This window comes from Euleptes europaea, chromosome 9 (genome assembly GCF_029931775.1).
Source record: "Euleptes europaea isolate rEulEur1 chromosome 9, rEulEur1.hap1, whole genome shotgun sequence".
NCBI lineage: Eukaryota > Metazoa > Chordata > Lepidosauria > Squamata > Sphaerodactylidae > Euleptes > Euleptes europaea.
The window spans coordinates 88,908,053-89,029,777 of record NC_079320.1 but is presented as its reverse complement, the minus strand read 5'-3'; the positions used below and the strand labels follow the sequence as shown (position 1 = coordinate 89,029,777).

At 45.7% G+C, this 121,725-nt stretch overlaps 1 protein-coding gene across 2 annotated transcripts; it reads right to left on the bottom strand.

Moving 5' to 3' along the window:
- Positions 1-33,993: 33,993 nt before the first annotated feature.
- STK32B (serine/threonine kinase 32B) lies at positions 33,994-98,133 on the bottom strand. 2 transcript variants are annotated; one of them, XM_056855618.1, is made up of 11 exons: positions 98,083-98,133; positions 86,164-86,315; positions 67,964-68,137; positions 57,427-57,464; positions 53,615-53,704; positions 40,757-40,860; positions 40,372-40,488; positions 38,324-38,449; positions 36,529-36,660; positions 35,522-35,586; positions 33,994-34,129 (listed from the first exon to the last, which is right to left on the bottom strand). In XM_056855618.1, exons 2-11 carry the CDS (start codon positions 86,280-86,282, stop codon positions 33,994-33,996), a joined length of 1,101 nt encoding a protein of 366 aa, XP_056711596.1. In that variant the 5' UTR covers positions 86,283-86,315; positions 98,083-98,133. The 2 variants fall into 2 exon arrangements, with proteins under 2 accessions (XP_056711596.1, XP_056711597.1); XM_056855619.1 differs by lacking the exon at positions 53,615-53,704.
- Positions 98,134-121,725: the final 23,592 nt, after the last annotated feature.

The following is a 121,725-nucleotide window of genomic DNA, read 5'->3' as shown; positions in this document are numbered from 1 at the left end:
TTTGTAGGCAAAAGATCTCTACTTCAGCCCTTTTACTGATTGCTTCATTTGTGATACAACAGTGGGACCCTGTAAGAGGTCATCTTTTTTGCCTCCAGCAGGCAGAAAGACCAAATAACAGGATGGCGTATCTAAGTCAAAAAGCTTTCAGAGATGTCAGTGGAACAACTGAGCAGGGCCTCAAGGGCTGAGACGGCCCCCTCTGGTGCTTCTGGGTTCCCCCAGAAGGAGCATCTGTTAAGTTACCAAAGCCCCAGTCCTCATCATGGTCCAGAAGAGATGCCTCATTGCTCTCGGGCTTCCTTCAGCCTCTGGTCACTTAGGAACAAGGCAGAAGTTTAAGACCCCCCTGCTCTTAATGCAGGCAAACTACATGATACCTGTGACTTGCAGTCTCACGTATGATCAAGGGCTTCATCTTGCAAAGCACTCCAGCTTAACACAGCTGGGGAGTACTGTGCGGGGGCAGGGGGCTTCAACCTTCCCTCCCATGTTTTCTCAAGTAGAAACAGCCACAGGTGGGCCCTATCCATCCCACTGTGGGGCTCCATGTATACTGGGATCATGTGATTGATTACACTTGGAGCCTGGCAGTGGGGCAAACAGCCCCCCCCATAGTCATTTTTGCATGAAGAAAAGGTGCAGGGGGGAAGCCCCTTGTATCCCCCCCCCTAGCTTCCTGAGGTGCATTGAGCAACGGGGTGCTTTGGAAGGTGCGTTCCCCAATCATATGTGACTGTGAGTCGGGTCTGAAGGAAAATTGCAGTGGCTGAGAGCAAGCAGAGTGTAAGCCCTTGGCCCAATCTGAACCAAAAACCACATCAGAGACAGTCAGGTCCAAAGAAGTTGGTTTTTACTGGTCAAATAGGTTAACAGAGCACAAAGAAAAGGTGACAGCAATGGAGCTTGCTGGCTTGCACTTGGTAATATAAAAGCATGAAAAAAAGCAAGAGATTACAAAACACAACAGTGCTGTAATTCTCACAGCTTCAAAAGAGTTTAGGTATGCATAACAGTCCTTGAGCTGGTCAGTGGGAAAACGAAACCAACTGAGACACAGGCCTGACATTCTGCCCCCCTTACGCCCCCCCCATCCCGCAAGGGGGACGGCTTGTCAGGGTAGGCGGTGTGAAAGGCGTTCACTAAGTGTGGGGCGGATACATCCTGTGCATGCACCCACTTGTCATAGGCAGGGGGGAAGTGCTTCCAGCAAATTAGGTATTGCAGGGACCCATGCTGTATACGTGAATCCAGGATCTTTGACACTTCGAAATGTTCCTCCCTCCACACCATCACAGGTTGCTCGGGAGGCTGTTCCGGGTGCCATTCCGAGGATGCGATATGAGGCTTGAGGAGACTGACATGGAAGACTGGGTGGATACACCTTAAGGTTTTAGGGAGAGCCAGTTCTACAGTGACAGGGTTAATGATTCGGGCAATGGGATATGGCCCTATGTATTTGGCACTGAGTTTGTGGCAAGGGCGAGTGGATCGCAGGTTTTTGGTGGAGAGATACACCAGGTCACCAATTTGAAAGTCCTTGCTGGGAGAGCGATGTTTATCGGCTTGAGCTTTGTATTTGCACTTGGCTCTGTCTAGGTTTTTCACCAGCCAGGGCCATGTGGTGCAGAGAGCATGCGCCCAAGAGGCTACGTCAGAATCCCCCTCCCCCTCGGATACCTCTACAGGGGCAATAGGACCAAAGTCCTGATCATACACAGTATAGAAAGGGCTGAATCCTGTAGATTGATGTACAGCATTATTGTAAGCATATTCTGCAAAAGGCAACAGTTCAACCCAATCATCTTGGTGGTAATTGACATAACAACATAAATAACATTCCAGTACAGCATTGACACGTTCAGTTTGCCCATCCGTCTGGGGATGATAAGCACTAGATAGACCTTGCTCCACCCCCACCAACTTGAGAAAAGCTTTCCAAAATTTAGCCACGAAACTACTTCCGTGGTCGCAGATTATCTTGCGCGGGAAGGAATGTAGACGGAAAACATGTGACACAAAGAGGCGAGCCAACTTGGGGGTGGAGGGAATACCTGCACACGGAACCAAATGCACCTGTTTGGAAAATAAGTCAGTAACAACCCACAGTACTGTTTTGCCCCTACTAAGTGGGAGATCCATCATGAAATCCATGGCAATCACCTCCCAGGGTCTGCTGGGAATTTCCAGTGGTTGTAGCAGTCCCGGGGGCTTGCCTTGAGACCGTTTGACCATGGCACAAATAGGACAGCTGAGAATGAAGGAGTCTACATCAGAACGCATCCCCCCCCCACCAAAACTGCGCAACAAGTGAAGGATTTTCAGGAACCCAAAGTGCCCCGCAGTCTTAGTTCCATGGGCCAACTGCAGGACCTCTCTTCGAAGTATTTTAGGCACATATAATTTCGAGTCCTCGTACCAACAACCACCTTGTTCAAGCAAACCTTGGGGTAGGGTCTGGGCAGTGTGTTTGGCTAAGCATTGAGCACGAAGAGAGTCCAGGAAGGAATTGGAGAGGATCGCCCCCCCTCCCCCCACAGAAGAGGGTGGATCAGGAGCTGTGGGTGATTGAGGGGGGGGGAACTGGTTGCTGCGGGATGCCAGGTACAGGCGGCGCAAGGGGGACCGGCGAGGGGGCCGGCTGGTTAGTGTTGGATACTCTGTCGGCCACGGTGTGGTTTCCAGGCTGGGGCCGAGTTTGGGACCGGGTCTGCACGGCTAGTACAGGTAGAGCCCCCCTGTGTGCCGGGGTGAATAAAGAGTCTGTCGGTCGATCAATTTTTACTGGGTATTGAGGCAACCTGGATAGGGCATCAGCAAGCACGTTTTGCTTCCCGGGCACGTTTGAGAACAAAACGGAATTGAGCAAAGAAGTCCGCCCAACGCTGTTGTTTTGCGGACAGTTTATGGGTCCCTGTGAGGGCAGCTAGATTTTTGTGATCGGTCCAGACTTCGAAGGGGACCCTAGACCCCTCCAGAAATTGCCTCCACAGAGTAAGGGCATGATGGACAGCCGATGCCTCCTTCTCCCAAATGGGCCAGTTCAGTTGGGCATGCGCAAACTTCTTCGAGAAGTAAGCACGGGGTGAAGGAGACCGTCCAGTCCTCTCTGGAGAAGAGCCCCTCCCATGGCTACATCGGACGCATCGACCTGTACAATAAACATTTGGTTTGGGTCCGGATGTCGTAGTACAGGTTCAGAAGTGAAAAGCCGCTTGAGGTTTACAAAGGCAGATTGACATTGATCAGTCCAAAGTATTTTGGCAGTGGGCATCATAGCAGAAACCCCTTTACCCTTTGTTTTTAGGAGGTCAGTGATTGGCAAAGCCACTTGAGCAAAGTTGGGAATGAAACCACGGTTGAAATTAGCAAAGCCCAGGAACTGTTGCACTTGTTTGCGGGTGGAGGGAGGAGTCCAGTCAAGTACCGATTGGACTTTAGCAGGGTCCATGCTAAGGCCTCGATGAGAGATTATGTATCCCAAGAAAGTCCCTTTTTCCTGGTGGAATTCGCATTTAGACAGTTTGGCATAGAGCTAGTGTTTATGCAGACGTTGCAAAACTTCTCTGACTAGAGCAACATGCTCCTCCGTGGTTTTTGAATAAATGAGGATATCATCCAGATAAACTACCACGCCGCGGTAAAGTAAATCATGGAGGATTTCGTTAATGAGTTGCATGAAGACCCCCGGGGCCCCTTTTAACCCGAAAGGCATCACAAGAAATTCATACATTCCAAAACAGCTAGAGAAGGCGGTTCGTCCCCCTCACGGATACGAACCCGATAATAAGCTTCCACCAGGTCTAATTTGGAGAAAATGCGTCCCTCTTGTAATTGTCCCAAAATGTCTGAAACCAACGGTATGGGGTAGGCGTTGGCTTGGGTAATTGCATTAAGCTTTTGGAAGTCAATGCATAAACGTAGGTCACCCTCTTTTTCCGGACAAAGAACGCAGGGGCTGAGTTGGGGGCGTTCGATTGCCGAATAAATCCTCGAGCAAGAATTTTATCCAAAAAGTCATGTAACACAGCGCGTTCGGAAATGCTCATAGGGTAAATCTTAGTCAGTGTGCAGTCTTTTACCACCTCAATTGCACAGTCTGTGGTACGGTGGGGGGGGGCAAAGCATCGCATTCTTTAATATCAAAAACATCCACAAAGTCTCTGTATACTTCAGGCAAAGGTGTCAGCGATGAGGCATCGGAGGTTAAGGCTGGAGCGGGTGGAGGCACCACCGCGACTTCGAGTTGGTGCTGTTCGCACTTGGGATTGGCAAAGGTAATAGTGTCAGCTTCCCAGTCTATATAGGGACTATGGCCTTTGAGCCAATTAATCCCTAGAACAACTTCAAACCGGATGGGGGCTATGGTAAAGTCTATTTGCTCCCAATGAGACCCGATACCTATCGCCACTCCCCGTGTGCGATGATCGACTGGTCCCCCCTTGAAATGGCTCCCATCCATCTGGGCGAATTGGACGGGAGCTGGTAGAGTCTCTGACTTAACCTTGAGGGCTGCAAACGTGGCCTCATTGATTAAAGTGCAGCCGCAGCCGGAGTCTATAAGTGCCTTAACATGTAATTGGGGACCCCCTTTACAGTGTTGTAACAGTACGTCCACATAAACAGTGTTTTCAACTTCGCTCACCTTGACAGGAGCTTTGGGTTTAGCAGGAGATTCTGTAGGGGTCTGTGGAGATGCTCCACTCACCACAGACCGTATCCGTTTTTTGACAGGTCAAGAGGGGTTTCCAGGTTCAGAGCTGGAGAATTCCATTGATCATCCTCGTCAGAAGAAGGAGAGTTGTCCCCCATTGGGGCACTTGTAATCCGGGACCCTATGGGATCACTTGGTGCAGGAAGGTTAGCCGATTCCTCAACATGAAGTGCATAGGGTGTGGGTCGTCCCGGCGCTGCGCTGCGGGTGGCCGCAGTGCCTCTGCGTTGAGGTCGTCCTCGAGCTTGAGGCGTTATGTTGGGGCGAGTGGTCTCTGGGGCTGAGGACAAGCTGCTGCAAAGTGGCCCAATTCCCCGCAAACGAGGCAAGCCCCCCTCTGGAATCTTGTTTCGCGATCCAGAGGTGGCCAGGTAGGCTTTCGCAGGTTGGAAAGCAACGCTTTCGATGGGGGGTTTTGGGTGCTTTTTTCTCTGTTCTGTTGTCAGACCAGGGAAATGAAACCTCGGCGGCTCTCGACCTCAGCTAGCAAAATCCAATCCTCCAGGGTCTCGGGATCACCCCGCATATACGACCAGTTCAGAATGTCAGTGTGTAAGGCTTCCCTGAAATAATGAATAAGGGTGGCCTCTGGCCAGTCCACAATTTTACAGTCCACAATTTTCGTCTGCAAATTCCCGGACTGGAGAGGAGCCTTGTCTGAGTTGTAACAGTTCTGCTTTGGCCCGTTCTCCCATAAAGGGGTCCTCAAACCGTCTCCACAAGGCAAACATAAAATTGTTGAGGGAGCGGATAGATCGGGACCTAGTGTCAAATTGGAGGACCATCCAGTCGGCTGCTTTCCCTGTCAATAAAGAGGCTACGAAACGAACTCAGCTATCCTCTGTGGGAAAGTATCGCCCTTGTTCTCTCATGTAACTGTCCACTTGATGCAGAAAACAGGGCAGAGTCTCGAGCGAACCATCATAGGTCGTTTTCAGCCGAAGCTGCTTCCACTGGCCGGGCATGGGCTGTCCCGGTTGCATGGGCGCCCCGGGAATTGGCACAACCGGGGCTCCAGGGGCTGGCGGTTGAGCTGGTAAAACCGGGGCTCCAGGGGCTGGCGGTAGAGCAGGCGGCTGAGCTGGTGGGTGAGCTGGTGCTGCTGGGCCAGGGAGAATGGGTTGCACTGGGAGCGGTTGGGCCGGAGCCGTCAGTGCCTGCTGCAAGCGCTCATTTTCCTGGAACAAGTGTTCCATGTGGTCCTGGAGGCGGTCTACACGATCGTTTAACTCCCAGTTGTGGGCTCGCAAGAGGTGCACTTCGTCCTCAGGACCACCCGACGTGCTCGACTGGTCCGCAGACCGGTGGCCCAATGGGAGCCGTCCCCATACAAGTCCTCCTCGTGAGAGTTGTCAGAGCCCTGAAGACGTTCTGCGAGGCGACGTGCGCGTTGGGTAGTGCGGGTCGGAGCAAAGACCGGAGAAAACGTTGAACCCAACGAGGGACCGGTCCGCACGGTGTCTTTGGGGCGTACATCCGCTCGCTCCCGTTCGGCAGCCAACTGCTGTTCTCTTTCCCGTTCGGCCTGAGCTTTGGCCGCCGCTTCTGTTGCCTTTTGGTCCGCAAGAGCCTGGGTGGCTTCGAGCTTCAAGGCGGCAGTCGTGGTAACGATTGGCAGGAGCTCCCGCTCCAAAAGGGCGAGGAGCGGTCCAGACTCCCCGCCCAGCAGTGGTTGGACCTGGACCGCTAGCGCGGGTGCCCCAGCCCCGAAAGTTGGGGTCAACAACTGTGTTAGATCGGCTACCGTGGTATCGTTAGGTAGTCCCACAAACAGTAATGCTATGTGGACAGCAGTCCGTTGTGCCTCTGCTTGACATTCAGCCGCATTTGGCACCAGTGAAACACCTTCCGGCGCCGATCCCGCCATGGCTCGGGATCCGGCAGGGCAGATTGGGGACGCTGTCAAAGGTCGCTGTTGAGCCTCCTGCAAAGTTAACCTCGCCAACAAGCGGGTTAAGGTGACCAGGTCATCCTGGGCAGCATGTACTTCATCCAAAAGCCCGTCCAGGATCAAAAGGTTGTGGTAGGCGTTCTGATCCGAGTCCTCAGAGGTCCAAGGTTGTGCCGCGGCTAGTGATTGCCACTGGCCTCGAATAAGTTCCACTAGGCGGTTGATTTCCACATCAGTCCGTATTGCTTCCAATAACACATCCCGCAGGAGGGTAGGGTCGTCAGGGCAAGTCGACGACCCCAGCAGCAGGGCCCAGTGATCCAAGTCCTCCAGGATCCCGCTAGGCAGGTCGTAGAAATTATGAAGGGATTGCTGTCACAATGTAAGCCCTTGGCCCAATCTGAACCAGAAACCACATCAGAGACAGTCAGGTCCAAAGAAGTTGGTTTTTACTGGTCAAATAGGTTAACAGAGCACAAAGAAAAGGTGACAGCAATGGAGCTTGCTGGCTTGCACTTGGTAATATAAAAGCATGAAAAAAAGCAAGAGATTACAAAACACAAACAGCGCTGTGGTTCTCACAGCTTCAAAAGAGTTTAGGTATGCATAACAGTCCTTGAGCTGGTCAGTGGGAAAACGAAACCAACTGAGACACAGGCCTGACACAGAGGCTCATAACATCTGTTATCAGGAAGATCTTTGTGTGTTGGAATGATATTAAAATTCTGCTGAACAGGATTTTGTTAAGACTGTTTCCCAGATGCTTGGCAGCAAGTAGACTGAATGGGGAGATGGGGGAAGATTGTGTCTCCTCCTGAAGTTGTTAAATTCAAGGTGGGGGTAGTTGTCCCATGAGGTCTCAGCGCAGAAAGATCAATGGTGGGGGAATCCACCAGTCTTCAAATTCACTATTTAATTTGCCATGAGACTGCCAGACCCAGTCAGCGGAATAGCAGGCCCTACACATGTACAGTATGTGTGTGTTTGTTCAAAGTACTTCACATACAAGAGAGGTCAGTTTTGTTATCATATGACTGGCAAAAATGGGGGGCAGCTGAGAGCAAGTGGCTCATCTGCCTCCATTCCAAAGGTAAAGTGTGAACTGGAGTTTCTGATAACAGTCTAGCCCTCGACTCTACAGAGAAGGCACCATGACTCAGGGGAGAGCATCTGCTTGGCATGGAGAAAACCCCAAGTTCAATTGCCAGCATCTCTAGTTAAAAAGTTTAGGTAATAAGTGATGTACTAAGAGCCCCATGGTGCAGAGTGTTAAGCTGCAGTACTGCAGTCAAATGCTCTGCTCACGACCTGAGTTCGATCCCAACGGAAATCGGTTGCACTGGCTCAAGGTTGACTCAGCCTTCCATCCTTCCAAGGTTGGTAAAATGAGTACCTGGCTTGCTGGGGGTAAAGTGTAGATGACTGGGGAAGGCACTGGCAAACCACTCCACCTAGTATACCTCGGTGATGTGACGTTACCTCATGGGTCAGTAATGACTCAGTGTTGCACAGGGGCCTACCTTTAGCTTTAATAAGTGATATGAAAGACCTCCATCAGAGACCCCAGAGGAATGCTCCCAGTCAGAGCAGACAAGCCTGAGCTTTAGAGGCCAAAGGTCTAAGTACAAGGCAGCTTCCTGTGTGTTCATTCGATTCTGCGCAGCTACAGTCGGAGGAATCTAGAAGGGACTCAAGTCTTCAGTTTGGGCCACTATTTAGAAGAAGAGTTGGTTTTTATATGCCTACTTTCTATACCAATTAAGGGAGACTCAAACCAGCTTACAATCACCTTCCCTTCCCCTCCCCACAACAGACACCCTGTGAGGTAGGTGGGGCTGAGAGAGCTCTAAGAGAGCGGTGACTAGCCCAAGGTCACCCAGCAGGCTTAGTGTGGTGGAGTGGGGAAACAAATCCAGTTCACCAGATTAGCCTCCACTGCTCATATGGAGGAGTGGGGAATCAAACTGGGTTCTCTGGATCAGACTCCACCGCTCCAAACCACCGCTCTTATCCACTACATCTCGCTGGCTCTTAATCTTTCTCTCATGTGTAGGAGGGTGCCTACTGGTTTGTTCCTGCGCAGAGGCAGATACGTAAAAGACCCAATGTACCCCATAGGCTGTGTTATCACCATCTGTAGCTTCAGATTCTGTAGACGCATGCCATCAGAACTTGGGCACAGCAAGATGTGCATGCATAGGGCCTTGTTCATAGAATCATAGAGTTGGAAGGGACCACCAGGGTCATCGAGTCCAACCCCCTACACAATGCAGGAATTTCACAACTACCTCCCCCCCACACCCCCAGGGATCCCTACTCCATGCCCAGAAGATGGCCAAGTTGCCCTCCCTCTCATGAACTGCCTAAGGTCATAGAATCTTAGAATGCCCCATGTTAATGAGGGAACTAGCTTGTTCTCTGTTGCTTCAGAGACTAGGACATGGAGTAATGGATTTAGAATAGAATCATAGAGTTGGGACCACAAGGGTCAAGTCCAACCCCCTGCACAATGCAGGAAACTCACAACTGCCTCCCCCCCCACACCCCTAGTGACCAGAAGATGGCCAAAATGCCCTCCCTCTCATCATCTGCCTAAGGTCACAGAATCAGCATTGCTGACAGATGGCCATCTAACCTCTTCTTAAAAACCTCCAGGGATGGAGCGCTTACCACCTCCTGAGGAAGCCTGTTCCACTGAGGAACGGCTCTGACTGTTAGAAATTTTTTCCTAATGTCTAGATGGAAACTCTTTTAATTTAATTTTAACTAGTTGGTTCAGGTTCGACCTTCTTGGGCAACAGAAAACAACTCAGCACCATCCTCTATATATGACAGCCCCTCAAGTATTTGAACATGGTTATCATATACCCTCTCAGTCTTCTCCTCTTCAGGCTAAACATACCCAGCTCCTTCAACCTTTCCTCATAGGACTTGGTCTCCAGACCCCTCACCATTTTTGTTGCCCTCCTCTGGACACGTTCCAGCTTATCTACATCTTTCTTAAATTGTGGTGCCCCAAACTGAACACAATACTCTAGGTGAGGTCTAACCAGAGCAGAGTAAAGTAATACCATCACTTCGCGTGATCTGGACACTATACTTCTGTTGATGCAGCCCATGATCGCATTTGCCTTTTTAGCTACTGCATCACACTGCTGACTCATGTTCAGTGTTTGGTCTACTAAGACCCCAAGATCCTTTTTGCACACACTACTGCTCAAACAAGTCTCCCCCATCCTATAATTATGCATTTGATTTTTACTACCTAAATGCAGAACTTTACATTTATCCCTGTTGAAATGCATTTTATTGGTTTTAGCCCAATTCTCCAGCCTGTCACGATCATCCTGTATCCTGGCTCTGTCCTGTTGAGCAGAAAGGACAGATATCTAATTGATGTAGTATGTTCTGCATCTGGGAAAACTTACAGTCACGAAGATATACTTCTGTTCCAACTAGAGGCTACAGTTTTAAAGCGTCTCTCTTTTGGAGGATTTATAGGTAATTGACTTACTGCAGAATCATGATCCCATTACAAAAGAACAGATGTTCACACAGCAGGTTGTTCATTAGAAGCTGCACAAGTACTTCCTCCAGAAATTCAAAGTTGCAAGCGAGGTTATGCAGGGTTTCCACGCCCCCTATTTCAACTGTCATCATTATTTCTCAATCCTGAACCAATTTTTTTAGGGCTAAAACATACTGCAAATATACTTTTCTTACCTATATTGATGCATTCTGTTGGATTTATTTTTTAAATCTAGTGCAACCAGAACTTACAGATTTCACTACTCTGTGATTGGTGACAGGTGTTTGCTTAGATGAAACTGTTCAGTCCTATCAACTACTGTTACCTGTGCTAGCTAAATGAACAGCCTCCCTACACAAGCATTTCCCCACCCCCATTTTTATCCTGCAGATGGGCTTTGCCTCAGCCAAAACAGTTTTTTAAAGGATCAAAGGTCACGATAGATAGATAGATAGATAGATAGGTAGATAGATAGATAGATAGATAGTACTTCCTGTTAAATACTAGAGTAACAGCAACATCCTAATAATGTTAACCCAAGAGTAAATCTCCCTGTTTAATGGAATTTATAAGGGATTTCTGGAGTGGAACCCAAATGTCACTTGACTAAATTTGCTGTGCAACTGAAAGGAAAAGTCTGGGATCCATCACATTCTACTCAACCTGCTTAAGCAAGAGTGCAATCCATTCTTTCTCCTGTAATGCATCCGTGTCCTTACCCACCGTGATCTGGATTTTGCAGAGTGACCCATAGGGGGCTTCCTAGTAGGGCAATGGATACACACAATCCAGAGAAAGTTAATGGTCACATAAAGCTTTGTTGTTATTTTTTCTTATTCACTTTCTTTATAGGTTTAGATATTCTAAATACCAAGCAACAAAACATACAGAAAGAGTGTCGTAAAAACCCCAATATTAAGCACCATCTGATTTTCCAGAGGAAGGGCTATGGCAGGGGTGTTGAACTCAATTGTTACGAGGGCCTGATATAAATGTCACTTGGTCGGGCCGGGCCATGTAACATGTAAATATGTGTAACTAGTCAGCAGTTTGAGCAGTAGATTAGACTGATCTAGTTGACAGCTAGTGTCATGTGACTGAGCCAGCCTGGACTGGCTTGAACGACCTGAAAAGGGAATTTCCAGTATGACTCTCAGTGACACAGCAAATGTATGTGATTGGTCAACTGTATGGCTGTAAATATATAGAAGTCCATGAAATACGTGCAGATGTGTGGTGGTGGAGATATTGATGTATGGCGGAGCAGTTTGTTGGAGAAAACTGCATTCTGGACTGTGTAAATACTGTAAATAAATTGTACATAGCAGTACTGGTGTGGACTGAATTGCTGCCAGGTATACTCCTGCATTCCAGCTCAGCTGCACGGGTCAGAGTTATGGGCCCAGATAAACTGCACTGAGAGCTGGAGTTGGTGAGCAACTATTTTGTGAATGTCTACGGAAGCCAGTGATGCTGGAAATACAGTCCGAAGATACATCAACTGAGTCTGACAGTGAGTCGGAGGAGGAACCAGAGGTGGATAATCAGCAACTGCCGGTGAGCGAGGAAGCCATGGCACAAGCTAATTTTACCTTGATGGTTGACAAGCTGACTGCGGATAATTACACCGTGTGGTCATTGCGAATGGAGCATTATCTCAAACGGTAGTCATTATGGACGTTTGTAGATTCTCCCCCACAAGCTCCTACTGCAGATGAACTGTTGAAGGATCAGAAGGCTTTAGCCACGGTGATTTTAAGCATAGCTGACAACCAATTAGTCCATGTAGCTGGCAAGGGCATGGTGAAAGAGGCTTGGGATAGTTTAAAAACTGTTTATGTACAAGACACGGCCGATTACCTGATATCTCTGATGAGAAGGCTCTACAGGACTGTAATGCAACCACATCAGACAGTGAGAGCACATTTAAATTCCCTAGCCACCTATTTTCAATTGCTGGCACAGAGGGGAAAACAAATACCTGACCAGGACCAAGTCTTCATTGTGCTAAGTTCCCTGACTGAGAGATTTGACCCGCTCATAACTGCGTTGGAGTTTGCCGACGCGGCTAAATTAATGTTGGGATATGTTACGGGGAGATTGCTCGAGGAGGAGGCTCGTTATCTACAAAGAGAGATGGCAGTCCAGACCGGGAGCAGTGCCAAGTCAGAAGCAAGACGTGGAGCAAGTTACCACAGCAGCTGCAAGCCCAAGGTCGTTGAAACCTATAAACCGGAAAATGTAGCACTACACGTAAGGAGATGTTTCAACTGTGGATCTACAAATCACTTGAAAAAACTTTGTACGGCAACTAAAAAAGGCCGAGGAGGGAAGAAATCTTCATTTAACTACAACCAGCAAGCAACATTGGTGAGATTGGCAGCGGACAACAAGCAAGAGACATGGATTATTGACTCTGGTGCTTCAACTATTTTTGTCAATGATAAGAAACTTTTAATGAACTCACAGCAATCATCTTTAGGACATATAAGTTTAGCAGATGGATGTTCTGCAACTGTCACATGCCAAGGGAGTGTGAAGTTTGAATGTTTGAACTATTGTTTTGTTAATGTTCTCTGTGTACCCTCTCTTGAGACCAACTTGCTTAGTATAAGTGTGCTAGATGCAGCTGGGTTCACTGTAATGTTTAAGGATAAAAGCTGCAATATTCTTAGAGAGAACAAGGTGATGGCAGTTGGAAAACTGACAAACAGTGTATATGTGCCTGAGAACAGGACAGTGAAAGCACAAGCTGTTGTTAATCAGAGTCCACATCACAAATGTATCCATTTATTACATTGTCGATTAGCACATGTAAGCTGGGGCACCTTAAATAAAACTCTTGCCCTGTTAGGCAAAGAGAAGGTGGAAGGGTGTAAGTCATACCTAGACTGTGATGTGTGTAAACAGAGTAAATCAAAAGCACATCCAGTGGCAAAGAAAAGTGAGAGAATGACTGATACTCCTTTAAAACACGTACACTCCGATTTAGTGGGTCCATTCCCAAATAGCATATCTAAAAGAAGGTTTTTACTTGTATTGGTTAATGATGCCACAAGGTTTACATGGGTGTACCCACTGGTAAAGAAGTCAGAGGTGTGTGAAACAATAAAAATGTGGGCCAAGAATGTGCAAAGACAAATAGGGCACAGCATTTGTAAGATCCAAAGTGATTTTGATGGTGAGCACATGTCCAGTGAATTGGCCAAATGGTTCAAGATTCAAGGGATAGAGCATAGAGTTGCAAATGTAGCCATGCCACAGGAGAATGGAGTGGCGGAAAGAAAGGCTGGGATTCTACAAACAATGATTAAATCAATGTTAGCAGATGCAGAAATTATGGTGTTTTGGGCAGAAGCAGCCAAGAATGCTTGCTATATATTGAACAGAGTTTGGACCAGTGCAACAAATAATATCCCCTATAAAGCTTTGTATGGGAAAAATCCAAGTTTGGATCACATCAGAATTTTTGGTACCAAGGCATAGGTAAATATTCCATAGAGGCAACGTAGAAAAGGTGGTGCCAGGGCTAAGAAATTAACATTCCTGGGATATCAGACAGGAATGAAAGCTTACAGATTTGCTGATAATTACAATGCGCTGAGTTTTAGTCGTTCAGCTAATTTCTGTGAGGATGCAAATTGGGCCAAGATACATGCTAATGAATTACCATCTGCTGTGTTATTGCCTATGCATAGTGAAACAGATAATATGCCAGAGGTAAAACAGGAGGTATATTCAGATTCTGAGAGTGTACAAAGTACAGACCTAAGCACAGATCAGAGGGAAGTGCCTAGAGTATCCTCTAGATCAACTAAAGGTATCCCCCTCAGAGGTATGGCATGGTAGCAAATCATGTGTTTGTAAAGGTGCCAAATAATTACAATGAGGTGTTAACATTGGATACTGAAGAAAAAAAATGCTTGGCTAAAAGCTATGGAGGTGGAATATAACTCATTAGTGTCTAACGAAGTGTTTTCCTTATCTGAGTTACCAACAGATAGAAAGGCAATAGGATGTCGTTGGTTGTATAAGCTTAAGAACCTGCCAGATGAAAATGTTAAATGTAAGGCAAGACTTGTAGCTAGAGTTTTTTCGCAAATAGAAGGACAAGATTTTTATGAGTCGTTTGTACCCACTGTACGCATGGAGACGATTCAAATAGCATTGACCAAAGCAGGAGCAGAAGGAATGTTTGTGAATCATTTCGATTTTGACACAGCTTATTTAAATGCACCCATAGAGGAAGAGCTGTATCTAGAGCAGATTCCAGGATTCAAATGTCAGAATACTCAAACAGTGCTGAGATTGCACAAGGCATTGTATGGTTTAAAACAATCAGGACGTGCTTGGAACATATGTTTAAAAGATGCTTTGACATGGAAAGGTTTTAAACAGAGTGTGACAGATCGTTGTCTGTACAGTGTAGAAATATGTAGTAAAACCTGTTATTTACTTGTTTTTGTTGATGATGTGTATCTAAGCTGTCATACCAAGGAACAATTGAAATGGATTGAGAAAACTATACAGGAGATATTTAAAATGAAGCATCTGGGACCAATTCAAAACTACCTGGGAGTGCATGTAACCAGGAATGCAAATGGTTGGTTTAAATTGAGCCAAGAAACAAAAATCAAGGAATTACTGACCAAATATGGCATGAGTGAAGCTCATGAAGTAACAACCCCAATGACAACTAGCTATAACAGAGAGCCAGTTGGTGAATTGTTCCAACAAAAGCAACTATATCAATCAGTAGTAGGGTCACTACTGTATATATGTTGTTGGACAAGGCCTGGTATATGTATAGCTATATAATGACAACTAGCTATAACAGAGAGCCAGATGGTGAATTGTTCCAACAAAAGCAACTATATCAATCATTAGTAGGGTCACTACTGTATATATAAGAGGAGCAGTAGAAAAATGGCCAGAAAATGGCCTGCATAGTGACACTCTAGGAGTTTATCCATGTCTCTATGGTCTTTACCACAGAGATTAGGGAAAATTCCTAGATCATTGCCTGGAAGTGACACCACACACTCCCCAAATTCCACCATGCCCAAGTAAAGGTAAAAAAATCTCCTGGCTTTTGCCAAAGTAGTGCTTGCTATCCTGTTCCCCACCTATCCAGATGATAGTTTGAGCATGGCATCATGCTCTTTATCTTTCTTTATCTATACATTTAATTCCCACATGTGCCCCCTGCCTGCGGATGCTTAAATTCACAGATAGAGGGCACACTCACTCCCTACAGATGATCTGCAGAAAAAGAGAGAGAGGGAAAGTGGGGAGGAAGGGCTCGGCATGCTGTTGGGGGTGGGGGGCAAAGGAAAGTGGGAGAAAGCCTTGGTGTGCTGTTGAGAAGGCAGGTGGGTGGAGAGGAGCCTCTGCTCATCTAGTTCCGCAAGTTTCTTTTGGGTCTCCACTTGTAAATATAATATAAATCTGCAAATCACAATGAGGTAGGGATACCAGGTCCCTCTTTACTATCAGCAGGAGATTTTTGGGGTGGAGCCTGAGGAGGGTGGGATTGGGGAGGGGACGGACTTCAATGCCATAGAGTCCAATTGCCAAAGCAGTCATTTTCTCCAAGTGAACTGATCTCTATCGGCTGGAGATCAATTGTAATAGCAGGAGATCTTCTGCTATTACCTGGAGGTTGAAGGAAAATAACAAGCACTGATGGCTACTGGAAACATCAATAAGACTTTTTATAATTCAGTCATGAAAATCAAACCTTATACAGTGAAACAGAAGCAAACAAAGTCCCGTGGTGAAAATAAATTCCGCCGGGTAAGGTCCCCCGATCCGTTGACTGGGGCGGCACTAGCGGCATGCCGAGCCGCGGATGAAACAGGTACCGCAGGCAAAAGTAGTTGCAGATCAATGTTGGCTATATGTAGCCGAAGAATTTCAAGCCAAAACTTGATTTTAAAATATATTATAACAAAAATTAGGGCTGAATTGCCTTTTTCTTTGAGGATAATTTCCTTTGAATATTTTAAGCCCGAAATAGGATTCTGGTATATTTCTATTTCACTGATGCTTTGTCCATCGGGCTTAAGGTGGCTTGAGCAAAGTATATTTGACTCTATATAAGAAGAAATGATACAAAAATGCGAGACTTAAATATGCTATACAATCTTAAGAATACTAATATTACAATGTAATTATACAGAGGAGTCTTAACACATACATACCAAATACCAGTGAATAATATCACATCTGTCATGAGGAAGGCTTGTAGCGTTCTTAATAATGAGTACTCATAGCAATGCTTAAATGTGCTATATTGCCAACAGATGCAAACTAGCATTAAAGAAACAGTACATTTTGGAAACAAGAATGAAGGCCTTGTGCCAATTACATGTTCAAAGCTACCAGGTCAAATTACAAAAAACAGGAATAATCATAGGCTGTATTCAATCCATAGGGAGACATCGTATTAAACATGAAAATAAAGTGATTTTCTTGTTGAGACAGAAGTCTGTCTATATTTTGTTTTGTGTGAGGTTTGGGTGCATATTGCCAGATCACAAAGAACTGAATGTCAGTGTCAGCATGTCTCATTTCATTGTAATGTGAAACCAAAGGGGCCTCTGCAACATTATTACGAATACGTGACCTATGTTCACCCACACGTAATTTAATAGGTCTAGTTGTCTTTCCTACATAAAGTAGACCACATGGACATCTCAATAAATAAATAACATTTTTGCTATTACAGTTTGAGAAATGTTTCAATTTAAAACAAAAATTAGTAACAGGGTTGGTAAATTCTTTTACTGGCAAAGAAAATGGGCACATGTTACATTGTCCACATTTATAATGACCCAATGATAGTAGAAGATTTTTTAGATAAGGCATCTGTGTGAATTAATTGATCCCTTAAAGAGGAAGTCTTTCTATAGCCAAATCTGGGCTTTATAGTACAGCCAGGAATTTCCTGTACTAGATGCCAATGCTTATATATGATATTTTGAATATCCCTGGTATGGGTAGAAAATTGTAAAGATGAGGTAATCCCTTGAAACACATTTTGCCTTCTTTGGTCACTAATTAATGTAGAACGATCTATGTTATCTACTTTAGCTCTAGCTTGAGAAATCACTTCATGTGGATAACCTCTAGAGAGAAGTACTTTGGTCAAATCATCAGCTGCTTGGTTGTAAATGGCTTGTTCTGTAGCATTCCTACGAAGCCTGAGGAATTGACCATAGGGTAAATTTTGCTTTAAATGTTTTGGGTGAAAAGAATTGTAATGAAGGAGTGCTCCTTTGTCAGTGATTTTTTTAAATGGTTGCACTGATAAAGTCAAATCCGAGGTAACAGCCACAGTTAAGTCCAAAAAATTAATTTTGTTTTTGTGCATCTGTCTTGTCCACTGAATATGTGGATTTTTTGAATTAAGCCAGACTATTAATTCATCATAGCGTTGCTTGTTATTTAGGACCATGAAAGCGTCATCCAAAAAATGAAAGTAAACCAAAATATTAGAAATGAAAGGACAATTACTATACAAAAAGGATTTTTCATAATCTGCCATAAATATATTGGCCAGAGAAGGTGCACACGAGCACCCCATTGCTACTCCCTTGACTTGTAAAAAAATATCATCCTGGAAACGAAAAAAATTATTCTCCAGTACTAAGTCAAGGAGATCCAACAAAAAATGAGAAGGAGGAATTTTTTCCATTCGTGCCTCCAGTAAATCAGAGACAATAGCCCTAATATGATCTAAAGGAATATTTGTATAAAGGGCTATAACGTCCAAAGTAACCAAAATTGAGTCCTTAGGGATGGAAATGCCTTCAATTTTATTTATAAAGTCCTTACTGTCCTGTATATAAGATGGGGTATTTTTTGAAAAATCCATTAAATGAAACTGCAAAAATTGAGCTAAAGGTTCTGTGATACTTTGATTCCCAGAAACTATAGGTTGGCCTGGTGGCTTGGAAAGATTTTTTATGTATTTTAGGCAAGGAATAAAAAATAGCCATGCGAGGATGTTGGTTTAAAAGGAATTCGGCTTCCTTGCATGTAATATAATCCATGGCTAAGCCTTCCTGAATTACTGTTCTGATAGATAACATTACTCTTGAGGTGGGGTCATGATTTAATTGTTGATAATAATTGAGATTGCTGAGCTGGCTGCGATTTAGTTTGAATTTGTTTGTTCAGAGATTTCTTGAAATATTTTCAATTTGTAACATTATTGGTAAGGAAAGGCTGAAGAGTCTGGGACTTTTCAGTTTAGAAAAGAGACGACTAAGGCGGGGGGAACATAGTAGAGGTCTATAAGATTATACATGTGTAACCCACACCAATATTGTGGACTTTAGGACCTAGGGAGCTCACTGAGCATGAGGAGATAGGTATGTTAGTTATTAACTGCAAGGGCCCCACCCCTCAGCCAGTTGGGCCTGCAATGAGGAGGGAAGCCCGGAGGGGGTTAATAATTTTCCGCTGCAGGTTGGACTGGAGAGAGGTCTGCAGAAGCCTCAGCAGCAGCTGGATTCACCAAGAGCATAGAGGGAAGAAACAGCCCTGCAGTTTGAATTCACGTTGTGGACTTTTCTTTCTTTCCCCTTTGTATTATTGGGAGTTGTGTGTTGTTCACCAATGTTCTGAGTGCCCTTCCTGAAGGGCACTGAAGATTTTGTATACTTTAGTGTGGCCATGTTGTAGTTATAGTCATCATGATTTAGTTACTTTAAGTTGCATAAGTTGTACTGTTTATATTTAATGCTTGCTACCTTAGATTTTTGAAGCAATTTCACATTTGTTCAATAATTCACAAGGGGTGCTGCCATTTTATTGAATTTTGAACACCCCACCCCCCTAATCCTCCAATAGGGATTTTTGTAACCAGGATTGTGCTGGGTTACATGTGAGTGGAGGGCCATTAACACATGGCCAAGTTCTCATTTGTTTGTTCCTGTTATGTCCCACTCTTTTTCATCCTGCGTTCTAAAAGTTGAACGCATGGGGGCAGGAACAGAGACAAAAAAATGGCCAGCCAGAGGAAGGGGTGCCTTCCCTGCCGGGAGAAGCCACTGCCTGGCCCCGGCAGCAGCAGCACCTTGCCCACCCGTGCTTCTCTCTCCCTCTCCCCTCTTCTCCCCCCTCGCCCTCCTCCACCTCCCCCCAGCACCAGCCAGGAGTTTCAGCCCACCTTCATAGAAGAGACTGCAGCCTGAAGCCCAGAGCCCCCCCACCATCAGAGCCCCCCCCCAGCAGCTGCCGGATGGCCACTTTGCCTCCTTCTTCTTCTCTTGTGCGGCGAAGGTGGTGGCCAGGAGAGTGCCTGCCAAGGGGAGGGGAACTGAAGGGAAGGGGCACCGGAAGTGGAGTTGTCCCGCTTACGCTGAAATGCACAAGCCGGAACTTGTGCAGCGCTACTTAAAGTTGTATCGGGAAATCTGAGGGATCAGGAAACGTGGTAAAAAAGCGCAATAGAGTATGTTGATCCCAGGGGAGGGAGACGCCCACATATTCAGACAAGAGGGATTCACTTTATTCAAGGGAGAAATGCAAAAGGCGAAAGATTTATACGATCTGAAGAGAAACCAGAGTATGAAAAACAGAAGGTGAATAAAGAATTCAATTCTCATATTATAAGGAGAAATTTATTACAGATATGGAATAAATATAAAGATGCTTTAGAAAGTAAAACGCCTGGGTGGTTAAATCCTATAGAAGCATTTATTAGAAGAGGTGCACATTTAAATTTGGACTGTAATATTTATAGAGAAATGATAGATTACAGAGATGGGATATGGGTTTTGAAAACACGTGAAGAACTACAGATAAAAGATTGGTTTATGTATTATAAATTAAAAGATATTTTTGTTAAGGATAATAGATTGGGATTTAACCGATCCAAATCTAAACTTGAGATAATATTATCAAAGGGTAATAAAGGTTTGATAGGAAGGATTTATAAAGTACTTATAGAACTGAAACTAGAACAGGAAAGGGTCAAACCAGTTATGTTGAAATGGATGAGAGACTTAGGATATAATATAGAGTTGGAGATTTGGGAAAAATTATGGAAAAATGAATTTAGGTTTACAATCTCGAATGAAATAAGAGAAAACTTATATAAAATGTTTTATAGATGGTACATAACTCCAGCATTATTAAGTAAAATGAAAAAAGACAATAAAGCTTTTTGCTGGAAATGTGGTACCGATATAGGCACATTTATGCATAGCTGGTGGTATTGTAAAAAAATTAGGAGATTTTGGCAATTAGTTTTGAATGAGACTAATAATTTGATTAAAATAAAAATTAAGAGAGATCCCGCCTTTTGCTTGTTGGGCATTCCAAAAAAAGAACTGGATAAAGCTGACAGAGTCATATGTCAATATAGTTTTGCAGCTGCAAGGATTACAATTGCTAAAAAATGGAAGCAAACAAATAAACCTTCAATTAAAGAATGGAGAGAGAAATTATGGATGTATATGCGGATGGCCAAAATTACAGCATCTTTACATGGTAAAGATATGGAGGAATTTAAAATTACATGGTCAAAGGCCACTGCATATTGGGATAAATCGGCAAAAACGGATCTTAAGAATTTAGTTAACGAATTATAGTATAAAGTGATTTTAACTAATCTACAACAATGTGATTTATTAATCTTTGTCATGACACCTCATCGGAAGTCCATTGGTGATGGGCACAATGGTGGGGGGAGGGTTTTTGATTTAAGGCGTAATATTTAGTTTTATATGAATAACAATGTATAATAGAAGCTTACGCTTTATATATGTATATGTATTTTTTTCTTTTCTTTTTACATGTATACTTTTTTTTATTTATTATAAAAATGCAATAAAAATTTATAAAAAAAAGGGAGAAATGCAAGACGAAACAGCCATGCGTTAATGGCCAAGAGAGTTGACAAAGAGAACTTTTTTCTCCCAATAGCGTGGAACTCGAAGCCATCCAATGAGGCAGCATCAGGGGGCGGCCTTGACCTCTGTGCCCTGTTGTTGGACCTCCAGAGGAACTGTTCAGCCACTTCGTGAGACAGGATCCTGGAGCACTGGTCTGATCCAGCAGGTCTCTTCTTATGCTATGTTCTTACCAGGAGAGCAATGAACAGTGCCATCTATATGTCTGTCCTTCCAGTCCTCACAGCTGATGTTCAGCAGAGACAGATTTGTCTGGCACTAATTTCCCAGTGCTAGTGTCTCCAGGCCGAACATGATTTTAAGAATGGAACCAGAGAAGTCTGAGTTCTAGGCATAACAGCTTTAATAAAGAGCAATGCATACCCAGGAAAGACATTACAGTTAACATTCAAAGCACACATACAAAGCACACCTATAGGTGGAAAGAAGAGGGACAGATCCCAAGTGGATCTGAAACCAATTTCCTCTCCCTCTACTCCATGGCAGGGGGCTCAGCTTTTTATAGGAATGAATAAACAACATTCCATTTACTATGTAACTCTTGACTCTCTCCCAAAGTCATGAATAAGAGTGTTTAGAACTAGATGTCAGGCTGACCCTCTAGCAGGGCCTTGCTTTTGCCAAGTACATTTATTTCCTTAAGATCATGTTCATATTTATCCCTTTTTAGGACAGAGTTTGTTATTTGTAGTCTGGAATATGCTAGAAAGGGTATTACAGAACTCTGCAAAGCATTATGGTTATGAAAATCTCTTAGCCTTACTTTGGCCAATCTTGCAAGGCCTTAACTAGGCTTTAACTAATCTTTTCTACCACACTAGAAGATCTCATTTCCCTTTACCCTGATGCTTCAGCCTGCTCACATTGCAGCAGAAAGAAACAGCTCTTCGTGAAGCCCCTGCATGATGCAGAGGAGTTTGGCATGGAACTTGGCGAGTGAGAAAGACACACTCATGTGCCGTGCCTCTTTGTGCCTTTTCGCAAGAACCACACAGTTCATTAGAGATAGTACAACATTCCCCCTGTCAATTAAGTAGGGCTGCCCACTTCCAGGTGGGGCCTGGGTATCTCCTGGAATTACAATTGATTTCCAGACCACAGAGATCAGCTTCCCTGGAGAAAATGGCTATTTTGAAGGGTGGACTCTATTATGGAATTATACCCTACTGAAGTCCTTCCCTTTTCCAAACCTGGCCCTCCCCAGGCTTCACACCCCAAATCTCCAGGAATTCCCCAACTCAGCATTGGCAACTCTACAAGTAAGGAACATTCAGTAATTCTGGGAGAAGAGTTGGTTTTTATACCCCGATTTTCTCTACCTTTAAGGAATCTCAAACTGGCTTACAATCATCTTCCCTTCATCTCCCCATAACAGACACCTTGTGAGGTAGTTGGGGCTGAGAGTGTTCGGAGAGTAGTGTGTAGCAAACTCTTATAACTAATATGGCATTCGCTGGGCAGGCCCTGATTGCTTTTGAAAATATTAGATCATAACAGTTTATATGTCTCATCTCTTGCTATATACTGTCTCAAGTTCACTAACTGTATGATGACCTCCTCACCTCAGGTGTAGCAATCTTAAAGGGATTAGCTTCTGTTAATCCAATCATTCTATGTAACAGACAGCCAATGTTTGCTCAAAGGATGCTGGCTTCAAGATGGAATGTGTCATTGTCTTCTCTATGCCTTGATCTCATTAATCATTAATCTTGGTATGCCTTGTTTTAGTTCCATTGTGTGATCACTGACTGACCTTTGCTATCCATTGTAATATTCCTTAATAAAACCTTGGATGCTCAGAGAGGGGGCAGAGCAATTCTCCAAGGAGAAAAGACACAGCTGTGTGTGTCTTTTATCAAGGCACTTGCTATGTGCCTTCCCTTCAGAATTGTGACTAGACCAAGGTCACCTGGAAGGCTTCACGTGGAGGAGTGGGGAAACCAAACTGGTTCATCAGATTAGAGTCTGCCACTCATGTGGAGGAGTGGGGAATCAAACTCAGATTAGAGTCCACCGCTCTTCACCACCACACCATGCAGGCTCTGTATTACCTTACACAACGCCCCTTGGTTGGGATGGCTTCCACTAGGAATCATCTGAATTTCTTGTTGTTGCTTATTCCCAAAAAGCCGGTGTGGTTTTTATATGTCATCTAGTTACTTGTAGCTTAATATGTTGTATTGCTCTTTCAATCTGCCTACATTTTCCATCCTTTCCTGCTGTTATTTTAATGTTTGATAAAGCTTAAAACTCAACAACTGTCTCACTATCTACTACTGTGAATCCCTTCCCATGGACACCAGGTTGGTGTCCCGCTCAAGCCCAGACAAAAAGTTCCTTTGCCCCAGGATCTGGAGGAACACTTGTGAAAGAATGTTCAAGTTTACCCCAAATATCTTGTTAGCCCCTGCGCGGCAGCCCCCTTCCCTGTTTGCACGAGGATGCTGCAGTGGTTGTAGTAACATCAGCCTCTGTTGGCACCATGGCAGCAGAAATCGGGGCCAGGGGTCAATGCTCTGGTCTTGTGCAGACAGAGCTTTCATGAGCTTGAGGATTACATCCGTGTACATCTGATAACTTCTTGGCTGTATTTTTCTTTTAATAGAGACTCAGGATCAGATGTGAACGCCTTGGAAATATTCCAGTACTCATTTGTGTTGTGATTGCAAATTAAAAACGCCATTCGTCTTTTCATGACAGTTTGCAATTAAATATTTAAGGGGCCTCGGCCAATATTTAATCTACACTGCAGAAGACAAAATCTGGCATCCTTGCCACCGTGATATTTTGAGAATATTCCAACAATACATTAATGCCAATAGGCCCAAGTGCCATGGAAAGAGAAACATGGCAAAATGATCCCTAGCCCAGCAGCCCAAACTTCTCTCTCTCTCTCTCTCTCTCTCTCTCTCTCTCTCTCTCTCTCTCTCTCACACACACACACACACACACACACACACACACTCACACACTCACACTCACACACACACACACACACACACACACACTCATATTTTTCTCCTTGGCAGCCAAGAAGATTCATGCTCAATTCTTGCCCAGATGCAATCTATGTTATGCCCTGGTCCTAACAATTTTAAAACTGTTTTTAACCTTGCTGTGTTTTCTTTTGTTGTTATATTTATTACTGCATGGACAGTTGTTTCTGTTATATTGTCATGGCCTTCGGCGTTACACAGCAAATTTTACCTATCTATAGGGGCAGTCTTAGCCACAGGGCAACTGAGGTGGGGGGGGCTGCCCTGGTCCCTGTGCTGGCAGGAGCCCCACAGTGGAGCACTCCTGACTGCCCTGCCACACTGCCATCGCTGCTGGGCTCTCTGCTGTCACAGTGGGCAGTGGTGGCATCAGGGCAGCAGTCAGCTGTAGGGCACCCTTCTAGACTGACGGTGGTGTCACCAACCTCCAAGGCAGACTCTGCAGAGGAAGGCGATGGCAAACCACGTCTGCTTCTCACTTGACTTGAAAGCCCCTCGCTGGGGTCGCCATAAGTCAGCTGCAACTTGAAAGCACTTTACGCACACATCTGTTTCCTTGCATACAATTCCTCCTGTAAAATGGACATATTTTCTTTTGTTTACTTGTGCACAAATAAATCAAAAATATTATATTTCAATCTAAAAGTGTTGTATACATTGCATGTGAAAATGTACACCATTTGCATATAATGCGAAAAAATCTACCGAATTGAAAAGCAGGGAATGGAAACTGTCGATAGAAAAAGAGAGTGTGGTAGGCTGAAAGGGAACAAGTTAGATTCTGGGTGGGGAGGGGTGAGTTTGGGTGAACACACTTCCCAAACAAGGCTGTATTCAGATAGTTTCAGGAGGGTAGAGCCATGTTGGTCTGTTGTGCAAGAGCTGGATTCAAGTCCAGTAGCTCTCTAGAGATCAACAAGATTTTCAGGATTTAAACTTCCAGGAGTCAAAGTTCCCTTTATGCAGTCAATAGTAGTGGAGTCAAAGCCAATGGTAGGTGGAGCCAACTGATTCTGGTTTAGTTCCCATTCTCCTCCCTTGACACTGGAAATAGGGTTGCCAGCTGCAGGTTGGGAAATAACTGGAGATTTTGGGGATGGAGAATGAGGTGGGTGGGGTTTTGGGAGGGGAGGGACTTCAGTGTGGTACAATGCCATAGAGTCCACCTTCTAAAGCGGCCATTTTCTTCAGGTGTTTGTTGCATGAAGATCAGTTGTAATCCCAGGAGCTCTCCAGCTAGGGTTGCCAAGTCCCTCTTCGCCACTGGTGGGAGATTTTGGGGGCGGAGCCTGAGGAGGGTGGGGTTTGGAGAGGGGAGGGACTTTGATGCATAGAGTCACCAGCCACCACCTGGTGGTTGGTATCCCTAACTAGAAAACATGGCTGCACTGATCCCTGTGCAGGTTTCAACTTAATGCAACTACTCCATTTACTACTGTGGCTGCAACAACAGCAGGGGAAAAAACTGCGACATCCCCACCTAAACCTGAACACACTAAAAGGACGAATAAGGTTTAGGAGAAAAAAAGAAGGATAAGAATACTGGATGTCTCAGTTCAATCCAGAACTCACCAAGAACTGAGCTCAAGAAGTTATTTTCCATGATAGGGTTGCCCACTTTTGTTTAGGAAAATCCTGGATATTTGGGGATGGAGCCTGTGGGGAGAACTCAGTGAAGATATAATGCAATATGATCCATCTTCTACAGTTGCCATTTTCTCCTGGGTAACTCATCACTGTAGTCTGGAGATCAGTTGTAACTGCAGGAGAACTCCCAGCCCTATCTGGAGGACAGGCAGTAATGCAAAGCAAGAAGGCCTTTGGCCACATGTAAAAGTTGAAGGCGCTCCCTCACCACCAAGCAATTAACTACGCACAACCAGCCCAAAGCAGACTGAGAATTGCTGGTTCCAAAAGAAAAGAAAATGAGTCCCAGAACTTTTCCTTTCACTAAGTAATATTTTTCAGAAGCCTGGTAACAAATGATACAAAGTATGTACAGTGTGTCTTTAATGCACTGCTGTTGGTGCCTTCCTAGGCATGTTTAAAGCCAGTCCTTCTATATTTCCAGGTGCATGCATGGAACCCCCGGGGAAAAGGATGTCATCGATGTGTCTGACTGACCAGCGAAAACCATAGAGATCAGCAAAATCGTCGAGCACTAGTGATCACATTGCTGGGTTTTAGCCAGAAGTGAGATTAACTTGTTGACAAAGTCCTCCCTCTTCCATTTCTCCCGCTGCTCATTGAGCGCTGGCAGGTAATGGGGGAGGGGGCTTCAGTGGGGTTTGCCCACCAAAAGAGAAAGGATTCATTCTCAAGCAAGTTCATATAGGATTGCAGACTTGGCCAAAGAAGATTTGGATTTCTTGGGATGAGGCGGTTTATATTGGAGGGGAAGGGGATAGTTCCTGCTTTTTGCTGCCTTCTGTCACCTTCTTCTTCAACTTCTCAGAGCCAGGGAAAAGGCTGGGAGACATTCTGTTTTGCCCTCACACTGGGAGAGAGGTTGCTGCGGAAGCAAAAGTTAATTGAGCGACACATTCCTATATTAGGGATCCCGCTGACCCTCTTTTACCAGGGAGGCTCTTGTCAATCCTCCCTGGCCCCCGCCAATGCTCAAATGAGCAGCAGGAGGGAACTTCCGCTAGGGCAGCTGAGCGAAGCACTCGTCTCCCTGGGGGCTCCCAGAGGGGGAACCAAGAAACATCTTAAATAGGGGTGTCAACGCGTCCCTCCCTATTCTTAAATAGTGGAATGGGTATCAGGAAATCTCCTGCAGCCGATGAAGAGCGGTTTGACTCCTGAACTCTCTGAGTTTTACGACCTCGGAGATTCAGTAGCAGTCCCGCCTGCTTGAGGCGTAATAATTCACCACAGATGTCTCTTTGGAATTTAGGCTTCGCTCTCCCCTGTCTATTACCATCTAGCAACTATACAGAAGCAAGAATATCTACTCTCCTAAAATCTGAGTAAGTTTAAAAGAACTCCTTTGTTTTACCTGGATTGGGAAGTTCCAGGAGACTGCTAAATACATCAGTTGAATCCGTATCTCCCCACTCAATGTTTAAATGACTTTTTAAAAACAAGAAAAGATATGATAACCCGGCAGTGATCTTATCAATTTGATCAGTGGGAAGACATAACAACTAAGATTTTTGAAAGACGCTTCAGTTGCCAATCAGGAATTACTACGTATAAAGGGGAGGGAGGAGTGGAACCCCCCCCCCCAAGAGTAGTCTTTCTAACTAAACAAGCCTTCCTGCCACGTCCTTCCTGGAAACAATCTATAATCGCGAGAGAGTCAGAGAACTTGGAATCAGAAGTGTGGTATCAGTGTGTAACTGGCAAATATTTCCCAAGTTCCTGACCACAAAGAAGACGGAAGGTTTATGACTCTGATTCCTGCAGCACCTCCTTGTTATTTACTACACTGGATCTTATTAACTGAGTTTCAATAGAAATGTTCAGAAGTAGTAACCATGGAACATCTGATTACAAAGATGGAACAACTCTCTGCTTTGATGAGCACTTCATTTCAATTTATTAATCAAAAACTGGACATTATCTCAGATGAACTTAAAGACAAAAACCCAAATTATCACAATGAGATCAGAGGAGATACTAGCTGACAAGAGAGATGAAGAACAGAAGAACCCTGCAAAGGAAACGAGGGATTACAATAAACAATCTGCAATAGCTTATTTGAAAACAATGGATTTGAACGTGACTGATTTTGACTTCTGTCCCCTTAATCTGCTTGAAGAACTTTTGAACACCTGTTTGGAGGACTTAATGAGTAGAAAAACTGGGGCTGTCAGGATCTTTTTCTTTGAATTTGGGATGGAAGATATTGCAACATGGATTTACTATGGCAATTATCTATCTGCAAAAGAGACTTTACCACCAATTGTGAGGGTCTGTATGCCTGGCCTTTGGTAGGCCTTTGCCTTGTATGCTTCCCCCCCCCCCTGGACTCGTAAAAGCAGTCCAGGTCTCTTGACTTTCCTTGGTTCAGACACAGCGTCTGACGGGCCCCAGGTTGGAATGTCTCTCCTCTCTTCCCACGTCCCTCCCTTGCTCTCACTGACTCCCTTCCACCACTGTGGCCTTGGTGGGTAGATAGTACTAACAAGCTCTGAGTTCTTTGATGTTTTGTACCATGCACAATTATCTCGTAGATTCCCATAATACACGTTTGACATCTGCTTCCCTGTAGGGGTTATAATTCTGTCTTTGTGAATCTGGATTCACTTGCAACTTTACCAGTGTAAGGCCTGTACTTCTCTGAAGCTTCCAATAAAGTTTCTTGTTTCTGCATGACCGTCTGAGCAAGTGATTTTATGGAGTTTGCACAGGGAGGTTGGGAACCCTCACACCAATTTCCAAGGATGCTCTTCGACGATTACTGCTACTGTGGGAAAGAAAGAAATGCTGGAAATTCCGGATAAAGGAGCTAATTTAAAAGAGTCTAGTGTCTCTTCTGGCTAAGATTGAAAAGGAACTGGTTAAAAGGATTGATTATAATGGAAATAGAACTATATATGATATCAGTTTACTAGAAAAACAATATGTATTAAATGAGTGTTAGGGAGAAATGGAGGACTTACAAAATAATTAATTTTTAATGGAAATAATCAAATGCTTTTTATTATACTAATCCATTTATTATTAGTGAGATTTACTATTTCTTTTCTTTTTTCTTTTATTCTTATTTCTTTTTCCTTTCCCCCCCTTTATATGATATTATTAACTATTAATCTTTTTTTCCCTTGAAAAATATAAATGTCAAAGAGATCAATAAATATTAACAATAGTATTAGGATTAGAATTTTGTGCAAAAGAGATTACTTATTCATCACATCCTGATTATAGGAGGGCCTTCACCTTGTTACGCTGCAATGCTCTCCCCTCAGCTATAATGGAAGGTAGATACAAGAAGATCCCCTATGGTGAACGTCTATGCCCTTGTTCTGATGGGAGCATAGAGACCCTTGAACATGCCATTTATGACTGTAAAATTTATAATAAAATAAGAGAAGACATTTCCCTTGTAATAGCTGACCACTCAGGGAGCACTAGAGCGACTCGACTTTCTAACTTGCTCTCAGTTAAAGACTCTGAGCTAACTTTTAAAATGGCCAAATTTGGATGGCGAATCATGAAGGCTAAACAAGCATGGGTTGAACCCAACGAATGAGTTTTAACTGTGTTCTAGTTATGCTTATGTTTTTAATAGTTCCCCTACAAATGTTTGATTATATATTTATTGATGTATTGATGTATATAGCTACTGTTTTATTATGTAAAAGTTTTTATTGTTGGTCTGGGACCGCATTAAACATGTCATTTCTCATTTCATTTCTTACTAATTCATCACAGGATGAAGGGAGGTGTAGGGGAAGTCAACAATTCTTTATTATATATAATTTTTTTAACAATGTTACCGATTTGTTTTTATTTTCTATTGTTTATGTCATTGTTAAACTATGTGATTAATAATTTTGGAAAAATAATTTAAAAATAATTTTAAAAAAATGAGCAGCAGGGGAAAGGGAGGGGAGAATGTTGTCACTTGACGCCTTGACATCTTTTCCAGCTGCAGGAATCCCTCCTATCTGCAGGATTACACCTCTAGGAATCTCCTGGCTCCTAGAGTGTCAGCATGTCAGAAACCCTAGAACTTTACTAGGGCATCTCGGATCGTGGGCCCCTGGAGTTTACATTAGAATAACCCATCCTTTTCCATTCTACATTGGGCCATCCTGTCACACCTAATCCTTGCTGGACAAGGGACAAGCCAATAAAATACTGGCTTTTTTCTCACAACCATACTATGAAGTAGGCCAGGTTGGGGCTTTGCAACTGTCCTGAGGTCCCTCTGGCTGGATCCATACATCTTTAGATACCTGTCCAGAGAAAAAAATCCAGGAGGTCAATCACTACAGTGCAATATCCAATAACATGTATTTCCTCCTCCAGTTGCTTTGCAGCTGAGAAGGAATTTGAACACAGGTCCTCCCAGAACTCATCTAACACTTTCCAGTGAATGGTATAAGCATTACTGACATTAAAATAATGTTATTTGCTCATATGTGTGTATGAATTTCTTTTCAGAGCAGTTGTTAGGGTGTGTTTGTGTATGAGAAGGTTGTACTACAGAGAGGTGGTCATGTGACTAGACTGAGTACAATGTTTGGTTGGTAAATGGTGGGTGAGCCAACGGACTGAGAGTGCTTTGGGTGGAGTAGAGGAATCTCAGCAGCCCCAGGGTGTGTTTCCTGCAGCAGGCATCTGCTCCACCAGGGATTTGTTTTTAAAAAAATCTTCAAGCAAGGCTGTAACTCTCTGACATTGCTCACATTTTCTAGATTTGGCCCATTCTAGGTGTGAATTTAAATTCTATCAACAGGAAGAAAGGAACAGAACAAATAGTAAATGTTCTATTGAACCTGAAAACAAACAATAACAACAACAAAGAAGCAGAAGGTCATTAGAAGATGGGATGAAGAAGAAATTTTATTTCATACAGTGGAAGCTCCTCCTTTGAGGGCATTTCAGCCATTGCCACATCAAAAGAATCACAGTCATGTAAGGAATTTAAAGCAAGGGGCTATGCTTTGTTTGGGGGCTTTGTTTTGTTTCCTTCGTGGTACTTCCTCATGGGAACTGGACATAATTTGCTAGATCTGTAATGTAATGTCAGTGTGCACAGTTCTTAAAAGAACTGATTCTGATTCAGAAAAGAGCAAGCCAGAGAGAGAGCCATGTGCTGGGGCCAGGGCAGGGGGGGGGGGCTGCTTTGACATGTCTCTGAAAAATGAGCCCTCAGCCAGCTACTGATGAAAAACTCTCGTGTCCAAAAGGCAGCTGGCTATGTGGGGCACAGCACTGAGGCTCAGGAAAAGATGGTCCATTCCAGTATGTCCAAGCAAGAGCTTGTACAACAGAGCTCAGTGGTAGGGCTGTTGGAAAAAAAAAATCGGTACAGTTCGGATTCGGCCGAATTTGGCCCTTGTGGGTTCGGTACGTGCCGAAGTCTGAACTCCCCCACTTCGGGTCCGTGCAATTTGGCGCGAATTCAAAGTTCGGGAAAAAAATTCGGCCGAATAAAACCATTAAAAACACAACCGTGCCTTTCTGCGGCTCCAGGGGGGGGGCATTTTTGGGGGTAGAGGTCCCAAACTTTCAGCGGAGCTTCAAAGGACCCTTCTTGCAAGACCCCCCAAGTTTTTTAAAGATTGGGTCGGGGGGGCTGAGATATGGGCCCCGAAAGGGGTCCCCCCACCCTTAATGTGCATCTCTGAGCAGAGCTTGCCACCCACGCACAAAGCTCCCAGCCCCGACAAACAGCTGATGAGAGCAAGGGCGGGGCAGGTGCTAAGAAGTTTGCAAAGCAACACAACTGCAAAGCAACACTGCAAAGCAACACAACTGCAAAGCAACACCTTTGCAAACATGCAAAGCAACACCTGACACCTGGGAGTTTGCAAACCATGGAAAGGGACAGAGGCAGCTAGCTATGCATAATGAGCAGGAGGGGTGGAATTTCCCCTTTTGCATGGGACTCGGGACCAGGCAAATGCATTCTTTAAGTCACCATTTGAAAACCAGTTTTGAGCAAGCATCAAAATATACCTAACTGTCGTATGAATGAGGGAAAACCTCACAACTGAAGCCCCCCCTCAAACCAGGGAGAGAGACTCGAGGGGGCACACACACCCCAGGCAGAACGGGCGAAAGCCCCCTTTGGCTTCCCCCCCACCCACAGAAACTGCTCCCTCCCCCCCCACACACACAGGAGAAAAATTATAGATTAAAGCCACCAAAGGGGACTTACTGTGGCTGTCTTCTGTTCTATCTGGAGGGGCTGGGAGGACTGGGTAATCCAATATGATTCTATTTAAGCATGGGAGGTTTGCCTTGGATTTGCCGCTCTGGAGATGCATACATGATCGGGTGATCCATTCATCCCAATAGGGAAAGCGGGAAAGCCCATATCTCGGGACCCCCTGACCCAATGTTTACAAAACCTGGAGGGTCTCTTAAGAAGGCTTGTCTGAAGCTATGCTGAATGTTTGGGGGCTACACCCCCAAAAATACACCCCCTGCAGCCACAGAAAGAGAAAAGGGGAGGAGCCCATATTTCTGCCCCCACTGAACCCATCTTTACAAAACTTGGCGGGTCTCTTAAGAAGGCTCGTCTGAAGCTATGCTGAAAGTTTGGGGGCTGCACCCCCAAAAAAGCACCCCCTGCAGCCACAGAAATGGAAAAGGGGGGGAGGGAAAAGGGGGGAGCCCATAACTTGGGGGCCCCTGACCCAATGTTTACAAAACTTGGGGGGTCTCTTAAGAAGGCTCGTCTGAAGCTCCTCCGAAAGTTTGGGGTCTCTACCCCCAAAAATGCGCCCCCTGCAGCCATGGAAAGGAGCAAATGTGCACAAGCACCCCCCCACGAGGATTTCTCTCTCTCTCTCCCTGGCCCAGCCGCGCAGCAGCTGATTCCTCCAGTACTCAATCCTGACTGATTGGCCAGAAGACCACCCAGCTTGGCCACCAATTGGCCGGGGGAGGAGAATGCTGCTTACTGACGGTTATGCTGCTTACTGATGCCCCGAATTTGCCGAATTTATTCGTGAACTCCCGAACTCGCTGAATTCGGCTCCCCCGGTTTTCCGCCATTTTTGAGTTCGGTTTGTCCCGAACTAAAAACTGCCGAATCGGGAAATTCGGCTGTTTTTCAGTTCGGGTCGAACCGAATCGACAGTCCTACTCAGTGGATCAGGACCATTTGTCCGATTAGTCCTATTTAGGGCAATGTTCATCCATGTAGGAGTGGAAAGGAGAAAGATGCCTACCACAATAGCGGCGTAACGTGGAAACCAGTTAAAGTACAACACAGCTAGCTGATTGTTTCAGACAATCATCTTATTCCCACTGTAAAAAAAATTACTGAAGTCCTTATTAATGGGGAAAAATAACAGGAAAATAAAGAACAACACAAAAGACTAAGGGCACGATCCACTTGAAATTCTACTGATTGCAATGGGAGAGCTAAGCATGTGCTTAAATTGTTTGCAGTGAAATCTATGATATTTAAAAGTGCTCAACTTTGGCTGTATTGGGCACCCAGTAAGCAATAACCAGGCAGATGCAGCAACACAGAGATTTGAGACTTAGGGCCACATTATGAATGTTGGTGAGTTGGGACTGAGTTTCCAGGATTCAGGGGAGATCGGGGAATGTGTGTGTGTGGCTTGCCCGGCTGGCGAGGTTGGGAGATTGGGATGGTGGCTTGCTCGACTGGGTTCACCAACTGAGATCTGGAGGGGGGAAGCCTTGGTGGGCTCCCCAACAAGTTTTGTGGGCCCCCACTTGCTTCTTCTAATGGCAACCAGGCTATGAATGATCTGGCAGCCCTGGAAGCTTTGGTGTCCTTGTGCAGTATGTGAAATGTGGCCACAGTTATGCTTTGACACACTTCATGGGATTTTGGCACAAAGCAAGATATTTACATGACAGACCGACCCTTCTGAACTTGACACAAATGCCTTGTCAAGGTTGAGCAGCAACATAATGCTCCAGATTCCAAAATGGGTTTGCTCCTTATAATCAATGTATTCAGAATATTTCCACTGGTGTTGGATGAAGCAAAGTGTTGGGTGACAACTGCAGATGGGCCTCATTCAAGTTTTGTTCCAGAAAGCGCTGTAAAACATCCACATGTTTTCACTGTTCTGGCATGGGCACTAGTAGGACAGTGCTTCATGTAGAAATCAAGATCTCGATCCTTGTGCTTTTTGAAAGATGTGCAGTCTTCATATTTTACTCAGTTTTGCTGAGAGGAGGAGGGCTGGAGAGAATCTTGGCACCTGTACAAAGGGGCTACTTTCACCAGCCCTTTGGGGGATTCAATTGTTTGCGGGCATCGGTGGCGACTAGCTGCAGCAACCCCGTGGGCAGCCATGTCCCAGTAGGTTGTTGTTGCGTCCATCCTGAAGTTTGCTGTGAGTTGGAAACGCTGCTCTGGTATCTCTGCCACCCATCTTCCCACTTTGTTCTTCCTTTCTGAGTCTAAGGAAAACAAAATGCACACAGAAGTAGTCCTGAGGCTGAAGATATATTGTTCCGCTACACCGCCCCCCCAAAGAAAACACAGACGAGATCCTGCCTCAGAGAGGCAGGTGAGAAATGCCTGGAGAAGCTGGCGTTTCCGTGTGGAGGTGGTGGGGTCAGGGATATTTCTACAGCTGCCTCCATTGGCGTGATTGAGTTGCCGCAACAGCCGCTCGAGTGAACATAGTGGATGTCCTCTATGTGCGGTGCTAGTTCATGCAACTGGCACTGCCATGAAGTACCAGCCCGATTGTAAATCTGTTGGCAGCTCTCACACTCCCTTGAGAAATTGCATGGGGTTGTCAAAAGGCCTGGAGAAAAATGTTCTGCCCCTTTAATAGAGGCTTAATGTGTAGAAATGGGCAGTTGAAGCTCTTTACTGTGTGGAGGTAAATAACATCATCTGATCAATAACATCCCATGAAGTCTCCATTAAAGGGGCAAGACTTTTTTTCTCCATGCAGTTTGCAAACCTAGGCTCTTACTATACTCATAGAAACAAAGAGCTGGAATGGACCTTAAGGGTCATCTAAGGATTTTTAAAGTTTTAATATGTATATGCTTGAAGACTGTATTTTATTCTGATTGTATTCTATTTTCCTTGTTTTTAGCTGCCCTGAATCTGACTTTTGTCAGGAAAGGGTGGGATAAAAATCAAATGAGTGAATTAATTAATTAATTTATCTAGTCCAATCCCAGAACAATGCAGGAAATTCAAAACTTTGTCCAGAGGAAGGCAAAAAAACCTCCAGGATCGCTGGTCAATTTGGCCTGGAGGAAAATTCCTTCCTGACCCCAAAGTGGCAATCGGCATTTCCCTGGGCATGTAAGAAGGGGCCACAAAAGCCAAGCACTGATGCAACCCTTCCTGCCCTCCCTCTCATGATCTGCCCAAGTTCACAGAATCAGCATTGCTGTCAGATGGCCATCTAGCCTCTGCTTAAAAACCTGCAGGGAAGGCAAGCCCACCACCTCCCGAGGAAGCCTCTTCCACTGAAGAACCACTCTGGCTGTCAGGAAGGTCTTCCTAATGTTTAGCTGGAAACTCTTTTGAGTTAATTTCAACCCTGCTCATATGTAGGGTTGTCATAATTTGACCCAACAAACTGGGGTCAGCTTGCTGTTCTGCAAGACAACTAATGAGGAGGAGGATCTGAAAAAGTTTATTGCTATCCTATAACAATTCTGAGTATCTGGTGACATCATATTATTATTGATGTAATACAATACAGAATGAAAATGGAAAGTTTGTTCAATCAGTGGTCCTGCGGTGGGGGTGTCATAAGTATTTTAAACAAATGAGAAGAAAGTGTGAGGTAGCTTTAAAAATCATTTCAGTGATATACTTACTTTTCTCTGTTGAATATGAAGAATTCCTTCCTCACAGTTTCCAAGCACTGCTGTAGGTGTACGTTCTTTAAAAAGAGGATGATGAAATTGTTTTTAAATGAGACAACTACGCAGAAAGCTACAGCAGTACAACTGGCTACAGTCAAAGCTTGGTAACAGAGAATCTGAATGTCTGACTTTCCTAAAAACAGCAGAACTTTTAAAAAGTTTAAAAAGTGAAGTTGCTTATTTTCAATAGATTGGCAGAAATTTTTATAATTTGAAATGCAAGCATTGTAAATCCTGAGGTCACATCACGATTGGAAGCATTTACACATTTAAATGGAAGCATTTGTGGAAATAAATATAAAATGAACTATGTCGATTTCAACAATGTTAAATCAGTGGTTCCCAACCTTTTCAGCATGGTGACAAAGGAATCCAAATTTACTTGATATGGTGGCCACTCCAGGGATGGCACAATTAAAAAATTTTTTTTGGGGGGGGGTGCCCAAGGCAAACTATGGCCTTGGCAGGGCCATCTGGTTCAGCATTCCATTTTCTACAGTGGCCAACCAGATATTTTTGAGAAACCAACAAACATGGCACAAGGGGCCCAGCTACCCCAACTATGAACCCCCAAGCAAGTGGCATTCTGACATACACAGCCTTTGCGCGCAGATGTTACATTCTGGCCTTTGACACACACACACACCGCCTCTAATCCCCCCTAAGATTCTAAGAAACTCACTCTAGTAACCATCAGGACATGTTTTATTTGGTCATCATGTATATGCAGTAAAGGAAAAAATACCAACTAATGTATGACATGGAAGATACTATTTCCGGAGTTAGATGTTGGTTTCCAAAATGCAAAAGAGTGCCATGGAAAGGGCAGGGGTAGCCATGAGGGAGGGCTGGCCCATGAACCACTTTTGGGTCCTGACCCACAGGTGGAGAAACACTGGTCTAAATCTTTCTACCTTCTTTTTTTGAGCAAAGGAACAAGCTGCTCCTACCCATCTTACCAACGGACAGCTCTCTTTGGATTCATCTCTGGCTTTGTTCTTAGCTAGTCGTTTCTTCTTCTTATGAAGCGGTTTTGATTCTAGAATCATTTCTTCTAGTTCAAATGTTGGGTCACAATTCAGCCTTCCTTTCTGTTGCAGGCAAACAGAGAGGGATTTTTCAACAGATCTTTTTACATTTTGTTGTACAAAGAAGAAACCAGGACCAGAACAGAGTAGTACTTCACATGTTTGCATTTCTGCTGATCATTGTGGTCATGCAAAAACTATCATATAAAAGGAACAGGGATACTCCATATCTTGATGGAACCACCCTTCTTTTGAATTACAGCACATCTAAGAATTGATCAACAACAGCAAAACTACAAAATGTGAAGACAGGAATAAACTGTTTCCAGTCCCCTTTACCAAGAAGCTAGAAATTTGGGGCAGCCCTTAAAGGGTAATTTTCCTGGGCTTATAAGGGAGTTGGTGGTCTTTCAGGTATGTTGGCCCCAAATTATAGGGCTTTGAAGCTCAAAACCAGCATTTTGAATTGTGCCCTGACACAAATTGGGAGCCAGTGTGGATGGGCCAAGATATGATTCCCATGACCCACTCCAGTCAACATTCTGGCTGCAGCTTTCTTTACCAATTACAGTTTCTGAACATTTCTCAAGGGCAGCCCCACATAGAGCACACTGCAGTAACCGAGTCTAGATGTAATTGAGGCATGCACCACAGCGGCCAGATCTTTTCTGCCCAGAAAAGGCTGCAGCTGGCTAACTACTTGAACCGGGTGAAAGGCGCTCCTGGCCATTGATGCCGCCTGCTTGTTCCACAGTAGGCCTGGCTCCAAGAGCACATCCACACTACAGACCTTTTCCTTCAAGGGGGGTGGACTCCATTCAGAACGGGCGACACCTTAAATCCCGGGTCAGACTTTCTGCCCACCAGTTAGGGTTGCCAGGTCCCTCTTTGCCACCAGCGGGAGGTTTTTGGGGCAGAGCCTGAGGAGGGCCTTCTGCTAGGGTTGCCAACCTCCAGGTGACAGAGATCAATTCCCCTGCAGAAAATGGCTGCTTTGGCAATTGGACTCTATGGCATTGAAGTCCCTCCCCTCTCCAAACCCTGCCCTCCTCAGGCTCCGCCCCAAATATCTCCAGGTATTTCCCAACCTGGAGCTGGCAACCCTACCTTCTGCAGGTGCCACCCAGAAAATGGGCAAAAACAACAACTGCCCTTATACTTGCCCTCACTGTTGTGGCCCCCACCTTATGGAATGGCCTACCTGAGGAGGTGAGGAAGATTCCCACTCTCCTGGCTTTCCGCAAACTATGCAAAAATGAATTATTCAGGAGAGCTTTTCTACGCTGGCAATAGAGTTGCACTGTACTAAGTCTATTAACCGTCCCATCCTGTCGATTGAATTGACTCACTCTGTGTAATCCTCCTTGAATCCAAGTGAGAAATGGTGAGGGAGGAGTCCTCTGCTTTGGTTATGTCATGGCCGCGCCTAGCTTCTGAGAAGGAAGGTGGCAGTAGGCCTTTTGCCCTTTCACACAAGCTCTCTCCCCGGCTTCCTTTGCTAAGGGTAGATGCTGATGACTGTGTTTATTTGAACGACGTCTCTCCCCGGCCCTCAGATTTGCCCCTTCCTATCCAGCTACACTCTCCTTCACACATAGACAGAAGGTGCTTGTGTTGTTAGCCAAGCTCTAAAACATACACTCCCTCACCCACCATCTTGTCTCCAGCCTAACAGATGGAAAAGGAAGTGGTGCCGTCATATCGATGGACTGGAATACTGACTCACATTCGGAACGAAACCCGGCACGAGGGATTTCTCAAGAACAGCATCCCAGTTCATGTCCGCTAAATAGGGGGAACTCTGAATATCAGATAGGCTGGAAGTCCGGCACTCTGGGTCCTTTGTGAGGAGCTGCAATTAAAAATGGTGGCATTCAGCTGGAGGTGGGTGAGTTAACAGTCTGCAAGTGATATCATGCTAAGGTTTAAAAAAAAAAAAAAAAAAAAAACTAGGCTAAGCCTTGAGAACCATCTGATGCTTCTTAGAAGACCAAGCATTGAAAGTTAATGTAGAAGAAAAGAGGCTGAGATCATCATCACTTGGATGCTGATCTGAGGCCCTTCTGGGGGTCCACGGGATCAGTCAAGCCATTCTGCAGTCCCAAGCGCCTCTGCATCTCACCTGGGCTTGGAGAGAGAGCTTGTGTCTCATCTGGTGCTGCCACAACAGGGTCCATGGCATGGGAGGATCTGTTTGGCAACAGGTGCCAACCACACCCATTACCCCCTCTCACATCTGTTGGAGTAAGCACACCTGGACATGGGTGTGTGTGTGCACTACATTGCTCTAAGTGTGTGCATGTGTTACGTCCTTGAATGGGACACTTCTCTTTGCTCTTAACTTGGGAGCTGCTCCCTGACCTCTCCTCTCGTCCTGTGCCCTTTGTTCTATACCACTTGTCTCATGGCTCTTCATGGAGTCACCTGTTTCTACGGGTCTCTGCTGTGGAAACCGTGTCCTCAAACCTCCCCATATGTGTTGCCAGAATTAGCTGGCCATTTGTGATAGGGATTAGTATTCTTCCGATTAGGCTTTTTGGCTCCTTTTGACTGCAACCTGAATGTGAATGGAATTTACCTGAATAAATGTAAGTTTTACTTTTGCAATACACTTCTTGGGAGTTTTATTTACTGTACGCAAAATCACATTTCTATGACTGGGCAAACTCTGCTATATTAACTGACTACCCCCAGTAGCCTCAATACCCTCTGCTGATCTGGTGTCCCAAGTAGTTGCTTGGGTGGTGAACTGGTCCCGGGGGTCCAGCTCCAAAGGAGGCCAGTGGGGTATCTGCCACTCTCATGGCTGTCCACAAGAGGTCAGGCTTGCAGGCACAATTTGCCAGCCAGGAGTATTACATACAATGGCCCAAATAAAATGTAGCCATGTTATTTGGACAGTTTTTTTTTGGTGCCATCAAGTCACATCTGACGTATGGCAACCCCTGGTGGGGTTTTCAAGGCAAGAGACATTCAGAGGTGATTTGCCATTGCCTGCCTCCATGTCATGATCCTGGTATTCCTTGGAGGTCTCCCATCCAAATACTTGCTGGGGTTGACCCTGCTTAGCTTCTGAAATCTGACGGGCTTTAGCAATGCTACTCCTAAGAATCCATGAAAAGACTCATTCTCACCACCATTCATTAAGCTAACCTGACTTGTCTCTGCGGGTGGGCTCTAAGGGCAGCTTTATTTTCAATATCTACTGGAATAGCTTTTATCGGACAGAGAAAACCAACCAGGACTCAGGCTGCCCAGACTGTTGGGAATGAAGAACTGTGCGTTGCCTTTTTGCACTTAGTGCACCAGGACCACCAAGGAGGCAGCAGAGGGAGCAAGACTGGCAAGTCCAATCCTTCTGTCCGCTTTCCCTTGTCTGTCCTGCTGCTGTCTCTCTTTGTTACCTAGATCACTATTTTAAGGGACTTCCTTCCTTCCAGTTCCCTCTTTCTCTTTTACTGCTCTCTCCAACCTCCAAGAAGGCAACACGTGTTCTCTGAATCTCTCGTCATTTGCTAGTTGGCTAGCTAGCTAGAATACCCATCTTGCCTTCCCGATGTCAGTGTGGATTTCCTTAACAATTAAGAATATCTTTTCCTTTCTTACTGCAACCAGCCTTCTGTGGTTTTTATTCTAAGGTGCACCCCTCCTTCTGTTTGCACACAGCCAGCTCCCCTAACACCCATCTCATCTGGGGGAGGAGTCGGCATCAGTTCTGTCCTCCAGGCTGGACCCTCCTCCCTCTATCACACGAGGGCAGCTTTTCCTCCTTACCTTCTTGAGCAGGGCCACCATGCCCTTGCACCAAGCTGAGGAGTAATGAACTTGCTCTATTTTGAACATGCTGAGGATCTCTTCAATTGGTGTGACCGAGCGGATTTCGTACGGCCTCTATGGCAAAATATAAGAGAGGAACCAAACAAAGCAAAATGTTAGAAAAGAGCTGCATTTGACATAAGTTCACTGTTAAAAACATGGTCTTTTAGGACCAAATTGCACTTTACCTGCCAAGGTGTGCAGATAAAGATACTGTAGTTGTTTAAGTGTTAATATTCCAGCAATAAACACGGAATCATAAATATGGTTTCAGCTGAATCATGATGCATGGACTACAAACATGGAAGTTATTGCTTGATTAAAAAGGAGGCTATATTTTTACCCAGCCCCGAAGTAATTCATACGTTGTGATTCCTAAAGACCACCAGTCTACAGGGTATGAATATCCTGGACCTCCATCCATAAATGTCTGAAATATTTCTGGAGCTGAAAAGAAAAAAAGTAAAGTAATATGTTGGAATGATCAGCTATTGGTGATTATTTCTTGGGTTGTCATCTCTTCCTCCCTTCCTCCCCCAAGGTCAGGCTGGTGTGCAGGGTTCCCCTTCATCCCTACCATAACTTATGTTGTTACACTATCTTGTCCCATATAAATTAGACATGCTGTCAGTCCCAGTTAAATATAAAAGGTTAGGGCTGTTAGAATTTTTTTTTTTGTTAAAATTCGGATTTGGCAAAATTTGGCCCATTTTGATTTGGGAAATGCCAAAGTCCGAACTCCCCCAATTCGGATCCATGGAATTCGGCACTAAGTTCGTAGTTTGGGAAAAAATTCGGCCGAATAAAGCCATTAAAAACACATTCACGCCTTTCCGCGGCTCCGGGGGGGGCATGTTTGGAGGTTCCAAACTTTCAGCGTAGCTTGAGGGGACCCTTCTTACAAGAACCCCCAAGTTTTGTTAAGATTGTGACAGGGCCCCCTGAGATATGGGGCCCGGAAGGGATCCCCCCAATCTGCCCATTGCAATAAAGCCATTACAAACACATTTGCGGCTTTCTGCGGCTCCGGGGGGGCTTTTTGGAGGTAGAGGTCCCAAATTTTCAGTGTACCTTGAGGGGACCCTTCTTGCAAGAACCCGCAAGTTTGGTGACGATTGGGGTAGGGGGTCCCGAGTTATGGGGCCCGGAAGGGGTCCCCCCTTCGCCCATTGGAATGAATAGAAATAAATAGACCGTTTGGACTTGGAGTTTGCAAAACCATGCAAAGCAATATGTGATGTGACACTGGGAGTTTGTAAACCATGGAAAGGGACAGAGGCGCACTAGCTATGCATAAGGAGCAGGTGGGGTGGAATTTCCCCTTTTGCATCGGACTCGGGAGTTGGGAGTCTCGGGACTGGGCAAATGCATTGTTTAAGTCACAATTTGAAAACCAGTTTTGAGCGAGCATCAAAATAGACCTAACCGATCTTATGAATGAGGGAAAACCTGAGGACACACATCTGAAACTCCCCCCAAATCAGGGAGAGAGAGACGAGAGTGGGCACACACACCCAGGCAGAACGGGCGAAACTCCCCCTCTCAAACCAGTACGGCTCGGCCCCAAACGGGGAAAAAACCAAGGAGGAGGAGGCGCGGGTGCTGAGTGGTGCTGGGGAGAGACTCATGCAAGTCGCACAGTCGCACTCAACCCCAGGCTAGAGGCAAAAAACAAAAGCAGACCACAGTACACACTCCCGCAGAGGCGAGCGGGCACACACCCTCTGCAGAACAGGCAAATCCCCCCCCCTCAAACCAGCACGGCTCGGCTCAACCCCAAACAGGAAAAAAAACCAAGGAGGAGGAGGCACGGCCTGGGTGCCGAGCGGAGAGAGACTTGCTAGCCACTGCACAGACTCAACTTTAAACTTTGAAACTTTAAAAGCAGAACACACGCTCCCGCAGAGGTGAGCGAGCACACCCCCCTCGGCAGAACGGGCAAAAGCCCCCTTTGGCTTCCTCCCCACCCACAGAAACTGCTCCCCCCTCCCACACAGACTCTGCTTTCCCCCCCCACACACACACAGGAGAAAAGGTATAGAAAAGAAACCCCAAAATCAAACTGTGTGGATGTCTTCCAGCAGGAGCACGGAGGAGAAGTAAATCCAATCCTATTCCGGTAAGCACTAGCAGCTTGGCCCAGTCAGGAATCGGATCTCTCAGCAGCACCGCCACCAAATTGGAAGGCAATGAATACAGTCAGGATGGGAGGGGAGGGACGGAAGTTTTTAGTCTCTTCTCCTGGCCATTTCAAAAGTGAGAATCCCTGCTCTGATTGACCAGGAGAAGACCCAGCTTGGCCACCATTGGCCGCAGGAGAATGTTGCTTACTAACTGATGGTTATGCTGCTGATTCTGAGCCCGCGAATTTGCCGAATTTATTTGGCGCACCCCGAACTCACCGAATTTGGCTCCTTGTTTTCCCGCCTTTTTAAAAATTCAATTCCATCCGAACTGAAAACCACCGAATCAGGGGAAATTCGGCTGTTTTTTGGTTCAGAACGAACCGAATTGACAGCCCTAGGTTCAATCTGTTCAAAGTCAAGCAGCTGTAATGCTTTGGTGCAGTAGTTAGAGGGAGGGACTGTGGCTCAGTGGTAGAGCATCTGCTTGGCATGCAGAAGGTTCCTGGTTCAATCTCCAGCATCTCCACTTAAAAAAGGCCAGGCAGCAGGTGATGTGAAATACCTCCGCCTGAGACCCTGGAGAGCCGCTGCCAGTTTGAGCAGACAGCAGACAAGACTGACCTCGATAGACGGAGGGTCTGATTCAGTATAAGGCAGCTTCATGTGTTCATGTGTAGAGTGATAATCTAGAATTCAGGAGACCCAGGTTCAAATTCCCCTTTGGCTATGAAACTTTACTACATGACTGTGACAGGCCCTTTCTTTAAATCGAGGAGACTGACACTGCCCCTTATGATTTTGGGTAACCAGGTGAGTTTAGAACTGTAAATCTTCCCCTCAGTTAATTTTAGGGTAACAAGTGCAAAGGCTTTAGGTTTTGAAGTAAGTTTTGTGGTGATTAAGAAGAACATAGAGATCACTGGCAAAGCAGTTGTATGTAAATAAATTTTATTTATTTATTTACAGGTTGTTTAGATCAGCAGCACAGGTCTTCAGACAGTCAAGGAGAAGGCTGCCCTTTCCCAAGAGTCAGACTACATGGTACAAAGCCTGCTTGTCATTGCAGAACGGCCTCACAACCAGGTACTCCATCCCCTCCCAGAGGTAAACCACTCTGCCATGCTGCCAGACAGAGCTACCCTTGAAACTCTTTGCTGTCTGGCTGAGGCTTATGGAAAAACAAATGCCAAAGGGCATCACCCCTCATTTAGACACAGCACAGAACTATTGCGGCCGAGGTGCCCAAACACTGCTTCATTCACACGCTGCCACCATTTATTCAAATCCTAATATATATATTTAAATATAAGCTGAGCTCTTAGCTTGTGTGTGTCTGTTTCTTTCCCTGAGACCATAAACAACCAGCCCACAGGGTTAAACAAACAAAAAGTTAATTTTTATTTATGGTTGGAACATAACTCTGGAGTAAATTAGGTATATCTTACAATTCCAAAGGCTCAAAGAAGTTGAGGATTCCTCAAACAGGACATAATGAACGTGGAAAACCTTGGCTGAACTTGGTTCCCAGTTCTTTCTTTGCATTTCCTAGTTCCTTATTCACAAACCCCACCACAAATATTGAGGAGAATTCAAAAGCTCTGCACCCCATAATAAGCTTTGAACCACTACATATCATATGATGATGGAAAGTGCTGTCAAGTCACAGCTGACTTATGGCGATCACATAAGGTTTTCAAGGCAAGAAACGTTCGCTCTGCCTGGGCTGAGAGAGTTAGGAGAGAACTATGATTGGCCCAAGGTCACCCAGGAGGCTTCATATGGAGGAGTGGGGAATCGAACCCAGTCTGCTGCTCTTAACCACTATACCATAATGGCTTTCACATGCCCCCCCCATTAAGAGGACTCTGCACTTCAAAGGGACCTATGCTGTTTCCTGATCCAAAGTAGGGTTGCCAGGTACCCCCTGGCAACTGGCAGGGGAGGGAGGTGGAGGGTCTTACCAGCCGCAAATCAAGGCTTAGGCCTTGGCTACATTGGCATGATGACATCACTTCTGGTATTTGGGCAAAACTCTAAGGTAAAAGCAGGTTCTACCATAGAGTTTTTGCCCGAATATCAGAACGTCTCCAACGTTGTTGGCAACGTGATGATATCACTTCTGGAAGTGATGTCATTGCACTGATGGGGGCCAAGGCCTAGGCCTCGATTTGCAGCTGGTAAGTCCCCCGCTGTCTAGCTGAACAGCGCGGGGGTGTGGCGTGGGGGGGAAAAAGGGGCCCAAAGCAGGGCATCCCTCACCCCCAGTGGGGGCCTGGCAACCCTATTCCCAAAGCCTGTTTTTTTTGTGTGATAACTGGCATTAAGTAGGGTGCCCCTAACACAATTGCAGATTAAGAAACTGGGGGAAGCTGTATCCCAAAGTAATCCTTGGACCTGAATCACAGGTTACCACAGTGGAGACTTTTCATCCCCATTTTTTCCCATCTGCATCCACTCAGTAAAGCAAGGGGCTTCCCAGGCTCTGAGACCTGAGAGAGGGCGCCTGGGAGCAGTTGTTTCAATTGCCTGGGTCATTTCCTCATTCCAGAGATCAACCAGGGCATTAACAGGAGCGGTAACCATATCAACAGGTAAATCCCCAATGCTATCTGAAAACAGCCAGATCCATCAGGCTGCAGGAGCAGATTATTCTAGCTTTCTTTCACAGACACTTCAAAAAGTGACACACAGCAAAGAAGAATCAAACAGGACTGCCTTCCCCCTAGAGTTGCGAAGCTCCCGGTACTAGCTGGAGATCTGCTATTACAACTGATCTCCAGCTGATAGAGATCAGTTCCCCTGGAGAAATGGCCCCTTTGGCAATTGGACTCTATGGCATTCAAGTCCCTCCCCTCCCCAAACCCCGCCCTCCTCCTCAGGCTCTGCCCTCAAAACCTCCCGCCGGTGGCAGAGGGACCTGGCAAACCTACTCCCCCCACCCTTGCTTGGGGCAAACTCCTCTTACTCCTCCACCATCCATGTGACAAAGTTTGTATGAGCTCCCAGAAAGAAAATAACCATGGGGGCATGGTAGCAGCAACCAAGGCACCACCCAAAAACAGCCTCCAAAAAGTGCCAATCAAAACAGCGCAAAAAAGGGTGGTTTTTTTTTTTGAGAACTGGTTTCACTTGTTCACCTAGATCACAAATATAAATAGCTGCCTTGTCTGGAGTGCTGTTCTATGACCTAATTTTTCACTTGTGGCTTGGGGAGCATTTGATTGCATGGTTGGTTGGTGGGCAGTTGTGGACAGAAGGCTCAGAGCCCCTCTTTTAGATTACAATTTGCAGCCCAGCTTCTCCTGTGGCTCTCTTGCTGCTACTCAGTGTGTCAAATCATAGTCTTATTACGATTGCACACCGGCATCCTCAATGATATTCCCACACTCCCAAGTGCCGGCCTGAGAAGCGAATGCTTCATTTGGAAGTCTTAACAAAATGCTTCTTTTAATGTAAACTGCTGCAACTTTGAGGCATACAGTCTATTTCATTGCTTTTAAATTTGCTCTTATTGTATGCCATTTGCTTGTATCTTCAATGTCCATTCATTTTGTTCATGTATCTTTATATAACTGCAACCTGGGCCCAGAATGGGCAACACAGAGGAAGTGCCACTCCAGAGCCTCTTTCTGTTCTCCGTTTTGTAGTTTTTATGTAAATACTTGTTTATACATCTTTTCACTGTACAGCCAAGCAAACAGGGCTAAAATTAGAAGGGTAGAATTATCTTGGCTTATAACAACCTTGGTTTATAAAGCAGCCATTAACTATTGGCTGAAAATCATCTTTTTTACATTTCCAGGCCTTTTAACTTTGACCTATGGAGAGATGCAGGCTCATTCCAGCTCCAGTGCAGAAAGAGTGCCTGTAGGCAAATAAGCATTTAGGCGTAACCTGATTGTAACTTTTGGCGTTATCTTCAAAGCGGCCGTTAAATAATAAACTACAGACAAACAGCCTTATCTTTACCAGACAGCAGATAGATTAAATGGTAGTCATGAGAACATACAGGAAAGTGTGAAATCAATGGAGTAATAAAAGAAGATCTTATAGAAGAATATAAATCTCAACTGAATAAAAAATAGGTAAGTTTTTCTGACTTTGCCTAATTCATCATATGGTTTTGTATTGAGATTAGTGTAGTGCTAAAGCCACATGTAGTGCTAAAGCCACTAATTCTCAGTGGAATACTCAAGGAACCTTTCATACAGCCAAACTGTTAGTAAAACAAAGACTCTTAGACCAGAATGCTCAAACCAATGTTGGATTAGCTGGCATCCTGAGAACAACACTCCCTTACAGGCAGTAATTTCTTTCTCCCCTGACTCTTCCAGTGTACTTTATTGATACAATGAATTACGAGCAAAGAACACCTTTCAGTAAGGCATGCCTAGGTATTCTACCCCTTGTAGTTTTAGAAGGCTGCTTCCATGGGATTCCCTACAGCGAAAGGGTGTGCTCTTGTGACAATAAGTCCACTGAGGATTTGTCCCATGTCACATTCCAGTGCCTGAGATTTGAGGCTGAGTGCAAAAGATTTCCAAGTACCATTATATCTCGTTTCCCAGGGAGGTCAGATCAGGATAACTAGTATCACTACTGGCAGACAGGGACAAATTCATTTCTTTCCAAATGGAAAAGTTTGTTGCCACTTTTGTAAAGACAACGGCACACTGATGTAAGCACCGTCAGCCTGCACATGAATTGCTACTCTGGGTCATCACCCATTGGTTTGTAAGGTGTATTATCATGGTTTTATTTTGAGAAATTTTATATGGTTATCATGTATTTTCATTTCTTTGATGAAAAATTGTGGACATTTCTTGTTTTTATTTGGATGGAATTGTTGCTATGGTTTTATTTGGGGATGCAATAAAAACTGACTGACTGTACTGTGACTGCAACTGTCGTGTTTGTCTTGGCTCTCTTCCTTGAACGATCTGGTCTATGTATGTGCTGAGAGCTCTGCTAGGTGCTCATTTCATTTGCATTTCCAAAAGATAAACCAAAAAGCTGTCATGCACACATATGTAGTGCTAAAGCACTTAAAAAACAGTCCCGATGTGACTGTATATATGACTGTATCAAACTTCTTTTACCAGTGGTGAGGTGCAACTGTGCACAGCTGTAAAATATTGCAGTAGAGCCTATTTCTGATTTCCCCCCCCCCGAGCTATGTACGTTTTCAAATGAAGGTATCATTAGCTTATAGATGTCCAAAGCCAGCTGGTCCTGCAAGAAATCTTCTGAAATTTGCTGCGTCGTTTCAGCAGGAGATGACATTTTTGGCACCAACTCAGTTTTCTACGTCTTCTTCTGCTGCCTGTCCAGGTTACCAATCAAATAAAGATTTGCTCTTGGCCTTCGGTTGACAGGCCTTGCACAAGACAGCTGGCCTCAGACTGTTTTGGGATGCCCAGCTGAGGTTACAAATAGAAGCATATTGTGAGCATCAGCCAAAAGTCAAGGCCTTGGCATTGATGCCCCCTGGAACGCCGCTAGTTCCTTACTACTTCCCTTGTGCCGGGGGTTCTGCTCTGTTTGTCTTGTGGCAAGAAGGAAGAATTTTGGGACACTGGCCATGAGCTTCTGGCAAAAAGTAAATGTTTTCCTTTGAAATGTACAAACATATTCTAACAATCAAATTATTAGTTTAGAGATGAGAATGGGTGGCAATCTGAGACTGGTACAGTAAATCATTGTGATCACTCTGTAGATGATCACAATGCTCCATTAGGTCTCTACCATTGCTGCATTTAGATATCATCACAAACCACATTTTGCACTTTAATGGTTTGATGAAGCTCCAGTTTAGTGTGATGTCAGAATGTAGGCTAGTTTGTTGGTGGGTGCGACACTCACAGGGATTCAAAATCATTGTACGAACCTGGTTTGTTCACTGTGGTTTGTACCTACTGTGGTCTTTCACGACATTTGAATGCAGACATCCCAGTTTGTTTAGTAGCACTGCCTCTTTCTGCCTGGGGCTTGCAGAGATAGAAACACAGCCCAACAGGAAACTTTGCTGCTCCAGCAGTTTCCAATTATTGATGGTGCGTCGTAAGGACATTCCCTCTGCCTTTTCTCCATGCTCCCACCAAAGGGATGACTCAACAAGCAGAAATATGCTTCAGAGACACCAGTCTCCCCAAAGGGGAAATTTAAGAGGAAGTGAAATGCAAAAGGAAAATAGGGTGGGGGTGGGGCAGTAGGGTTTTTAGGTCCCTGTTCGCCACCGGCAGGAGATTTTTGGGGCAGAGCCAGAGGAGGGCGGGGTTTGGGGAGGGACTTCAATGCTATAGAGTTCAATTGCCAAAGCGGCCATTTTCTCCAGGTGAACTGATTTCTATCGGCTGGAGATCAGTTGTAATAGCAGGAGATCTCCAGCAAGTAATGGGAGGTTGGCAATCCTACGGTACAGACGAATGTAAAAGATCTATTTTGATTAAGAGTACAGTTAAGGGAATTTGGAGAAGTGAATGGTGATTTTTAGCACAAGGGGGAAGCTTGTTGATAAGCTGTGCCCTGGGCTCCCCTCCCATCTATGGGACTAAGAGGACTGCATGTGCACAGAGGCTTTGTGAAGGCGAAGTGACTTGAAGCAGTTTGATACACCATGGAGAGATTCTGCCCAGGGGTGGGAAAAGGGGCAAACAGCAGGCTCATTGGAATCTACTAACTGTGACACATAGGGCTGCCAACCTCCAGATACTAGCTGGAGATCTCCTGCTAATACAACTGATCTCCAGCCAATAGAGATCAGTTCACCTGGAGAAAATGGCTGCTGTGGCAATTGGACTCTATGGCATTGAAGTCCCACCCCTCCCCAAACCCCGCCCTCCTCAGGCTCCACCCCAAAAACCTCCCACTGGTGGTGAAGAGGGACCTGGAAACCCTAGTGACACATTTGGTAGGCTAACCAAACTTTGTGCAACGGTGGTATCAACAAGCTACCATCTGTGACCTCTGAATGCCAGCCTACATTTTCCCAGAATCCCTTGTGCTCAGCAGTCTTCACTGAACTGCCCTTTGATGTCCTGGCTCTTAAACCCCGCCCCCACTTTCCCCTTTTGGGCAGTGATCTTTATGCTGATGTGGGAAACAGCCCCATGGAAACGCACCTTTGGGTAGGCCTTCGGACTTCTTACCCACGTTCAAGTTACTAAGTAGTTTGGGGCTCCTGGGGATGCTGATAGGATATAAATATTTTAATAAATAAAAATAAATGCATAGACTGGCCATGCCCAGGAAAGAAAGGTCTCCTTGTCAGTAGTAAAAACTGATACTGTAGATCCAGCAGAAAGAGAAGGGAAGGGAATTGCTCACCCAATATGCACTTGTTGCCAGTTTCCCCTTCATATTTCTCACTTGTTTTCTCACAGTTTCCTTGGCATTTTATGGCATTTTCTATGTTAAATTAATTCAAAAAGTTTTACTCAAGACCACTTTATACACATAAGGACAATACTTCTATATTTTCCTGGTGGGTGTCTAAGAGCGTCTTCCTTTTACCAGCTTGGTAAGATTCTCCTTGATAGATGTCCTCACTTGGCATGACCAAAAGCAAATAAAAGGACATATTTAACAGGTGTTAATAAATGGAGAGTAGGAAAGCAGCCACTAAATGGAAAATCTGACATTTGAGAAGCAATTTCATAGTATGATTGATGGACAGCTGGTTCCTGGCTCTTTTCAAACATGGAAGGTACAGAGATCCTTGGAAAATATAGAAAATTGAAGGTTACCCCCCCCCCAAATCTGCATCACGAATCTATAGTCAGTAACTACATCTACCATCAAACTACATTTTGTGTCAAAAGCCAAAGTACCTGCATGGAATATTAGCATGGTGTAGTGGCTAGTGTTGAACTAGGACTGGAGAAACTCAAGGTTAAACTCTTGCTTGCCATAAAAATTCCTGGGTGACCTTGGGTGCTGTGGTCAGGTAATCCATTATTTAAAAGATCTACTACACAAGGGTTAAAGTCCACATTGAACAGAGACAGTTAAAATTAGCAGAACATCAGTCTAGCAGAATACTAGGGATGAAAGTCTAGAATGTCACATGCAACTAATGGAAATTCTCTTCAGCTACCTGTCTAGCCTTTCTCAGATGCTTGATTTGGGTTCTCCAGCTGTGTACAATGGGAGCAGACACTGTGCTCAGTCCTCCCAATATGAGAGGATAACATTTTGAGTCAGTTGGGTAATGAGAGTATTTTCCATGTTTTTTATTTTATTTTTTTATTTACGTCATTTATAGCCCGCTTTTCTCACTTGAACTCAAGGAGGATTACACAGAGTGAGCCAATACAATCGACAGGATTGGGCTCCTTCTGCTAAAGGAATGCACCTCTGCTTGCGAAATGGACCCAAGCCAAGGAAACCCCAGAAAGGGTTGCCAACTTTGGGTCGTGTAATTCCTGGAGATTACTCTGGAAATCAGTTTCTGGTGATTCCTAGAGCTACCCTCTGACACGTCTGGGTTTTCCCTGGAAGAGACATAGCCCTGAATGTCCCAGCCTCCAACTCTCCTGAATGATTGTCTTTAGAATTAATTACATAATTAAATTCATGTAATTAATTCCAAAGACAATTAATCATTCAGGGACAGCTATGCTAGTCTGTTGTAGCAAAACCAAAAGAGATTCTTGTGCTGCCTTAAAGACAAACAGATTTACTGTACTTTAAGCTTCCTGCCTAGGGACCATTTCATCAGTAGATCTTCTCAGTTGGCAGATATACCTGCACCTATGGTCACTGGGGGAGGGGGATTATGTACAGTGAAGTTAAAAAGCCATGAAATGTAAGAGGTACAGTTTCTATGTAAAGTTACAAAGTGCAAGAAAAGCACGGTGACAGTTCACAACAGCTGTAACCCCTGTTAGTCCTGGTTAACACAATTACATGTACTGTTAAATTTTAATTCAGCCATTACCGATGCTATAATAAATGTGTTTGAGGCACCACAAACTACTTTTTTTTAAAAACAAGGAAGGAGAGGAAATGTAACATCAATTCAAATGTATTCTGCTATCTCTTGTAACAAATTAATATTTTAAATTTATTTAGGGGATTTTTATGCTGCTTCTCCAGAGTCCAGCTTATTATCTAGTTCAGCATTTCCCAGCCTGTGGTTACTAACCCAAAAGTGGGTCATGAAGCCTGTGGAAATGGGTCCCAAATTTTGCAGTCATTTTATTTTGTGTATGCTCTCTTTTTTTAAAAAAAGTGGGCCATCATACTGAAGGAGAAGGGAGGGGAACCACAGATCTATTTCATGTTAAATAAATTAAAAATAAAATAAGATCTCAGGAAACTGTAGGTTATTCTTCATGAATCTGCACTGCACTGTTTAGGAAGTAACAGCAGGGTAGAAGCACCAAACTGGACCTTGCTTGAGGCGACAAAATACCTTGAACTGCCTTTGTTTTTGGGAAACACGATGGAGGTTTATAAAATTATGCATGGGGTAGAGAAAGTAGGCCCTGACCTGGATGGCCCAGGCTAGCCTGATCTCGTCAGATCTCAGAAGCTAAACAGGGTCAGCCCTGGTTAGTATTTGGATGGGAGACCACCAAGGACTACCAGGGTTGCTATGCAGAGGAAGGCACTGGCAAACCACCTCTGATAGTCTCTTGCCATGAAAACCCCAAAAGGGATCGCCATAGGCTGTGACTTTTTTTTAAAAATTTTTTTTATTGGATTTTATAATACAAATTTCCCATATTAACAAACAACAATAATGGTAACATGTAATTCTAAATCCTAACTAGATGTTGTTGTAATTTCTTATATACGTTATAAACTACCAGATAACGGAAAATTTTTCGACTTCCCCATCACCTCCGTCCGCCTCTTAATAAAGTATTCTAACCCGTCGTGATTGGTCTGATCTTCTTATATCTCAGTTAAATTTCATATAACATATTCTATTAGTATACTTAATTATAATTCTTGATAATAATAGTATCGTTTAGATCAGATTAAAAGGTAGTCTTCCATTTTCCCCAGTCCTAATTCATATTCACAATATTTCATCCAAGTCGGCTGTGACTTGAAGGCACTTTACACACACACACAGAGAAAGTAGATGGTGAGAACATTTTCTCCCATAATACTAGAATTCATGGCCTTTTCATTAAGTTGATGGGCAAGAGATTCTGGACAAATGGAAATATTTCTTCACTCAATGAGTCATTGACTTGTGGAATTCACTATCACAAGAGGTACTAATGGCCACAAGATAACTGGCCTTTGAGTGGGAATCCATGGGGATCCATAGAGAAGAAGCCCACCAATGTATTTTTGCTGTGATGACTAAATCAAAGCTCCAAGTTCAGAGGCAGTCTACCTTTGATGCCAGTTGCTGGAAGACTACAACAGCATAGGCTTTTGCCTTATGTCTGGTTGATATACCTTTGGGGGTCATCTAGTTGTACACTATGTGAAACAGGACCATGGGTCTGATTACCGCCCTGAGCCGGGTCTGGCTGGGAATGAGGGCATGCTGTAAATTTGAAAAATGAATATGCTTCAGGAACAAAGAATGTCATAAAATAACTCTTGCGTAACAGAATAACACAATAAAACATTAGTTAAAATAGAATGTATTGAAGAGATTCCATTCATTAACGAGTTGTCTAAAATTAGGTGAAGATGGCCTCCTCAAAGTCTCAGGTGGACTGAATGATGTGGACTACTCAGAAATGTCCTAAACTGTGGGATGAAAAGTGGTTAATATATGGCCTTTGTATGGTTTCCATAACTTCTATCAGCAGGAAGACAACCATTCTAACTGATTCATAAAATCTAACCTTTCTAACCATTCATAAAATATGGATTCACAATGTGCCTAACTCTTCCATTGACATTTAGCACTCAGCTTTGGTTGGATCATGCCTCAAATTATTTTTAGAAAAGTCAAACCACTTCAAGAGGACTTTTTACTACTTCAAAGGATTTTATATGTTAAGGCATGAACAGTCATATCTGTGTTATTGTTCTACTGCTTTTTATTTCATGGATGTTCTTTAAAAAAAATTATTATCTTCAAAAGGATCCATAAGACTTACCCATGTAGGGTTTGGTCCCAGCCAAGGAAGCAGCTGTTTCTGAGCCATTCACGACTGTGGCTATGTTGAAGTCTGTGATGTGAACATGCCCTACAATTTAAACCAACAAACAAAACATTAAATACAGCTTCCCATCTCTCTTCCCAGTTTCACCTACTGCATATGAAACCACTAAAATTTGTTCACTGAACCAGAGAACCGGTTCTTTTAACTTTGTTTGTTATAGATGTAGTTAAGGTTTGCTCATTTGCACAAGGTATCTAGAGACACATAAAGCAACTGTAGTCGAACTTAATCTTTCTCTGTCTAGGAACATTAACAATAGCTAGTACTTGTTGAGTATCCCTTATTCGGACTGCTTGGGACCAGAAGTGGTCCATATTTCGGATCTTTCTGTATTTTGGAATATTTTGAAATTTTTGCATATACAAAATGAGGTATCTTGGGGATGGGACCCAAATGCATTTATGTTTTATAAATGTTTAAATATATACTTTATATACATACCCTGAATGTAATTTTAAACATTTTTTAAAGAACTTTGTGTGCATGGGACCATCAGAAAGCCAAGGTGTAACTATCTCACTAGACTTCGGAGAGACCGGGCAGCGTGGATGTGAGTCAGTGTAAGGTCTGAGTCCACCTGTCAAATCCCAAACAACAGACCATCCAGACAGTCGTCTAAGAAGCAGTTTATTTGGGAAGCATAAGGTGTGTAGCAGCAACTTACAGGAAAAGGTACGAGGACTCAAGTGGGGGGAAAGCGGGCAGGTTGACACATATACACCATGATAGATTACACTTATCGCGCCGGGGCGCAGGCCGTCATAACAAACCTATGAGCTACTCGACCTTGACTCCAGCTGCGCTCTCAGCCTGGAGCTCACAGTCAGATCCATGCCACCCGGCCTCTCTTAAATCAGAAGAGGCCAGACAGCACACATCTGCCTGCATGCCGGCTCTAAAGTTCTGGCTTTTGGATCCGTCCAGAAATTGGATTTCCAGATAAGTGATACTCAGTCTGTAGTGACAGGCAACTCTTGAACAGCAGTGGCTTACCAATGATGAGCGCACTCAAACATTTTTTAAAAATTGCTTTTATCAAGAGCTTTACATTGGTTTATAATGTAAAATGAGATTCTGCATATCTGATAGATTCAGCTAGATTCACAAAGTAGCGTCTCAGAGACCAACAAAGTTTTTTTGGGATAAGCTTCCGAGAGTCAAAGCTCCCTTTGTCTGACGAAGGGAGCTGACTCTTGAAATTGTATATGCAAAAAAACTTGTGGGCCTCTAAGGTGCTCCTGGACTCGAATCTAGCTGTTCTACTACAGACTAACACAACTACCCTCTGAAACTATGTATCTGAAGAACACGTTGCCAAGTTAGATATTTTTAGACTGTCACTGATAGCGAATCACAGGTCCACCAGATCTAAGCACACACCGCAAATGAGATTTTCAAGGTGACACAGGATGGTGGACAAGTAGGGTTGCTAACTGCAGTTTGGGTGATTCCTGGAGATTTGGGGGTAGAGACTGGGGAGGGCAGGGTTTGGGAAGAGGTATCCAACGGTGCCTTTCTGAATAGGGTAGTTTGCCATAGATTCCACCCTCCAAAGCAGCCATTATCTCCAGCAGAAATGATTCTGGGAGATCTCCAGGCAACTCTACGGACAAGCCCAGAAACACTTCAGAGTTTTGCAGTGTGTGTGTGTGTGTGTGTGTGTGTGTGTGCATGCTGTCGGAAAAAGATCTGAGAGGTCTCCTACCCTAATAAACACTATGAAGTTTTTTTATTATTGTTTCTGTCCTTCACTCCAATTATTATTTCCTGATTTTCACTCCTGGTAGATTCCCCCCCCCCCAAAAAAAAACAAAGCTGGTGCAGTAGATAGTGCAAATACATTTCATGCACCATACATTACACTGTCCCTGTGTCCAGTTACAGGCAACTTGGAAGAGCTGTGAACATGCAGTTGTTATGACCATTAACGTGGAGGTAGAGCTGAAGGGGAGAAAACTTTCACTTTAATGCGGGGGGGGGGGAAGAGAGTTGATGTGACTCTGCCTGCTTAGAAAGAAGAAACTTGAAAATCACACTGTGAGGCAAATAGGGGTTGTGGTGGCGGGAGGAGAAGGAAAGGAAAGAAAAGGAAGGTGGATGTATGCAGACTGCTCCCCCATTTCTTAAAGATACGTTGTGGGGGGAAACAGCAGCACTTCCTCTTGCTTGGTGAGTGCATCGTGGTGGGGACCTTTGCCCTAGGGATGCCAACCTCCAGGTGGGACCTGGGGATGCCTCAGAAACACAAAAACTTCTTTATTCGGCCATTTTGAGCAGAACTTTTACAGAGAGTGAGTACTCTATCACCCTCTCTGGTATACCGACAAATGGCACTCCTAATATGCTCTGTATATTACACAGAGAGTTAGGGATGCCAGCTTCCAGGAGGGACTTAAGAACATAAGAAAGGCCCTGCTTGATCAGACCAAGGTCCATCAAGTCCATCAGTCTGTTCACACCGTGGCTAACCAGGTGACTCTAGGAAGCCCCCAAACAAGACGACTGCAGCAGTGCCATCCTGCCTGTGTTCCACCACACCCAAAATAATAGGCATGATCCTCTGATACTAGAGAGAATAGGTATGCAGCACGACTAGTATCCATTTTAACTAATAGCCATGAATACCCCTTTCCTCCATGAACACGCCCACTCCCCTCTTAAAGCTTTCCAAGTTGGCAGCCATCACCACATCCTGGGGCAGGGAGTTCCACAATTTAACTATGCATTGTGTGAAAAAAGTATTATGGGAAAAACTTCTCCCTGTCCACTCTCTCCAAACCATGCATAATTTTATAGACCTCTATCATGTCTCCCCTTAGCCGCCTTCTTTCCAAGCTAAACAGCCCTAAGCGTTTTAACCGCTCCTCATAGGGCAGTCGCTCTAGCCCTCTGATCATTTTGGTTGCTCTTTTCTTGACTTGGGGATCCCCTGGAATCGGGGATCTTCCAGAATTACAGCCCATCTCCAGACTGCAGAGAACAGTTCCCCTAGAGAAAATGGAGGCTTTGGAGGCTGGACCCTATGGCATGGTACCCCACTGAGGTCCCTGTCCTCCCTAGGCTCCATCCCCAAATCTCTAGGAGATTCCCAATCTGATTCTGGCAACCCTACCCCTACCCTCCATCCTTTGCTGAGGCTGGGGGTGGGTGGGTGGGACCTGACCACCCTACTGATCACCACAACGAGAGGACAAAACAGGAAAAATAATGCTCACATAGGAAAAGGCATCACCTGGCTAAAGGTTCTTCCTTGCCTATACAAAACTGGAACATCTGTGATACTGCTAGGCTGGTATTCTTCTTCCAGATATCTATTTTTTGCTAGACTTAATTAGGACCACCTCAGTGGGGATCAGGGGAAGGAGGGAGACCCCTCCTCACCTCCCTCCCCGTACCCGCCCCACCTCTAGTGCTGCCATCCATCCATACATTGAGAAGGGCCAACTTCAACCAGGTTGTCTCACTAAGGGTAGCTGTGCTAGTCTGTCCATAGCAGCAGAAAAGAGCAAGAGTCCAGTAGCACCTGAAAGGCTAACAAAATTTCTGGCAGGGGATGTGAGCTTTCGTGAGCCACAGCTCACTTCTTCAGACTGTATTGTCCGGATTATGCCTGGGATATCTGCCAGGATTTTGTGAATGAATTAATATCCAAAACCTTCTTCCAATGAAGAGTTCTAATAAGACACACCATGACATCTTTAAAATATTGCAATTCCATTCTTATACAAGATTCTTTTCCAACTTACCATGCTCATCCAATAGTATGTTGTCAGGTTTGATATCTCTGCAAAATAAGGAATGAAAATACGTTATGTGGCATTCTGAATAGATGATGCTTGGAGACGTGTGTATTCTTTAATCAGAAAGCTAAGAATGTAGGGTTGCCAACTTTGGGTTGGAAAATTCCTGGAGATTTTGGGGTTGAAGCCTGGGGAGGGCAGGATTTGGGGGAGGAGAGAGACCTTAGTGGGGTATAATGTCATACAGTCCATCCACCAAAGCAGTCATTTTCTCCAGGGGAACTGATCTCTTTTTTTCTGGAGATCAGCTGTAATTCCAGGAGATCTCCAGGCCCCTACCTGGAGGTTGGCAACCTTATAAGAATGTCTTACATTAAAAAAAGAGGAAACAGACAGAACATGCACACCAATGTGAATGATCTAAGGTGTGGCTATAAGGAGTCATTGAGTTTATTTCCTTCTTTGCTGGCCTAGAAATCTCTAGAAAATATGCTAAGTTCCTGCTGAAAACAGCATTCAAAGAAGACTTGGGAATGTATGACCTCTTGGTCTAGCATGTCTGCTGGAAAGAACTATGTATTGGCACACAGATAGGGTTGTCAGGCCACAGCTATTGACCCCTGGGAGGAAAATGGGAATGGAGGCCTGATGAATCCACACTCTCAATGCAACTGTGATCACATGACTGGACTCTTTATCATCCCATTGAAGCCATCATGGATGGCGTGAATTCACCTCAGCCAAGAACGCAACAGAAAGCATTGTGTTTACTGACAGTGATGACTCTAAAAGTAGGGACCATTTTCACTTAGATGTAGCCCAGTTTGTACCTGGGGAGTGACAGGAAGGAGGATTGCCAGACCCCATTCCCAGCCACCTGCCTCTCTCTCTGGGGCTCAGTGCCTTCTGAACTAGAGGGACCCACCTCCCCATCGTTGGGGCCTGGGGAGCTGCTGTGGGTGGCTCAGGTCCATCTTGCGGGGCGAGTGCTGGTTGGTCGCCCTCCTGGCCACCATGGCGACGGCTTCTGGGCACCTTGGGGCTTTGCCCAGAATGGCATGGGGTGTCGCCGAGGTGCAGACATGAGTGGAGGGGGTCTTGAGCGACCGGTCCTGCTCTCAGTGACCCCTGCACCGGCTGCAGCTGCCTCCTCACCACCGCTGGTGCCTCAATCTGTCCAAAGAGGTTGCCCTCGCCAGGGTGGGCACCCCTCTGGCTGCCAAAGTCGCCGTTGACACTTGGCTGCTCCCCCTGCCCCCTTGCAGCTCCAGCCCTCTTTCTTCCCCTCCCCCTGGCCTCTGTCCAGCTCACTTTGCTGTCTGATTGGTGGTGGCTAGGGTTCTGCGGGTCACACCCACAGTGCAGAATGGGGGATCAGGACTGGCAAGTGGTGTGCAGTCTCAGGTAGGGCTGTTGATTCAGTTCGGCCCGAACCAAAAAACAGCCGAATTTCTCTCAATTTGGCGGTTTTTCAGTTCGGACGAACCGAACTCAAAAAGGGGGGGAACCGGGGAGCCGAATTGGCCGAGTTCGGCAGTTTCGGGCCCTTTCCCCCATCCCACGCGCCTTCAGGGAGCTTCCCTGGAGAGACGCGGGTGCTCTTTAAACAGATCTGCGCCTCCCGGCCGGGAACAACACATCTGTTTAAAGAGCACCCCGCGCCTCTCCAGGGATTCCCCCTGAAGGGAGGAGGGGTGCCCTTTAAACAGATCTGTGCCTCCCGGCCGGGAGGCGCAGATCTGTTTAAAGGGCACCCCGCGCCTCTCCAGGGAATCCCTGAAGGGGGGCAGGGTGCCCTTTAAACAGATCTGTGCCTCCCGGCTGGGAGGCGCAGATCTGTTTAAAGGGCACCCCGCGCCTCTCCAGAGAATCCCTCTGAAGGGGGTAGGGTGCCCTTTAAACAGATTTGTTGCTCCCGGCCGGGAGGCGCAGATCTGTTTAAAGGGCACCCCGCGCCTCTCCAGGGATTCCCTGAAGGGGGCGGGGTGCCCTTTAAACAGATCTGCTGCTCCCGGCCGGGAGCAGCAAATCTGTTTAAAGGGCACCCCGCGTCTCTCCAGGGATTCCCTGGAGAGGCGCGGGGTGCCCTTTAAACAGATCTGTGCCTCTTGGCCTCCCGGCCGGGAGGCGCAGATCTGTTTAAAGGGCACCCCGCCCCCCTTCAGGGAATCCCTGGAGAGGCACGGGGTGCCCTTTAAACAGATCTGCGCCTCCCGGCTGGGAGGCGCAGATCTGTTTAAAGGGCACCTCGTGCCTCTCCAGGGAATCCCCCTGAAGGTGGGGCGGGGTGCCCTTTAAACAGATCTGCGTCTCCCGGCCAGGAGCAGCAGATCTGTTTAAAGGGCACCCCGCACCTCTCCAGGGATTCCCTGAAGGGGGGCGGGGTGCCCTTTAAACAGATCTGCATCTCCCGGCCAGGAGCAGCAGATCTGTTTAAAGGGCACCCCGCGCCTCTCCAGGGATTCCCTGAAGGGGGGCGGGATGCCCTTTAAACAGATCTGCGCCTCCCGGCCGGGAGCAACATATCTGTTTAAAGGGCACCCCGCGCCTCTCCAGGGAATCCCTGAAGGGGGGCGGGGTGCCCTTTAAACAGATCTGTGCCTCCTGGCTGGGAGGCGCAGATCTGTTTAAAGGGCACCCCGCGCCTCTCCAGGGAATCCCTGAAGGGGGGCAGGGTGCCCTTTAAACAGATCTGTGCCTCCCAGCTGGGAGGCGCAGATCTGTTTAAAGTGCCCCCGCGCGCCTTCAGGGAATCCCCCTGAAGGCGCGCGGGGGGCCGAATTGTTCCCTGAACTCCAGATCCCCCCAAATTTCCGGGGATCCAAAGCGGGGTAGTTCGGACTTCGGCACGGCCCGAATAAAAACGGGCTGAATTTTGCCGAAGCCGAACTATACCGAATTTCCCCCCCCCAACAGCCCTAGTCTCAGGCCCATCCCTCCAATGGCTGCTGCTGCGTGTGAGGCTACTGGTGTCGGCCGGCCCTCCACGGTCCCCTGGTGCGTGGCTGGGGCAACCCACCTGCCCCTCCCCAGCCTCTGCTGCACTCCTCTGAGGTTGGGTGGGGGCAGAGCCATCCTCTGTTCTCATTTGCCTAGTCCCAACCCTCCCCCACCCCTGCACCACCCTCCGTCTGGCCCTGGTGGATGTGGGGGCATGCCCACTCCACCAGACCTTTGTCTAGTCCCACCTCCCTGCTGCAGCCTCCCTGCGACCCCCTGGTGGTCGCATGCCTCCGCAGCAGCCTGGTCCCTGGCTCTGCCCCCTCTGCCCTGCCCCCCCCCCACTGGCATCCGCTTCACTGTTGTTTTGTTTAAAATGCTGAGTTTGGGGAGCTGGCCGTGGCACAGCAAACATCTTAGGAGGTGGATCAGCTGTGCCCTTGCTGCGCTCTCCATGGCCAGCCCCCCCCCCCAGGATAGGGCTGCCTGAGTCCATCAATTTAGAAGGCAGAACATAAATGCAAGTCATGTGTATATTTGTTTATTATAAATTTTAGGTTTTTAGTAGAATGGCAGTTGTTTGAAGACTGTGATATTTATTTCAATTTAACATTAATATTCTGCACTAATTAGAATTTCCTGTTCTTTTTTAAAAAATCTCTCTCTTAATTTCAATCTCTGGAAAGGTACCACATCACATACAAGCAGCATAAGCAGCTTCATTACTCACCAGCCTAAATCTCTACTATCATGGCTTGTCCTGAACACAGGAAAGGCTGGGCAGCCTCTGGCTTTTCAGTTGTGAAAAAAGAGGGACAGAGAGAACTTTTTTCTCCTTCTCCCATAATACTAGAACTTGGGGGCGCTCAATGAAGTTGGTGGGCAATATATTCAAGATGGACAAAGAAAAAAAAGTCTTTAACCAGTGAGCTATTAAATTGCGAAATTCTCTCCCAGTGGATGCAGCCTTGAGCTTAGATGGCTTTAAAGGGGGAGTAGGTAGATTCATGGAGAAAACATCCACCAGTGACTACTGGCCATGGTGACCAAAGGGATCCTCCAAATTCAAAGGCATACCACTGAAAGGCTCTGGTGTATTTGTTGGCCCTCCAGGGCAACTCATTGGCCACTGTGTGGAGAAGGATACTGAACCTGATGGACCAAAGTCCTGATCCAGGACAGCTCATATGTTTTTGTGGTTGTCAGAGATTACATTTGGAAAAACAGAAAACTTCACAAGGTCTTCTTAAAATAGAGCAATCTTCCATGAACTGTGTAACAGGCTACTTGGGAGCAAGGCTAAGAATACATTTCCCACATCAATACCTACTTCAGTAATATGAAAGGAATATCACCTGCAAATGTTATCTTCTCTGCTGTTTTTATGTTAATGTTGGATAGGCATAAAAAAAAGACTGCAAGATTCCAATCAGTGCTGTGCAACACACAGGAACCTTGGTCTGAAGTAAATAAATTTCTATGAATTGAGGTCACGCATTTGATTCCCCCCACCCCCACCCACGAAGAACACCTGCAAGAGGATGGGAAAGGGTCCTTCTATTCCCCCTCCCACTTATCTCTCAATCAGAACTCTTCAGTCATTAGAGGTTCACCAAGCAGTGACGCTTCTGAAATTTATATAGAAGGCACTCATAATATCAATTTCTTTAGCTTGTACTAGTTATTCCTATTATGAGGTAAATGTCCTTGACCTGAAATTATTACTGCACAAATAAAAAAAAAACACAGATGTATTATTTGTTGCAATTACATCTGCAACGATTGCTATTCATCAAACGAAGCGGCTGAGACTAGTTGGCACACATTGAGAATTGATTACTTTACAGGATCTCAGTGGCCATTTATGCTTGGTTATTGGCCACATGAACCCAGAGGAACTGCCCCGTGGCTTTTTTTGAGTTATTCATGCATTTTGCATCCTTCAGGGGTCACTTAGTGGCCCCCACACACTTGCTCCGCAGCTTCAGAAACCTCTTTATAATGAATTTAAATTTTACCCCAGTCCCAGGGCGAAGCTACCTGTGGCAAAAATCTTGAATAGTAGTAACTTTGGGTTAGTCTTCCCACAGCCCCATTCTTGCCCCTCTTCTGCTCCTCCCTCCCTCTCACTGGTTCTTCCCAGCAGTCATCCAACCCCTCCCCTCTGGACAGGACAAAGTAATCAAGCAGCCACGCTGCCCCCATTGCCCTCAAGCAGCTGGGCAAGCCACCTGGCCAGGGCAAGTCCAGCTGCAAGCCTTACTCCAAAGGCGGCGGTGGCGGCAGGGGGAAACCATTGCTCAGGAAAGCTCTTGCTGGAATACATTTTGTCAGACTTGGAAAGGGTGCCACCGGACTGCTGCTTTGTGTCTGTTTCCTACCCGGAAACAGCTCCACGGCTGCCCCTGCTTCCACCCTGGTAATCTAGCAACCCCGAGCCGTCGAGCCAGTGGCACGTTACTCTATCAGTTCTGTTTGCTGGACTAAATTCAAATAATGATGGGGGGAGGGGGGACACTCATCGCTCCAGCCTTTGAAAGGGCCAGCAGGGAAATGGCGCATTAACCACAGATCAGGAGCTACCCCCTTTCCCCCTTTGGTTTTGGAAGAGCAGCAGCCTTGTTTATTGTCTAAAAACCACGAGGCACAGGGAGGGCGATGGATCGAGTCATTTGGCTGGCTCATGAGAGCTGTTTAAGCAAGCAGTGCTTTGTCCTCCCCCCCCCCCTCACTTGCTCTTGGAAAAGCAAAATTCTATGTGTTTGTATGTCCCATTCTGGGAATGGAGCAAATACTTTTGAAATTAAATGGTATAATCCGGCATGTTCTCATGTAGAATAATCTTTATTTTAATGGTGCATTTTTGTGCAGAGATTGTGGCAGAGGTTCTCACCATTTTTGGGGATTTCTCACACCGTCATCGCCCTGGTGGATGAAGGTGGGGGCTGGGTCTTTAACTCGGCTGCTGTAGTCTTCATTGAAATTAATACATTTTAATATTTTATGTATTTATATAATTTTGTAGCTAAAATTGTGCTTAAAAAAGAAGAGGGTTTAGGATTCACACATGCATAAGGGGAGGGGAAAGAGCTGCATGACACCAAGGACAGATCGCACTGACCACTCCCCCACTAGCTCGCATTTTTGCCTTGGCAGTATGCAATGGGAACACTAATCTACAATCATCCTCAGGATTTCTTTGGGGCAGTATAAGCCCCCATGCATATTGTTTTGAGAATTCAGGTCAGAAAACTGTGCGTCAAGAGAGCATCAAAGCCAAGGCAAATTTCTCCTGCATAAATGGCCAGTGAAATGGTTTTGATTGCTAAAATTAACTTGAGTTTTTTTAAAAATGGAAATGTAATTTACAGATTAATGCAATATCCTGAGTTCAGCAATCAAATCATCACAAAGGTGGAGAGACTCAAGTATGTTATGCACTGATCAAGCACAGATTATTAGATATAGAACAGTAGGACTTTAGAGATTGGCATCTAGTAGATGTTTACCACTCTGCTGGGAGCCTTCCCCCAGCAGTCATTCTATACCTCAATATTTCACATGCCTAACCGACCCTAACCAAAGAAAAACCTATATGCTTGCTAGACTAAGTGTTCTCCCATCTGCTATGCTGCATGGGAGATTTAGTAAAGTCCTCTATTCAGATAGGGCTTGGTCATGTGGGGAGAGTCCTGTTCAATTGTCCACTGTATGTCAGAGATTGGCTTCAATTACTAGACCTAATATTTGAGGGCAGAGAATGCTTACCTGTAAGCATTAAGGTTTATGAATGCACAGGATCCACTAATAATTGATGTGGTAGCAGGATTCTTACAGAGGGCAATTAAAGTGAGTGAAAGTTTGTGTAATTCATGAGGCAATCTCAGGGCTCTGAAGAGAGTAATCTATTTATTGCGTTAAAAACTGTTTTAGTGCTAATTTTATGGAGGTGATCCTAAATCGTGTTTTATGTTTATGCAGACGCTATTGTTTGTATTACTAATGCCAATAAAGGCTTTGAATTCGGGGCAGGACATGAATTATGTAAATGTGACCTGCACAAAAGTATGCATTTGACAGATTAACTAATTTTTTTAAAAAAACCTGTCCACTATACAAGACACAAACAAACCCTTTAGGAAGAAGAAACATATGCAAATCAAATGCCCGGATCATTAAAAAAAAAAGCTAAACTGCCTTTCCCTACACCTGTATTACAGCTTGCTAGCAGCATGCACAAAAAATAAATCCAATTTAGAACTCTCAACTAAAAGCTCAGTTGTTTTGAGCATTTGCAGATGTTCCCCATAATTGGTGACTTAATTACTGTTCAAGCTGTGAGGAATTTGCTGTCACTGTCCACAAGATTTTGCTACTCAGTTTTTCGCGATGTGCGCAGCACCCCTAGCCTCCTACTAGCTTCCTAGAGATAGTTCTTTTATGTTGGTTCTCACAGTTGGGCTTCCTATAAAGAGCTGAACTGCTAAAGATCTGTCTGCAAAACCAGTATTGAACATTAGTTCAAGAGTCTGAGACTTTTCTGAGCCTGCAGCAGGTACAGAACGTGTGGGACTGATCCTCTCCATATTTAGAAAAATAATATTGGGAAGGTGGATTATATGTACTTGTTGTTTAGTGTGCTAGCTATATCTTGGCAAAGTATCCAGTCTTTTTCCAATAATTGCATTTGGCTGTTTTTACAGGGCATCTTGGATAAATTGCAAGGTGTTGTGTAGAGCCACGCTGGAAATGTATTTTTCGTGGCCTTTGAATTGGCAGGGTCTGTGGTTGCTCACCCATTTTCCTGCTGTAATCATGGGTCTGCATCAAGGTCTTTGCAGAGGATCTACACTTTGCTCTCTGCCTCCTGTTTCCAGGCTCATTATTTTGCCTTCTGCCAGAGCTGTCTCAGTCTGAGTAGAAATAGGTATGGATTTTTCCAGTGACAGGTCTGATTCTAGAAGCAAGCTTTCTCTTATAAGAGGCATACTTGTTTTCTCAATAAACCGATCTCTAATCGTGTCATCTACCATACTCCCAAAGTCACAGGAGACAATCAGGTCTCCAAGAGCAGCAACAGATGGTAGAGTTGGTTCCCCGGGTTTCTGCTCATGTGGGCAAAATTTGTAGCAATTAGCTGCCATATTCACTTTGGGCACAAAACAATTCTTCAATGCACTGAGTTCAGTCTCATATTTAACATCTGCAAGGGGGAAGGCGTGGAAAATACATTGCTCTTCCAAGAGTGTGGACAAGCAGTGAACATTAGACTCCAGAGAACTCTGTGTAGGGTTGCCATATTCCTCCGGTTGGTGGTGGGGTAGGGTTGCCTGATCCAGGTCAGGAAACCTCTGGAGATTTGGGGGTGGAGCCCGGGGAGGAAAAGGACCTCAGTGGGGTACAATGCTCCACAGCATCCATTTTCTCCTGAGGAACTGATGTCTGTAGTCTGGAGATGAGCTGTAATACTGGGGGATCTCCAGGTTCCACCTGGAGTCTGGCATCCCTAACTCTGTGTAATATACAGAGTATATTAGGAATGCAATTTGTTGGTGTTGCAGAGGGGATGACAGAGTACTCACTCTCTCTGTAAATTCTACTCTTGAATGCCATCCCAGGTACAAATCATGCTGCCAACCAACCTGAAAACAGAGTGAGTAGAGGCAGGAAAAGAAGAGCATCCTTAACTGGAGGCATTTCTCGGCATTGAGAGGGGTGTCCTGGTATGCACTTAAATCAAAATGATTAAAAGAGGTGCATGATTTGCAGTCAAGAAGATCAGGTCCAGATGCCTGGGAATGTTTGCCAGTATCCTAACATCCCATCCCCTTCAGAGAAAAATCTTACTTCAAATGCAATTCTTGGACTTGTTGTCTCCAAAGGTGCTTTAGAAGTCCTATCTACATGGCTGGCCAAAATTACATTCTTATCAGGCAGATTGACTTCACAACCCACCCAGGGCTGCTGGAGTAGGAACCCAGATCTAGGCTTTGAGGGTATGGGCAAGTGGAAGCAGCAGGACACTGGCCCAGGAACTGCTCTGTTGGCCGGGCAAAGGCAGAGGTTGGGGCTCCTCAAATCCTGATACAAAATCCTCCCTTTCGAGTTCATTTCAAGGACTCCAATGAGGAAATTTCATCAGGCTGCCCCCAACTCTCAGTTGGTGTGGAGTTCCATATGCAATGGAAATGGCCATCTCCAAATAATAGTTATGGTGATAGGATGAAAGAGTATAGTTAATCAACGGGACACTTTCCAATTACTGCTGCATGTGATGCAAATTCAAAGTAGTTTCAGACCATAAATTCATAGTACCAAATGGGGATCTGTATTTTATGAAGATGTTTTACTGTTTTGAAATATTTGATCCCATAAAAACCGTTCAGTTTTCAATAGGAACAAGAAAAAGTAATATGATTAGTAACTATGTGATGATGCCAAGATTTATTCTTGTTTTCAGCTACTTTGCAGCAAATCAGTTACAACTCAGGGTTGTAAGTGTTGTCCATTATTTTATTGGTCTGACCAATAAATTTGTATTCTTGCAGGCAATCAATACTAAAGCCTCCGAATCCTCTAATCTTCTGCAATGGATCTAACAAAGACTGTTTCCATCCCTGAAAACTCCAGGTTCTCCATTTCTGAGTCACAAAGGGAGAAATCCTAAACAGGACTACTTGGAATTAAGTCCCATTTTATACAATGGAGCTTACTCCTGGGAAAGTGTTCTTAGGATTGCAGCCAAAAGAAAGGAAGAAAGCAAAAAAATATGCTTATAGAGCACAGCTAACTCACAATTCACACAAAGTAGTTCGCACACAGTTCTCACAATTATAATAAAAACAACACATTTAATGTAACATCATGAAGACTGGATAGATTATAGTCACACCATTATTATAAACAAGTGGGAACATGCAAGACTTGTGTGTGTATTCCTTCTCACTCTTAGCTGTGGCTCCTTCCCACCATTGCTGCTGCTCCCAGGTAGCCTGTCACGGCTCCCCCTCCCCAGGGTTGCCAGGTCCCTCTTCGCCACCAGCAGGTTTTTGGGGTGGAGCCTGAGGAGGGCAGGGGTTGGGGAGGGGAGGGACTTCAATGCCATAGAGTCCAATGGCCAAAGCGGCCATTTTCTCCAGGTGAACTGACCTCTATCGGCTGGAGATCAGTTGAAATAGTTGGCAATCCCATTATGGCAATCCTATTAGAGCATCACATCCCATGACTGAGAAGTGTACTTAGAATGGGAGGAAATCCTCAGAGCTGGAATTTGAGAGCGATAATGCAGAAAAACTGAATTGCTGTTCTTGTTCAACTAAGCAAGTGGGCTGCACCCCCTTTTCCCTCTCCCACGCTGCCTGCACCCAAACAACAAACCAGGAAACTAAGGGCGCTATTCAAACAGGGAACCATATTCATTAATAGAGGAGGCAAAGGACCCTTACACAAATCATCTGTTTTTCTTTATGCCAATAAAGGTCTGATTTGATTTGATTTGATTTGATCATCTGTTTTTCCCATCCTCTCTGGACAAAATGCCCGTCAAATCACTGCTTTGATCTCAAACAATGTTATTTTTTTTACTTAAGGATTGTTCACTTACCGGTGAATGATACGATACCTCTGCAAATAGTCAAGGGCCAGCGCCAGCTCACAGATATATAGCTTCACTGCTGCTTCATTAAATTGAACATTCTGATGCAAATGATAACGCAAATCTCCTCCCAGCAACAGGTCTACCACCATGAACATGTCTTCTTCATCCTGAAAAGAATACCTGGAGAAAGAATTGTGGAAGTGAGATCCTATTGGCCATAGAAGTCCTGACTCCAAAGAAAGGAGAGCAGAAGATGGAGATACATTTCAAAGGTAAAAATTTCCTTAATGCAAGACATTATTCTTCTCAATACCATTAGACTTTCTCCTTTAACTAATATATATAGATCTCTGAGGAAATGTTTAAATCTAAGAATGGCACTTCCAGATAGCAAAAACACTAGCCTGAGATCTCATTAGTTTTTATCAATATATTTAATTCTCCAAATGGCCAAATCTGTGGATACAAATCCAGAGACTGGTGTCATGAACAGACAAGACAGATCTTTCAACAAACTTGAAAAAAGCCCGTTTACAAAAAAATCTGAAATCTAAAACCAACAATACATACAAACAACAGATGCGACACCTGTAGCTTTAAGAAACAAATGCCCTCTTAGTGCCTGTTGTAGGTAGGGTTGCCAGGTGCCCACTGGAGGTGGGCAAACCCCCGGTAATGTGCCCCTCTGCCTGCCGACCAGCTAAGGGCTGGTGGGCAATTGTGCACGCACGTGCCGCCTTGCGAGGAGCCTTAGACCACTTAAAGGGTCGCTGCTGCCCTTTAAGAGTTTGAGTGGTACCCTTTAAGTGGTCTAAGAGTTTGAGTGGTCTAAGGCTAAGAGTTTGAGTGGTCTAAGGCTCCTTGTGAGGCGGCACTTCCGGTTTACAACCAGAAGTGCCATGTCGGCGCGCGCGCATACGCGCACACACGTGGTCAGCAAAGAAACCTCCTGCCGAAGGTGAGTGGGGACCTGGCAACCCTAGTTGTAGGGTTGCTAGGCAACCACAACAGCACTGCCATCCTTCAGGCCTTAGTTTCTGTTGGTAAAAGGTAGGGGGGAGGGGGCAGGGCCCTTTCCAGGGCTGGTTTGTCCTTTGAGGGAGAAATCATCAGGCCTATGCCCTGCAGCAACCACTGGGCAACTTGCTACCAAGTACCCACACCTTGCTCCTGTTCAACAACACCTACCTCACAATAGCCACTGTGGTGTTGTGATTATTGGGATCTGTGAGATCCAAATTCAAATCCCCCCTCTGCCATGGAAGCTTGCTGGGTGACTTTGGGACAGTCATGCACTCTCAGCCTAATCCACCTCACAGGGTTGTTGTGAGAATAAACTGGAGAGGTCTCCACTGGGGAGATAAGTAGAGGAATAAATGAAGTAAATAATAAATATAGCAGAAGATGAGAAGCAGCTAAAAGGTAGGTTTGTTGGTGAGCGGGAAAGTGAAAAGGAAGAAGGGAAAAGAGGGGAGAATATGGGGACTGCCAGAAGGAGGGAAAGAGGAAATAATGGGGAAGGCTATACAGGGGAAAAAGAGATGCTCCCCGCAAGTCCTTGCTACTCCCCTACTTCCAAATTGGTTTTTCATTTCATAGAGATGGTTTCATGTGCCACTCATGCATATCATGGAAGAACCATTTTTTAAAAAACACAAATAGCAAACATATGTAGAGAGTGTGCTTGCATCTGTTCATTAAAGTACTTGTACACCTGCCGTTTTCCTTGGACCCAAAGTAGGTAATGGAAATATAGCCATCTGAAACCACAAAACTGGAAACACTTTTCTTTTACATTTGTCACAACAGGATTTGCTTTCCAACCACCTGTATGCATGCACACACACACACACATACACACACAGAAAGAGAAGCAACAAGATGCTTCTGCAATACATGGAGAGATCATCCTCAAGTCACAGTGACAGATGGAGCCAGTAACTGGGGATATTTAAAGCACACACACCCACACACACACAAAACAAGAGCCAGGCTTGGTCATCTGTATTGGAGCACTTAGACTGGTTCAACCCCAGTCAATTGGGGCATAGTTGCCATCACTGCAAGCATAGTAATAGTACAGGATGACATAGGTAATGTATTTAGTTGGTGCAAAAGGACTATGCTGAACTATTGAACTGCTGTGCTGAGCTTGAGGCTTCTGCTGCTCCAGGCTCCGTCATCTGTTTCTCTTATTGGACGGTGAACTTTGGCCATCCCACCATGGATTGGGGGTGTGGGTGGCTCCGGGTGGTTGGGAATGGTATATAGTTGGGGTGCTTTGCAGTTAAGTTAGTTCTCTCTTCCCTGTTAACTGGATAAAGCGGTTGCTGTTGGAACTCTGTCTCTGGCCTCGTGTGTAACCTACGCATACATAATAACATCGATTAAAAACAAAACACAGTTCTCTTTTCCCTGTTGCATCCCCATTTTATCCAGAGGGTGATTTGTTGTTGTTGCGTTTCAGCTGTTGTGGAACAGAAATGGAGCTTCTGTGGTGAGGATGTTCCTAGGAATGATATCTGTTCCAACACACCTTGAGGGCAGGTTGCTCAGGGGAGTGATTTTAAGCAGTTCTCCCCAGCTCCTATTTGGTTCTTCCAGTTCATTGTAACTCCCTGCAGTTCTACAGCTGCTTTTTCTCATTGGCACTCGAGTGATACTGAGAAACAGCTCCATTTCACATCTTTCTGTGAACTTCAGAGTAGTGAAGGGACGGCTGCCACAGCTGCCATTTGAAAGTTTTCATTGGCATGGCAGCACCATAAAGAACTGGTGCTGTTTGCCAGCCTGTGTCTTCTGTGAAGAGAGTCTGAATCAGAGAAGAAGAGTTTCATGTTTCTAGCTACGGCTATCTGAGAGTGCAGTCTTATTGTGGAGGGGGGGATATTGAGTTAGTGAACTTGCTACTTAATAGTAGTGTAAGGAATAGTGACAGAGTACCATGAATCATAGAATCATAGAGTTGGAAGGGACCACCAGGGCCATCAAGTCCAACCCCCTGCACAATGCAGGAAATTCACAACTGCCTCCCCCCCACACCTAGTGACCAGAAGATGGCCAAAATGCCCTCCCTCTCATCATCTGCCTAAGGTCACAGAATCAGCATTGCTGACAGATGGCCATCTAACCTCTTCTTAAAAACCTCCAGGGAAGGAGAGCTTACCACCTCCCAAGGAAGCCTGTTCCACTGAGGAACCGCTCTGTTAGAAAATTCTTCCTAGTGTCTAGACGGAAACTCCTTTAATTTCAACCCGTTGGTTCTGGTCCGGCCTTCTTGGGAAGCAGAAAACAACTCAGCACCATCCTCTATATGACAGCCCTTCAAATACTTGAACATGGTTATCATATCCCCTCTCAGTTTTTTCCTCTTCAGGCTAAACATACCCAGCTCCTTCAACCTTTCCTCATAGGACTTGGTCTCCAGACCCCTCACCATCTTTGTTGCCCTCCTCTGGACACGTTCCAGCTTGTCTACATCTTTCTTAAATTGTGGTGCCCAAAACTGAACATAGTACTCTAGGTGAGGTCTAACCAGAGCAGAGCAAAGCAATACCATCACTTCGCGTGATCTGGACACTATACTATCTGGACACCATACTTGATGCAGCCCAAGACCGCATTTGCCTTTTTAACTACCGCATCACACTGCTGACTCACGTTTAGTGTTTGGTCTACTAAGACCCCAAGATCCTTTTCACACAGACTACTGCTCAGACAAGTCTCCCCCATCCTATAATTATGCATTTGATTTTTCCTACCTAAATGCAGAACTTTACATTTGTCTTTGTTGAAGTGCATTTTATTAGTTCTAGCCCACTTCTCCAGCCTGTCAAGATCATCCTGCATCTTGGCTCTGTCTTCTACTGTATTTGCTATGAAGTAATCGTAGTACTAATCAGCTCACTGAGGGAAGGGGGCATGGTGTAGCCCAATCTCCTCGGAAGCTAAGCAGGGTAGTTACTTGGAAGGGAGACAAAGAAGATTCTGCAGAGGAAAGCAATGGCAAACCACCTCTGCTTAATCCCTTGCCTTGAGGGCCCCTTGCTGGGGTCGCCATAAATCTGCTGCAACTTGATGGCGCTTTAAACACACTTAGGGTTGCCAGCTCCTGGTTGGGAAATACCTGGAGATTTTAGGAGTGGAGCCTGAGGAGGGGGGATTTGGGGAGGGGAGGGACTTTGATGGGATATAATGCTATAAAATCTACCTTTCAAGTGGCCGTTTTCTCCAGGTGAACTGATTTCTGTTGCCTGGCGATCAGTTGTAATCCCAGGAGATCTCCAGCCGCCACCTGGAGGTTAAGCTTAATAGAAGGAAGCACCTACACTAACTAGTCACGTTGTGCAAAGGAATAGTAACAAGCTCTTGCAATATATGCAAAATAGTGATGTTATTCAAAAAGTGCAAAAACATGCAAAGTTACAATGATATGACAAACTCACACTTATATACATAAGTCTTCCAAAAGGAAGTCAATCTTGATAGGCACAAGCTTTACAAGGTAAGTACAAAAACTTATTTCTCTTAACATTTGTTCTTTTTGCAGGTAGAAATGTTGAAGTGCTGTGGAGGCTGAAACGGATCGGGAGCGTCCTTCCCGATGAAATCAACGCTTTCGCTGATACACGACAGCTTCTTCAGCCAAGAGCCTCACTCATACACTTGTCTAAATTCCCAATAAAATACAATACATTTTAAATATCTTATCTGACTTCCTATTATTTATGTGAACAGAACATAGTAAGCTATTCCAAATACATTAATAAAATCATACCTTCATCCAGCAGTAATTTTTCACAGCTTATTCAGTCCCAGGCAGTAATATTTCACAGCTTATCCAGTCTCATTCTCCTCTGCGCCCAGTAGGCTGCTTGAGAACTGTTGCCTGTGCTTAGCAGCACAGGTGAGTATTATTTTATTCATTACTACAGCTAGTCACCTCACTGAGTCAATCTAATTGTTGCAGCTGCCTGCAAATGGTTTGCAGGTTCTTAAAGAAACCTCACATGGATCTAAGAAGTTGTTAGCCAAAGTTATTTACAAAAAGCATGACAAGTCTATTTCATTATTTAATCCAAATGGAACATATGATTTAAACAGATGAATAAACTTCATTTCTTGCCTGAGGAGTATTTTTTGCACATCATCTATGTTGTAAGAATTGCCCTTATATGTCCATATAACAAAGAATCTAATATCATTTTCAGAATGTTTATTTTCCAAAAAATGTGCTGTTAACGGTGCATCCAATAATTTTGCTCTTAACCTAGATTTATGTTCTCCTATGCGTAATCTTATAGCGCGTATTGTACTACCAACGTACAATTTTCCGCATTTACATGTGACACAATAAACCACTTTACTTGTAGAGCAGTTTGAAAAGTGGTTGATTTTAAACTTGAAGTCAGTATGAACTGAGTGGAATTCTTTCACAGGTAAACTTTGAGGGCAAACACTACATGCTCCACACGGAAAGTGCCCCAAAACAGCAGGAGAGGGACGTTTGATTAGACTGTCTGAATGGATTAAAGTGTTTCTTATAGAGACATTCTTTCTAATGCCAAAAATGGGAGGGTTAGCACACCCTGGAATTCCAGATACTACATGCCAGTGTCTTTTTATAATATTTTGAATAGCACTGGTGTGCTTACTATATGCTAAGGAACAAAAAATTCTGTCTGGTTTAGTCTTATCACTGTTGTTAATCATAGACCTCCTGTCCCTCAAATCTGCCTTCATTTTTGCATTATTAATGACTCTTTCAGGAAACCCTCTAAAATGCAGATCTTCTTTTAATCTAAGGGCTGCTGTTTCAAAATCCTTGACTTGGGTTGAATTACGTTTCAGCCAAATAAATTGGCTGAATGGAAGGTTATTCCTTAAATGGAGTGGATGGTAAGATTTATAATGAAGTCCAGAATTCCTTGACATGGGTTTTGTATAGTTTCTAAAAGCTAGGGATCTATCATCTTTTATATTTAATTCCAAATCCAAAAATTGGATTGATTTCGCATTACAGGTTCCTGAGAATTTTAGATGCTCATCCTGTTCATTGATCCAACATGAAAACTCCTTGAAGGAAGCATCTGATGTAAATAAAAATAACAAATCATCCACAAATCTTTTGTACATGAGTAAGTGATCTTTGAAGGGGTTGTTATCCAAAATAAATTTGGTCTCAAAATTAACCATATATAAATTGGCTATCGCTGGCGCACATGAGGCGCCCATCGCGACTCCCTTGACTTGAATGTAATAGTCTGAGCCATATCTGAAAAAATTATTTTCCAGCACTATGTCAGCCAAATCCAGCAGAAAATTGGCAACCCTACACACAATCAGTTCACTGATTGTGCAGGACTATAGCTCCAGTGCAACTGGAGAGTCGTGAGAAGGAGCGAAGCCATGGTCAGAATAGACCTGCCCTCTCTGTGAAGGGGAAGATCCAGGAGTGGGGCAATACCAGTTGACATGCAGATCCCTCCAGTGCAACACTACTTGTAACTTATTCTGGAACAGCATCAACCAGCCTTTGGTGTTTGGAACCAGCCTTTAACACCCAGCAGCTACCCCTCTCCCTCATATTTCCCACCAACAGCAAGTTCTTCCTGAGAAATTAAGTCCTCAGATATTTGTGATACATTCATCTGTCTGGGAAAAGAGCAGATAATTCAAAATTTGCCAGTTAGTGTGCAAAACATATCGGAAAAATGCCCCTCCCACGTGCGCGTGTGTGTGCACACACACACACACAGAGTTTGAATTTCATTTTCACTTAATTACATGAAGTGTATGCACGGGGCTTGATAAATGTATATGTAATGGTACTGACTGGTGCATCACAACAGATAAAGCAACACTTTCCTTGAGGCAAGGGTAGATTCCTTCCTAAATTGCCTCAAAGGAATTTGTCTTGCGACTCCAAAAGGCAGTCCCTGCTACCTGCTGGTCCTAGACAAATGGGGTCTTGTGGCTGATGGTCATTTTTTTGAGTGAATTCTCTTCTAAGCATCCAGTTGTTCCTGTCTTATGCCCTCCCCTCTACGGCTCTCACTGGAGACCAAAAAAAAAAGCTTAATGCTGCTGTCATGAATGATTTATGGTCTTGGGCTCGGGTGCTCAAAATCCCACAATGCCTTGCAGCTGGCATTCTAAATGATCTCCTCTAGTCTGGCCCCAGCTCGAGTTATTAAGACCAGTCAGACTTAACTATATATGAAATATCACACAAGTGGAAAGAGACTCATTTCCAGAGACTTGATTCAGCTAATTTAAAATCAGCATGCTGGAACGAATGTATTATTTCTCATGTGGATGTCAGCTCGTATATCCTAGGAAACCAAACATTTCCCCTTGTAATGTTCTAATGGCCCAAAGTCCTCCAGGAGCAAATGTCCCCATTTGGGGCAAGGCACTGTAGCGGTGGTGGCTCTTCAGCTCCTTTCAAGTGGTGGTTCTTTGAAAAGATGGATGCTCTAGACCTGTTCCTGGGAGCTTCTCTCACATTTTTATCCTGCCCTTCCTCTGAGGAGCTGAGAACAGTGTACACGGTCCTCACCTCCATTTTGTTCTCACAACCACCCTGTGAGGTAGGTTAGGCTAAGAGACAGTGACTAGTTCACACAATGAGCTTAGTAGCACAGTGGGAATTTGAACCCAGCTCTCCTCAATTCTAGTCTGAAAATTTTATCGCTGTACCACACTGACTTGATGCCATTGTCTGGAGGAAATCTGGCAGTAGAACTGCACAGATGCTGCAGTATTCTGTTAAAATACTATGCAAGGTTGTGTTGACAAGAATTATGAATGGTACATGGGATATTATGAACCCTTTTAAAAAAAATATTATGCCTCTGTGCCTCTGTGTTTTGGTCTTCCAATGTAACTAGTTGGCTGCCGTGAGACAGGATGATGGACTGGATGGATCACTCGTCTGATCCAGCAGATCTCATCTGATTCTTTTAAAATATATATCTTTTTAATCAGAGTTACATGAAATAAAGGTAAAGGTGAAGGTCCCCTGTGCAGGCACCGGGTCATTCCTGACCCATGGGGTGACATCACTTCCCGACGTTTACTAGGCAGGCTTTGTTTATGGAGTGGTTTGCCAGTGCCTTCCCCAGTTGTCTTCTCTTTACCCTCAGCAAGCTGGGTACTCATTTTACTGACCTCGGAAGGATGGAAGGCTGAGTCAACCTTGAGCCAGCTACCTGGAACCAACTTCCATCAGGATCGAACTCAGGTTGTGAGCAGCGTTGGACTGCAGTACTGCAGCTTACCACTCTGCGCCACGGGGCTCTTACATGAAATAACCATGCAATATTACAATGCAGTTTTTATAACTGTTAGTGATTCCATTCATTCATTTCTTTCTGTTCATATTATTATTTCCTTCAGCTTGTTAATTATAGGAATATTGTGTGGAGTGATTCTTTTTAGGATTGCACTGTTTGACTATAGGTTGTGTGAAAAGGTGGGACCAATTTCCTGTCCCCATTCTCTACTCTTTTTCACAGATGTCAGCTTCCAACATTAAAAAGTTTCCACATGATCCACGTATCCATTTTCACGTATTTCATAGCCATTCTATGTATAGCAGGGGTCCTCAACGTAGTTCCCACAGACATCTTTCCTGGTGGACACCAAGTGCTTTTAGAAAGTGGGCAGGGCTAGGTGGGGGAGAGCCAGCGTAGTGTAGGGGTTAAGAGTGGTGGTTTGGAGCAGTGGACTCTAATCTGGAGAACCAGGTTTGATTCCCCACTCCTCAAGCGACAGACGCTAATCTGGTGAACCGGGTTGGTTTTTCCACTCCTCCACATGAAGCCAGCTGGGTGACCTTGGGCTAGTCACACTCTCTCAGCCCCACCTACCTCACAGGGTGTCTGTTGTGGGGAAGGGAAGGGAAGGTGATTGAGAGCAGGTTTGAGTCTTCCTTAAGTGGTAGAGAAAGTCAGCATATAAAATCCAACTCTTCTTCTTCTGACTAGCAGGGCTTCTGATTGGCTATGCAGATATTTTAAAAGTTGCTTCAGCGGCAGTTGCCACCACAGTGCAAGGATCTCCACTGAAGAGAAGTTATCTGGATGTAAGAAAATCTCTTTAAACAATATGTTCATTTAGAAAGGCATCCTATTAAACAGAGATTTTTGCCTAAAATGTTGAAGAGTTACTATTAGTTATGCATGATGTCACTCCCTGACATTTCGTGGTAGGTTCCGCCTCCTGGGGGCAGCCCTTTGGAGTCTGCTGCGCCCACTGCCTTGTGTCAGAATTCCAAGGGTGCCTGCAGGCTCAAAGAATTGGGGGTCCCTGATGTACAGGAACTGTCAGCCATATTTACTATAGCTTTTCTAATGTCATTCAAAAGCAGTCATAGCAGGCTGCATTTCCGTGTGTTCTTTTAAGCAGCACAATTTGTTCAATTTTTGTAATGCTCCAAGATATGAATGTTTTGACATGCAAATTGTTGCGGAAATGCCTCCAAAGTTTCCACATCAATGCAGGCTGAGGAAATTAATATAAATGTTAAATATCTCCTATGGCTGTAGTTATTTTGAGTTTATCAAATTAGTCCCGCTGGGACTGAAGGGAACCGGATCCACCGAGGGGCTTTCTCTTGATCCCACACTAGAGAGTTCAGTTTGTCTGAGAGCCTAGACTGTCAGCCAGGCCCATTTCACCCCATAGGAACCACAGGCCATTGCTTGGAGTGCATCATCTCCTGTGCAACTGTGAGCTCCTCCACTCAAAAGTTGTCACCTGGCTGGTTCAGCCTTCCTTATTGGGAAGGAACTCAGCAGGCAGGGCTGCTTCCAGCACAGTATAATCGCTTGGTCTAGAGCCTTGTGCAAGGTGGGAGGGAGGGCTGCACAAAGACACATCCCCTCGGGGCAATCTGGGGAGGGGGAGCACAGGCTGCCTCCCCCTCCCTAGCAAAGGGGAAGAATAAATGATGGCAGGGAGTGCAGTATGTACCACAACTACAAAACTTGTTGTTCCCGTGTATTGATCTGAGTTGTTGGGTTCTTAAAGGTCACTCCAAGGATATGGATAAAAAAACACACACACAAAAAAGGGGGGGGGAATCCTGATGGAACTCAACCAAAATGCTGATTACAAACCAAAGAGGTTGAGCTGAAAAATGCTAAAATTACAAATATATAAATTTTCATATGGTGCACCTATAGATTAAAAGCATAAAACTCCTAGTACAGACAAAAACTTACACATTCAATAAATACAAACATGAACAACTGCAATGTACATTCTTTCATTGACCAATAAGAGATCCAAAAAGGACCAGACGCATTTTGGCCTGGAAAGGCCTTCCTCAGTGGTCAGTATAAAATTATAACTTATCACACATCCTAATAATATAATCATATCATAATGGGCAGTAAGAAATATCTAAAAGCCCTTCTAGTACAGTGAAGCTCCCTGTAAATTTCTTTACTTCTTATATGTTAAAACCTGGCTTCACTGTCTCACCTTCTGTTGTATGCCGGGCTCTTAAGGATGTGGATACATCAAGCAATGTATTAGGTCAAACTCAATCAGGCTCCACACCAAAAACCTCCCACCGGTCGTGAAGAGGGATCTGGCAACCCTATTTGGAATTCTGAAACGACATGATGGGCACAGCAACAAAATGGCTGCCACAAAATGGCTGCTGCAGGAGGTGGAGCCAGCCACAAAATGGTTGCCACAGCTGGCTCAGTGGTAGAGCATCTGCTTGGCATGCAGAAGGTCCCAGGTTCAATCCCCGGCATCTCCAGTTAAAGGGACTAGGCAAGTAGGTGATGTGAGAGACCCCTGCCTGAGACCCTGGAGAGCTGCTGCTGGTCTGAGTAGACAATACTGACTTTGATGGACCAAGGGTCTGATTCAGTATAAGGCAGCTTCATGTGTATAACTTCAGTAACACAATGCAGATCCTTGTGCTGTGGTGGCAGCTGCTGCCAAAGCAACATTTAAAAAAATCTGCACAGCCAATCAAATCTCCAATAGTCAATCAGAAGCCTCACTGGGCAAAAGTCCTCCCTGGCCCCACCCACTTCCTAAAAACACTAGGTGGGCGCTGGAAAAGGTGTCAGTGAGTGCCATGACACCCACGGGCACCACACTGGGGACCCCTGCTTTCTTTTGCACAATTTTTTCTACCTCAATGGTTGGCCAGATCAAGTTGACGCAGCCAGTCCAATATCATGCAAGAAATGTCATGATACATCCACACTTCAGAAAACCAAATCAAATCCATAGAAGATTGAGTACCACATACACAGGACACTGCATGAAGATGCCCAACATCAGGGCAAAATTGTACAATTCAAACAGCTAACCAAAATAATGGAATATGTTGGAATGGAGTACTAAGCAAATGGTGGGTGCCTGCATGGCTTGGATACATCCCCATCCAAAACTACTGTTACCATATGAAAGTTAGTATACATGAGAGAATTGCCTTTAATGAGAATATCAGTCTTTTCCCCCTACCACAAAATTCATTATTTAAACTGCAAAATCTTTGAAATGGTGTCTTGCATATGGTTATATTTATAGCATAGAATTCAAATTCTGATGACGCCTTCAAGCACAAATTTGCAACATTAAGAGTGCTGTTTATTATTTATATTAGGTTATACTAATAAGTTTACTGGACAGGTTTTCTTGTTGCCGTGGAAGCTGTACCTTGTAAATTGCCCTGCTCAATTTGCTGCGCTGACCTCCGGGAGACTGTGAGAGCAGAAATTGGCTGCCATGGCCTGCCCCTGAAGAAACCGACTCACACACATTAATGGACATAATTAAGACAGAACTATAATGCACATATGCCCAGAGGTTAATACAGATTCTGCTAGCAAAGCTACAAAATGTTTTTTGCTTCTTCATGGTCTCCATTTCACCATGTCTTCACCGGTACAAGAATTTGGTCTGTGGTAGGGTTGCCATATTCAAGTTCCCCAACATTGGGCAACCGAATTTCATATTGTGCAAATCAAGCACTCTTCTAGTTGCTTTGCATCTTTCTTATAAACTACCACAAGTTAGGGGAGGATCACAGAAATTTATCTCTTTCCTTGATCCCTTTTGCTCACTCGAGGATATGCTCAGGCTCCCTTCTGAGACAGTGACCAAAAACTTGTCAGGGAGAGAGAGGAAGGTGGAGTGAAGTGCAGTGTCCTCTCTGCTCTGGTTTTGCGGCTCCTGCACCTATTCGATTAAATGAGCAAGAAGGAATTCCCATGCCAAATTTAATCACAAGTGTCTTATCCCTCTACGCGCCTAGCAGGCTGCTTTGATGGAAGCTGCTTGGTGATTAAATGTTGCATTAACTTCTGAATAAGGAACAGTAACATTCTTGAAGCTCATGGCTGAAGAAGCTGTCCTATGACAGGGAAAGCGGTTAAGTACATCCGGACAATGCTTCCCATCTTTTGTTCTTCTCTGGCTTCACCACAGTTCCTGAAAAATTTTTGTTCAGAGACATTATACTTACCATTTTGGAATTGTATATACACTGAACTTACCTTTGTAATTAGTAGCATTGTAGCATAGTTATTAGCTACATTTCTTTGTTCTTTGTCTTGTTCATATATATGTGTGTGACTTTGTATTCCCACTTGGGATGTTGATGTTGTTTAGCAATTAATATATGTTTACACCATGTTGACCATTTTGGAGCTGTGTACTATTTTTTAACACAACCAGTCTATTTAGTATTAGTGCTTTCCCCCCCCCCCCAACCTCCAAGTACTAGCTGGAGATCGCCTGCAATTACAACTGATCTCCAGCCAATAGAGATCAATTCACCTGGAGAAAATGGCCGCTTTGGCAATTGGGCTCTATGGTATTTAAATCCCTCCCCTCCCCAAATCCCGCCCTCCTTAGGCTCTGCCTCAAAAACCTCTCACCGGTGGTGAAGAGGGACCTGGGAACCTTAGCCTTAACCTCTGCACTGTACTGGTTACGCTCCCCCCCCCCCCGCCTTGTTTTTGCATTAAGATTTTTACTACATTTTGGAAAATTTTATCTCGCTGACTTTTAATACTTTAAATAGATTTTTTAAATTAAATTACTGTTTTGGGGGAAAATACTTTGGAAATTTGTCCTGACCTGGATGGCCCAGGCTGTCCTGATCTCGTCAGATCTCAGAAGCTAAGCAGGGGTCAGTCCTGGTTAGTACTTGGATAGGGGGCACCAAGGAAGTCCAGGGTTGCTATGCACTGGCACACCACCTCTGTTAGTCTCTTGCCTTGGAACCCCTACTGGGTTGCCATAAGTTGGTTGCAACTTGACGGCACTTTACACACAATTTGGAAATTCACAAGAAGGCATGATATACTTTTCCTTAAAATTATTTACTTTCAGAAGCCAGTTAAAGCCAAAGAAATAAAAAACACCAGATGGCACTACCAGTTGTTGCTGCAGGCTCTTCTGACAATACGGAAGCAAAGTATTCCCATGGTCCTCCCCTCCTGTCCATCAGAGCCATCCCTGTCCTCACTGGGTATGGCAAAAGGGAGGCTGGAGGAGGCCTTTACTCACTGTTCCAAGGAAGCAGAAAATGACACACTTTGCCTTCCAAGGTGGCCTAGAGAGCTGCTTTTTATGCATATGGATTGGGACCAGCTACAGGCCAGTCAGGCCAGCCAGGCAATAGGGCAGTGCTCATCTGGAGTCCCAGCATGGTTCAAAACGTGGTCCCAGTTTTTGTTTTGAAGCACAGCCACCTGTTGCTGCCCTGTTTGTGGAAACTGCAGGCCTCTACAGTTTGTGAATCGCCAACTGTATGTTACCTCTTACCCATGTAGGCAGCTATGTTTTCCAGCTCTGGGTTGGGAAATAACTGGAGATTTTGGGGGTGGAGCCTGAGGAGGATGGGAGGGAGAGGGGAGGGACCTCAGCAGGGTATAAAGCCATAGGTGTTTTATGCATGGTCGCTTTAACCTCATTTATTCCCCGATTCAACCAGGATCAAATTTTTCAGTATGCACAATATCTCATTCCTTGGAAGCTCAACGGTGTTTTGATGCAAAACGAACCCAGTTTTTCCCATTCCTCTTCTGGCCTGAATTAAACCGTTCCTCTTCTGGCCTGAATTAAACCACTCATTCTGGAGTCACAGAGCGTGCATACTTCGTTCTTGGGTTGAGCTTCCCCACGCCCCACCCTTTCCCAACCCCCTCCTCAAATCAGCATGCCAATGATTAAACAGGGGAAAACAGAAGATTGGCTTCTCTCACAGCCAATCACAAAGCAGTGTGTAAAGAGGTGGGGATTCAAGTGCTTCCTGCTTCCTGGGAGCTCTTTCTGAGCAAAAGAAAGGCTTTTTTAAAACGAGGCTTGGATTTCTCCCTCCCCCTTCTTTTAGGTAGCTCCGTTTTTTGGCTTTTTTTGTTCTTAAAATGCTTTTTTATGCGGCAGTTGCATTTGGGGGGAAGGAAATCTTCTCTCACGGGGAGCACTTCAAAGTCAGCCAATTACAGAGCAGCATTTAAAGGGGTGGGACTTGATTTGAGCTTGGGAGACTGCTTTTCTGTATTCATGGTTCGATTAGCTCACAGTTTCATCCGGCTAAAGTTATTTGTTTGTAACTGGAACATGGAAAGGGTAACCGCTGCCAGAGTTAATATGCCATCTCTAATACCCACAACCAAATATGAATTTTGTATCCACATGTTCAGCATTACATATGATTGCTTGATGAGCATATTGCCGTGAAATCACTTCTAAAGACCAAACAGAACATGTATGAAAATGGTAATGAATCAGAAAGACTGTGGGCTTTCTTTTAAGCTGATAAGGGCACAGAAGTGAAAAACTCTCAGATTATTAGAGGTTCAGGCGAGATAATAGGTTCTGAAGAGAGAATTAGTAAGGGGATTAAACATTTATTTATTGACTTCTATAAAGCAGAGTCAGCAGAGAGAGGTGGGATAAAAGATTTCCTTAAGCAGACTAAGATGCCTCAGATTTGTGATGAGCATGGCTCTGTTCTGGAAGGTCCAGTTTTAACAGAAGAGGTCCAGTCTACAATGAAATACTTAGTGGTAGGGAAAGCACCAGAAGCTCTGTTAAGTGAATTCCCCTCTATTTTTCAGAAGGGTTGACACTGCCCTTTGTTAAGTGCATCACTCTTTCAGGAAGGAGGCTCAAACGGAAGCTTGGGCATATAATGTCAATTTTAAAATGCAAGATGCATGGAAGCGATCGTCATGTAGACCAATCTCATTGATTACTACTAGGGTTGCCATTTCCAGGTTGAGAAAGAGATTTATAGATATGGGGCTGGAGCCTGGAGAGGATGGGGTTTGAGGGACCTCAGCAGGATGCAACGCCATAGAGTATACCCTCCAACGCATCCATTTTCTCCAGGGGGACTGATCTCTGTAGTCTGGAGATCACTTGTAATTCTGGGAGTTATCAAGGCTCCACTTCGAGGTTGGTAACTCAATTTACTACTGACCACAAAATCATAACATCAATATGGAATAATTGATTAGGGGAGGCAAAGTGCAGCAAGATTATTACAAAACAAGGTCAAGCACTCAGGCACTGCTAAGAGAGAGCAAAGCATTATCCCTCTACCCTGGCAAAAGAAGACAGTCTGAAAGGCTAGCAATGTCCTTGGAACAAAATCTCTGCTCAGTAAAAGTTGACTTTAGACTAGATTTTACAGTTCTCATACATATGTGTGTGTAAAGTGACGTCAAGTCGCAGCTGACTTATGGTGACCCCTTATGGGGTTTTCAAGGCAAGAGACTAACAGAGGTGAGCTGGCATTGCCTTCCTCTGCATAGCATCCCTGGTATTCCTTGGTGGTCTCCCATCTAAATACTATCTAGGGCTGACTCTGCTTAGCTTCCAAGATATGAAAAGATCAGGCTTGCCTGGGCCATCGAGACAATGGTCTTGTCTGCATTCTCATTTTCCTTGCTTGCGTGTTGCTGTTGCTTCGGGGGTATTTTTCTGTTCTGCACATGTTTTGCTCCCTCTAGTGGTCGATGTGATATTACACCACTTTATGTCTGGCATAAAAACCTGCAGTTTAAATCTGCAGGGAGATATGCTAGACACAAACCAATGTGATATTGACTTGACCACTAGAGGGAGCAAAACACATGCAGTACAGAAAAATACCCCCAAAGCAACAAGAACAAGGAAGGAACAAGGAAGGAAAATGCAAATGCGGAAGAGCCCATCGCTTGGGAGAACAGTCTTCTGCCTGCCAGTTTGAGTGGAGTGGCAGAGCCAAGGAAAAGGAGCTTAGAATGTATGAAGCTGCCTTATACAGAGTCAGACCATTAGCTCATGTTACCTTCCTCTGCTTTTTCTCTGTAATAGAGTGTTCTTCCATGCAAGTAGGGCTGCTGAAAAAAAAATTCGGTAGAATTCGGATTCGGCAAAATTCAGTCTGTTTTTATTCGGGCAGTGCCGAAGTCCGAACTCCCCCACTTCGGATCCCTGAAATTCGGGGGGGGGGATCCAGAGTTTGGGGGAAAATTCGCCCCCCCCCCCGCGCGCCTTCAGGGGGATTCCCTGAAAGTGCGCGGGGGGCCCTTTAAACAGATCTGCGCCTCCCAGCTGGGAGGCGCAGATCTGTTTAAAGGGCCCCCCAACAAGCCCCTCTGCGCTGTCTGCGCAGGCAGTGCAGAGGGGTTTAAAGACACCCCCCCCAGCCTTGCCGGGACTCCCAGGAAGGCTGGCGGGGGATTGTCAAGCCCCTCTGCGCTCTCTGCGGAGAGAGTGCAGAGGGGTATAAAGACCCCCCCCCAGCCTTGCCGGGACTCCCGGGAAGGCTGGCGGGGGGCTGTCAAGCCCCTCTGCGCCCTCTGCGCAGAGAGCGCAGAGGGGTTTAAAGACCCCCCCAGCCTTGCTGGGACTCCTGGGAAGGCTGGCGGGGGGCTGTCAAACCCCTCTGCGCCCTCTGCAGAGAGAGCGCAGAGGGGTCTAAAGACCCCCCCCAGTCTTCCCAGGACTCCCAGGAAGGCTGGCGGGGGGCTGTCAAGCACCCCTGCACCCTCTGCACCCCTGTTTCTGTGAAATGTGGGTGTCAGACTGAAAGGTGTCAGGGAGTGAACTGCAGTAAGGGAATCTATTCTAAGAGTCTGGGAGTAGGCGGTTTTGGTCTAGCTCCCAGGGTTGGTGAATGAATGGAGAGGAGACAGGAAGAGAGCTGGAAAAGTAGGAGGTGACTCAATGGAAGGAAATGGTTGCCTATTGGGTGGCCGCCTAGCAGTTGTAACACAAATGGGAATAGCAAAACTCGAGCTGAATTTATAAGGGAAAGTATAAATCTTGTTGGGAAATATGAGGGAGGGAGAGCAAATGATGGCTAAGTATAAATCTTCTTTATTTGTTTAGATAAGGTTCGGTGATTAGCATTTATTAGAAATCTCTGTTGCAGCATACAATATAGCTCCGGCAAAAACCAACAGCTTTATGACAAGCAGAATAGATTCCCCCTTCCATTGTGTTCCATCATAATTCAACAACAACAGACAAATCACCAAGAAAAGGGGCTGGATTGAATAGCTTATCTGTGCCTTTGTGGGACATGTAAGATTGGCAGGTGAAAGCTAGACGTAAAGAATAACACATTTTTTTTTAAAAAAAGTCTGCAATTTTAGACACTCCAGAGAACTCAGACAATGTTTCCATGGCAGACTGAACACGCTGAATGCAGGCTCTTCCTGGGAAGGATGGTGCTCTATTTTTACCCAATTTTTTTATGCTTGAAAAAAGTCTTGGAGAAGAGAACTAGTCACAAAGGCAAGCGAATTGGCCCTGGGTACAGGCTCTTGGACTGCAATCAGGATGAATATTTTCCCCCTGAACTCCAATGAAGAACTGCAGTATGGAGCATTAGCAATTTTCATGGCTGGGGAGGCGATGTAGCACGGTTATGTAAGAAAAAGGGGGTTCACCATTCGTTTCTAAAAAATATTGTTCTGTGCTTTCACAGGCAGTTTCTGTAAAGGACTGGAAACCACTGTGAGCAGCATTCATAACTGTTCCCCCCCCCCCCATTAAATTTGCTTTCAGGGGGACAATCTTTCCTCTCTACTTAAGTTAAACTTAACAGGTCAACCACCATGCCTGCCCGTCAGTATAATTGTTTCATTCAGAGATGTGTAGGCCCTACCTGGCCACACAGGATGGGAGAGAGGATAGGTTTTATCATTATAGACAGTTTTCCATACCACAGATTGACAAGGAAGGGATGCTCCAGCCCCTGCATGATCTGCAGTTCTCGAAGGACATTCCGGACCTCGTCTCTCTCAATGCATTTCTGTTTATTCATGTATTTCATGGCGTACATTTTCTTGGTGTCTCTCTTCTGCACAATGCACACCTAATTGGTGTTAAAGGAAAAGAGGATTCACATCAGCTCCCAAAAGTAGAATCATAAAAGTGAAATTGATATCTCTGACATATTTAAACCAAAACAATGACAGATACAGAAGTACATTTTATTTGAAACAGCCCCACTTCTGTGATAACACAGTTCCTTACCTTCAGCTTGGAGTATGTCCAAATTACTGAATTACTTTTGAAACAAACAAATAAAATGTTGTGAAAAAATTCTTTAAAGTAGCCTGACCTTTGCCAGTTGCCACACAGAGATATATGACCAGGAAAGTTTTGGGGGGTTATTTTTGAGAATGGCATTAGGGCTGCCAGCCAGCTAGGGTTGCCAACCTCCAGGTACTGCTATAAATCACTACCCGTGCTGTAGACTATGGTAAGAAGGCAAAAAAACAGCACTGGAGCTCCAAGTGAAAATTGAACTCTATGGCATTGAAGTCCCTCCCCTTCCCAAACCCTGCCCTTATCAGGCTCTGCCTCAAAAACCTCCCACCGGTGGCAAAGAGGGACCTGGCAACCCTACTACCAGCCCCCTAGAGGGGGCTGAGGATCCTCCGCCCTGTCTCTCATTGCCTACTGCCATTCAGATGGCATGACATCACTTCCAGGGAAAATCCAGAAGAGATGTCAGTCCTCTCTAGGAATCACCAAAAACTGTACCAAAGAGTTTCCAGTGATTCCTAGAGAGGTGTGACATCACTTCTTGGTTTTACCAGAAGTGATGTCCCACCATTGCCGACACTTCCCCCATGTCCCCATTTCCCAGTTTCCTGAATGGCATCCATCTACATCTTTTTGTCAGGTTACATATAGTTGATCTGACACAGTTCATTCCTTTTAACATGCCAACCCCTGGTGGCTCGTTTTCCAAAGCGCTTTTTGCATGTTGTGTTTTTACGCTGCTTGTGTTTTTAATTGTAAGCTTCTTGGAGCAGGACAGCATATAAATATTCTAAATAAATAAATGTTGACTTGCCTACTGCACGCTCCCATTCGTTTCAAAGAGACTTGTGCAGGAAAACCTCCCCACGGATTGTATTTAGTGCTGTACCTCCCAATATGCAGCAGTGGCCAGGGATTTGAGAAGCAAGCGATATGCTTCACAGCGCAAAATAGAGTTTGAAGTTTCAGGACTAAATTTAAAGGTAATTTTAAAAGGTCAGGCGGTGAAATATACTTGATACAATGAACAGAGAATTGGAACTTGGAAGTAGATTTGCATCTCAACCCGAATGATGCCCAAAGTTGCATACAGTAAGGACTGAATCTCAAAGGTTATTTTGCTTCTAAACTCTGATGAAACTATAACATTTCATACCAAGGCAATGTTCAAATATGTATTTATATACATATTGTTAATTAAACCATGCTAGGGGAAGAAGAAACACAACCACCACTCTGCTTTCGGTTTTTGTCCTGAAACAAATACATAAGGGAGGCCCTTTCTAAACAGAAAAGGACTGTGAACTATACCACTGTGTCTAGAGTGTACTATCAGTTTGCTGCATGTATTACACTATTGTCACTGCATTGTTTTCTACTGTTGTAATACCATTTTCTGCGTTGTATCTGCACTCTGTGCCATGCCTGATATTGTATGCTCCTTCCGATTTCTGTAATCCTAGCCCTAGTACATTTTTATTAGATTGCATAGATTTACACTGTAATCCACTTTGAGACTCAGTGAAAAAGGTAGACTGTAAATAAGTAAAAAAACACATAATTCTGAATGCCAATGTTAGATTTTCCTCCCATTGCAATATTATTTGCTTAGCTTGTGTTCTGTTACGTAGCTTTGCCAACTCTGGGTTGGGAAACTCCTGGATATTTAGTGTGGAACCTGGGGAGGATGGGGTTTGGAGTGGGGGAACAACGTCAGCAGGGTATAATTCCACCCTCCAAATAGGGTTGCCAGGTCCCCCTTGGCTACTGGCAGGGTATGGGGGGGGGGTAGGGTTGCAAAATCAGGTTGGGAAACTTCTTGAGATTTAGGAATGGAACCTGGGGAGGACAGGGACCTCAGTGGGTACAATGCCATGGAGTCTACTCTCCAAAGCAGCCATTTTCTCCAGGGGAACTGATCTCTGTAGTCTGGGGATGAGCTGTAATTCCAGGGGATCCCCTAACCTGGAATCCTATTGGCTGCTCTAACTTTCTACCCCCACTCCCATCCTCCCCTGTCTATAGGCTGTTGCAGTCCACATGGGCTGCAGAAGCCTAGCAAAAATGCAATCATAGAATCATAGAGTTGGAAGGGACCCCCAGGGTCATCTAGTCCAACCCCCTGCACAATGCAGGAAATTCACAACTACCTCCCCCACACACCCCCAGCGACCCCCTACTCCATGCCCAGAAGATGGCCACGATGCAAAATGCCATCTGATAGTGGCTGTTTAGGATCTTTTCATTTGTTATAACAATTGCAGACTGTCAAGCTGCTATCTCGGTTTCGTTATTGCCTCCGTCTCTGTACTGTATTGTCTGCCCCCCAAGGTCGCATGCCTAAGCCTGGGAAAACTCAGCTCCTGGGAAACTGTATTCCTGCATGTAATCTCCCGCCTTTTCCTGCCTTATAATATCTCCCAGCTAGTGAGCCTTTCATAGCTGTCATTTTATTCGTTTGCACTGTATGCCTATTTGATCAGTAAAAACCACCTGTTTGGACTCTATATGACTTTGTGGTGATTTCTGGTTCTGTGGGCCAAGGGCTGACATTATGACAGCTATCTCACATCTTCACCGTTCTCTTAGCCAGGCTGGAGCCCAGGGGGGTTCGCCTGCCACTTGGATGGGAGCTGTGCAGCTCTCCAGGTGATCTACTACCCTGGAGCCCTTCTCAGAGGACCCTACTCTGTTACAGGACTTAATCGCTGAACTTTTCCGGACGAACCGAGAGGTTTGCCGCTTGAGGGGACTGGTGCACGCGCAGTGGCAATCTCTTACAGGACGTCTCTGGATGTTAACATCGGAGGACACTGATGCTCGTTTAGATCTTCAGGACTTGGATCAATTACTGGACGATGCCCGATTGGCGACTGAGGATTTACAAATATTAACTGGACTTTTGGATACTCTTATTTCTCGACAAACTCTTTCTACCATGGCGGGAGCCCCGCCGGAGGGTTTTTCCCTGATCCCGGATGCGGCCAGCTGCCAGGCTGAGGCCAAGCGAGTCGCTGTTAGCACCGCTCTTCTCCTTGTGGAATGTACAAAGGACACCCCGGTAGCCACCTTGACTCAAGTTTTGACCCCGACGTTTGGAGCCGAGGCATCCGCACTAGCGGTTCGAGTACAACCTCTGCTGGGCGGGGAAGCTGACCCTATACTCTTGCTCCTCGAGACAGAACTTTTGCCGCGCATTACAGCAGAGGCTGCCCTAAGACTTGAGAACGCCAAAGTTCTTGCGGATCAGCAAGCCGCCGAAGCGGCTAGGGTCGCAAGAGAGAGAGAGGCGGCGGAAGCAGACAGGGCGGCTGCAGCACGGAATCAGGCGAACGTGGACACGCGCCCCAAGGACTATGTACTGGGACTATCAGGTCTAACTTTTTCCCCGGCGTTTGCCCCGTCGCGTGCGACCCAACGCGCACGCCGTTTGGCTGACCGACGTCGAGACTCAGATGAGTCTGAAGACGAGGATTTATATGGGGATAGCTCTCAATGGGCCACGAGCTTCCGAACCAGTAAGCCTCATCTTACTGGTGGCCCAAGTGAGGAGGTTCATCTTTTACGAGCCCAGAATCGGGAGCTCTCCGACCGTGTTGATCGTCTCCAAGAAGTAATGGAACTTATGCTTCACGAGAACAGGCAATTACAACAAACCCTGATAGCTCAGAGACAGCCCGTTCCGATACCGGGTCAGGGGGTACCCGTACAACCACCCGCTAATGTGCCTGCTCCACCATTACCTCCTGGAGCTCCTGTTGCTCCTCCGCCCGGACCACCTGTGCAGCCACCGGCTAATGTGCCCGCTCCACCCTTGCCTCCTGGAGCTCCTGTTGCTCCTCCGCCCGGACCACCCGTGCAACCGGGTCAGCCCGCGCCCGGTCCTTGGAAGCAACTCAAATTGAGGACTACGTATGACGGATCTCTTGAGACTTTGCCTTGTTTCTTGCATCAAGTGGACAGTTATATGCGAGAACAAGGTCAACTTTTCCCCACGGAAGATAGCCGGGTGCGGTACGTAGCTTCCCTCCTGACAGGCAAAGCGGCTGATTGGATGGTTCTCCAGTTTGACACCCGCTCTCGTGCGATTCGTTCCCTCAACAACTTCATGACTGCCCTGAGAAGGAGGTTTGAGGACCCCTTCCTGGGAGAAAGAGCCAAAACGGAACTCTTACAATTAAAACAAGGCTCTGCTACAGTTCGAGAATTTGCCGATGAATTCCAGCGACTGGCAAGTAAAATTGTAGGTTGGCCCGAGACCACCCTAATTCATCATTTCAGGGAAGCCTTGCATCCTGACATTCTGAACTGGTCTTACATGCGGGGCGATCCCGATACCCTCGAAGGCTGGATCCTATTAGCCGAGGAAGTGGAAAGCCGCCGCCGTTTTATTTCTCTCGTCCGTCAAAAGCACAAGGAGAAGGGCACCCCAAAACCTCAACCCAAGGCACCACTGCTCGTCCCACGTAATCCCCCACGTCCGCTCCAGGAACGTGAAGCCCGATTTCAGAGGGGTGCCTGTCTTACATGCGGAGAAATGGGCCATTTTGCAACCGTTTGTCCACGCCGCCAGGAATTATTTCGTCCCAGCACGACAACCCGCGCCCGAGGTCGTCCACCACGCAGAGGCACCGCGGCCACCCGCAGCGCAGCTCCGGGAAGGCCCACACCCTCTGCACTCCATGCCGGGGACCCAGCCTCCCTGCCTGCTTCCAACGACCCCGCCGGGTCTCGGATTACAAGTGCCCCATTGGGGGACAGCTTTCCCTCTTCGGATGAGGAAAACCCTTGGATTTCTCCAGCCTTAAACCTGGAATCTCCCCTCGACTTGTCAAAAAACGGCTCCGGTCTGTGGTGAATGGAGCATCTCCACAGACCTCTCAGGATCTTCCTATCAAACCGAATGCTCCTACCAAAATCAAAGAAGTGGACTCCACCGTCTACGTAGATGCAGTTTTACAACAACTTAACGGAGGTCCTCAAATCCCCGTCAAAGCACTAATTGACTCCGGTTGCTGTCGCACTCTCATAAGCGAAGCCACGTTTGCTGCACTCAGAGCCGACTCAGAGGCTTTACCCGCCCCCGTCCAATTTGCTCAAATGGACGGGAGCCAATTCCAGGGGGGTCCAGTTGACCATCGCACCATAGGGGTGGCAATGGGAATTGGTTCCCACTGGGAACAAATAGACTTCACTATAGCCCCTATCCGATTTCAAGTGGTCTTGGGGATTAACTGGATTAAGGGACATAGTCCCAGTATTGATTGGGACACAAACACTATCTCTTTCGCTAGTCCCACCTGCGACCAGCATCGGCAAAACTTTGCTCTGCCATTTCCGCCCGTTCCAGCATTAACATCTACTGCCCCAGTACCACCGGCTCTACCCACTGTGTACCGGGACTTTGAAGATGTCTTCGACCTTAAGGAATGTGATGCCTTACCCCCCCACCGGGCCTCAGATTGTGCGATTGAAGTAGTAAAGGACTGCACATTAACCAAAAGTAAGATTTACCCTATGAGCGCTTCCGAGCGCACTGTCCTCCGGGACTTTTTGGACAAAAACCTCGCCAGAGGGTTCATTCGCCCTTCGAATGCCCCAAACTCGGCCCCCGCGTTTTTCGTCCGGAAAAAAGAGGGCGACCTTCGCCTGTGCATTGACTTCAGAAAGCTCAATGCGGTTACCCAGACCAACGCCTATCCTATCCCATTAATATCGGATATTTTGGGACAATTACAGGAAGGCCGTGTGTTCTCTAATTTAGACTTGGTGGAAGCCTACTACCGAGTCCGTATCCGCGAAGGAGATGAGCACCTCACTGCCTTCTCTAGCTGTTTCGGAATGTATGAATTCCTTGTGATGCCGTTCGGTTTAAAAGGGGCCCCGGGGGTCTTCATGCAACTCATCAATGAAATCCTACATGACCTTCTCTATCGTGGGGTGGTGGTCTACTTAGATGACATTCTCATTTATTCAAAAACTATGGACGAGCATGTGACTCTGGTCAGGGAAGTTCTACAACGCCTGCGTAGCCATCAACTGTTCGCTAAACTAGCTAAGTGTGAATTTCACCAAAGCCAACTCACGTTTTTGGGATACATCATCTCCCACCAAGGTCTTCGCATGGACCCCGCCTAAGTCCAAGCCGTCCTCGATTGGACTCCCCCCACCAACCGCAAGCAAGTACAGCAATTTCTGGGATTTGCAAACTTCTATCGGGGATTTATCCCTAACTTCGCCCAAGTGGCTCTACCCATTACGGACCTGCTGAAAACTAAGGGGAAAGTAAGCTCGGCTGCCTTGCCCTCCGCAAAAATCCTATGGACTGAGCAATGCCAAGCCGCCTTTCTGGCCCTCAAACGCCTTTTCACTTCGGAGCCGGTGCTACGGCACCCAGACCCAAATCAAATGTTCATTGTGCAAGTCGATGCTTCCGATGTAGCCATGGGAGGGGCTCTCCTCCAACAAGGACCGGACGGTCTTCTTCACCCTTGCGCTTACTTTTCAAAAAAATTTGCGCACGCTCAATTAAACTGGCCCATCTGGGAGAAAGAGGCCTCTGCAGTTCATCATGCACTGACTTTATGGCGGCAATTCTTGGAAGGGTCTAAAGTACCCTTTGAAGTTTGGACCGATCACAAAAATCTAGCTGCCCTCACGGGGTCCCATAAGCTATCGGCGAAACAACAACGGTGGGCGGAGTTCTTTGCTCAGTTCCGTTTCACCCTGAAGCACGTCCCTGGGAAGCAGAACGTTCTCGCGGATGCCCTCTCCCGTTTACCACAATATCCGGTAAAACTCGAAAGACCCACCAACTCTCTGTTCACCCCTATGCAACGTGGGGCCCTACCTATGCTGGCTGTGCAAACCCGATCCCAGCATCAACACACCTTCCCTAACTCGCAAGCTCCGCCAGCCCAACCGGCTGCCCAGCCGCCACCGCAACAGACCGGAGTTCCCGCCCCTCCTACCCCTCCGACCGCTCAGCCGCCTGCAGTCTGCGCGCCGCCGCACGTAAGCACTAACCCTATAACTGTTTCTCAGATCTCCAGGACCGACGGGGGGGCTCCCTCCAAAATCCCCATCTCCGAATCCTTTTTAACTGTCCTTCGGGACCAGTGCCTTTTAGAACGTTCCGCTCATACCCTACCTCCTGGCGTTTTGGAACAAGGGGGGTCCTGGTACAAAGACTCAAAATTGTATGTACCCAAAGCTCTCCGGAAGGACGTTTTACATTTAGCTCATGGAGCCAAAACAGCTGGGCACTTTGGGTTTCTGAAAACCCTTCACTTATTGCGCAGACAATTCTGGTGGGGGGGAATGCGTTCCGACATTGACTCCTTCATCCGCAGCTGTCCCGTTTGTGCCGCTGCGAAACGATCGCAGGGCAAACCCCCGGGACTGCTACAACCTCTTGAAACGCCCAGCAGACCTTGGGAAGTAATTGCTATGGACTTCATGACTGATCTCCCTCTCAGTGGGGGTAAAACTGTGTTGTGGGTTGTTACTGATTTGTTTTCTAAGCAGATACATTTGATTCCATGTGCAGGGATCCCTTCTGCGCAAAAACTGGCCCGCCTCTTCGTGACGCATATATTTCGTTTACATTCGTTTCCGCGTAAAATAATTTGTGACCGCGGAAGTGGTTTCGTTTCTAAGTTTTGGAGAGCTTTCCTCAAGTTGGTGGGGGTGGAACAGGGATTGTCTAGCGCATACCATCCTCAAACTGATGGTCAAACTGAACGTGTCAATGCTGTACTTGAATGTTATTTGCGTTGTTATGTTAACTACCACCAGGATAACTGGGTAGAACTGTTACCTTTAGCAGAATATGCCTACAATAATGCCATGCATCAATCCACAGGTTTTAGCCCGTTTTTTGCTGTGTATGGACAAGATTTCAGTCCCATCGTTCCTACTGATGATGTAGAGGGGGAGGGGAACCCTGACATTGCCTCCTGGGCACACGCCCTCCGTACCACTTGGCCCTGGCTCGTTAGCAACCTCGACCGGGCCAAACGTAAATACAAAGAGCAAGCTGACAAACATCGCTCCCCCGGGGGTGATCTGCAAGTGGGGACTTTGGTTTACCTTTCCACCAAAAACCTCCGTTCCACCCAACCGTGCCATAAACTCAGCGCCAAATTCATTGGCCCTTTCCCCATTACTCGGGTCATAAACCCTGTCACAGTGGAACTGGCTCTCCCCAAATCCTTGAGGCGTGTGCATCCTGTTTTTCATATAAGCCTCCTCAAACCCCATGTCGCTTCTCCACGGTGGCATCCGGACCCACCGCCTACGCAACCCATCATGGTGGGGGGGGAAGAACACTTCGAAGTCTCCAAGATCCTTGACTCCCGTATTCACCATGGCACTCTCCAATACCTAATTCGCTGGAAACATTTCCCCCCTGCCCATGACGAATGGGTGCGCGCACGGGATGTCTCCGCCCCCGACCTCGTCGACGCCTTTCACATTGCTTACCCGGACAGGCCAGCCCCCTTGCGAACTGGGAGGGGGCCTTGAGGGGAGCAGAATGTCAAGCTGCTATCTCGGTTTCGTTATTGCCTCCGTCTCTGTACTGTATTGTCTGCCCCCCAAGGTCGCATGCCTAAGCCTGGGAAAACTCAGCTCCTGGGAAACTGTATTCCTGCATGTAATCTCCCGCCTTTTCCTGCCTTATAATATCTCCCAGCTAGTGAGCCTTTCATAGCTGTCATTTTATTCGTTTGCACTGTATGCCTATTTGATCAGTAAAAACCACCTGTTTGGACTCTATATGACTTTGTGGTGATTTCTGGTTCTGTGGGCCAAGGGCTGACACAGACAGACAGATCTTTTCTTCCTTGATCGTGGCAGCTCCTAGGGGTGTCTTGTCCCAGTTCCCACAGCCACCTCAGCCCTGAGATCCCAGGCTGAGGAACATTCCCTTTGCCTTTAAATCAATACCTTAGGGGAGTCACCAAAATTACTGCTTTTAACTAAACTATTAACCTGCACTGCAACTGCTGGCTGTGTCCAAGGAAATCAACCAGTGTCAACAAGGCTTCCCAACTGTCCTGGCCCAGCAAGAAATCCCTGTCTCTTGCCCTCGATAAATTGAAGATTGGGGGGTGGGGGGTGGGGGTGGAAATGGCCTCCATAGTGTCAATCTTAAGAATTTCTCCTAGTCTGTATGATTTTTACCATAGAGATTAAGGGGTAATAATAGAATCATAAAGCTGGAAGGGATCACCAGGGTCATCTTGTCCAACCCCCTGAATAATGCAGGAAATTCACAACCTCCTCCCCCCACACCCCCAGTGACCCCTACTCCTTGCCCAGAAGATGACAAAAAAAAAAAAAAAAAAAAACCCTCCAGGATCCCTGGCCAAACTGGCACGGAGGAAAATTGCTTCCTGACCCCAAAGTGGCGATCGGCATTTCCCTGGGCATGCAAGAAAGGGCCACGAGAGCCAAGTACTGACACAACCCTTCCTGCCCTCCCTCTTGTGATGTGCCTAAGTTCACAGAATCAGCATTGCTGTCAGATGGCCATCTAGCCTTTGCTTAAAACCTCCATAGAAGGAGAGCCCACCACCTCCCGAGGAAGCCTCTGTCAGAAAGTTCTTCCTAAAGTTTAGTTGAAAACTCTTTTGATTTTATTTAACTAGGATAATCCTAGTGCATAACCCAGAAGTGACATCACATCCTCCCCAGACCCTACCCACCCCAGCTATTGCCCCTCCAAATGACCCCGCCTGTTTCTGAGGCAGTGCTGGGAAGCCATAGGGCCCTGGCAAGTCTTTCCCCTGACCTGCAGAGGGAAATTGGAAAATCAAAGCTGGTCAGACTCTGGAGACAAAAATTTCCTACTTGGCCCCAAAGGGCAACCAGCTTCAACCACTCTACTAGTAGGGCTGCCAACCCCCAGGGGGGCCTGGAAATCCTCCCAGAATTACAATTCATCAGTTCCCTTTGAGAAAATGGCTGCCTTGGAGGGTGGGCTCCAAAGGCATCACATCAGCCCTCAAATCTGTAGGAATTTCCCACCTTGGACTAGGGTGGGAACAAGGGTGTCCAAAGAGGCTATAGGCCTGGAGCAATGGCTGCTGCAGCTTCCTCCTGATTAACATGTTCAAAAGTAGCCACATTGGTGTCTCTTTTCCCCATAGCAGAGCAGCAAAGCCTGCACGGTGAGGCAGGACTACAAGCAGCAGCCTTCTGGAACAGCACACAAGTCTTGATGGAGTATTATTCTAATTCTGAAGGCAAGAAGACACCTGATCTGACAGGACTGGTTTTGGCAGCCCAATTAACTACCATACACAACAGGATACGGTTGCTACAGCAACCGCTGTAATTTTAGGGAACATCTAGAATTAGACAGCGAGTCCAAACAGCAGCAGGAACATAGACCAAATTGCTCAAACATCCTGCCCCTTCCCAAATACTGGCCACAATTAATAAATAAACATATTTTGGAAACATATTTTAAAAGCATTAGGATCAGAGGAGGAGCAGTTCTTAGAACGGGGAGGAGAGAAGACCCATTTCTACTGGCCTGAGCTTCCAAATGTTGTCCCAGCTCTTAAAGTGATGATTCACACAAGCGTGTGATAGCAGAATATGCCAAGGACTTAAAATTTTCATGCAAAGCATGTGCTGGACCACTGAGCTCCTCCCTTGCCACTATTTAAAGCCACATGTTCTCCTAGTAGGGATCTGAAATGAGAAGTGGTTTTCAGCCTATTCCTGGGGGGCGGGGGGTGAAGCTCCATAGGAGCCAGTGTGACCTCCGCTGGCATAAGTGCCCATTTAACCTAGGATATCAGGCACTTAACACCATCCTGGGTGGCACACATGCTGGCGCTTGGGAGGCCCAGAGCAGTAAGGTTGCAAGCTCGGGGTTGGGAAATACCTGGAGGTTTGGGAGACAGAGCCTGAGGAGGGCATGGTTTGGGGAGGAGAGGGACTTAAATGCCATAGAGTCCAATTGCCAAAGCGGTCATTTTGTCCAGGTGAACTGATCTCTATCGGCTGGAGATCAGTTGTAATAGTGGGAGATCTCCAGCTAGTACCGAGGTTGGCAACCCTACTGCCAGATGTTTTTAGAAAGTGGTGGGGCAAGGTAGGCCTTTTGCCCAGAATGGCTTCTGATTGAAAATTGGAGATTTGATTGGCTGCGCAGATTTTTAAAAATGTTGCTTTGGCAGCAGCTGCCACGACAGCACAAGGATCTGCATTGTGTTACTGAAGTTAAGCTGTGGCAACCATTTTGTGACTGGCTCCGCCTCCTGCGGCAGTCATTTTGTGGCAGCCATTTTGTTGCTGTGCCCACCGTGCTGTTTTGTTGCTGTTTATTTACACAATAAACAGGGCAGGACACTTTCTAGGGAGGAAGCCCTACTGGATAGACCTCAGTAAGATTCTGAGTAGACCTCCTTAAGGTTGCTCTGTGCATCAAAGAACAAAATAATGTTCAGCCAAGTTAATTGGACTGGAAAGAGATGTAAAAGCTAGCAACACCTCAACCCTGCATCTCTCTATTTCAATTAACTGGGAAGGAAGGCCTTCACTTAAATTTCTGTTATAAACAAGATGGCACTTACCTTTCCAAAACTCCCCTTCCCAATAGCCCGGAGAATTTGAAAGTGGTCAAAATTAACTGTAAGAAGAGAAGCAAAAAAGTGAGGTAGAAGATGAGAACCATTAGAGAAAGCTAACTGAAAAATGGATCCTGTGCCAGTCAGAATATGATCATAAAATCACTGGATTTTAATGGCTTTTTGGATTGGAAACTTCAATAAAACAATGATGAGGGATGCTTTGTCTATTATCTTACCTGTAGAAAGTGTCTGGGTGAGAATAAGGAATAGGCGTGTTGGGAGACTTATTCTGCCAAGAGCCCAGGGTCATCTAATTTCTTTATTTATTTGCAGGATAACCTCCTCTTTCAAAAGGTAGTTGCTTAGGGGGTCGGCTATTTTAGATTTGATTTTAATTTATAGGGAAGAGCTGGTAGATGAGGTGATAGAGGTGGGCACTTTGGAGAAAGTGATCATATTGTGTTAGAATTCTCTCTTTTATGGGATAAGTGCTTTTCCTGAAACATGTATGTTGGATTTTAGTAGGGCTGATTTTAGTAAATTTAGAGAGGTGGTGGGAAAGATTCCATGGGCAAGAGTGTTGGAAGAGAAAGGGGTATGTGAAGTGTGGGATCTTTTTAAAGATGAGTTGTTGAGGGCTCAGGCTATAGCTGTTCCGACAGGTAGGCAGATCCAAGAACCCAATGTGGATGAACAGAGCTGAAGAAAAAAAATTGTTTAGGAAATGGAAGGAAGGGTGAATTACCAAGGAACAGTACCTAGAAGTTGTTAATGCTGCAGGGTGGTTGTTAGGGAGGCCAAAGTTCAGAAGGAGCTAAGATTCAACAGGGAAGCTCACCATAATAAGAAGAGCTTTTTTGGTTATGTGAGGAGTAAACAGAGGATGAAGGAGGTGTTAGTGTGATCAGTCAAACCCCTCCCCCCGTTAAAAGGCGTCATGGAGGCCAAGGGGTCTCCAAGACTGACATCAGAGCAGGGCACTTCTCCCCCAAAATGGATGCCCTGTTGTGTTCAGGCCTGGGAGGGAAGGAGTTGGCAGCTGACCTCTTCCTCTGGCCTAAAGGTGTGCCTGGCTTGACAATGGGGCTAGCTACACCCCATTGTGTCACCCTAATCAGAGCTCCGAGCAGGCCATTACTCACCCTATCTGCAGGGGGTGCATTTTTGGGGGTAGAGACCCCAAACTTTCAGCAGAGCTTCAGACGAGCCTTCTTAAGAGACCCCCCAAGTTTTGTAAACATTGGGTCAGGGGGTCCCGAGATATGGGCTCCACCCTTTTTCCCTCCCCCCTTTTCCATTTCCGTGGCTGCAGGGGGCGCTTTTTTGGGGGTGCAGCCCCCAAACTTTCAGCATAACTTCAGACAAGCCTTCTTAAGAGACCCCCCAAGTTTTGTAAAGATGGGTTCAGTGGGGGCAGAAATATGTGCTCCCCCTTTTCTCTTTCTGTGGCTGCAGGGGGCGCATTTTTGGGGGTGCAATCCCCAAACATTCAGCATAGCTTCAGACGAGCTTTCTTAAGAGACCCCCCAAGTTTTGTAAACATTGGGTCAGGGGGTCCCGAGATATGGGCTTTCCCCTTTTTCCTATTGGGATGAATGGATCACCCGATCCTGTATGCATCTCCAGAGCGGCAAATCCAAGGCAAAACCTTCCGTGCTTAAATAGAATCGTATTGGATTACCCATTCCTCCCAGCCCCTCCTGATGGAACAGAAGACAGCCACAGTAAGATCCCTTTGGGGGCTTTAATCTATAATTTTTCTCCTGTTTGTGTGTGTGTGTGTGTGTGTGTGGGAAAGCAGAGTCTGTGTGTGTGTGGGGAGGGAGCAGTTTCTGTGGGTGTGTGGGGGGAAGCCAAAGGGGGCTTTCACCCATTCTGCCTGGGGTGTGTGTACCCCCTCGAGTCTCTATTTTGATGCTTGCTCAAAACTGGTTTTCAAATGGTGACTTAAAGAATGCATTTGCCTGGTCCCAACTCGAGTCCGATGCAAAAGGGGAAATTGCACCCCTCCTGCTCATTATGCATAGCTAGCTGCCTCTGTCCCTTTCCATGGTTTGCAAACTCCCAGGTGTCAGGTGTTGCTTTGCATGGTTGCAAACGTGTTGCTTTGCATGGTTGTGTTGCTTTGCAGTTGTGTTGCTTTGCAAACTTCTTCGCACCTGCCCCGCCCTTGCTCCCCGCAGCTCAGCTGTTTGTCAGGGCTGGGAGCTTTGTGTGTGGGCCCCAAGCTCTGCTCAGAGATGCACATTAAGGGTGGGGGGACCCCTTTCGGGGCCCATATCTCAGCCCCCCCTGACCCAATCTTTACAAAACTTGGCGGGTCTGGCAAGAAGGGTCCTTTGAAGCTCGGCTGAAAGCTTGGGACCTCTACCCCCAAAAATGCCCCCCTGGAGCTGCAGAAAGGTGCGGTTGTGTTTTTAATGGCTTTATTCGGCTGAATTTTCCCCCCGAACTTTGAATTCGCGCCGAATTGCACGGACCCGAAGTGGGGGAGTTCGGACTTTGGCATATCCCGAATCCACACGGTCCAAATTCGGCCAAATCCGAACTATACCGAATTTTTTTTCAACAGCCCTACTTGCGTGTGTATGTTCATTGCTCTTTGGCCCCCAATAACAGAGAAAGAAGTGGCCAGACTTATCAGAAATCTTAAAAAGGGTAAGGCTCCCAGCTTGGATTTCATCATTAGTGAACTCTTCAAGAGTAATATTCCTGGCTAGAGCAAGATTTTGGCGCCCTTCTGTTCTAATATCGGTAATAATGGCTTTATACAATAATCCTGGCTTAGTTCGATAGTTGTTCCCATTTATAAAAAAAATGTGGACCACTCTCTTCGTGAAAATGACAGACCGATTAGTTTACTGTCTTGTCTAGGAAAATTATTTCACTCTTATCTAGTTATAAAATTACAAACTTGGCTGACAGACAAGAAGATTTTTACGCCTTCCCAGGCTGGTTTTAAAAGACGGTCCTCTGTTTTGAACCATTGTGCTGTTCTTGCACATCTGGCTGGAAAATATTCTAGATCGCCTGGAGGTAAACTTTATGTGGCTTTCATCGATCTAAAAAGAGCTTTTGATTGTATACCCTGGGGCCAGTTTATGGGAAAAATTATTAAGGACTCTATTGACCGCCAGCTCCTTTGGTTAATATACAAAATGTATCAGAATAATACAGCACAGGTGAGATGTGGAAATAGTGGTCAATTAACCAAAGAGATCAAAGTGAACAGAGGTGTTAATCAAGGCTGCCTTTTGGGTCCTTTTCTTTTAAATTTATACATAAATGACATCGACAGCCACCTCTCTGGTGAACATTTTCATCCTTCTCACTTGTCCCAGATACTTGTTTCAAATTTGTTTTATGCAGATGATGCCGTGCTGATTTCAAGATCTTGTGTGGGTTTAAGACCTCTGCTAAATGCATTTGCTGTGTATTGCTCTCAAGAGTCCTTAGATATAAATTATCAGAAGACTAAGGTCATAGTATTTTGTAAAGGTGTTCCATCTGTATTTAGATAGGAAAAATCAAATGCATAATTATAGGATGGGGGAGACTTGTCTGAGCAGTAGTGTGTGCAAAAAGGATCTTGGGGTCTTAGTAGACCAAACACTGAACATGAGTCAGCAGTGTGATGCGGTAGCTAAAAAGGCATATGCAGTCTTGGGCTGTATCAACAGAAGTATAATGTCCAGATCACACAAAATGATGGTATCGCTTTACTCTGCTCTGGTTAGACCCCAGTTGTGTTCAGTTTGGGGCACCACAATTTAAGAAGGATGTAGACAAGCTGGAACATGTCCAGAGGAGGGCAACAAAGATGGTGAGGGGTCTGGAGACTAAGTCCTATGAGGAAAAGTTGAAGGAGCTGGGTATGTTTAGCCTGAAGAGGAGAAGACTGAGAGGTGATATGATAACCATCTTCAAGTACTTGAAGGGCTGTCATATAGAGGATGGTGCCAAGTTGTGTTCTGTTGCCCCAGAAGGTCGGACCAGAACCAACGGGATGAAATTAAATCAAAAGAGTTTCTGTCTAGACATTAGGAAGAATTTTCTAACAGTTAAAGTGTTTCCTCAGGGGAACAGGCTTCCTTGGGAGGTGGTAAGCTCTCTGTCCCTTGAGGCTTTTAAGCAGAGGTTAGATGACCATCTGTCAGCAATGTTGCTTCTATGACCTTAAGCAGATGACTAGAGGGAGGGCATCTTGGCCATCTTGTGGGCATGGAGTAGGGGTCACTGGGTGTGTGGTGGGGAGGTAGTTGTGAATTTCCTGCATTGTGCAGGGGGTTGGACTAGATGACCCTGGTGGTCTTTTCTAACTCTATGATTCTATGATTCATCTTGTCGTTTTTTATGGAATATAGATGGTCACTTAATTGAGCAGGTTAATACGTTTCACTATCTGGGAATTCTTTTCTCTTATAACATGTTTGGACAGGCCATATGACCACTGCCATGAAGCCAGCATCTGCACACTCAGCAGCCTTCCTGAGATTTTTCGGTCCTCAGGAGGCAATTATATACCTGCTGCCATCCAGGCATTTAAGGCTAAGGTAGCTCCGTTGTTATTATTTGGTGTACCTTTGGCTATTGCCAGAGTTAATGAAAAGTATGATTTCTGCTTAATTTCTTTTTTACGTTTCATGTCCAACATGGATTTCTGGTCCAGCAATTCATTTGGAATTTGCAGAAACATCCTTAGAAGCTAAAGCTTGGGTTGCAACATTCGTCTTCAGATTGGAAATTCTTTATTCTTCAGTGGGATGTTATTTGCATTTACTTGTTAAAGACAGCTTTTGCAGTTCATGGCAAAAATTAGTTGATGATAGATTGCAGAGACTGAGTTTGTCCTTTGCGGCTTTAAAGCAAATGGAATATCCCCTCTGCATGTAAACTGGTTAGATCTAGAATGTTGCACTTTGACAAATGGAGCACTGGCTGTAGAGCGCAACGGGTAAGCTCCTTATACCACCTGGGCCTCCCCATTCCAAGGACCCAGCCTGCTTATTATAAATTTTTAACTGTCCCTATATATACAATACTGTTTCCCCTAAGGCCAGAGAGACATGATTTTTAAAATGAAAGCTGGAAAGAGGGGGGCATGGCGAGGTTCTAAGGGGGCAGCGCCCCAAGTGTCCACTGCAGGGACAGACCAGAAAAATTCACAGAGGTGGCTTGCCATTGCCTGCCTCCCCGTAGTAACCTGTGTATTTTTTGGTGGTCTCCCATCCAATTACTAACCAGGGCCAACCCTGCTTAGCTTCTGACATCTGACAGGATCAGGCTAACCTAGGTCAGCCAGTTCAGGGCTTGTTGGGGCATTTGATGATCCCACACCCAAACATCCAGTATATTTTGAAACAAATAATATTTTTCTGTATAACGTCCCACCCCCTTGAACCCTAGATTTTAGCTGGGGCTGGCATGTCTCTTGAACTGCACAATGGCCAGCCCTTGGCTGTTGGATACAAGGATCGTTTGGAGCTTCGGTTGGCTTTCCTGAACTGCAAGTTGGCCCCCAGTCAGCCCAAAAGTGAGGCACCTGCTTTCACCTCATCATGTTTGTCAGTTGCATTAACCGTAGCTTTGGGATGGATCATATATGGCCATTTTGCATGGCTGGCTTCCACGCTGCTCCTCACTTGCCTTGGCATGGTTCTTTCCTGTGCTAACAAAGGCCCTCCCTTGGGGGCTGCGAATGCCTGAGCAGCATATTCAGCCATCCGTTCCACATGGTCCTTTCCCTTCAGTCCCATAAGATCATGAAATACAGCCATGTAGAAACAGCTTCCACGCACCTCCAATAATAACTATTTTTAAAGCCTGCCTATACCCTCTTGAAGTTGCCTTTTACACGGAAAGAACAGCAAAACTATCTTTTATTTTCACCTGGTGAGAATGCATGGGTTATGCTGCCACTGTGGGGGAAGAGGATAACTCTGTCTCCTATTCTTCCTAGCATTTTCATCATCAGTCATTTTCTCGGCAATTGTGGAGACAATATCTACACCAGAGAGAAGCCGAATGAAGCTGCAAGGCAGGAGGACAGTCTATTTTTCACTTGCAGTGATCATTACTCTTATAAAAGTGGTTTTCAAGGACATTTTAATCTTGGAAGGAAGACATTACACATCCACTTTTTGTAATCTTGTGTCACATTTCATTTATAACTTTAGCAGCTCCCAGTGAAAGGTTTTGACTATTACCAAGTGTATATAGACTGACCTTGGTTTTTTCTTCACATGGTACAGGGAAATGCATACCCTGAAGGACACACAAATTGTCTGCCTTCACACGACCAGCTGCCTGTCAGCTCACATTTGCCCTTATTATTCAATATCTGCCTCACTTGATGACAAGCAGAGCATGTGTGAAGGGACTCGCTGAGGTACACTGTATGTGCTCCAGCCACCAGGAGTGTCCTGGGAGGAACAAATGGCCCCAGAAAAGGGTCCTACCTCCCAAAGAAGTGAGGGAGAGAGGGAGGAAGAAAGAACCAGTCAGCCCGCCCAGCCAGTCCCACACCACACGGGGCCAGGCAGCTCTTACAGTATATACTGGGATGGAGGGCAAGTATTTTGTCTCCAGGTGTACGACTTTGGTTTGCTGTGGAAGGAGATTATATCAATTGTTGGGAAACAGGTCTGGCAAGCCACCTCATTCTACCACAGGGTGTGTGATTTATCCAGCTATCCCAGGTACCAAGCCACTAGACTCCAATGAATTCACCTTCATAATTTTATTCCAGCCTCCCCAACAGAACTAAGATGTATTTTACCACTTCCACCTCCATAAGATTTCAGAGCTATGACCATTTAGTCTTTTTGGTGTCTTTCCTTGGTTCCCTAATCCGTATTTCCCCTGGAAGCAAGAAGCCTTTCCCCTCTTGGATGCACAACTTAACAAGGTAAGGGGGGTTGTGTGTGTTGGCGAAGTGAGAGCAATACTGGGGAGAAATGCATTTTTTTAATTGGGAGATCTGATACTCGCGTATAAGCCGAGTTTTTCAGCCCTAAAAAAGGGCTGAAAAAGCCGGCCTCGGCTTATACGTGGGTCAATACGGTAGGGGAGGGGGGAGGGGGAGGGAGGAGGGAGGGGGGAACTTACCACCACCGCAGCCTTTTCCTGGCCGGGAGCGGCCTCCAGAGGCCCCGTGCGGCCACAGGCAGGCCGCCCAGCCGCCCCCGCCACCATTTTCCGGCCGGGAGCGGCCTTCAGAGGCCCCGTGCGGCCGCAGGCAGGCCGCCCAGCCGCCCCCGCCGCCTTCTCCCGGCCGGGAGCGGCCTTCAGAGCTCCCCTGCGGCCGCAGGCAGGCCGCCCAGCCACCCCCGCCGCCTTCTCCCGGCTGGGAGCGGCCTTCAGAGGCCCCGTGCGGCCGCAGGGAGCCCGCCCAGCCGCCCCCGCCGCCTTCTCCCGGCCGGAAGCAGCCTTCAGAGGCCCCCTGTGGCCGCAGGGAGCCCGCCCAGCCGCCCCCGCCGACTTCTCCTGGCCGGGAGCGGCCTTCAGAGGCCCCCTGCGGCCGCAGGCAGGCTGCCCAGCCGCCCCCGCCGCCATTTTCCAGCCGGGAGCGGCCTTCAGAGGCCCCCTGCGGCCAGGCCGCCGGGCCCGCGCCACTTCTCGCCGCCAGGAGCAGCCTGGGGGGGCCCTCCTGCAGCTGCAGGAAGGCCACCCCCGCCGGATTCGCCGCTTCCCGCCGCCAGGAGCCCGCCGCCAGGTAAGCCTGCGGGGGGGAAGGGGTTATAAGCCGACCCTCGGCTTATACGTGGGTGCCTAATTTTTCCCCATTTTTGGGGAGAAATTAGGCACCTCGGCTTATACGCGGGTCGGCTTATACACGGGTATATACGGTATTGTTGGAAGAATTGGGCTGGAGACATGAAATGAAACAAGAGAACAACTTGTAAAATTCTGTGAAGACAACAATTTGTGCATTGCAAACACATGTTTCAGGCAACCAAACAGACGGTTCTATATGGGGCCATCACTGGATGGCCAATATAGAAATCAAATAGATTACATATTAGGAAGCAGATGATGGTGAAGCTCTGTTCTCTCTGCTGAAACAAGATCAGGAGCTGATTGTGGGGCAGACCATGAATGGTTAATATCAAAAATTAGAAGAAAGCTGAAGAAAAACACCAAGACATTCACAGTGCCAAAATACAATCTAAACAACATTCCTGAACGGTTTAAAGACCACATAAAGAACAGATTTGCATTAGTTCAAGTGAAGGCAAGCTGGAAGAACTTTGGGATGAAACTAGAAATATTACTGAGGAAGAATGCACAAAGACCATTCCTGTAGCCAAAAGAAATGAAAAGATTTGATGGACGACTGGTGAAACTCTTAAAATTGCTGAAGACAGGCGAGAAGCAAAAGTAAAAGGTGACAGAAATAGAATTGGAAGTCTAAATGCAACATTCCAGCAAATGGCTCATAGATAAAAGAGAACAATTATAATAACCAATGTAAAAAAAATAGAAGAGACCAACAAAAAGGAAGAACAAGAGACCTGTTCCACAAGATCCAATAAAACAAAGGGAAATATAAAGCATGGTTAAACATGCTGAAAGATCAACATGGATATACATTAATGGAACAGAACAAAATAAAGGAAAGATGGGAACAATATGATGAAGAAATATACAGAAGAAATGAAAAGATTCCTTCAAATAAATATCTTTTAAAGAAGAACTGGCCATTTTAGAAAGTGAAGTGAAAACTGCACTCAAAGCAATTGGGAAAACAAGGAGTAGATGGGATATCAATAGAGCTACTTCAAGTCACATAAACGGAGTCCATCAAAATCTTAACAAGAATATGCCAACAAATATGGAAAACAAACAAATATGGAAAAAAAGCAATGGTCAACAGAGTGGAAATGAGCAATTTACATTATAATTCTGAAAAAAGGAGATGTCAAAGAGTGCAGCAATTATTGGATCATCGGTTTAATTTCTCATGAGAGTAAAGTAATGCTCAAAATCTTACTGTTACCACACATGCAACAAGAAATTCAAGCTGGATTCAGAAGAGGAAGCGGCACTAAAGATCATATTGCAAATTTATGTTGGTTACTGTAGCATACAAGATAAATCCGCTTATGCTTTATAAATTACAGCAAAGCTTTTGACTGTGTGGATCATGACAAGCCATAGTTGTTTTAAAGAAATTGGAGTGCCACAACATTTTGATGTGCAGCCTGGAGTCTGGTTACTGTTGGGACAGAATATGGAGAAACAGAATGGTTTCCAATTGGCAAAGTTGTCAGACAATAATATTTTTAATCTCCCTGTCTTTTCAATTTATATGCAGAACATATTATAAGAAAAGATGCATTAGATTTAGATGAAGGAGGAATGAAAATTGGTGGAAGGTCACGTTATGAGAAGACAAGAGTCACTGTAAAAGACAATAATGCTAGGAAAAGTTGAAGGCAGCAGGAAAAGAGGAAGACCCAACATGAGATGGATTAACTCAATGAAGAAAGCCACAGCCCTCAGTTTGGAAGACCTGAGCAACACTGTTAATGACACGGGGAATTCTTGAGGTCATTAATTCATAGGGTCACCATAAGTTGGAAGCAACTTCACGGCACTTAATGCACACACAGGAAACCTTGGGAATCTTGTTTGTTAGACCCAGGCATGTTTCTCCCCACCTACTGATTTTATACCATGGTAAACTTGGATCTGTCAGAAAGCTGACAGGAAGAAAGTAGATTCCTTTGAAATGTGGTGCTGGAAGAGAGTGTTATGGATACTGTCAATCACCAAAAACAACAACAACAAATAAGTGGGTTCTAGATCAAATCAAGCCTGAACTCTCCCTAGAAGCTAAAATGACTAAACTGAGGCAATCGTACTTTGGTCACATTATGAGAAGACAAGAGTCATTGGAAAAGAAAATAATGCTAAGAACTGTTGAAGGCAGCAGGAAAAGAGGAAGACCCCAAAAGAGGTGGATTGACTCTATAAAGGAAGCCACGGCCCTCAATTTGCAAGACCCGAGCAAGGCTGTTAATGATAGGGCGTTTTGGAGGACTTTCATTCATAGGGTCGCCATGAGTCGAAAGCGACTTGACGACAACACACCCACAAGCATGGATCAAGTTAGGCTCAAGTTGGGCTTTCTAGTGAGTACAGACAGACCACTGTGATGACAGTTTTGTGAAAGGGGGAAAAACATTATTTGTTCCTGCAGACATGGATTACAAAAAGGCAAAGCATAAAGTTGAACCAATAGGCTATTAATAGTTGCTGAACAAAGTGTTAATAAAAAAGAGTGATAAATGCAATCCCCTCTCCCAAGGTCTAAACCTTACCCAGTAGTTAGAGGCAGGCAGAATAATCTGAACATTTATCAGGTTTCTGTTTCCTCCCTCTCTGCTGGTTGCCTCCAGCCATTCCCGTGAAGTAGAGCTACTGTATTCAAACATTTAGTTGCCTCCACAGTGGATTGACACCCTCCAGGTGAGGCCTGGAGATCTCCTGGAATTTCAACTGATTTCCAGACAACAGAGATCAGTTCCCCTGGAAAGAATGGCTGCATTGGAGGGCAGAGTCTATGTCCTTATATCCCGCTGAGGTCCCGCCCTTCTCCAAACCCTGCCCTCCCCAGGCTCCACACCCAAACTCCAGGAATTTCCCAACCCAGAGCTGACCACTCTAAGCCACTGTGGGGCCTGGTTCAGAGGAGGGAGGGAGGGAGGGAGAGGGAGGGAGGATCTAGCTGTTCCCTCTGTCCCCCCCCCCCCATCAGCTACTGTTTTGCCCTGTTTGGGGAGGGGAATATTCATATGGCAAACAGCTGCCACAAGAGCTAATTCAGGAGGCAGAAATGGTGTGTGGGAGGGAAAGCGTAAGATTCCCCCCCTTCTGTCACATCTCGTAATTAGGAAGCAAGTCACCAGAGGGTTCAGCCCCATACTAGCCTGCTCCCTGCCTGTTGGTTTCTCTGCATTCCTGTCTCATTTTCCAGTCTGTGAAAATTGCAGCATTGCCCTGAGCATGAATCAGATGAAAATGGCAAGGCACTTGACATCCTGAACACCGGGTACGTATTATCACACCATTTTCTGCTACAGTTTAATGTGCGTACAGATAGTGTGAGGCTCAACTATTTCAGCTCTGTTGAATTGTGGCGCTCCATCAAATCGGAAAGGCCAAATGACAAAGACTGAAAATCTTGTCAGTGCATTTGTGGGCTATTTCTGGACCAATTGAACAAGTGTCTTAAATGGCCAATGAACATCTGGGACAAACTTCTTTTGGGGAATAATTTGATTGCAAGTCAGAGTTTGGGATTCGTGATGCCATCTTAGAAGAAGAACCCCCTTCCTCTTCCTGATGCAGGAGGGGTGGGGAAGTCTCTGGCCGAAAGCACCCTGGAGAGGCCCTGGGCAGTTTTGGAGAGTTCTCTAAACATGACAGTTCAGGATCAGTGACAGAGAGACATTCCATGTCAGGAATGATTAGAACAGACACTGCAAACAGAACACCGAGAGGGCACTCAGTTTTTAGACTGTTCTGTTCAATTCTCATCCTCTCTCCTCAAAAAGCATCTTTATCCTAAAGCCAGTATAAAGAAATGGGCAGCTAACAAGATCAAAAGAAGAGCCCCGAGCCGCAGAGTGGTAAGCTGCAGTACTGCAGTCCAAGCTCTGCTCATGACCTGAGTTTGATCCCAATGGAAGTCAGTTTCAGGTAGCCGGCTCAAGGTTGACTCAGCCTTCCATCCTTCCAAGGTCAGTAAAATGAGTACCCAGCTTGCTGGGGGTAAAGTGTAGACGACTGGGGAAGGCAATGGCAAACAACTCTATAAACATAGTCTGCCTAGTAAATGTCGGGATGTGATGTCACCCCATGGGTCAGGAATGACCCAGTGCTTGCACAGGGGACTGACTACCTTTACTTTTTAACAAGATCAAAAGGACGGGAACAACTCCCTTCTAAGCAAAAGCTAAATTACACTAGTGGTTGTTGTTATTTTTTCATTTGCAAATACTAAACCCAGGAGGAGCGTTATCAGAAGATGGCTGCCCGTTTGGAAGGCCCAAGCTGAGAGATTTTCTCTCTCCTTCTGCTGGTATTCAAAGCCTGGCCGTGGCTGTGGCTGTGAGCCCTTGGGCAGGGGCCTTGGCGGACTGGCCCAGAGGCCCCCAGTCCAGGGAGCGTTGTGCCCTTTTTGGTGCTTGTTTGTTTTTAGACTGTGCATGACTGAAACTTGTTTAAACTGTGTTTTTGTTAGTGGCTTTGGGTCCCCACTGTGAAGATAAGTGGAATAAAAATACACTCGATAAACACATATACTCTGCTGGCTTCTGGCTCCCGCTGTAATTTTTCTAGACGTCTCCTCCTAGTATCGTAACCATCTAATTTTATTCTGCTATTATTCTAACCAAAATTTCAAGTATTCCAGATGAGCCTGGGTAATTGGCAAGCTCCCACACAGACACTTCACTTCTCGAAAAGGTTTCCAAGGCTGCTTTTGAGCTAAACCTCAGATTTCTTTCTCTTTTAGCCGCCACTCCCACAGGCCATCCAGCGGCAAGTTACTGCACATCTATCAGTGTCCACAAGTGTGCATTCAACAGGCATGTTCAAATAAGAAAAGTGCATCAGGGTTGCCAATCTCCAGGCGGGGAACATAAGAAAAGCCATGCTGGATCAGACCAAGGCCCATCAAGTCCAGCAGTCTGTTCACACCGTGGCCAACCAGCTGCCTCTAGGAAGCCCACAAACAAGATGGCTGCAGCAGCAGCATCCTGCCCAGGTTCCGAAGCACCTAATATATTAAGCCTGCTCCTCTGATCCTGGAGAGAATGGGTATGCTTCATGACTAGTATCCAGTTTTACTAGTAGCCATGATTAGAAATTCATGAATACATGAATTTTTACTAATAGCCGTGAATTCAGGAGCCATGATGTCTCCTGAAATTACAACTAATCTCCAGAGGAAAGCGATCAGTTCCCCTGGATAATATGGCTGATTTGTCAAAAAGGGCAAGAGTCCAGTAGCACCTTAAAGACTAACAAAAATATTTTCTGGTAGGGTATGAGCTTTCGTGAGTCACAGCTCACTTCTTCAGATACAGCTAGAATGTGAATCCATCGGTCTTTAAGTAGATATCACACCTAATCCCATCAAGCCTGCTATTCACATTTACATACTGTTCCTCTACTTAAAGACCGATGGATTCACATTCTAGCTGTATCTGAAGAAGTGAGCTGTGGCTCACGAAAGCTCATACCCTACCAGAAAATATTTTTGTTAGTCTTTAAGGTGCTACTGGACTCTTGCCCTTTTTGACTACTGCAAACAGACTAACACGGCTACCCACTGTGAATTATCTTCATGGCTGATTTGGAGAGAGGATTCTATGGCATTAAACCCCACTGAAGTCGTTCTGCTCCCCAAACCCCACCTTCTTCAAATCTCCCCTTCCCCAAACCTTCAGGACTTTCCCAACCCACAGCTGGCCCCCTATCTGAGTACAGAATTGAAAGAATGGTTGCAAGGCCCTCTTTGTGTCCTGTTAGTGCTTCATTGTTATACCCAGGACAGATAGATTTAGAAGGCAGAAAAATGCTTTGGTATTAATTATGGAATAAATTAGAGTCATTACAGTTTTCAACAAGAATCTCGGAAACAGAAGGGCAAATTTCATAGAAGCAAAGCTTTGCTTTTTTGGAGGAAAAGCTGTCTAGGAGATCTGAATATTCTGTTGAATTATATGTGCTGTGAACCTCTCCTTACAGATTTGGAATGCAACTATATATGTTCAATCAAATTAAGAAAAAAAACCCCAAATCCTGGTTGCTTCTTACAACGATTTTGGAACAATTTTAAGAATTTGTGAGAATCCAAAGAAAGCCGGATGAAGAAAGGAAGCAAATACCACTCATACTTCAGCAGGCCAATATCAGAGGAGAATAGTTTGCAAAGATGTTGTAAGGAGAATGAAACTATAATGTTCTTCACACAGTAACACCCCATCTCATTCTTCCTTCCATGTGTGGAAGCTACACACACACACACACACAGAGAGAGAGAGAGAGAGAGAGAGAGAGAGGGAGGGAGGGAGGGAGGGAGGGAGGGAGTTCCTGCATACACGTGTGTATTTCCCAGTTCATTTCCCTGCAGGTGCCCTTCTTCCATGAGGAGGAATGGAATTATCCTACTTTGTCCTTACAGCTCAGCCTAGGCTGGAAAATTAGATACAGACAACCCTAACCTGTCCTTGAAGTGTGAACTTGCTCATCACACCACAGTTTGCTCTGTATATGTAAAACACGCTATGGCTGCATAGCAGATTAAAAGTGTTGAGTATTTAATGGAAATGATGTCAGCCAGCTTCCCCCCCCCCCACCATGAATGAAACAGGTGGCAAGATGCAGGGTAGTGGTCCACAATCTTACCTCCAAGGGGTCTGAGAAGTAACAGAAAGGAAGAGAATCTGCACAAGTGGGGTGTGTGTGTGCTTTATTTTATGGACACATGAACTGACATCACAAGTCTTCATCCAAAATCCAGCTGGATTTTGGAACTATTTCTACCATAAGAATGAAAAGTGCAACATCTGATAATTCTGAGGAGGAAAAATAGGACTAAACTATCAAGAGGGACAATTTGTGAGTGTGTGTGTGTGTGTGTGTGTGTGTGTGTGTGGCTAATTTCACAAACCAAAACAATAGGCAATTTCAAAATGTGCTAAGACCACTAAGGTTGGGAGGGCAGTAGGCTAAATGACTCCCTGGCATTCTTTTCTTCCTTGCAATGGTTGTTGGTGGATCCGTGGGTCATGAAGCCAGAGAGGATGTTTGATAAAATCCCTAGTGATTTAAGTTGTTAGATCCCTTCTTTGAGTCCTGACACTTTGCTAAGGTCTGAGTTTGTGTGTGTGATATAACCAAGCTAACTTAATCTCCTATCCAACATCTTCGTTTGCTGTCACAGCTTATAAAATGTGTCATCATCAGTTTCTCCCATCAATGGCTGCTCCTTGTGATGGAGATCATTTGATTTGACACTAGCTGTTTTGTTTTTTGGAGAGTAATGTCTGAAAGGACACATGGAGTTATCATTAGAAATACTGAGTAATCTCCCTGAGGTTTGTTAAACATGGGGTCCCACCAGGATTGGTCCTCCTCTCTCTTGTGTTGTTTAGTATCTATATGAAGCTGCTGACTAAGATAATCCATAACTATGAGGTGTTGTGGGCTCTGTGCTCAAGATCAGCCTGTCATGTTACAACAGAAAGCTGACTTGTTGCCAACATGACCTTAGTAGTTTAACATAACCTATAACTGAAAAGTAGCTGCTTGGTGGGGATGCAGAATTTAGAGATTTTGAGCTGGTATCCTTTGGTATGAACATACTGGCAGGTGGCCCCAAGTGAAGAGTTATTCCCATCTCATCTCTGGAAGGAACTTATCAGGGAGATCGTAGCAAGTTTCCTTCAGCCCCCTCCCCCCACTGCATTTTGGAGATGATACTATCTATCTGCCTTACAGGTTTATTGTAAGGCTTTCAGCAAGTCAAGGCATATGAACTTGCCTTGAAGTCTCAAAAATGCTATATAAATGCTTATCATCATCACCACCACCACCACCACCATCATCACAATGTCCTCGAATGGACCTAATGTGTGTGTCTGCCTGTCATCCATCAAGCATCTGCCTTAGCTGGTGTAGAGAACCCTCCTGTCTTAAAGTTTTCGCTGCAATTTGAAGTCAGTTTCTCTGACTTTGCCGCTTCAGAGGGCTGTGCTCAGCTCTCTTCCTTCTTGGCCTCCTGCCTTTATCCCATCTCCAGCCTGGTATTCTGGATCCCTGAAGTTTGCAGGGCAAGGGTCCGAGCCCAGCACGGAAAGTGGGTGCCATTAGAAATGTGCCATGCAGGAGGACTGTCTGGGACTTTTCCAGCTTCTGGTGAATAGCACCGACGGTGCTGTTCATTCAACAGACTTTAAAACACTTTGGCATGTTTCAGATACAGCAAAGGTGTACCTGAAGTGCTGCCTATGGAGATGTGGAAGACCAAAGGAAACACATTTAGAAAACTTTCCAAAGAGGGCTGATGTGAAGCATGCGTATTCTCAAATTCAGTTTGTGATTTTGCAGTGGAGAATCATGTTCAATTTGATTAGGAAGGAAACTTGCGATATGTGTTTGTCTGTAGAGGGATAGGTTGCATTGGCACTCATGTATCTTCATTCACATAGGAAACTTCATTGACATATTCTGCTGGTGGTTCCTTTCCTTTCCTTCTCACTCAACTGAAACTTTCCGTCCCCTATGATTTTGCTCCCCCCATCCCATTCAAGCAAAGACTGGGCTTTGTTGCCTCTGTGAGTCCTATGGTTGGTGGGGCACCGAAGCAAGCAAGCCTGAGTTTTCTTTATTTATTTATGTTCTTATATCCCACCCTCACTGGCAATACCAGGCTCAGGGCAGCTCACAGCATAATCAACATTAAAATAAATAAAAAATGATAAATAGCAATAAAAGACACTAAAACAATCCCAGTCATTTAAAAAGCCCTATAAAACAAACATAATACTAATCGTAATTCATAATTCAAAAATCCAGAAATTCAGGCTGCAGAAATATGTGCTCCAGCAGGACCTGTGGGTAGTCAGAACCCCCCATGCCATTACTGGAAGTAAGAGGGGGTGGGTAGGAAGGGAGGCCAGCATTGATGGTAAACCATAGCTACCCTCAACCATAAGCCTGGCGGAATGGCTCCATCTTGCAGGCCCTGCAGAATTCCTTAAGGTCCTGGAGGGCCCTGGTCTCATTTGAGAGACTATTCAACCAGACAGGGGCCAGGGCAGAAAAGGCCCTGGCCCTGGTTGAGGACAGCCGGACAGTCCTTGGGCCAGGGACCACCTGTGTTGCCATGCAGGGCTGCTGCTTCTTCAGCATAAGAGACGGCTCCCATCTTTTCATCACCCCATTCACCGTGGAATGCCCATATCATGAGTTTAAAACGGGCATTCTCATTTTCTGTTTATTTAGACTGGATTTGATTATGAGTCATTCATCAAGGCAGAAGATAAGAGACAATATTGACAAAATAGATTTCATTATTTTGTCACTTGGATGGGGTCCAGATCTAACTGAATGTAACAAACAAATAAACCCAACATGTGAAAGTGAGGAGATGGCAGCAATTTCCTGTTTGTGTTCAATTTTGTTAGCAGACAGATAGAAGCTTTTTTAAAACGAGAGAACGTCATGGCTCAATATAAGCACTTGTATCATGCACAGAATTTTTGCAAGCCATCTCACAGAGACAGAAGCGGATACACATTAGAAGGAGTTTAAGTTCACTGTTTTATGGACCACTCTAAGTTAACCCAATTTTCCATCTTAGACTGATCCACCTTCAGAGTGCCCCCCCCCCCGCCATTAGCTTGGTTTGGTTCACGTATTGTTAACTTTGCTTCCTTACAGAGTAAGTTCTCTAAGGCCATGTTAAGTGCAGACTTTTGTTTCACTGGTTCCGTCTCATTCACTGAGTATCCACAATCAAAGCTGCCAGTTTTGTGAGCTACTTAAATTCAGTGTCAAATTTTTAGTCCATGTAAACTCTTTTCTATAATTTATATTTCTTTTCACCAGGCTTGTTACAGATGAGCAGTGTGTTCTAAAACCAACCCACTTCTGTCTTTACAACTAGAATGCCTTGCTTGGTGGATGGGTTTTGTCTTTTTATACACTCAGCACTTCAGATCAACTTTTCCTACATTAGCATGACAAAGGCCTTTTGGACTACAGAATCATGAAACTGTAGGCCTAGACCCTGTCTGTGTCGATAGTGAGGTGGGATTCAAACCAACCATACACAATCCCATGTTTATGTAGCTCTTCTCAGCCTGTTTTTTTTTTTTTAAAGGATAGGATTTTGTCCGTTGTACAGCTCTGAAGCAACATTGCATGTCCAGCAAGAGCAATATTTTCCCCATCTCTGAAATACTGTAATGAGAGAAACTCTGCTGTAGGATTTCACTGTAGGGACTCATAAAAGGGAACTATTTCTTAATAGCACCCATGAGACATGTACGTGGATAACACAACTCCACAGCAGAATTCAACAAGACTTTCCCACAGATAACTCTTGGTGGCTGATTCTGAAACCTACCGAGTTTTGAAGACACTTGACCAGTGTGACATTCTTGGTCTGAGTGGACACTGCAATATTCATTTATTCGCATGTTTAACCCACACCATTTATTCATTTATTTAGTTAGTTAATTTAAACATTTCCATCCCTCCGTATCTCCTCGGGCTAAAGGCAGAAACAACAATGCAGCAACCAAGTTGCATGGGCAGAAATTATAATCATCCTATTAGCAAAATTAAAACATAGCTTAAAATACACAAGTTACAAATCTAAAAGTACTCAAGATTTAACACACACAAGATTAGTAACATACAGGAGAAGGAGCACAGACAAATCTCCTTGGAAAATTCACCCTCCACCAAATCCTCTCCAGAATAAGACTGCCTTACATTCTTTCCTAGACACCGTGGCAGGGCATTTCCACAGGGCTGGGCCCACTGCAGAAAAGCCCCAGGATCTTGCTGAAGCCACACAGACAGTCCCAAGGCAGGGCACCTGGCGAATGTAACTGGCACCCTGGAGTGTGCTGTAGAGGCTGCTGTGCAACATAACACACACACCAAAAAAAACCTGGTCCATGTCCAATGAACAATCTAAGCGGAGAGGGAAGTGTTGGAAGTGAAGGACTTTGCGCTGTCTCTTAACCTCAAACGTATTCCAGAATGGCCATGTATTATATTCACTGACCCCAACCAAAATGAAGCATCTCTAAGATCCATCAATTTCATTCGGAGAGTGAAATCAACAGGGTGGAAATTAGACCCAGACATCAATAATTTGGTTGGATTGTTCTCTGTACTCATACTTTTCATCATAGTTGATTTCTTTCAGGAATACGTTCCTATGTGTACTTCTGATGAAAGGTCTGTGGTTAGATCTTTCATCAGAAGGGAAAAGGAGCCCACCCCCCCCCATGAAAATTCATGAGAATGTGTTACTTTCAAAAATACCCTAAATGGGGTGTTTTTAAAAAGTATTATTATGTTATTTATAAGTTAAGACAACTTTAGATCAGCACACTTACTGCAGTATTGTCTGCCCTGGGCTCTGGTCCAGCAACACCCATCTCTTACTCATACCCCTGAATAATGCACCGCTAACATGGGTCATTCACGCACGGGAGGGTTTGCCTTGGATTTGCTGCTCCTTAGATGCACATTTCCCCCATGCAAATTCTGAAAACGCACCCATAAGCCCCCCTGCAGAGGTTTGAGAATTCGGACGGGGAAAATGTGCCTCGAGAGCGCGGCCAAACCTCCCGGGCGTAAATGGCCCGACGGACAGGCTTATGGAACCAGGTTCCAAGCGAAAGCGGCCCCACAGGGAGGCTAACGGGCGGCCCTCCGTTCATCCGGAGTCCCACCCCACCCCGCGTGCATCTTCCACACGGCAAGGACGAATCCCGGTGGCCTCCGGCCCCTCCGCGCTGCCTCCGCCCGCCCGTTCCGTTGGCTCCGCTCTCGTCGGAGGCGCAACAGGCGCGCGGCGAGAACCCCGGCAAAGGCAGCCGAGGGGCCGCGGGAAAGTGGCAGCCGGCTCCAAGAGGGCGGCACCGACGATCCCCGCGCGGGTGGCAGAAGCCGCCGCTGCCCAAAGAGACGGGGCCGGGGGGTGGGGAGTCCGGAGGGGCAGGGAGAAGATGGGGGGGGGGAGAGAGAGAGAGAGAGAGAGAGAGGGAGAGAGGAAGCCCGAAGCGGGAGGCGAATTCAGCACCGCGGAGAGCTCCCGACTCACCGTCCGCGTCGGCGTCGAAGACCGGCGGCTGTCGGGAGCGAGCGCCGCCCATCCTGGCCCGCCGCCTCTCCCGCATCCCCGGCGCCCACCTGCGGGGGCCAGGCTCCCAGCCGCAGCGGCCCCACCGCCGCCCCGCCCCGCCCCGCCTGCCCTAGGGGCTCCGCCCGCCCGCCCGCCCGCCTGCCTGCCTGCCTGCCGGCCGACTGGCGCCGGGGCCTCCGGGCGAGCCGGGCGCGGGGCCGGGCGGGGCGGGGCAGGCGGTGGGGCGCCTCCTCCTCCTCCTCCTCCTGCTGCCTGCCTGCCTGCCTGCCTGCCCGGCCCCTCCGGCTCAGCCCAGCCCCGCCCGGCCCCGCCGCAGCGCGCAGGGCTGCCGCGGCTCGGTGGGGCGGAGAGCGGCCGCGCCGCCAGCCCGACCCCCCTGCTAGAACTCCGGAGGGCCGTCTGGTGTAGTGGTTGGAGTGCCGGACTCGGACCTGGGAGAGCCAGGCGGGAATCCCACGCCGCCGTGGAAGCTCGCTGGGGGACCGTGGTCAATCCCTCTCTCGCAGCCTAAATTACCCCACGGGGTTGTTGTGAGGAGAGGAGGAATTTTCCAACAGTTAGAGCGGTTCCTCAGTGGAGCAGGCTTACTTGGGAGGTGGTAAGCTCTCCTTCCCTGGAGGTTTTTAAGCAGAGGTTAGATGGCCATCTGTCAGCAATGCTGATTCTGTGACCTTAGGCAGATGATGAGAGGGAGGGCATCTTGGCCATCTTCTGGTCACTAGGGGTGTGGAGGGGGGAGGTAGTTGTGAATTTCCTGCATTGTGCAGGGGGTTGGACTCGATGGCCCTGGTGGTCCCTTCCAACTCTATGATTCTATGAGAGGAGAGCGATGGGAGCCAGCTTGGTTCGCCATTGGGGAGAAAAGCACAGTATGAATATCTAAAATAAATACATTTTGGAGCTGATTCTGATTGCCCTTAGGAAACAGGGGGTCAAGAACTCCAGTTCAGCAATCTCACATTTTAATCTCCTTTTGAAGCTTCTGTGTTTGAGGACTGCCACTCTTAGGTCAACAGTGAAATGACCATCTTTGACAACACCATGGCTGACCAGATTGGATTCCCCACTCCTATACATAAAGCCTGCTGGGTGACCTGGGGCTAGGCACAGTTATCTGAGAACTCTCTCAGCCTCACCTACTGCACAAGGTGCCTGTTGTGGGGGGGGGGGGCTCTGCCAGTTTGTCCTCACCCACACCTATTCAGAGCAATGGCACAGCCATGGGCACCCACATGGCGCCACAATATGCCATCATTCTCTCATGGCTGACCTGGAGCAGCGCTTCCTCGGGTCCCATCCACTAACACCCCTCTTGTACTTGAGATTTATCGATGACATTTTCATCATTTGGACACATGGGAAAGAAGCACTGGAGACATTTTCCCAGCCTTCAGCAACTTTCACCATACCATCAACCTATCAATCAATCCATGCAAGAAATACATTTTCTAGACACCACTGTACAAATACAGAATGGAAGCATAAAAAACACCTTTTACTAACTCCAGATGCCATCCTGGACACACCAAATGCTACAACCACACCTGTTCCAGTCCCTCAGACAGAGATTCTCATCTGCAAGGTCTACAATAGACATTCTTAGAATTGCAATACCCACGTGATGAAGTAAGGAGACAGAGCAACAAAGCCAGAATGATACCCAGGGATAACCTGCTACAAGAAAGGCCCAAACAACAACAGAACACCACTGGTGGTCAGATACAACTCTCAGCTCAAACTGGTTCAATGGCTCATTAATGATCTACAGCCTATGCTGGACAATGGTATATTCCTCTCACAGGTGTTGGAAGGCAAACCTTTTCTTGCCCACAGACACTCCCCTAACCTTAAACAACTTTTCACCCACAACAAAACCAAGATGTCAGCTCTGTCCCCATATTCATCCTGACAACACAATGCCTGGACCTAACCACACCTGCCACACATTCTTAGGATCATTCACTTGTTTGTCTTCTATCAAATGCCATCTATGCCATCAAATGTGGGCAATGCACTTCTACTCTCTACATCAGGGAGAGAGGTCAGCCTTTACACAAAAGAATAAATGGACATAAACCCAACATTAAAAACCACAACACTCAAAAACCAGTGGGAGAACATTTTAACCTTCCTGGTAGTTCCATTGCTGACCTAAGAGTGCCTGTCCTCAAAGAACCTTCAAGGGGAGATTAGGACAGGAAATTGCTGAACTTAAACTCATTCACCGGTTCAGAACAATGGACACCCCAGGACTGAACAGGGACATGGGATTCTTATCTCTCTACAGATACTAATTTTCTGCCCCCATCATTTCCCCTCTGCTCTAATCAAGCTGATTACAGTGCTCATTGTAACTCTGCATCCTGAGTTCCTTCTTCGCAACACCCTTCTGGCCGTGATGTAAGGACTTGGAGATCTCCATCCCAACTTGTACCTGATGAAGGGAGCGCTGACTCGTGAAAGCTCATATCCCGAAAATCTTGTTGGTCTTTGAGGTAACACTGGTCTCACATCTAACTGTGCTGTGCCTTTGTCTCCTTCCAAGAGGCCTTGTTTTGCCAACAGCACCACCTTCTGGTTCTTCAAGCACTTTTACATTGCTGTTTCAGGCACCTTCATCCTAAGCAGTTCCAGTATTTTGCCAAACTTTCCCACTATGAGCCTTCTCTACAGTATGTGAAGGTGGCTTTTGTTTAAACTCACATGCAAAATGCCTCTCCATCACTTCCTCTGCCATGTGACTCAGGAAAGCATGTTCATATACATAGCGGGCACAGGGGTGGCGGGGGGTGGTGGTTAATGGTGGTCCATGTTTGGCTTTTGAATGGTCTGCAATGAAACTTGCGCAGGTGCTCCCATGCAATTAAGCTGCAATCGTCTAGAATGTACATTTGGGTTTTTTCTTTAGTTAAAAAAAGGGTTAAGAAAAATTTTCACATAATACAAATAGTCAGGAACAAACTAAACTGCGTTGGTTCTCGTAGGTTATCCAGGCTGTCCTTCAGTGTTACTCCTCTGAAGATGCCGGCCACAGCTGCTGGCGAAACGTCAGGAAAGAAAATACCAAGACCACGGTCGCACAGCCTGGATAACCTACGAGAACCAATGAACTCTGACCGTGAAAGCCTTCGACAAAACTAAACTGCACTTGAGATTTCTTGAGGGAAGACAACAGAGTTTTATATGACATTGATTTCCATAGACATATTAAGGGCCAGCTTAAATTTCTTCAGCTGAACTTAACATTCTGTAAATATATTTAACTTGGTTGAACTGAGGCTCCTAACTCAGTCCAATTTCAGAGAGGTGCACATGTACATAAGTGTCTCATGTACAACTTTAAACTCTCATATATGTGTTATTGAAACATTTATATGCCTGCATGAAACACACAATCGTGTGCAAACAAGAAGCAGGTTTGCTGTTGAAAGTGTGTCCCTGCCCTCTACAAACCAAAGGGTTTGTACAAACTACAAACCTTCTCTTGCTTCTCTAATATGGGTATTTAGATAAAAAGAAGAAGTTGCCTGTGATTTTCTAATAAGATATAGGAAAAGTCAATACTTTCTTCATATATTTAGCTCTGCTATGATTCATACAGGAAGCAGTGCCCAGCAATTTGGTTTGTGAAAAAAAGGGACACAAGTTGACCATTTTTGTGATTGAATCATTTGCAAAACTGTTCGTTCGTCTTCAGTCTTCTGTGCAGTCCCACATTGGGACTGCGCACGCGCAGGCCA

What these genes read in the sequence shown, in the direction of transcription:
- STK32B (XM_056855618.1), bottom strand. Translation starts at nt 86,282, where the DNA reads ATGTACGCCATGAAATACATGAATAAACAGAAATGCATTGAGAGAGAC. An exon ending in TGCCGGGTTTCGTTCCGAAT is followed by an intron (nt 36,661 to 38,323) that starts GTGAGTCAGTAT and finishes TGCCTGCAACAG; the next exon opens with AAAGGAAGGCTGAATTGTGA. An exon ending in TTCATATTCAACAGAGAAAA is followed by an intron (nt 34,130 to 35,521) that starts GTAAGTATATCA and finishes TGTTTTCCTTAG; the next exon opens with ACTCAGAAAGGAAGAACAAA.